We start from the raw sequence: 104025 nt of genomic DNA on the forward strand, positions 1-104025 counted from the left end.
TTACAACTCTAAACCCTAGTTTGTAGAGGCACACATTATGTCGATATCCTTCAACACTCTCCCTTGTGCCGCTCAAACTTGGTGATGACGCTTTAATCGTTGCCTCGTTAAAAACCTTGCCAGGTAACAAAAACCCTGTGGGACAAAAATAACTCTGGTCGAAGGACAAAAAGAGCACAACACGTCCTTCACTCTTCGAGATCGAACATGTAGACATCATGCCTCCTCCTGATGTCAATATCTCCCCCTGATTGCTACAATCATGGGAGTTCGGATAACTTTCTCAATCCGATGCTCTTCACATGTTTCTCGAAGGTGGATTTTGGTAACGACTTAGTAAATAAGTCTGCTACATTATCCTCTTATCGGATTTGGTTCACTTCAATATTTAGAAATGCTTGTTGTCATTTTGATGGAGGGGAGGAGGAGCACGAAAGGTGGCATTTTGCCTTGTGGGGTCCGATCCCACACTTCCGTCATCTCTTTTCTCTGTAGGGATAGAACAAGCTCATATCAATCGTACCTCTCAAATATCGAAAGATTGTCTTTATACCAATCTAGTGGCGTTGCATTGGCGCGGGGATATGTCTAGCCAATAAGTTCATAATAATTGAGGTGTCTGATCTGGTATTGTGCTAAGTACAATAATGCGCCTATTGTACATAAGTAAGCACTTTCGCTATTAACACGTCTTCGTCATCATTCCTGCGATGAAACGGATCCCTTTTAGGGCCAAGACTACAGACGACCATGGGAGTGCATTTTTGACTTTATCAAAATGCCTAAGCATCTATTGACACGGTATACAAGTTCTGAATCTAGACAAAACAGTGTTCTCCTAAGGTCCTTCCTCTCAAACTCGGATTTCAAGTGTTCAGCGGTTTCCCTTAACTCTCAAGGGTTCCAATTATGTTTATTAACATAAACCGCGACAATTGCAAATCCGGAACTTGTCATGGAAACACGTTGGCATAGTTCATCATATCCTTTCCCAATCAAGTAGTCATTTTAGTGAGTATTTCAACCTCGTTGCAAATACGCTCCGTGGTCTAGAGCCACTTGACTTGGGTAAATGAAGTCCACAAGAACCTTCATTATATTCCGTATCTAGATCCCCATAGAGATACATAGTGACCACATTCGTAAGCTGCATGTTCAGTTATTTGGAAACTACCAAACTGATAAGGTAGTGGAGTGCAATGATATCCATTATGAGAGAATATGTCTTCTCATAGTCGATTCCAGGGCGTTGTGAGAAACTTTGCGCCATAAGGCGAGATTACCATCTCTTTTTCTCATCACGCTATCTAACAAATACCTATTAATGTCAATAGGTTTTATGTTAGGAGGTGTTGGCATCTCAGGCCCGAAATCATTCCTCTTCATTAGTGAATCCAATTCAACCTGCATCGCATCTTTCCATTTAGGCCAATTTTCTCTACGTTGACATTCTTCAACGGAGTAAGGTTCGATGTCATTGGTCTCAATAATTCCACGTCCTCATGTACACTAGTGTAGTTCGTAGAGATCTCTATATTCTCAGGAATTGGTTCTAACATTGAGGCGTCTCTCAATGATGTCTCTTGGACATAACCACAATCCAAAATATTCTCATGAGACGGATTTTGAGTATCAATGATCAATAGATCAAGTTGTGCCAAACTAGCTCTCGTCTTAGGGCGAGAATCCATCAAACCTATGGGTCTCCTACTCTCTCTAGCGGAACTCATGGCCTATGACGCCATTATGCCACCTTTGTGGCGTCACCATACCACCATCCATGGTGGTGTTGCTGTACCCATCTTCTAGGTGGCACCATGTCCTTTTGTGGGGACATCAATCATTGCAGGCATGTTTGCAGCAGGTATATGTGATCTCGTCACTTTTAGGGGATCAAGATGAGACATAGTGGAGACAGACCACGACAATTCCTGTCGTTCCTGTTGAACATTGACGTTCTAATCTCCCCCTAACGACGGGAAAACTGTCTCATCAAAGTGACAATTCGCAAATCCAGCAAAATAAAGATCGCCTGTCTCTACATGGCGGAACAAGAAGCCTTAATTTATAGGCAAAAGGAAAGTGGAAAGCTACAGGAACTTGAGTAAACTCACAGTGCTAAGGTGAAAACTATATCACTAAAAACGAGACTAGGTTTGCGTGTCATGCCTCCCTGCAGCAAGACTTAAAACATGGAATTATGTTTGTATCGTGTACTCTTACTGCAACGATGTGATCTTTACTGCAGTGATGTTAGTTTCAAGGCCATGTGAAGGGAAATATAGTGTGTATTTGGGGAAGAGACTTAAGGTCTATGGGGTTAAGGTCCTTAGCAAAGAAAGAATGGACAGATTGATGATTCTCATAATTTGGTATAGAATAGGATAACTGCTGCAGGATAAAAGAAGGTATTGAAGCTTGGATTGTTGGAAGGACTTTTGGGTAGATGATTGTGTTTAAGCTTATGGGTTTGGATTTTCTCATCTTTGCATGTCCATGTAATGATTTAGATTGTCGGGCCTGGATTTTGGTCCCAAATCCAAAACCGCCGACGATCGAAAATCAAGAACGGGCCTCATGTACTTCCGTTACCTTCCACACCACACCCAGTCTTGTAAGCCCCAAGAGCATGATTCTTTCTAGCATAATGGGCTTTAAGCTATTAAAGCCCATAATTTGTAGTTTTGCGCATTTATATTTGTATTTGGGCCTCAAACAACTATTGGGCATGAATATTGATTTTTTGGGCATCAACACCGAGGAGAGTCCAGAATCCTTACCTGCATTTGGATGCTTTCTCTCACGTACTCCGAGAGTCGCGAACCATCCATTCCGGGTAACTGGACCCCTAAGTTCCGACATTTCAATAGTTAATATCTTATTGAACAATTACATGAAATCTCGACGACTAATAAATCGTCCAACTTACTTTTCCGGGTTTGGCCTGCAGTTGACCAAGGGTTGACCAACCTTTACTGGTTTGACTGGGATTGACCATTTTGACCCCATTTGACCAATCGAGACATGCTCGATAATTTTTTTTTAAAAAAATCCACTCACAGTACTATTTAAACGACCACACATACGGTTTTCTTCGTCGAACAGTAGCTCTGTACGTTGCCCTGTACACAATTGTAATTCGTGAGTAACAATTCGGCAATTAAATACGATTCCAACATCATATCCTCATAAATCAATATTTCCATTTCTTCTCCGATTTAACCCAAACTTCATCATTAACACAAATTCATTAATTTAAAGATTTTAAGGTAGAATCGAGAGAAATCTGACGGTCGGATTCTCGTAGATCAATAACCGAAATTCTAAACTTCAGAAATTCATAATCGATACTAAACTTCTCCAATTTCCACAATAATCACATGTACAATTTGTACAACAATTATATGATTTAACTAGATAAAAACAGGAGACCAAAAACTGCCCTATGCGCCTCCACGCGCCACCCACAGTGGTGGCGCGTGGGTTCCAGGCTCCACCGGTTACCTCCAGATTGGACCACCAAAATTCACCAACAAGAACACCTCAGCAATCCAAACATTTTTCTCAACTACCATAAAGTCTGAAAATACCTTGATTGGCCGAAATTAGAGCTTGATCGAAAATTTGTCGATTTGCACAATAAACTCTTAAATTCTTTGATTCTCCTTCCACACCTCAAGTTGGAGCATGAAACTTGGAGGGATTCATCTATGAAGAATGAGATTTCCAAAATGGCGGTTTCATCAAAGATGGTTACCGGAATCGGAAGAAATCCCGGAATTTGTCAAATTGCTACAGTGAATTTTGAAGATTCAATTCTCTCTTCTCCGGCCAAATCACCGTGAACTACCACCATAGGCATGTCAAGGAGGAGGAGGCAGTTCTAGCCCAACCGGCAGCACGCCGTATAATGGCCAGATGGCAGAGATTGGACGGAAAACTCAAAAACCGAACTGTCGGGGAAAGAGAGAGAAAACGCGGGGAGAAGAGGGAGAGAGTTCTCTCTCGCTCTCTCTCTAAGTAACAAAGTGGTGAGAGTAAAATGGTATTAAAAAATTAAAAACAAAAAAAAAAAAGCTTAATGGGGTATTAGGGAATACCTCCTTAGAGTGTTAGGGAATTAAAAAAACTTATTGTGTTAGGGAATTAAAAAAACTTATTGGGGTAAGTGGAAAAAAAAAACTCTAGAAATGAGTTTTTTTTTTTTTTTGACTTTGTTAAGGGGAATCCAAAAGCTTCCTAGGCCAAGATAAACCCCTTTGGGGCATGTGAAATGCTCCAATTGTGCATTGTAGCACAGTGCCTGGCCACTCTTGGGCCTAGGAAATGCTCCAATTGTGCATTGCAGCACAGTGCCTGGCCACTTTGACAGCTTCGGGGTTCGAACCTAGGTTGGGGAGCACACCCAACTAGGCTACTTGCAGTGGTTATCTCTAGAAATGAGTTAAATGGACAAAAATCCAAAATTTAAATCAAGGGAATCAACCAACAACAAGTACATGTCATATGACATTAACCCGGACTACCAGTATACCATATTCGGAAATCATAGAATAATTTTTTGAAACTAGCTTTCTAAAACCAAGGAAAAGTGGTTAACATTATACTTGAATGATAATACACAAATGAATTTTAGAATTTTAATCTTCAGCAAAAAAAAAAAATTAAAACTTTAACTCATAGGGTTAAACTGTGTAAATAAAAAAAAGTTCAGAATTTTGGTGTCCAACACTCCACATTTTTGTTTCCCTAAGCGGAATACGGCGGCACCACTGGGTGATTTATGTGGTTGCAACTTGCAACCCCTCTGCTTGAGGCTTTCCTTTTACGTGGCTTAAAGTAAAAGATTAAGGAGAGGGAAGGGAGAGAGGAGAAAAAGTCATAGTTATACGTGGCATCATTTCATTGGCCTCATATATTCCTTCATTTAGTTTCGCATACACGGCTCCGCTGTTCCACATCACTAGACTAGGCACCCGCTCTCTCTCTCTGTCTCTCAACCAGAGCTGCACTGCTGCTTGGGACTATCCTTCTCAGTAAGTCCTTTTCTTTATTTTCTGTTTGAATTAATGGGTTTAATCTCAATTCATTGAAAAAGAACCATTTTTGTTTCTGGGTGTTCATCAATATGGAAAATGAAAGTATTTTGAATTTTATATCTATCATTTTCTGAATAAGAACCCGTGTTGATGTGTGGTGTGTTGGGGGGTTGGATTATGCTGTTAAAGTTATTACCATAATTAGTTCCATTTGAGAGGAAAGTAAATAAACAAAGGTTCAAGATTCACAGATTTCTCCACCACCGACAATATTGGAGGTTTTACTAGTTGTGGTTTTCTTAATGATGATGGATCATTCTTCGTTGAACTTGGTTGTGGAGTAAATTAACTATTGGTGGGTGGGAGTTAGAATTGTGACCCTTTTCTTGTCCTCTATTTTGCAGTAGTTCTAATCTATCAACATGGACACAGGTAGCACGAGGTTAGCTTTCTTCACATTTATACATAATTCCAGTGGATTCCTCCATTTCTGCAAAAAGTGTTTTACTTTTACCAACTTTCATGGCATGAACTTATGAATTCTCCATCGTTTTCTCTTAAACTGCAAATCTGCTTAGTTTAGCATTGCTGAATATAATAACATAATCTCGATTTTTAGTCTTTCCAATTTCACTGAATTACCGTTGTAGTTAAGCATTTGTGAATTTTATTTTTATTTCTTTGATTGTCCGGATAGGTGTTGCCTTGACAAACAAGTGTTGTGGTTGTCGAGCAAAAATTCAAGAAAATTGGATTGGAAAAACATCCACCTATCTCAATATACTGTGAATACTTGGAAATTAAAGTTGGGCTTTCAGAGGTTGATAAATTCTCAAGTTTTCACCGGGAAGCATTCCCTGAATCATGTCTTGTGGAGAAGATATTCAATTCCCACTAGTTTGGAGGAATCGTCATCAGAACCAGCAGAAGCTTATGGTAGCAATGATGAACTTAAAGATTCAGGACAGGAGCTTCTTGCTCAACCTTTAAGAAGCAATGAGGTATAATCATGCACTAATGTGTTGTACACTGTAAATTCAATTACAAAGAGAAGTTGACATCCTTTGTTTCATACTTATACTCTCCAGTGTCGTAATCCATCTATCTTTTTAAAGTGGTTTGATGAAATCTAGAAATTGGAATAAACTATGGTAATGGATCTTGGAACTGGTCAGAACAATTTGCTAAAAAAAGATCCTTGACAACATTCAAATGCATGGAGTTCCTTTTTTCCTTCGTGTCTCATTCCTAGCTGCTCTTTGGCTTATTAAGAATTCTCATATGGTGCTATTTCATAGTAGACACAGAAAAGTTTTGAAGTTTGGTCTGAACTTTGAGTTGTTCACAATGTGGACTCACAACAATTTTGATTGGTCTTGAAGAAAATGAAGTGGCAGTTTGCAGCTTAGCTTAGTTGTTAAAGTTTGACATAGTCCTAGTTCATTCTTCACTTATCAGTGTATTATTATTTTTTTAGGCTTGTTTTCCTGTAGAAGTAGAAGTGTAGAACTTTGTATTACCTTGATTGCGAGGATAAAGCTTGCTCAAGACAGAAAATATGTCCCAGTTTTGGTCAGATGCTGTTTTCATGGTTCAAACCTTCTGTCAAAGTATATGAAAACAAAGACCTCTTTTGCTAAATCAAAAATGGCTTAGCATTTCCTGATATTCACGACACGATTGAAAAGGTGTATTTAACTATATACCGTAGATACTCACAAAGATTGTCATTGTTAATTAACTCAATTTTAATGATTTGATTTTAACAGTAGAAAATGTGGATACAGTTGAGTATCTGTGGGTGAGGAGAGTTTCTTAATTTTACATTTTTTTTTTTTTTGACAATTTTTACATTTTATTTGAACTGCTCTTATATAGAGATTCTAAGTCGTGCTTCACTTACTGTAATTGCTGCTTTGTTCTGGGTCTAAGATGAATGTAAAGTGAAAGGACAGAACAATAGTGGGTGTAAAGCAAGAGTTCTTTCTTCTTCTTTTTTTCTTTTTGAGGGACTCCTTTCAAAAAAAAAAAAAAAGAATTTATGTGAAATATTGAATAAATTGATAAGTTCTCACTCCAGATAAATTATCACTTCTTTTTTCTTCATATTTTGCAAATGTTGTCTTAAGTAGAATTGTTTCAGTAGATGTGAGTGACCAGATGGAGGAATATTATAACTCTTGTAGGATGTTAATGACCAGTTAACTGCAGCTCGAATACTAATGACTATCTCTGACATCGATTTCATTGGTTCCTAATATAACTCTGGAGTAACATGTTAGTTCCTAATTTATTGATATGCATTATCTGATACTACTGCATGATGCAATATTATATCTTGTGTTGTTTCTTATATGGTCTTAGACTCTTAGCCTGCAGTTCTGATACTAATGATTATTGGTGACGTCTATTTAATTAGTTTTAAACTTTGATACAACACAATCTTGTTGACTAACATATTAGTTTTTAAGATCCCTAAAACTAACTCATGTTACATTTATATATCAGTTGAAGTCCCTACTGGCTGATTCTGAAAGAACAAAGCTCATTACAAAACTAAGTGAAGCCAATCAACAAAACCGATTCCTCAAAAGACAGGTTTGTGTATACTATTTAACAAACACACCAGTGGAACTTCTAGGAGTGCTGAAGTTAGCATTTATTCATTTCCAAATAAAGAGAATATGCTTTAATAGGCACTATTTAACACGTTATTTTTTAGAAATAAGTTTGGAAATTGACGTTGTTTTTCTTGATTTCTTGTCTGTGCAGTTGCATATAAAGGAGGATGAGTTGGTGAACTTCAAAAGTGAACTTGCTGTCTTGGAACTTGAAATTCAGGTTAGACTTTTTACAATTGACTGCTGACTGAAATTATTGCATGATTCTAATGTTATCACATGCGACTAATTGAAGTCCCAAGAGATCAATGCTGCTATGACATGTGACTAATCTATGTCTCAAGAAACCACGTCTGGCAGTTTTAATATGATAACAATCCATTTGTTTTGCAATAACGGATGTAGTTCAAGGGCAATTTTGGGAGGAGCAAATAATTATCATCTTGATTTTGATATCATTTTACTCATATACCGTCGTGAGTGCATTTACTTAGATGTCTGTAATTGATTGATTTCAACACTGGTCTTGCTTGAAGTATTCTCCTAGTAATCCTTTTTTTTTTTTAATCTTTCCATAGCAAAACATAGGCTCTATATGTCGTGAATATTTAACCACTATGTTTACTGTTCCTAATAGCACTCCATCATAGACCCATAGTGCAACAAGGTTAGGTAACTTTGTCCCACAGCCACTCTGCTTTGAGATGGTATATTCTTCATAGTTACGTAAAAATATCTTATTAGACATGTTAGAACTAGAAAGTCTGGAGGTTCTAGGATATTTTTGGTACAGATAAATTCTTTCAAGATTTAAACTGGTATAAGAGAAGTGTAAGCTGCTGCCTAAGTTGTTGTAGTAGCGTACAGACGTACAGCAGACAGAGATGTCCAACAATAAATATATAGAAACATCCACAATAAATTTATAGAAACATCAAACATGAGATGGAAACCAATAGGATCAAGATTGGTGGCCAGGCAGACAAATAATTTGGGTCAATCAGACCTAGAAGAAACAAGCTAATTGTTTGGAGATAACAAATTAGTATTCGGTTGTCTAGAAAGTTATGGGATAATATATTTCTTCAGAAAAGTGAGTAGGAAAATTGGATAGCAGGAAAAGGAATCCTGAAATATCTTAGTTTTGTTGTTTGTTTAGCTAGAAGGTGCAGTGAAGTAGTTTACTATTATGTTTACTTTAATAGTTCTTGTAAGTTAATGGTCCGCAATTTCTGTCAAATAGGGATGATGGGATTTCTGAGGAAGTTTAAAGTCTCTTTCCCTGTGGGGCATAACTATTTTGGTATGCAAACTTACAAAAGAAAAAGAAAAAACAAGCGTAGTTACTTTCTTAAGTTTCACTTTCATCCTTCTTTTTTTTCCTTGGGCCAACCAAACAGACCCATATGGACCAACTTACACTCATATAACACTTTCATTGAAAAATATTGTGGAGGGTGTTGAGAAGATTAAAGAAAGTCCTGCACTTGAAATACATTCTAGATTAAATGCTCATGTTAAAGGTTATGTTTTCATGCATCACGTGATTGAATAAAGTACGAGACTTGTGTTGTCATGATTCCTTTAGTTGTTATGATGGCAGGCTTTGGTGAAATTGGCAGAAGAAAACGCAAAATCTGTCATTCCAGTTGGTTCAAGAAAGATTAATGGGAAATACATTCAATCTCATCTTCTTTCCCGTTTAGAAGGTAACTTGCTCAAGCATGACTTTATTCTTTCATCATGAGTCACTAGTTTCTCCTGGTACATTTTTTTCCTTAAGTTGATAAGTTAAGAATATTCTATGTAAAAGCATCTTAGAAGGGGTTGTCTACACATAAAGATAAAAATGTAAAAGAAACAGTATATAGACAACATAAAGTGTAAAGATAGTCATCTACAACATAAATTTTATCATCAGTTTTGACTCAAAAAGAGAATAGTATTCCTTCTTTTTTTAAAGAGGCACTTCTGATGTCCCTTAAAGTGCATGGGTTATTCCTTCAAATGAATGGAGATAGCTGATTGCATGGCGCCTTTTCAGTTGCTTTCTATGTAACTTACATGGAATTTCTTTGAATTGTAAGGCCACCATATAGTTATTTCTATGTTTAAACTTTCATATTCGCTGACAAAGATACTGCTGCATGTGTCTGTCTGTGCATGAAGCTGTACATGAGAAGTTGACGGAACAAATTAAGGATGTTGATGCTGCACAATCAAAAGAGGTTTCCCTACTTTGGTGTGGTATGGCTGAGGTAAACATACAATCAATACTGTTGTACTTCCTTTGTTCTCATATTGGAGCTTCATAAACCGTAATAGGCATTGACTTACTGAAATTTGATGAGATGGGTCATTTCATTACAAAAGAAAAGGGGTTGAAGGATGATCAGGACTTTAAGAAGGTTGTTTATCATAATAAATCAAAAGGACTTTAAGAAGAATTGATAAGAAGGAGATTTAAAAAACTAAACATAAATGATGGCGTACTCTCCAGTCCATTATTTTGAGTTACCGCAAAATACAAGTTTGGACCTATTCTTTAAAGGATAAAGTTATCAAATGGAAGACCGTTCAAAGATGATGATAGCCGACTCATGGATAAAGTTGTCAAGTTGCCATACTGGTTTGCATGTATATTATAAATATTGGCTAATTTATGGTAAAAGGTCAAGTTTGTAAGACCATGTTTTTGTAATTTACCCAAAGAGTGCCTTGATCAAAAGATGACCAACTCACCAAAAGTTGACCTTGATTATCAAAAGTACATGGTTCAATATGGCATACTGATCCATGAAAGAAAGTCTTTGCATAATTGTACATACATCATGCTTAAATGTAAAAGCAATTACTTTTGTATAAGAACTGTACAGAAAGTGCTTAATCTTAGTGGATCGCTCTCAGTAGATGACTTCATATTTGTTTGTTTAATTTTCTGTTATGAAGCCATTGAGAATGATTAGAATACATGATTTTGACTTGAAAGTAATATTGAAAGGAGTGATTGCACCATTCTTGGACTCCTGGAGACATGTCAAAGAAATTTGAATGTTTGATATGGAGTTCTTCAGCGGACTAAATTTTTTATTTTTTTTCACTATTCATCGATGTTTAGTTTTCTGTGGCTGATATTGGGCCTTGGCTTGTCTTGGGGTGTGAGAAGACTATTGGCTTTGGGTTTTGAACGGGGTGTGAATAGATGGAGAGGTTGTCTCAAGTTTCTTTGAGGCTGTTAAGGATGGTAAAGTAGGGTTGATTGACAATCAACTGACTCCAACAAATCCCATTCGCATAGATTTTCTCAATTTTCAAGGTCTAAAGTGTCATGATCAAATGATTCAAATGATTGACTGGTGCCAGCAGCCAAGATCTAAACCTTTTTAGCTGAGCTGAATTTGCAAAAGCAGGCACAATAGAAGCTGAATGAAATTTTAATGTTCAGCTGATTCTTTTTTTTTTTTTTTAGACATTTAGGTATAGAACTTAATTGTCTTTATTTTGGCGTCAGAGTGTGCAAGTTATGGGCACTTTTGATGGTTGGAGTCAAGGAGAGCATTTATCCGCAGAGTATGCAGGTTCTTTTACCACGTTCTCAACAACATTAATGCTGAGACCTGGAAGGTACTAGTCACTCAAATTTCCTCTTCTTCCTCTGTTTATTCACCGACTCATAACTTTATGATTTGAAGGTATGAAATCAAGTTCTTGGTGGATGGAGAGTGGAAGCTTTCACCAGAATTTCCTACAGTCGGTGAGGGATTAATGAGAAATAACTTGTTAGTCGTGGAATAGCTCGAGGTCTGTCTGTAATTATGCTTCTGATGTACAGCAGTAAACCGTTAACTACCATCCACAGAGTAGAGCATTTTAACTAGAATGTCCGGAAAACTGTACTCTTGATAATCTTTCAGATCTGATTAAAGAATGCTGTTTACAAGACTTGGGGCCTGTTTCGTATGTCTGACAATAGTGTACAAATTTGATCTGAAGGCAATGTACTTTACTGTACTGAATTGTAATCTGATGTGTTTGGTCTATTCCTTGCTGTTCCTCCAATTTTTTTTTTAAATTTTTTATTATTTTTGAAAAGACGGAGATTGGTTAAAAGGGTGACGTACTTTCGTAATCTTGATAGTTTTTCAACAAAAACCTCAAAGTAATAAATATGTGACTCATCTCATCCATTGATAGTCTTTTAGTCTAATGGTTGGTAATTGAAGTATAATTTTAACTATAATTTGTGATGTCACGGATCCGCCCCTTTAAGGGATCTCAAATTTAAAAAGAAATTAAAATATAGTCACAATAACAAAGGAAAAAGAAACGAGCTAGTAACCATTAACAAAAAATAATGGATTTATAGCAGAAAACGAGTGGTTGTATGATAAAATTAGATGGTTCATATTATTTGTATAAATTAATATTCAAGTGAATGTAGTGAAAATACTAACCTTGAATCATATATCAGACATTACCTTTTTTCTAAGACTTGAAATTGTTATCAATTGCTCGTGCCTTCTGTTATGATATGGACATTAAAGCTAAAAGAGGAACATGGTTGTAAGCTTGGAAGTCTGTGTTGGTGGTAAACCAATAAATAGTGTTTAAAATAACAAAAACTATTAAAAATAGAACAAGATAACAACCATGTTCCTAACCCTAAACATTAAAGGTGTTTGTGCACATGCTTTTTGTTAATTCATGTCTTGCATATATCTAACATAGTTCTTTTTTCCATGGCAGAAACATAGTGATGCTGTAAAGTATCGTTTTAAGACAATTGCTAATTAGGATGATAGTGGACTTGTGTGCTATAGAGAGCCACCAGATTGGGGCTGAAATGCAGAGGATGCAAGTCAATGCCATCCTGAAAAATGAAGATACCACTTGAGAATAAACATGAACTTGTTTCGAAGTAAATTCCACAAGACTTTTGAAATATGTATGGTTTTGTTGGACCTTTACGATATTATCACTATAATGTTATTAGAATGTTTAACATTTTAAGTCTATGAATTCAAGTAAGACCAAAATTGAATATTGACTTTCAAATTTCAATTGTTGCATTTTTCAAATTTCTAGTGTTTTTCATGGTTTTTTCATTTTAATAGAAGTTTTGAAATTTAATTGGTGAAGCACAATTTTTTTTTTTTTTTTGTTTTACCATCTATTTGGTTAAAAAAAAATTTACAATTAACTACAATAATTCTATGGCAAAATATAAAAGAAAATTAATTTTATCAAAAAATAAATATATTTATAAATCCCATAATATGATGACCACCACTGTCATTTAGTCATTTATGCTAGGCCACCATTATGAAATAATGATTTCTTTTCTTTTTTGAACTGAAATAGAAATAATTATAACAAATTAACAATAGGCATTCGTTTGGCTAAATGACTAGAACGGAGAAATGAAGATGGCAAATTCTCTTGTTGCAGCAAATTGTCGGCAGCTTTTTGAAGTGTCCATGCACAGAGCAATTCGGTGGTTGATATGCTAGCCAATTTGGGCCATGGATTTGAGCAATATCCTCCTTCTGATGGCCAAATTTTTCAGGTCATATACTAATTTTATCAGTCTCATTTTAAGGTACTACACCTGCTATTCAATTTTATATTATAAAGGCCACCAAATATAGCTCCCATATATAACTTAACAATTTCCAAAATTGATACTAGAAACCCTAGGTCCTCTGGTTTCATGAAATCACACATTGACGTTGAACATAATTAACTCATCTCTTGATGAGCAAATCAAAAAACAAGAGAGCAAGCCTCTGCTAGGAGCGATAACCTTAGTTGCTGCTGCATTTAGCTAGATATGCATTCCATCCTTGAAGACGGTATTCATGAGCTGCTTCTGCTGGGTTTGCAGCCTTTATAATTCCACGGCCAACAACTATGATGTCGCTACCTCTATCATAGATGACCTGAAACACAACTTGGATCAATCACAAAAATCTGGCCAATATAAGAACAATTACAACACAAGACAAATGCAGGTCAAAATCAATAGAAGAGATGCCATACAGTAGGCTTTCTGGATACATTTGAACATGAAGTTTAACACGCCTGGAAGTCAAGTGTTGGTGGTAAACCAGTATCCTTCTCAAATTATTATTTGAAGGCCTCTTTGATAGGACTATTCAAAATTTTACAGAATAAAGAAAACAATCTTCTTATCCCCGAAAGCCTGTCAAAAGCAATACTCGCGAGCAAACTTTAAATAACATATCTTTTCTCACTGCATGCACTTTCCTTCATTACTTGAATCAACCAACTCTACTACTCAATCAGCAAAAGAAACACGCAAAATGATTTCCCGTTCCTAATTCATATGTTAAGCTTTGTAGCAACTTGCAAGGATAAATATTCCATATTCTATCTAGGCGCTAAATCATTTATACCATTTCGACAATTATAAACACGAGGGAAAACATAACACAGACCCTGCAAAACGTAAGGTGCAAATATACTTACAGATTTTGGAGTGTTATATTGCTGTCCAAGAGCATCACCACCAGTCACCATTTGCACTCCAGGGGTTGCCTGGATGAAAGCTGGATTTACTGGTGCGCCTGGCCATGATGCTGGATTAACTGAAATAAAGCCAATGACAAAGTCGGAATGGTCTTCAGCAATCTTCACTGCTGCAGCTGTGTAGTCTCCCTTGGCAAGGTTACCAGCTGAGCTCATTTCGGCAAGCAGCAACAGGCCTCTACCACGAGGCAAACCCTAAGAGAATACAAGAGTGTTAAAATGTTAAAATATGAATTTACTTCAGCTTTGTACTGAACCATCAATGCAAGCAAAGTTGCAAACCTTCAACTTCAGTCCATCAACAATCCCTGGACCAGAGATTATGTGAGCATTTACTATATCAGCCCAGTCCAATATATGGAATATACCTCTGCAAAAAGAACCTGAGACTTAAAGAGCATTGATAAAAGGCAATGTAAGAAGGAAGGAGATGGAAAGAAGAAGCTGAGCCTCACCCTTCATATTGCATTGTTACTGTGTTACCAATGTCTGCAAACTTACGGTCTTCAAATATCAAGAAATTATGTCTTTCTGCAATCTGCAAATGGATAAGGTACATATCAGCTATAACTTGCAGATAATTTCAATCAACCTAAAGAAACTTAACTAAACAATTGAATATAGATTGCTGCTCAGTAAAAGCTGAAAAGGCTTCACATATTCAGTTACTGAGCTTGCTACTGATAATTATATGAAAACTAATAATGAATCTTCAAATTTTAACCCTTCTGAATAAAAGAAGAATCATCTATGCTTGAAAAATGCAGGATTACTAAAATGTTGACAATTCATTCAATCAAATAATGCCAATCAGTGATAAAATGATGACTTCCATGTTCTTAATGAAAGAAAGACCATGACATTTTTTCTGAAAAACATGATTTAATCTAAAACAAAAGCCGCAATTTAGGTAATACAAGAGGTTTAAATATTAGATAACCATCTCAAGCTGTAGCCAAAAGTTGGGCACCATCCTCTTTACCATTTTTAAAATATGAACAGGGTGCATCAAAAGAAAAGCTCCACTATCTAATCAGTTTAAAGAAAAATCACTTCAAAAGTTAGAAAGCAACTCTATGCAGTGTATGCAAGAGATTTGAAAACATAGGAGGTGGATTGACTCAAGACTGAAAAGAACAGCTAAGTGCATGATCTGATTCATTAAAAGCATCAAGTGTACTGGAAATACCCTTGTTGTTGCAAGAAGACGTGAACAAAGAAAATTCCATCAAGCAATGTTACACGTAATGACTCCATAGTCAATTCAATAAATAGATATGGTACTGGGAAGTGAAAGTCAAGTTGGATGTACTGAATATCACTGAGGATATTTAAGAGAGGACCCTTCCAGAAACAATAACTGTAATATGAACATTTCACTCATTCACTAAAAACAAAAATTAAATGAAATTCTGCAATATATTGGATGTGGAACTCCATTGAAGTTGTCAGTATCTTAATAGCATCAAGAATAATATAACCACATGAACAGCATAACAGGCATTGATCGTTATAATTTATCAACACGAAAACAAGGAAAATAAAGATCGAGACTTACCGACCGAAGTTTAGAGCCAAAATCTGGAGTAAAATCAGGCAGTATGTCAACATGAGTTTTCAATAAGCATATCTCAGGCCCAACCTGCATTCAAATGAGGATATTAGTACTCAACAAACCAAATGATCAGATCAATGAATCTAGAGCAAGCAAAGCTTCATTCAATTCTCCACTCATCCATCACTCCAATTGTCAACTTTATCTCATTATCCACCAACAATAGATAACTGAAATCTGGTTCCGATTTACAAGGCATCTATTTCCACTAAATTTTATCAAATGTGGCTGCAGTAATAAACTAGCATTTGCAAATCTAGATTACACACACACACCCATACACCCATTTCAGCAAAGCATAACAACAAACTCAGGAAGGACCACCACCATAAAAGTTTCTAAAACATCACAAGCTTTCCTTTCCTGTGCAGAGTAGGAAAAGGAGGTCAAGCCTAGCACGTGTAAGAACCACGTGACATCCATCCATAAATAGTTTAGGTCAACCTCCAGTCAACATCACTCACTCCTTGAAATTTACTGCCAGTAAAATTTCCAGCCACAAATGTAAAAAATTTCCGGAATTTTTACCTTTTCAGCAATGTCGAGCAACTCCTTGGCAGTAGCGACATCAGCAGCCAAGCAGAGATTGGTCTTCTTCTTCTCCATAACCTCAAAAAGCTTCTTCCCCGTCGGATTCTTGCTCAGCTTGGCCCTCTCCTCAAACCCTAACCCCTTAACCCTAACCTTCTCCTTCTCCACCTTCGGCACCGCCACTCTCCGATTCTCCTCCAGAAACCTCAGCACAGCCGCCACCGTCTCCTCCGCCACCTTCCCCTTCTCCTTCAAAACCCTAACCATCTCGCTCAGCCGGAACAGCGCGTGCAGCCGGATGCCGTTCTCCTCCAGATTCTCCCTCCCCCCCTGCTCCCGGTCGATCAAAACGACGGCGTCGCAGACCTTCAACCCTGCGGCCCGGAGCGGCGCGGCGGTCTCGAGAACGGAGGCGCCGCTGGTGACGAGGTCCTCGATGATGAGGCAGACCTGGCCGGGGGTGAAGTCGCCCTCGATGGCCTTGGCGGTGCCGTAGTCCTTGACCTCCTTGCGGCGCATGAGCATGGGGACGTCGCGGGAGGTGCTGATGCAGGTGGCGATGGGGAGGGCGGTGTAGGGGACGCCGCAGAGGAGGTCGTAGGGGGTGGAGGAGGGGACGGCGGAGATTAGGGTTTGGGAGATTTGGCGGAGGAGGGAAGGGTAGGAGACGATGAGGCGGAGGTCGATGTAGATTGGGGAGGAGATGCCGGATTTCAGTTTGAAGTTGCCGAACTTGACGGCCGAGATTTCGTGGAGCTGTAGGATTAGGGACTCCATCGACGGCGGAAATGATGACATGACGGAGGTGAACCTGGCGGCGACTTGGCTTTGGGCTTTGTAGAGAGTAGAGTAGCGATAGAGAGCCTGTAACTGTGACTGTGGCTCTCTCTCACTATCCTCTGGAAGTGGGCAAATTATTTAAGGGTTTAAATGACTTTAATCGCTAAAATGACCCTACAAACTATAGATTAAAGAATAGTATCAATTTCTCCAAAAAAGGAAAGAAAAGAAGAATAGTATCAATTTGTACCATCTCCATCAAAATAAGAAATATTCATAAGATTTAGTGATATTAGAGTGTGTCCGTCTATATTCCGTCAATTTACACTATTTTCGGTTGAGTTAATAATTTTTTATTCACTTTTTTTTTGCAATTAGATTTTTTATATTTTTGTTCTGAAATTTACTTTTTTTTTTTTTTGGGTACAATGGGGTCAAAGACCCAGAAAAGAAAACTAAAAAACAGAAAGAACTAAGAAATAGCTGTGGCAACAGCTCTAGGCCTTAGAGCATCTCCAACAGAATACTTATTTAAAAAAAATTTGAAATTTAACTAGTTTTAGACTAAGTTTGATCTCTAGCAGACTAGCTAAACAAAAGCTAAATTTAGCTTTAGCTAAAAGACCTAGCTATATTTAGCCAGAGAGGAGAGATAATTTAACTAAAAGTTAAATTTAACTTGAGATTTAGGTATTTGCTGGAGCATAACTCAATATTCAACTAGCTATATTCTAATTTTAGCTACTTTTAGCTATCAAGATAGCTATCACTGTTGGAGATGCTCTTACAAGTCCATTTGATTACTCATGTGGTTGAAATGGAGACCCACTAGAAATGCCGCATCATTTATTAATGGAAATGTGTTTGATTTGACGGAGTCAGTTCAATTTTTTTTTTTAATTGGAAAAATAATTCATTCATAATCAACAAGACTACATCAAAAAATATAGTATACAGTGATGTTATTAAATCCAGTAATAATGAGTTGGAGAGAGTACCACGTTCTATTTCGTATATTAATATTTCGTTACAAGTTCAAAATGCTAATCAATAATTATGACCTAATTCGGAAGGAATATTGGACTTACTTTAAAATAAAACAAAATCTCATTTTTTAAGAATATATATACCATTAAGACCCCTTTGTTTTTTGGCTTAAAAAAAAAAAAAAAAATCAACGTGATTCTTGTGCTGTCGCGTACTGTTAAGAAAGGGTTGGTGCAGAGAGGAAGAGAGTGTGTGAGTGGAGGAGAAGTTTTCGACAAGAGCGTCTGAAGGCTGAAGCTATTTATTATGTCTGAATGGGGTCGTTTAATTTGCTTTCAGTAGTGGAGGGGCATGTTACATATTTTTGTAAAACTTTGAAGCAAACAAATCTTTCCAAGAATCAATTCTGATGTTTTGATAGCTCGGCTAGCCACTCCTTTAAAACTTCGGTTCATAAATAAAGTATGCATGTGTAGGTTCAAGTTGGCCTTGGCTTTGTTTCTTACCATCATGATCATAAACAAAGTATATATGTGTGCACAAGCTAACACCGGATTCACACCGCTTACAGCAGGAAAGGCCAGAGAAGATGGAGATTCCAGCATAAACGAAGTTGGCTGTGCTTATTAGTCGATCTATACGTATTCCGAATGATGAAGATATTAACGCTGTATAATGAACCTAATTCAATGCAAAATCCTACTGGAATCCAGAAGTAAATCTAGCTGCCAGTTTCATTGAGTTATAAGTAGTAATATAGTTTGTCTAATTTACACCTTAATCAGGCAATGCAGTACCTCGCTCAAGATTGTTTTTGATTTCCAATGTGTACTTACCAAAGGCTCTCTCAATCTTCTTGTTGAAATGCTCATTGCGGTCATTGATCGAGTCAATATCCTTGTCCTCATGGAACCTCCTCCTCCTGCTAAATTTCTTTTTATTCTCTTCGAGTTCCTTGAGCTCCTGCAACATCTTGTCAACTTTCTCCTCCGAGACCTTCGGAGTCTTTCCATTTTCGAGGCAGCTAAAAGCTCCTTCCTGTTTCATCTTATTGTATTCTTCCATGTCAACTTCGATCTTGTTTGTTCGTTTTTTGTGTGCATTGTACAATGTTTTCGAATTAAAAACATCCCAGCCACATGGTGCAGGTTTCTTTTTCCATCTCTTGTATTTTGCCTCGGCCATCTCTTGTGTATCTAGCATGTATGCTCTTTTCAAATCCAAACCATTTGCATCCAAGAGTTTCCCCATCTTTCTCTCCCTCTCTTCAAGCCATTTTTGTTTCGAAATCCCCCTCGACGGTTCTTCTGGAGGCTCCATTCTTTTCTGTTCGGCTTTAACCTGTGTTTGATTCTTATCTATAGCCTCTTTCACCTTCTTCCGCAATTCCTTCAATTTTTTCTTCCTCCCTTTCAACTTTGTGTGGTCAACACCATTATCAGCATCTTCTTTCTGTCGCTGAGGAGCAGCCTCTAAGTTTGAGTTGCCACTATTATCTTGTACAGAATCCAGCAGTTGACTTACATCATTTAGATCCATCCCATCTCTGGCTTCTAAAATAGCTTTGAAGCAATATTCACGGCATTCATGGTCGAGATTGGACGAATTCTTGCACTCCGAGTGCACTGTTCTTTCACTAGAAGACATCATTTAATTTGGCACAGATAGATCGATCTTTGGCGAATTCCAGATGTTTATCCATCTCCATGCAGTAGGTATTTATAAAAAAAAAACATAAGGAAAAATGTTAAATGATTTGTAAACCTAACCGTTATTAATTAGGATTATATGAATAATTTGTATTCAATTAGAGATATATTTCCTCATTGCGTAAGGTTATACCATCTTAGAGATTCTCTAAAACTTTTTTTTTTCCACAAAATTGCAAAAAACTGATATTTGTTTTATAAGTGCAAGGTAGCTAATCCATGAGGCAGAGCCAATTTCTTTTAGACCGGGATTAAGATTATTTGCATTAAAAAGAATCGGAAGCTTGGAAATGTGTTCCTCTGTTAACTCTACTGCAGTAGATGAAGGTGATGAAAAAGATTGGAAACCAGAATCGATAACATCTATATTTCCTGATTTGCATTCTCCATCTTCCTTCACACGCATCAGCATGGGACAATCCACAAACCTTACACTCCTCCACCGAAAATAACACTTCCTCCCATCTGACCTCCAAATTGCGAGAAAACTACTACTCGATTTAACTACATTCGATGAACAATCCAATTCAACTAAAGAACTGCCAGAATCATCATTTCCATTCCCATCCAAATCGCACCATATCCATTAAGGCACTACACACTCACTCGAAAGCCTATTGTACTTCAGATTCAAATTCTGGACCCTAACATTCAACCCAAAATCAACATCCCCCAATGACGTCAGCCTATTATGCAACAAGTCCAAATTCCCCAACCCAGCTAATCTGGACAAACCCTCAGGCAATTCCTCCAATTCAAGTTACCAATCTCTACCGGCGAATTCATCGTCTCGTTGAAGGAAAGATCCAGATGTTCCAAACTCTTTAAGCAGCAAATTTCCGGAGGAAAAAAAAAGTTACAGAGAAATAACATACCGATAGCTTTGTGCGGAGGAGCTTGAGTCCGGCGATCTCGCTCAAAATGGGAACCGCCGAGCAACGAGATGTCACCATGGAGAGCTCAAGCTCCTTCATCCTTTTGAATTTGTGCAGCGGCAAACCGTCGAACTCCGGCGACGAGATCCTCACGCATTCTAGCCTTACGAAGCCGCCGATCTCTGGCGACGAGAACAGCTTGATCTCGTTGCTGAAAAACCTCAGCGTCTTCAAGCCTTTTAGTCCCGCGATGGATTTAGGCAGTAAATTGTACGCACCGGAGTTCTCACCGATCGGAAAGTCCAGGCTTTGGCAGGAGACGTCGAGGACCGATTCGGCTCCGGCGCCGGCACCGTCGTCAACGACTTCCAATTTGGCATCGCAGGTTTGAGAGAAATCAGGGCTTCCATTGTGAACTAGGGGCTTGGATCAGAGAACTGTTTGGGACCACAGTCAACAAATTGATAAAGCACAATTTTTTCTTTTCTTTTCTTTTGACCAAAGATAAACTAAATTTTTTTTGTTTGAATTAAAAATAAACATGTTTTAGGGAAACGGTAATTGAGAGGAATTTGATGTGTGTTCTCATTGATAATATGGGCCTCTTTATATAGAGGATTATAATGCATAGAATCTAAATCATACAAGGAAAGATAATCCTACAATGAATGGATATATCTAAGATATTATCCAAGATTAATCTCTAAATAAAACTCTATTACCACTAGGTTAAGTAACCTAGAGTTTGGGCCAGACACAATTTGGATTTACTTAAACACTACCCCTTGTGTCGCCCAAACTCGGTGCTTCTCTCGTTACCTCATTAAAAACCTTACTGAGTAACAAAAACCCTGTGGGACAAAAATAACCTCCGTCTAAGAGGAAAAAGAGCACAACACACCCTTCAGGTTTCGAGACCATACATGTAGATAGCTCCCCCTGATGTCTGCATCTCCCCCTGATGACTACGGTCATGGGAGTTCGGATAACTTCCGCAAACGATACTACCAACATGTTTCTCGAAAGTGGAATTTAGGCAATGACTTAGTGAGCAAGTCTGCCACACTGTCCTCAGATCGAACTTAGTTCACTTTGATCTTGAGGAGAGTCCGTTGTTGCTGATTATGCTTGATGTTGTCGCTTTTGATGTAGCCTTGCTTCATTTGTTCAAAACAAGCAGCATTATCCTAAATGCTCGTAGGCTTATCTGTGGTAGACTTCAAACCACAATTATTCGAACATGCGTAATTATGGATCCAATCCATATGCATTGTCCGAAGATATAGTGACTAGGGTCTATTCTGTAGACCTCCAAGATATCGCGGTCTTTACCCATGGTGAACACTTAACTAATTTGGGAATGACATTTGTGTGGGTCAGAGAGATACCCAACATCAGCGAAACCTTCCAAAACACTTATGTCGTTTTGGGATGGGGATAGTGGACGCAGGCCAGTGTTGGCGGCGTTCCTGGTGTGTGATGGGTCCGAATCCATCATCTCTCTGTGGGGATAGAACAAGCCTATATCCATCGTACATCTCAAGTACTGAAAGATATCTTTTACACCAATCCAATGGCGTCGCATTGGTGCAAAGCTATATCAAGCTAACAAGTTCACAACATATGAGATGTCCGGTCTTGTGCATTGAGCTAAGTACAATAATGCGCCTATTGTACTTAAGTAGGGCACTTTGCCTCTAGCACATCTTTGTCATCATCCTTCGGACGAAGAGGATCCTTTTTAGGATCAAGATTACAGACGATCATGGGGGTGCTTCAAGTCTTGACTTTGTCAAAATGCCTAAGCATCTATCAACATGATGCTCAAGTTCCAAACCGAGACATAATCGTGTTCTCCCAAAATCCTTCATCCCAAAATCGGATTTCAAGTGTTCAGCGGTTTCCCTTAAGTCATTAAGGATTTCCAATGAAGATTATGTCCAACATGAACCGCGATAGAATCTGAAACTTGTTATGGAAACGCGTGGGCACATCCCTTCCCAATCAAGTAGTCACTTTAGTGAGCATTTCAACCTTATTGTAAACGCGCTCCGTGGTCTAGAGCCACTTGACTTGGGTAAATGAAGTTCACCATGAACCTTTATATACATTCCGTATCTAGATCCCCATAGAGATACGTAGTGACCACATTTTTAAACTGCATGATCAGTTATTCAGAAACTACCAAACTGACAAGGTAGTGGAGTGCAATGACATCCATTACGAGAGAATATGTCTCATCGTAGTCGATTCCATGGCGTTTTGTGAGAAGCCTTGGCCATAAGGCGAGATTACCATCTCTTTTTCTCAACACGCTTTCTAACGAAGACCTATTTGGCATCACTGGCTCAAAAACCTTCATCTTCGTTAGAGAATCCATCTTAACCTGGATCACATCTTTCCATTTAGGCGAAATTTCTCTACGTTGGTATTCATTCATCAACAGAGCGTGGTTCGATATCATCGGACTCAACAAACTCATGCTCAACGAAATGCGTGACTACATCATCAATTATGATGGAGTTCCTATCGCACATCTCATGTACACTAGTGTAGGTTTCATAGAGCTCCATATTCTCAGGAATAGGTTCTGACGTTGAGGCGTCCTCCAACGATAACCATAATCCGGAAGATACTCATGAGACGGATTTTGAGTGTCGATGATCCAAGGATTGGGTTGTGCCAAAGTATCTTACCATCTCTTTTTCTCAACACGCTTTCTAACGAAGACCCATTAGTCAATAGGTTTTATGTTAGGAGGTGTTGGCATCACTGGCTCAAAAACCTTCATCTTCGTTAAAGAATCCATCTTAACCTGGATCGCATATTTCCATTTAGGCCAAATTTCTCTACATTGGTATTCATTCATCAACGGAGCGTGGTTCGATATCATCGGACTCAACAAACTCATGAGCAACGAAATGCGTGACTACATCATCAATTATGATGGAGTTTCTATCCCACATCTCATGTACACTAGTGTAGGTTTCATAGAGCTCTATATTCTCAGGAATAGGTTCTGACATTGAGGCGTCCCCCAACGATAACCATAATCCGAAAGATACTCATGAGATGGATTTTGAGTGTCGATGATCCAAGGATTGGGTTGTACCAAAGTATTCTTCGAACCCACGGGCCTCCCATGCATCCTAGCTGGTGCTATGGCCTGTAACACCAGAGTGCCACTCTCTTTGGCGTTGGCGTCATGCCTACCTCCGTGTAGGGTGGCGCTACGTCCTCTCGTAGGGACGTCCATCCTTGCAGGCATGTTTGCAACATATTTGTGTGATCTCGTCACTTTAACGCGGATCGAGATGAGACATAGTGGGGACAGGCCACGACAATTCCTGTCGTTCCTGCTGAACATCCGTGTTCTTATCTCCCCCTAACGACGGGAAGACTGTCTCATCAAAGTGACAATCCGCAAATCTAGCGGTAAAGAGATCGTCTTGCAAGGGTATTAAGTGGCGGACGATTGTTGGAGTCTCAAATCCAACATAGTTGCCCATTCGTCTGTAAAGACCCATCATAGAGCGTTGTGGCGACACAATTGGTACATAAATGGCACACTCAAATATACGTAAGTACGATACTTGTACCTAGTCACTAGCTGTAACGCAGAGGTAGATGGAGTAGCGGTGGGTCGTAGATGAATTAGCATAGCTGCATGCGATATTGCATCACCCCAAGCGGATATAAGGAGATTGGTGTGCATTACCAATGTCCTGACTACCATCGTAGTCATTTTCGCGAGACCATTTGGGTGTGTTCATGAGAATATGATGTCCAACATCAGTCCCATTGCAATATCCATTGAAAGTCTTCGATGTAAACTCTCTAGCATCGTCAAGTCCAATTGACGGAATAGGATGATCCGGGGAGTGAGCCCGTTGTCATATGATATTTGCTAGGAGTGTAGCATAAGCAGCATTACAAGTGTACAATGGCACAACACGTGACCAACGTGTTTGCGTGTCAACCAATATCATGAGATATTTAAAAGTCCGCAGGTTGGTTGAACTAGTCCATAGAATCCCCTTGGATTCTATGTAAGAACTGAATGAGTATTCTCATATCCTTTGCATAGGACGGTCTCAGTCCTAATTTCCCTAAGGAACAGGCTTTGTAAAACGAGTGAGGGGCTTTAGAAGCAACCAATGAGGATTTTTGGTTGGACCTGAGCGTCTGAAACGCTATTTGAAGCAAAGTTTGGTGATTGCATCATCACCTGTGGCGCCATCCATGGCGTCATGGATAAGGACTATGCCAGCCCTAGGCTGGTGGTGGACGGCGGCGGTCACACTTAGTCCAGGAATCAATTTTTGATTCATGCTTCGTTTCGCTCGAAAGAAAGGATGTCCCTGTGAAGTCTTTAGTAGACGGATCATCATATCATGACCAGGATGAACTATCCTGTCGTGACAAAGCCAATATGTGTCTAAATCCAAGAGATCTTCTCTCATAACTTTATTGGATTTAATAGTTCGAATAGTGACATAGAGTCCACTAGAGAGACACATAAACTTCTCTAAGATGCGCCTTTGTTCGCAATCGTTAGAGGTATTGCAAAGGAACTCACTTCCGTTCTCTACATGCATTTTCACATGAGATCCGTTGGCTATTCATAGGTGCGATTTTCCCTAGGAGCGTAGAGAGTTTCTGTGACAGTAATCAAGGTGCCATTTGGCAAAGGGAACTTGGGCTATTCCATGTTCTTGAGTTAATACCGATGGCCTAGCCATCGTAGTCACAAAGTCATATGCTCATAATCAAAATGGAGTCATAATGAAAAGAACTCGAAATTTTATTCATAAGCCAACGGAGTTACATCATTGTCTCTTTGACCAAAGAAAATCTAATCCAAAATGCTAGCTAATGCAAAACAATGGTAGTCGTCTAACTTCTTTTGGTAATTCCAAAATAAATGTGACCACGTGAGTAGAGAGATGTCGGTGGAGCAAGGCTCGCTTAAGTACCGCTAATCTCAGAACCTTCCTAGACATCACACTTACTTTGGGTGAGCCTTCTTTGAAGAAAGACTAAACCATTGGCATTTACTACAAAAATATATGGCAATTGCCTATTACATCTCTTGGAAAAATAAAGACTTAAACAGAATTGGCGATCTATTGATCCCAGCCAGATTTGTAGTCTTCAACCCTTCACTCTAGATCATCTTCTTGATCTTCTTGTTCCACATAGTGAGCTTCTCTTGCTTCACAATATGCTTTGTAGGCGGTGACAATTTCTTCACGAGCTCTACACATGTGTGCCCAATGACCGGATACTCCACATCGAGAACATGCATCTCTTTGCTTATACTCCATTGATTGAGGCGCTTTGAAAGCGTCATTTAGATGGCTCTTAGTGTTGGTGGCGCCACCAACATGGCCAGAGGCGTTGCCTCCCTCTCTCTTTCCACGTTGACCTCTTCGGTTCCGTGTTCGCCTATTTTGGCGGTTACCTTCCCAAGTAGAGCGATTATATGGACCAAAACGTCCAGAAGTATCCCTAAGATTAGGGTTTCGCTCTTAGCGCCCTCTCTTAGGGGCGCGACTATAATTGGATTCCGGAATATGCTCTGTTTCTACGGATCTCAAATTATAGTTCTTCACAAGGATGTTGTCATGCTTTTCAGCGACATTCATAGCTCCAATGAGCTCATGAAACCTTGTGATCCGTCCTACAGTAACATCGATTCGATAGTTCTTAGCAACCACCAATGCAGAGACGGGAAAGGTAGAGAGAGTCTTCTCAATCAACATCGCATCTGTGATCTCTTTACCACAGAACCATTAAGGATTTAATGCGAAGTGCTTCCGAGTTGTAGTCAAGAACTGACTTGAAATCACAAAAGCGGAGGCTATGCCATCTCACTTCTAGGTCAGGAAGCAGGGAGTCACGGACATTGCCAAATCTTTCTTCGAGTGAGACCCACAGCCTTCTAGGGTCTTCTTCATTCATACACTCATAATGGAGCGAATCATCCATATGACGAGTCATTAGGATGATGGCTTTCGCCTTATTTGCCTCTAAGGCTGCTCTATTTGCTTCCAAAGCTTGAGCTTGCTCAACAGTTACCACGTCCTGGCTAGGCTCGAGAATCATATCCAGGATTCCATCGGCCTTGAGATGCTGGCGGACATCACGAACCCACCCGTGATATCCAGAGCCAGTTGTTCCCAATTGAGCAAAGTTCAGTTTGTTCAAGTTACTCATCCTGAAAGAGAACAAGGAAAAAAGGTTAGTTTCGGAGCGGAAAAAGCTACCACGAAAACAATAGAAATTTCTGAGTGTAGTCGCTTCCAAGAAATTATGAATTTCCGAGCATAATCGCTTCTAAGAAATTAGGATTTCTGAGCGTAGTCATTTCCAAGAAATCCAATTCTAAGAGGTATTGGATTATATCGAAACAATGATGTGTGTGGTCGATCGTTTTCTTCTCAACAAACTCTAAGTTTGGAGGAATCTACAAGCTCCAAGCTTGGAGTGAGCACGAACCCCCACAGTTCGGTTTTTTGGTCTTTCCTATGAAGAAGAAAGAGGGGTAGAAGAAGGGAGGTTGCAAGTCCCGGAGAAAAAGAAGAGAAATTGAATAAAAACTAAAAACAGGAACTTTTAGTAAAAAATACCTCGAAATAGGTCGCCGGAAAATTTGGCCTGAAAAAATCGCCGGAAAAATTGCCGGAACAGTGGCCGGAAGTTGCCGGGAAGTTGACTGGCAAATGGCCGGAAAAGTCGCCTGTGGTGGTTGACCGACTGTTGACCGAGTTGCTGAAGTGGCAGATTAGCTGACGTGGCAGTGGATCCCTGTGATGACGTGGTGTGGTCCCTTGTTCTGATGTGGCGTGGGTCATTGTGCTGATGTGGCGTGGGTCCTCGTGCTGACGTGGTGTGGGTCCCTTGTGCTGATGTGGTGCGGGTCATTGTGCTGATGTGGCTGTGGGCCTGCATAAGTGGGCTTGGCTTTGACTTCTTCTGGGCTGGGCTGCTTCTTTCCTCTCTCTTTCTTCTTCTTTTCTTTTCTGCTCCTGCCAGTTCTAGGGTGCAGTTTCTTAGGTGACCGGTTTACGTGTTTTTAGACCGGTTCCGGGAAAAAGTTTTCCTGTTCCCGGATTCTGGAATAGGGACGCTACTTCTAGAAAAATATGGTAGCAAGTGGAGGTCTTGAAGGTGGTGAACCGGTGGAATATTTGCTGAGGGCAGTTTAGAGCTTCCGGTGGCCGGTTCAGTAGGTTTCCGTCCGGTTCTTGAGGTGGCGCCGCCGGTTATGGGCTCCTGGGGTCTGGGGCTTCAAGTTGGGCGGCGAAGGTTTTTGGGATTTGAAGGCTACGAATTTAGGGTTTCAGGGTTAGGGCTTCGTGCTGATAACGTGTTTTAGGGAAACCGTAATTGAGAGGAATTTGTTGTGTGTTCTCTTTATATAGAGGATTACAATACATAGAATCTGAATCATACAAGGAAAGATAATCATACAATGAATGGATATCTCTAAGATATTATCCGAGATTATCTTTAAATAAAACCCTATTACCACTAGGTCAAGTAACCTAGAGTTTGGCCCAGACATAATTTGGATTTACTTAAACAAAACAGAGTTTTTTTAAGAAATAAAATTTACGGGATGGGTAATTGGGTAAATATCAGATTTATATGGAACAATCTTGAATTCACTCCTTGGATGAACCTGCTTGTTCACCCCTCTCAACCTACCAATCAGAAATAGTCACATATATTTTGAGTAAAAAAATAAAACTCTAAATTAACTCTTTATAAAATAAATAATAAAAAATAAAAACAGAGTTCCAACTCAATTAGCTAGGGAACGGACGTAGTTAACGCCGTTCCCAAATTCAAACTGTGATTTTGGCGAGGACGAAGAATAGAGAAATTACTATATAAGTATAAAGATTGTAACCATAGTTGCAGCTTTAGTCAGTATGGATTGACTGAGATGTCGCTAGGTTTCAAGACTTTCTCTGTTCTTCGTCCTCACCAAAAGTCACAGTATGGATTTGGGAACGGCGTTAACTAACGTTCATTCCCTAATTGAGTTAGAACTCTGTTTTTTTTTATTATTTCTTTTATAAAGAGTTAAGTTAGAGTTTTATTTTTTTACTCAAAATATATGTGGCTATTTCTGATTGGTAGGTTGGGAGAGGGGTGAACAAGCAGGTTCATCCAGGGGGAGAATCCAGGAATTGTTCATTTATATGGATGAAAATCATTTGCTCGTCCTTCCTTCTTCTCAGTAATTCTTTCTGCTACCTCTTGCACTCTCTGAAACCAAAACCAACATTTCCTCCTCCTCCTCCTCCTCTTCTTCTTCTTCTTCTTCTTCCTCTCTCTCTCTCTCCCCCCTCTCATTATCTCAGGGTCGATCAAGATTCTTGATCACCGTCCTCTTCTTCTTCCTAGCAAAATCTTTACGTGTCTTCTTCTTCTGTTCCCTCTCTCTCTCATTATCTCTCAAGAATAAAGATTCTTGAATCTTGATCACCGATAGCAAAGTGTTTATACGTGTCTTTCTTCCCAATCTCTCTCGTCTCTTCCTCACTCTCTAAGAAAAAAGATCCTTGGATCACTGATCGTCGTCTTCTTTGGGCGTAGCAAACTGTTTACGTGGAATGGAGCCAAGTCAGCCACCTACTAGGTAACGATATGCTCTTCTTTCTCGTGCGCTTTATGATCAAGAAAAGAGTAAGAGCTATACAATGTTGCATTTTCTGTGATTACGTTTCCTGAGATTGGTTTATTATATCAACAGGTGACTGAGACGACGTCATAGTCATTGGACAAGGACAAGGACATGGGTACAGGATCATCAAGATGGCCCAGCGGTACATTTTCAGCACTGTTTTGTTTTATTATGTTAATTAATTTCCCTATATTATTAAACCACTTTTGTTCAAGTTTCGTAACCTGTATGTACCACCATTTCTCATGTCTCAGCATGAACACGATGCAATAGTCCACATGCCACGTGTCCGCCACGGCATAGCATATTTTCTGACGTACACTGAAAGGGTTTCAAGGCCTACGCCAATACACGAGGAAGCAAAGGATTATGATGAAGACGAAATCGAACTGCCACAAGTTCAAGGTAATCCAATACATGGGCCATCTTCATCATTTTTAATGCTAAAAAGAATATGGTATCAACGGAATCGATTGCTAAGGCCCATTTCTTATTGTTATTGATTCAATTAACCGATCAACTTAACTTGTTTTGTTATCGAACATTTATTTATTTTTGATTTCAGTCATTTTCGCAAAAAAATTTGGACATATTTTATTATGAGAATAAATCCTACTACTTCTGGTCCTGGGGTTTCCACACTTGAAAAAAAAAAAAAAAAAACCTGGGGCGTGCTCGGTGTCATTATGTTAATAAAAAATGGCTCGGTGGTATGTTAACGAATTGGTATACTACAGAAACGAGACTTCATAAGTTTAGGGACTTGAGAACGAAACAAAAGGACATAACCGTCTCGCCAAAATGATCTAGTAATACTAATAAAAGGCTACACCATGCTTCTTACATTTTCATTACTATCAATTCGATATGTGTTTAAAAAAGGAGCCTTTTCGTTGTTTTTGATCATTAATAAATCGAATAAACGAAAGTTTGTTTTCATAATTTTAGGTCCTTCTTTACCCCACAAAGACTAGAATTTGAGCAGAAACTAAATCTATTTGATAGAAAAACATGCGCAAAGCAAATGGATTATTTATTGAACTTAATCAATGAATTTGCTATAAAATCAAGTTTCAATTTTAAAAGACCTTTTTAGTTCCTGCAAACGAAGGAGTTCCTCTAAGTCTATGAATTTTTTTAGAATACTCTTTTCTTGAATATCATTCAAAAAAATTTCGGATTGCCTAATATTCCACCAATTAGTAATCCAAGATTCTAGAAGCAAGATACTGTAATGTAACCGGGGAATCCGTCGTTTCAGCTACCACAATAGTGTATTCCATTGCCCCCCAATGTAGCCGGGGAATCCGCCATTTCAGCTACCACAATAGTGTATAAACTAGCTATTAGCATGAACTCTAGGGGAAAGATTTATTGGATCATATATGATGCAGCTATTATAATTCTTCAATCAACAGCAGCTTTAATAGTTTCTATTAGTCAACAAAAACAGATAATTCTAGAAATGACTGCATGTTTGAATCATATAAATACCATCGAGACTGGTATCACATTTTCGATGTAAAATTCTGGTTAACTTACAACAGGTAATTGGGTTTCTTTCAATTCTTGAGTGTACTACTATATGAAAAATAATTTCATCTTTTCATATTCTCTTTTTCATTCCCTTAGTCCATGTGTACTTAAAGTCATAGACTACCTGTCCAATTGAGCTAATCAATCATTTGGTGGCGACTAAGATGTGTAAAAATGGGTTAGTTACTGTGCTAATTCACTAGTACTGATCCAAACAATTGGTCAACTATTCAAACGCAGGGAGGCACGTCACCCCTGTCTTCCGCTGTCTACCACCCGAAGTCAGAGCCTAGTCCCCCCGAATCCCTCACTTTCGAATAGTTCATAAAAGGCCAGTACTCACCTCAGCAACCAACTTTAAACTAAGTTGACTATGGTAAATATCTTGTCCTAGTTTCATTGTATTGCCCTTTCCTGATTTATCTCACTAGCTCTAACATTTATCTCGATGCCTAATACATGTTGGTTCTGATTTATGTATGCCTCTGACAATGACAATGAAGAAGACCAGGCAGCTGCCAGGTACTAGAAGATGCCTTTGATAATGATTGAGATCGGGCAGTTGTTGCTAGCAATCATGCAGTACTAAAGGCACTGCAGGCCTATGACTGAGGCGTTCATCACTTTGGTTTCCTCCAATATTTTGATGGTAACAAAAATTTATTCGAAACTCCGAGATATTTTGTTCTATTAAAAATGGTCTTCCATTGGAAACTACATCTCTCACGTTATCTTGATCTATTATATAAAAGTATAAAACTAACACTAAAAAAAAAAAAAGTGTGATGATGATCATGCAAAACTCATAACTCATAAGTATAAAACTAACACTCGTAAAAAACAAAAAGTGTGATGATGATCATACAAAACTCATAATTCGTAAGCTTTGCATGAATGAGATTATAATTGAAACAAATAAAATCAAGAGTTTTTGTCCATTTACCCCATTTTTAGAGATTTTTTTTCCCACTTACCCCATTAAGTTTTTTTAATTCACTCTTACCCAAAACACTCTAAGGAGGTATTCCCTAATACCCCATTAAGATTTTTTTTTTTTAAATTTTTTTTAATACCATTTTACCCTCACCCCTTTATTACTTAGAGAGAGAGAGAGAAACCATAGGAGACTTCGTAGGAGCCCGATCACCGGCCGCCGGAGTCCGGTCACTGGCTGCCGGAGTCCGGTCACTGGCTGCCGGAGTCCTGTCATCGGCCGCCCGAATCTGGCCAACTTTCGCCGGATTTCCGTCACCTGCCGCCGCCCACTAAATTTGTTGAAAATCTCACCGGAAAGGTTTTTTTGCTCCCAATAGACATCTATTGCCCCCTAATAGACATCTATTGCCCCCAATAGATGATTATCAGCCATGTATTGCCCCCCAATAGACGTCTATTGCCCCCCAGTAGAATTTTCGGTTGCCGGAATAGGAACTAATCTTACTAAAATTAGATAAATAAAACTTTGATTAAAGAAAAAAACGAAGATGTTATATCAATTCAAAACGTCTATTGCCCTCTAATAGACGTCTATTGCCCCCAATAGACATTTCAAAAACGAAGAGATTACATCAATTCAAAATATTTATTGCCTCCCAATAGACGTTTATTGGAGCAAGAGAAGTCCATTGGCTCCAATAAATGTCTATTGCCTCCCAATAATTTTTTTTTTTGTACTTTTTCTCTCTTTCTGGGCTTCTGCCCTATTTTGCAGCCAAAAAGAAAATTGGCATTCACCACTTGCAGCTTCACGTGCTAATGCAATTGAAGGTCAATGATAGTGACTTCCCCACTTTTAGCTTCACGTGCTAGTGCAATTTTTTTGACTTGATCAAACGTTTTGGCATATTCACCATTTTCTTGACCAATTCACAGTACTTCCAGTGCAATCCATCTACTGCATCGCCATCCAATTCCAGCAATGCTTAATTTTCTCTTACTCTTGCTTTGAGTCTCTGTCTCAACCCCAACTCCAGCACCTCTTTCATGTCCAAATCCAAATCCGACTCCGAAATCGAAACTGAGTCTTGAATTTCAATAAGGATAGTTTACCACCGCAACAGGTACTCCCATTCATTTCTTCTTCTTCTTCTTCTTCAAAATCAATTCATAAATACTCAATTTCGAATCTTCATCTTTGTTCAGGCATGAGTAGGTCGCCTACTTCTACAACGTCTTCACGTAGCTCTAGAAATTCTAGCAAGAAAACCGTCAAAAGCTTGTCGAGGCCGGTCGCCGGCGTTCAGAGATCGGCGAGATCGCGTCACGCAGCTTTATTTGGGGCAATACATGAGGACCAGCGAGGCTAGCTATCTATCTGTACATTTTCTACGTGGCTATTCCGAGCCGATCGATGCTTTTGGAAGAGTGGAGATGGATGACGGGAGCGGTGCGGTGAGCTTGTTTCCGATGAGGTCGAGGATCCAGAGGAAAGGCAAGTTGGAGATGCACCAGGAATCTCGCCGGAGATGACTGACTTGCGGTGGGGCTGAGCGAGGTGCTATTCGAGAGTGGCCAGATATGTCCAGCACCGGAATCGGATTTTGGAGGGGGGAGAGAGGTCGAGGTGAGAGAGAGAGAGAGGAGAGCGAGGCAGTGTTGTAGTTCATTAATTGAGTTTTGGGTAAAATGGTCATTTGGTGTTAAATTGGGTAGGTGAGAATAAAAATCTGTTGCTGGGGTAAATGAGATAAATTTTGTTCATTTTGGTGCTTTGGGTCAAGGACCCTAAAATCAATGGAATCAATATGGAACCCCATATTAATGCTAAGATTATGAATGTTATTTGGAAGCTGAATATCCCTCGTAAAGCCAAAAATCTTGCTTGGCTGTTGGTGAGGGGTAGGCTAAATACTAAATCAAGAATTGCTCGTTTTAATAATAGTTTTTTTTTTTTTTAAGTAAAAGTCAACTATTTTATTAATAATAATCATACAAAAAATTACAACTTATAGATGTAGAAACTACATCAAAATATAAAATAACAAAAGCAATACTAGATGCAATAAAGCATCAAAAATAAAACCTAACAAGAGTACGAAAGGATGCAATTAAGCATTTGATGGGGCACCAGACATAATCCGGGCTATGTAAAACGGTACCAATAGTATGGCCAACCATACTTCCATGCAAAAATATATATCGAATAGAGGGTAACCTTCTATCAAGGTAACCGGCGGTAGTGTGACCGACCTTGCCTACTCCACGCAAAATAATGCGCTGAATAGAGAGCAATCTTCTACCTAAGTAACCAAAGAAGCAATTCCAACATGTAGATAAATTTAGGGCCTTTAAAAAGTCTCCCGGGTTTAATAATAGCTTTGATACTCTTTGTAAATTATGTGATTGTGGTATTGAGGATATTAATTATCTATTTTGCTCTTACTCCTTTGCTACAAGAGTGTGGAATTTAGTGGGCAATCCTCATAGTTTTGTTGCCCCTTGTATTTTTAACAAGGGATAATGACCACTTACACAATTTTAGACTAAAAAAATGCCTACTTGCTCCACTAACAGTTTTTTACTCTCATTTACCAAATTTAACATTCATTGACAGTATTACCCTCGTTTTAATTAATAAATTTCATTCATCTCTCTCTCTCTCAGACTCACTCTCTCACCTGGATCTCGCCGGCCCTCCCTCCTCTCACTCTCACCTCGATCTCTCTCTTCTCTCTCTCACCACCGACTCCGACGCCGCCTCGTCTAACCGCTCTTCTCCGGCTCCGTTGACAAACCTGATCGCACTGATCCTTTGTTTTCTTCTCCCACCGCTGATCAGGTCCTCGCAATCTTCTTCTTCTTCTTCTGCACCTGTCATCGCAATGTCGACCAAGCCTTCCACCTCCTCGACCACCTCCGCCTCTGTGGCTACTGCCTCGACCCGCTCAACCTCAGCAGCGTCATCCACGCTCTCTGCGACTGCAACTGCCTCGAAGAAGCCCACAACCGATTTGCCCACGCCTTGACTCAGATCTACAACTCAGGTCATCGGCTAATCAGACCGCTGCAATCCCTTTCTCTAACGCTGCTCGTCTCTCATCCTTTGATAAATTCCATTTCTCTTTCTTTCTCTCAAAGATCGGAGACCAGCCATGTCCGACGAGGAGCGCCATTTCGAGCCCAGCCATGTCCTTTTAATTTTGTGACGGATTGGATAGTGAAGAGAGAAGAGGAGCAGGAGGAAGAAGAAGAAGAAGGCATGGGGTGCATGACGTGGAGAAGACGAAGGCGGTCCGGCCGGAATCGGGCTGGAGGAGCGTGGGTGTCCAGAAGGGAAGCATGGGTGGCCGGAGAAAAATATAGATGATTTTTTTTCTGATTTTTTTTTTGGTATACTTTGAACATATAAATTGTGCAATTGAACATATAAATTGTGTCAGTAGTGTGTTCCTTTTTGTTTTGGGTGTTTATGCAATTCTCTTGAGGGCAATAATATGATTATTGGAGGGTAATAATATGATTATTGGGGGCAATAATATGATTATTAGGAGGCAATAATATGATTATTGGAGGGCAATAATATGGTTATTGGGGGACAATAATAAGATTATTTATTTGAATAAACCTACAAAACCTTCAAAATTATAAACATCTTCATTGTTTATTAATTATTGATCCCTAATAAACTTGTTACTGGGGGCAATAATATGTTCATTGGGGGGCAATAATATGATTACTAGGCATTATTAGGGGCAATAAAATCAGACGCTGGAATCCGGTCACCAGTCCGGCAGTCGGATTCCGGTCACTGGACGCCGGACTCCGGTCACCGGTAGCGGAACTCCAATCACCGGTCGCCGGAGTCCGCTGCCGGCCATTGGTCACCGAAGCACAGCAAGGTGGAGGATGACTTCTCTCTCTAAGTGAGAAAGAAGGAGATGGCAAAAAAGTCCCAAAAATAAATAAAAAGAATAAAAAAAGAATTAATTGGGTATTAAGGAAATAATCTCTTAGAGTGTTTTGGGTAAATGGGGTTAAAAAACTGTTAGTGGAGCAAGTGGGCAATTTTTAAGCTGAAATTGGGTAAATGATCATTACCCCTTTTAACAATATCTTGGAATGGATTCATCACTCTTTTAATATTTCAAAGAATCTTTCTTGCATTGAGAAGCTTTAATTGTTTGTTGGAAAATCTGGGAGTTCAGAAATCACTTAATTTGTTCTGAACATTGGAAATAGTATTTCTATATTTGAATTCTCAAATCTAAGTCGTGCTAAAGATGAAAAATTATAATATTGTCGATCAAATACTTTTTTTTTTTGAACCAAATCAATCATTTCATTCAACTCAAGCTAGAATGGCACGGATACATACCTTCCCTTGCCATCTCTAGACAAATTTAGGACGTGGTATGATAGCACCACCCATTAGACAACCAGTGCTCACTTATTCAAAGCAAGCCTATAACTATGAAAACTAGAGCATAGTAGATAGGCAAATCCCAACAAAAGAAACACTATCATAATTAGACAAAAGCTAAAAACATTAGGGTTGGGCCAAAGGCCTAAACCCTAGCCCAACATAGCAATGGACCAGGGCAGAACCCCAGCCCACCATAGCAGCCCAAAAAGGACAGCCCCATGAAAAAGGCTCAAAACTCGGGTCCGGCAAAGATTGGTTTGGCCCAAGCCCAAACTTCATCTTCCTCAGCCGACTGGCTGTGCGTACAACTCCGGCGTAGTTCCAGTGGTCTCCTCCGCCGCGCCCCAACGTCATCCCAACGACCCACGCCTCTACAACCCCCGCCGCCACGCCCTGAGTCTCAAAAGCCCCACACCGAGCTACGCAGCCACAGAAACCACTGCACCACGTCATGCTCCCCGATCCAGGAACCTCCACCGCCGCCCAGTCACCTTCGACTCGCCGGATATGAAAATCCCTCGATGAGGTGCCCCACCCATGTACACACAAACCACCGGCCTGAGGCTCCGTCGTTCGGACTAGCCGCCAAGCCATCCAGGCCCAAATCCCGAGCCAAAACCTTCTCCAAGAAGCTCCCAGGCATATTTAGAATCCCCGTCCGGCAGCAGCCCTCACCGGCGAGGCGAACCACCGCCGACAAAGAGCGTCACCGGACGAGAACAAGTTTGCAACCCTAGACGCCGACCAGACCGGGTTTTGCGGAGCACTCCCCTCTTTTTTTTTAAACGTGAAACTAACTATATTACATATTTTGTCGATCAAATACTTGTGATAATATATATCACACAAATTGGTGTTCTTTCTTAAATGATACGCCACAACCCACCAACCACCACAAAAGGCTCCATTCCCAAAGCTGATTTCCCAACCTTGGACTCTCCTCTATTATTGAGAGCCGGACTTTGTTTTTATTATCTTTTCCTTTTAATTTATTTATTTATTTTCGTTTTTTTTTTTTTTTTGATGTGAGTATAATTATTTTAGTTAGATAAGGCCAAGCTGTGGTTATTTCAGTTTTTTTAGTTAATCATGCCAGACTCTGTTTGTCGTATTTCAGTTTAGAGGCTTCTTTTCTGTAACTAAAAAAGTGTGCATGATTTCATTTTACCAATAAAAAAAACAACCAACTAGTTAAAAATGTTATTGAATGAAAAATCATACACATAAATCTTAATTAAAGAGAATTTGTCAAAACCCAGATGCAGATTCTTCTTCTCATCATTTCTATCTTCTTTCCCTGAATCTCTATCTTGTTTTTTACCCAAATTCTATCAGATAACATCATAATATATCCTCATTCTTGCCTTACCCACAATTCTTGCAAGATCCTACCTTTGACCTTCAATATTGTCAACCTTGATTCTCAATCTGCAAGAACCCATTTTGTTTCCTTTTCTGGGTAATGACCAATTTCAACAATGTATCAAAAGATTTGATCTTTTTGTCTCTGTACCCAATTGTCTGAATTGTATGCTTGTCGTTTGATGCAGAGAAGCAACTGAGAAGGAGCCCTTTTGATTCAGATACAAACCCATCTTCAATACAAAAACAAGGGTGGATGGCACCCTAATGTCATTTATCCTATATTTCCATCTGTAAGATCCCATTTGAATTTGTATTGTTCTATATGTCATGATTGTCCTGTTACATTTGCTCTTCTTAAAGTTTTGACAATTGAATGCAGAGAAGTTGCTGAGAAAATGGCTATTCTCATAAGGTAGCACCTGTTTCATGATTTGGTCTGAATCATTGGTGGATGAAGATGGCTGCCCATCAAGAAAATTCTGGCAATGTTTCCGGTATAACTATATTTTTTCGTAGGATTTGAAATCCTGTGCTTCATTTTCCATAATACTGCTTCGAGTCAGAATTGTATAAAATGATTTATACAGAAAAGCCTCAAACTTGATGAGGGTATATGGATTTGATATTGTAAAAGAAGCAAAGATTTTCGATGGGAGAGTAGGACAATTCTCTTCAAATGAAAATATGCTCTTGGTCCGCTTTTTTTTTTACAGGAACTTGTGAATGGGATATATGATATAACCTCAACATCTGTATGCTTCTCTATGGTTTATAACTGCTTATTGTGAACTTTTATTATTGGGGTGCTTTCCTGATCTTAAGTTTAGTTTCCTAAGTTAGAAAGTTTCACGTAGTTTCATTGCACTGTGTTGCACAAATTGAATCTGTATTGGCATGTTGGAACTAATTGAATAGGTTGCCTTTGCAGGACAAGGTTCTTGCCTATATGATCTCTTATGTTCAGATGCACCCAATTGGAGAACCCAAAGTGATCGACGGCAATTATCTGGTAAACTATGTTATGTAGCCTTGTTATATAAAAAGGTGTCTTTGATATCTGTTTTGTGTTCTGGTTTTGCAAGCTTTAGCCCTTGGTCGGAGATAACATAGTTACTTATATCTCACAAATCTTGAGTTAAGAGTGCAGTATGCCATTTGAAATAAACGAAGCTTTAAATGACCATACATCAGTTATTAATATAGAATAGGAGCCATTCCAAGCATTATTTCAAATCTGATGGTTGATTAGCTAGTTATCAGCAGAAAATGATGTACAGGTAGTTCACGTAAGATCCAATACCTGAATTATATGTTTTGTTGTTTTATGTCCATCTACATGGATACCAAACAAAAGACAATATGAACAGAAAATGTATGAAGTTCACATTGGAGACTAACTGTATCATAAGTGTAACTGGGAATATGCAAGATGTTTCTGGCCTTAATAAGAGTTGAGGCAGCATTTATAAATAGATCAGAATTCATGTACCATTTGAATTAGAACCTAAACAATGAGCTCTGTACATGTAAGCAGTCCAGTCTATCTAATATACAATTGTTTTTTTAATTTTGATTTGAACTTGTTAGTCTTAGATCTCTGTCACATTATAATAAGAGCATATTGTATCTTTTTCAATTCTTATACTTCATTGAACAGGTCCACAAGAAAGGCTGGAGTTTTTGCTGCATCAATCTGCCAACAAGTCCTGTGCTGATTGTGGATCTCCAGATCCAAAATGGGTGTAAGTGTGGCTATGTCTTTTCTGTCTACTGTCAACATACTTTATTTTTACAAGCTTCTTTTTCTTCGTAGCAATTCTACTTTTGATTTTAAGTATATATCAAAATATCTACATTTAATAAGGTGTCTATATCACAATGTGGATGTTGGAAATTGACAAAGGTCCACTATCTGGTGGGCCCTATACAATGAATTGAAGGAAAATGCATGATGAGTGATGACATGTATTGGTAGTGAATGGTTCTTAATGTGAAGTTGTGTTGATTGATCTATACATATTGAAGTATAGGTAATTGTGGTATTTGCTGTTCAACCTTATTTGATAAGCATCCGTATTATTAATTTTTATTATTATTTATTTTATTTTTTTCACAATTGTTCCTTTCCAATTCTGTACTGCCTCTACCATAACCTATATCATATTTTGTTTCCAATTTCAAAGTCTTTACTTCTCTATCAAGCTAAGCAATTCAAGTGCTAATGGAGGGGAAAAGTCCATATCAAGAATAGGAATTGGTATCCAAATACATGATTGTGTTCGGATAAGCCTTTTCTTTTTTAGGTCTGCGTACTAATGATCATGGTGCACATGATTATGTAAATGACTATCCTATTAAGAACCACTGTTTTTGCTCCATTGCCGGATCATAAACCTGCAACATTTTTATTGCTCTATGGGAAAAATTCTTGGAGCTGACGAGTTCTTAGAATGTAAACAGTTGCCTACTTGGAAAACATATTGATTTGTTTGTGACAACCATTACTCCTATCTATGTTTGTTAAAACCTACATAAGTGTCTCTTATGAGGGAGACGTTATGCAAGCCTTTCCTTTCTCATTCCTCACCACTGCATACCCTCATTGTGTGTCATTGTTGGACACCCACCCAACAGAATACGACAGAAAATGAGACATCACTTTAAACAACATAAATATTATTTTTCAAATTCGCAGACTTTGTGGCGGGATATATACCTGGCTACTTATAGAACTCAGCTTTACACAACTTATTGTTTGGGGACATAGAACCAGTTATCATGCAGAACTGCAATAATTTCGAAAGATATTCATTTAGGTGGATGATTGTAGCGGTTAGTTTAGCAGTCCATTGAGAACAAATATCTTTTGAAAAAGATTAGCTTATATGTCATATTCAAGCAGATTTGTCTGTCAGTTTTTTTTTTGGAAGGACTACTCTCCTTCCCTACCCCCTCTATATTTCTTTTGGTTTAATCATTTGTAACATTGGTGCATTTGGTAAATGAAATATCCTCTTGTTCAAAAATAAACTTTTGTGTTGAGTACTTCCTAGATTGCTTTACAATATGATTATGATATGATTTATTTGATTACTTGCATTGTGTTTTGACTGTACGAATTGGTGTATATCAGATCTTTAAACTTTGGAGTATTTATTTGCATCAAGTGTTCTGGTGTACATAGAAGCCTTGGAGTGCATATTTCAAAGGTATGGTTCTGATCTGTGATCCTCTATACTAACAGATTATGCAACCTTGTTCTGGCTTTACCAAAATATTTTATGACCTGAAAGTTTGAGTATAGGAGAAATAAGTGTTGTGTAAAGATCAGAGTGTAGGACGCAGGTTGGCGCCTGCCACAAAGTTTTTGCAAAATCAGTGTATCTCTCATACCAATTTGTCACACCTCGATTATTGGCACACACACACACACACACATATATATAATTTTCTTTTTCTTTTTTGAGGTGTGACTCATACTCTAATTATGGAAATAAACAGTAGGGAAACCTATCTTAGCGATAAAAGAACACATCATATGTCTCTTAAACTTTTCCACCTTCTCAAACCTTATTCTTGAGTTTACTTTACTAATTCTCTGATGGCATTCTAATTTGATTGGAGAACATGGTAGGTTGTTTCAGTGAAGCTAGATGAATGGACAGATGAACAAGTTGATGGCCTGGCAAGTATGGGTGGAAATATTACTGTGAACAAGAAGTATGAAGCTTGCATGCCACAAAATGTTCGAAAACCAAAACCAGATTCTTCTATAGAGGAGCGTTTTTATTTTATTAGGTAATGCAAATACTGTACTTTCTGTGGCTTTGTATGAGAGTTTATATTCTAAATAGTAAATTTACCTCTTGACTACTCAGGAGAAAATATGAGCTGCAAGACTTTTTAAACACAGCTGATCAGATTCAGATGTCCTGTCCTTTCCCGCCTTCTCATAAGAGACATTCTTCTACCAATTCTTCAAGCATTACTTATAGCCAAGACAAGAAACAATGTGAGAAGCAAAATACCAAAAATCGTATCGGGCAGGCATTTCGTAACAGCTGGGGAAGAAAAGACTCTGAACACAAGTCCGCAAAGAAGGGCAGCTCAATGTCCATGGTAATGACTTTTCTTTTGAATAATGCTATTTTTTTGTCACAACAATTTTGAGGCCTCTTCTCTATGTGGAGTGATTTTCTAAGTACCATAAGCTACAAGGATATTTTATATTTTCTGAAATTAGATGCTTAAAGGTTTTTTTGTTTTGTTTTTTTTTTTGTGTAAATTACATTTCACATTGGCACATGGCTTTGTCATTCACAACTTTTTAATTATTAGTCTCTAATGCAAAATTCCTTAATATTGATGAATTTCAAGCTCAAAATCTACTTGTCCGTGCTCGTGTTGAACTCTTGTATGTACCAATGATATTCTAAAGTTGGAAGATAAAAGCTTTTAGATAGACGGATATGCATGTGTCAACTTTTCTGATATTCAGAATATATTATTGTTGTTCAAAATGTGACTGTGATAGAAACTGTTAACGAGAGAGCTTTGATTACTCAAACACATATGCATTCACAATCAACTGGATTGAATCTTACTGCTTCAAGTGTGTATTATAGGCAGGTATGGTTGAATTTGTTGGATTAATTAAAGTGAACGTGGTCAGAGGAACAAACCTAGTTGTCCGGGATGTGGTGACAAGTGATCCTTATGTTATCCTTGCATTGGGTCACCAAGTAAGCTTCTTCTGCTTATAGCTATTATAGATGAGATGGATTCAACTTTTTCAGGCTCACAATGAAACTCTTCCACAATGTTTATTGCAGTCAGTGAAGACACGTGTAATAAAGAACAACCTGAATCCAGTGTGGAATGAAAGCCTGATGCTGTCGATTCCTGAACAGATTCCTCCTCTAAAAGTAGTAAGTTATTTTCATTGAAACTTGGATCCTATGTGGAAAACTTATGACTACACTCAATGAACCAATTTTTTACCAAATCAAAGTATGAACTGCAAATTCATCTGTTGCCTGTTGAGATTACTAGTTTGTGCAAGACTGATCAGAGTTAGTTTATGAAGTTTAAATGCTAATGATGTGCCTCTCTCTCTCTCTCTGCTGTTTTTTTTTTTTCCTTTTCTGGAAAGAACCGATGCTTTTGATGGCGTTTCATGCACCATCAGGACTAAAAGACTAACTTTAGTAGTGTAGTCTTGTACCCAAATCAAGGAAGTTTTTAAACAGAACAACCTTTTGGTGTTACCGTTAACGGATTTGAAATTAGAAAACAAATCCGGTGGAATTGTGTCAGGCTTCATGAACAGTGAATGTATAGATCCGTCCTTTCATTGAGCACTGCTTGATGTCGAAGGAAGTTTAAGTTTCAAGAATCATAGTTTCTTTTCTGGGACTGTTGTAAAATTGAATTGTCACACTGCTGGGAATTTCCTCCCCTTTCATAGGAAAGAAATTGTAAGCATTTGCAAAGGTTAAACTTTAGCAAGAAACATAATTCTTTGTGGATTTGATTTATCCTTGGTTATGTACAGTGTAGGAATCAGTCTCCAGCTATTAATAATGATGTTTGCATGCTTTGCATCTTGGTCTTCAATATGTTTGCTAAACATAATATTTGGATGGTTACATTCAGCTGGTGTATGACAAGGATACATTCACAACTGATGATTATATGGGTGAGGCTGAGATTGACATTCAGCCTCTGGTCACCGCTGCTGTAGCCTTTGAGAAGTCTTCGCTCAATGAGTCAATGCAGCTGGGAAAGTGGGTAGCCAGCAAAGATAACACCCTAGTAAAGGATGGTGTCATCAACCTAATAGATGGGAAAGTAAGACAGCACATCGCTCTTAGGCTGCAGAATGTTGAGAGAGGTGTATTAGAGATTGAGTTGGAATGTGTTCCTCTTACTCAATAGCCAGCATAGATAGTTATGGTAATGAAACACAAGTGACCATTTTAATGTTGATGTTGCCACTCTCCTTGATAGATATATCTGTTGTACCATAGGCAATCATCATATCCATAGTTTTGTTAAAGGAGTCTTGATTGTATATTTCTGTAGTCTGTTTTTCTTTCTCCTGTAAAAAAGAATTTTAGGATCGTCACTACATGATATTCAGATGGATTTGTATTCTCATCTTCCTTATTTCAAAGCACTGTCCAAATTGGATGAATTGACGATTCACCGCCGGACATTTACGGACTTAAGATATGTAAATGAAGCTTGGTGTCTTATTTCTCTTAGTTTTTGTACTCCTCAGCACGAGCTGGCTACTTTGGATGGCAGCATTAGTGCAATTTACATGGAAAAATAACATTTTCAATAAGAAACAAAGGAGGAAACCATTGGAGAAAAGCATTATTAGCAATAGGAGGCAGGGAAACAAGACAGCAATGATAAGAGGAAAAGCTATAGGAACCATTCGCTTCAAACAGCACACTAATATAGAAAAAGAAAAACTTAAAAAAGGGTTTATACTTTGATACTAGGGTTCCAACAGACTAGCTATTTTAATAAAAAGTTAAAATTTGAGTAATTTGAGATAGTTTAGCAATCCAACAGAATACCTATATGAAAGTCAAATTTATCTCTGGATAAACTTGGCTAGAGATGAGAGACAATAACAATAGTCTAAACACTCCAAGTTCAATTTTTTTTGCTAACATTGCTGGAGCAAAAGCTAGAAATTTACTCACTATATTTAACTTTTAGATAATTTAGCTAAAAAAATAACTTTTATTGTTGGACATGCTAACTAAAGCATTGTGGGAAACCTTAAACCCTACCATAGTTGCAGGTCAAATTCATCACTTAAAAACATTTTACGGCTCCTTATTTTCTATTGTGCCATTTTCTAGCTGAGTCAAGTGACTTGTGTCATGTCGGTGAGTCGGTTGGTTAGCACTATAATTGTGGATGTCATTAGTTTAAATGTCACCAATACGTTTCAGGGATGCGAATAGAAAAAAAAAGAAAAAGGAAAAAAAAAAAAAAAAGTCTATCAAATCTTTTAGTAGTCACAAAGGAAATGACTTGTGTCGTATGAACTTTGAAGGGTCTAGGTTTAGAGAGTTGGGAGTTGGGACTATCCATTAACTTAAGAACGTTCTCAAGCCTATCCAAATTTCATGAAGGGTTGAAGCATTGAAGGTAAGCATTTTTGAAAGCATCTTATATGGTTTTTCAGCTGAGTTTATTCGAATTTGGAATTGTACATATTGAAGGAACTTGAGTTTCTTGGAACAAGATCGATTAGAGTTGTAGTTATGGACTCGTCCGCTTAAATTCTCATTGGATTAGTTTTCTGTTCTCTCTTATCACAAGGTGAGAGCTTTTTCCTTTGGATTAAGGATAGATAATTTTCTTTTGTTTTGAATGCTCAGCCTTCAGTCGAAATAGAGAAATATTGTTGCAGTTCTGAAGGTCATTAGGTTTATGAAAAGTCATTACGTCTTTCTGTTTTAATATCTCAGAAGCGTAGATGAATTCTTTCTACATAATTCATGTGAGGTTCATTTCTTAAGCACTTCAAATCAAGTTTATATTTGAAATGTTTAGAGTAAGCGATATCTTGTTATGTTAGGCATTGAGATTGAATGTATACTACTATCTTGTTATGCTTCATCACAATCAGAATGCTTCCAGGGTTGCCTTTATTACTTCATACACTAGATAAGTTTCAATACATGCAATAGATTAATGAAACCGTGATGATGCTGCTGCTGATAAGCTTTGCACTAGAACTGGACTTTTAACCTTATGAGTTCCGTCGGACCAAACCAAGGACGAAGACATATGTGATCCATCTGGCAACCCTCTTCCAACAATGGTCAAATCAAAAGTCTTCTCCTCGTTCACGGACTTGAAGGAAAGAACTTGAGGCTCCACTTTGATTTCAACTTGAGAGTTTGGCATGATTTCGGCCTTGTAAGTGGAATTTGCAAGGCCAACATTTGTAACTCTTCTACGTATTGTCACCGTAAAACGTGTCATTGGTGTAACAATAGCTGATATTGAAGGGTAGTTGAGATCCTTTGCCGATCCTTGTTCAGAAGCTGTAGGACAAGTGCTGTTATCTCCTGATATAAGTCTGACTCTCGCCTCGTCCATGTCCAAGCAGAGTAACTTAATGTAATCCTCTGCAGAAGCATCATACACAAGCCCTGGGTCAATAGCTTTTAGAGGATTGATATGACCGGATCCATATGCAAATTCACCGGGGCATGAGCTGTTGGTTGTATGATTCATAGGCCAAGCTGTAGTCATAAGAGCAGATTTAATGGCAGATGGAGACCAATCAGGGTGGAACTCCTTTACATATGCAGCTACACCAGTAGCGTGGGGGCAAGACATGGAGGTTCCGGATAGTATATTGTACTTGACCCGCCTTGTGTCTCTAGAGCCACTTGTGACAGGAACATCACTCGGATATGCAGCTATAATGGTCACTCCCGGGCCAGTTACATCTGGCTTAATAATTTCAGGTAAAATTTGATTAGGGCCGCGCGAAGAGAAAGAAACAACTTCAGGTGCAGCTGGATCTTTTATGTTTTCACTCTTTGATATGCTTGCTTGAGGATCTTTTGTCGAGTTCATGTAAGATATGGCCACATTATAGTCTTCGGATCTCAAACCCACAGCAGGCATTGGGACAAGTGAAGCATCATCAGGTATGGGATTGTAGAAAATTACGCCTCGTGCACCAGCTCGATCAGCCTCATAAAATCCAGCGGGCCGGTCACATAGCACGATCTTGTTCCGAACTGAATTACTGTCTAGGCAACCATCTGCACAAGTCCTAGCATAGTATTCGGGGCAGTTACTTGAAGCATCTTTTCCATATATCAGTGGAAAACTACCTTTCAATATGAAAGAGTTCACTGAAGCCCCTATTAGTGTCCTACTTCCAAGAACGGCCTTGTCAATGATCCGACGATCTCTGCTACTTGCTGCAACTGCAAGCATCCACGGCGCTACACTTGTTACAGTACCAGCTCCAGGACCACTGTTGCCTGCAGAGTTTGATGTCAATATCCCTCTCTTCATTGCATGATAAGAACCAATTGCTATAGGATCATTATCAAAAGGAAGGGGACTTGCACTTCCAAGTGAGACTGACACAATGTCAACTCCATCAGCAATTGCATCGTCAAAAGTAGCCAATATAGCCTCTGAAGAGCACCCTGTAGCCCCAGAGACTTTATACGCAGCAATTCTCGCTGAGGGAACCCCTCCTCTTGCTGTACCTGGTTCTAATCCGTAAAAGCTTACATCCCTTACCTCATTCCCTGCTGCCGTTGAGGCAGTGTGGGTTCCGTGGCCGTCTTCATCCCTTGCAGACTCTGCTGGTTCGTAAAAACGAGCTCCAATTATCTTGTTGTTGCAACTGAAATTTTCGCCACCTTCACAAACACCTTTCCACTTCATAGGAGCAGCACCAAAACCTTCATCTCTAAAGCTCTCCGAATCAGGGTCAATTCCAGAGTCAATCACAGCAACAATAACATTACTCTCAGCAGTGGCTTTTCGAGGACTTGACAGCTTGAGACCCATGAAGTCCCATGACCTCGTCGTTTGAAGTTGGAAGGTTCTGCTAGGAAAGACGGAGACCACCTCCTCCATGTTAGCAATCTTTTCTTTTTCTTGATCACTGAGCTTTGCAGCAAATCCATTGAAGCTCCTTATCAAGCAATTTTCAGCAGAACTGCCATCAACAACTCTTTGTAGTATATCGAGGTGATGAGACCTTGGCGAGTACTCCTCATCATCCGGAAGTGACCCCAGATACACTATATGAACCTTTCTATCTTCATGATCAATGGCATTGCATAATAAGCTCATAGTAAGTATGAGAGTAGAGAAAGCATAAAAAAATAGGAATGCTCCATGCTTAGCCATTGTTCTCTCCTCAATATTCTAGCTTGTGATCAGTTCTAATACTGGAAGTGGATTAAGAATCATATTTTATTTGCTAAATTTCAATGCATCTTTGCAGCACACATGATTTGATTTCTGAACAACATTTCCCATTGCAAATAGATGCTTGCACATTCCAAATAGAATCAAGTCTCTGGCTCTATTATTGTAAAAGATTTTGCAAATGGTTTGATTACAAATCCAAATTAAGGCCTGCATTAATGGTAAATCCATTACTTGCATTACATTTCATTCCTTAAAGGATGGGAAAAGTCCAATTCCTTTCAAGAAAATGTTACAGATTTTATGTATACTTGGCTTAGTTGCAATAAAAAGGCATCCCTAGATGGCCAACGACTAACTATTTACCAAAATATCACCATTCCAATTGCATTCAAACAATGGCCCCTTGTGTTAGTGTATGAAGAAAATAGAATTTAGTCTTTGGCTCTATTATTGTAAAAGATTTTGCACAAGTTTTGATTAAAAATCCAAATTAAGGCCTGCAATAATGGCAAATCCATTTCTTGCAGTCACATCTCATTCCTTAGGGGATGGGAAATGTCCAATTCCTTTCCAGAAAATGTTTCAGATTTTATGTATACTTAGCTTAGTAGCAATAAGAAGGCATCCCCAGATAGCCACGTACCAACTAGCTATTTACCAAATTGATTGCATTCAAACAATGGCACTTTGTTGGAGTTTTTGAGAAAAACATATAGCCATAAAAATAAAACTGACACAAACATAATTTACATGGAAAAATAACATTTTCAATAAGAAACAAACATAGAGAACAACTACTGGAGAAAAGCATTATTAGCAATAGGAGGGGCAGGGAAACAAGACAGCAGTGATAAGAGGAAAGGCAATGGGAACCATTGGCTTTAAACAACACAGTAATATAAAAAAAGAAAAACTTAAAAGAAGGGTTTATACTTTGATACTAGGGCATCTCTAACAAACTAGCTATTTTAATAAAAAGTTAAAATTTGACTAATTTGAAATAGTTTAGTAATCCAACAAAATATCTATACGAAAGTTAAATTTGGCTTTTACTAAAATCTCTAGATAAATTTGGCTAGAGATGAGAGAGAATAACAAAACTCTAAACACTCCAAGTTCAATTTTTTTGCTAACACTTTTGGAGCAAAAGCTAGAAATTTACTAACTATATTTAACTTTTAGATAATTAATTTAACTAAAAAAATAGCTTTTACTGTTGGACATGCTAAGCAAAGCATTGTGGGAAACCTTAAACCATACCATAGTTGCAGGTCAAATCCATCACTTTAACACATTTTACGGCTCCTTATTTTCTATAGTGCCATTTTCTAGCTGAGTCAAGTGACTTGTGTCATGTCGGTGAGCCGATTGGTTAGCACTATAATTGTGGATGTCACAAGTTTAAATGTCACCGATACGTTTCAGGGATGGGAATTAAAAAAAAAAAAAGGAAAAAAAAAGTCTATCAAATCTTTTAGTAGTCACAAAGGAAATGACTTGTGTCGTATGAACTTTGAAGGGTCTAGGGTTTAGAGAGTTGGGAGTTGGGACTATCCATTAACTTAAGAACGTTCTCAAGCCTATCCAAATTTCATGAAGGGTTGAAACATTGAAGGTAAGCATTCTTGAAAGCATCTTATATGGTTTTTCAGCTGAGTTTATTCAAATTTGGAAGTACATGAATATTGAAGGAACTTGAGTTTCTTGGAACAAGATCGATTAGAGTTGTAGTTATGGACTCGTCCGCTTAAATTCTCATTGGATTAGTTTTCTGTTCTCTCTTATCACAAGGTGAGAGCTTTTTCCTTTGGATTAAGGATAGGTAATTTTCTTTTGTTTTCAATGCTCAGCCTTCAGTCGAAATAGAGAAATATTGTTGCAGTTCTGAAGGTCATTAAGTTTATGAAAAGTCATTAGGGATCTTTCTGTTTTAATATCTCAGAAGCGTAGATGAATTCTTTCTACATAATTCATGTGAGGTTCATTTCTTAAGCACTTCAAATCAGGTTTATATTTGAAAGGTTTAGAGTAAGCGATATCTTGTTAGCATTTAGATTGAATGTATACTACTATCTTGTTATGCTTCATCACAATAAGAATGCCTCCAGGGTTGGCTTTATTACTTCATACACTAGATAAGTTTTAATACATGCAATATATTAATGAAATCGTGATGCTACTGCTGCTGATAAGCTTTGCACTAGAACTGGACTTTTAACCTTATGAGTTCCGTCGGACCAAACCAAGGACGAGGACATATGTGATCCATCTGGCAACCCTCTTCCAGCAATGGTCAGATTGAAAGTCTTCTCCTCGTTCATGGACTTGAAGGAAAGAACTTGAGGCTCCACTTTGATGTCAACTTGAGAATTTGGCATGATTTCGGCCTTGTAAGTGGAATTTGCAAGGCCAACATTTGTAACTCTTCTACGTATTGTCACCGTAAAAGGTGTCATTGGTGTAACAACAGCTGATATTGAAGGGTAGTTGAGATCCTTTGCCGATCCTTGTTTAGAAGCTGTAGGACAAGTGCTGTTATCTCCTGATATAAGTCTAACTCTCGCCTCGTCCATGACCAAACAGAGTAACTTAATGTAATCCTCTGCAGAAGCATCATACACAAGCCCTGGGTCAATAGCTTTTAGAGGATTGATATGACCGGATCCATATGCAAATTCACCAGGGGATGAGCTGTTGGATGTATCATTCATAGGCCAAGCTGTAGTCATAAGAGCAGATTTAATGGCTGCTGGAGACCAATCAGGGTGGAACTCTTTAACATATGCAGCTACACCAGTAGCGTGGGGGCAAGACATGGAGGTTCCGGATAGTATATTATACTTGACTCGTCTTGTGTCTCTAGAGCCATTTGTGACAGGAACATCACTCGGATATGCAGCTATAATGGTCACTCCCGGGCCAGTTACATCTGGCTTAATAATTTCAGGTAAAATTTGATTAGGTCCACGTGAAGAGAAAGAAACAACTTCAGGTGCAGCTGGATCTTTTATGTTTTCACTCTTTGGTATGCTTGCTTGAGGATCATTCGTGGAGTTCATATAAGATATGGCCACATTATAGTCTTTGGATCTCAAACCCACAGCAGGCATTGGGAAAACAGAAGCATAATCAGGTATGGGATTGTAGAAAATTGCGCCTCGTGCACCAGCTCGATCAGCCTCATATACTCCAGCGGGCTGGTCACATAGGACGATCTTGTTTTGAACTGAATTACTGTCTAGGCAACCAGCTTCACAACTCCTAGCATAGTATTCGGGGCATTTACTTGACGCATCTTTTCCATATATCAATGGAAAACTACCTTTCAATATGAAAGAGTTCACTGAAGCCCCTACTAGTGTCCTACTTCCAAGAACGGCCTTGTCAATGATCCGACGGTCTTTGCTACTTGCTGCAACTGCAAGCATCCACGGCGCTACACTTGTTACAGTACCAGCTCCAGGACCATGGTTGCCTGCAGAGTTTGATGTCAATATCCCTTTCTTCATTGCATGATAAGAACCAACTGCTATAACATCATTATCAAAAGGAAGGGGCCTTCCACTTGCAAGTGAGACTGACACAATGTCAACTCCATCAGCGATTGCATCGTCAAAAGCAGCCAATATAGCCTCTGAAGAGCACCTGCTCATAGCCCCACAGACTTTATACGCAGCAATTCTCGCTGAGGGAACCCCTCCTCTTGCTGTACCTGGTTCTAATCCGTAAAAGCTTACATCCTTTACCACATTCCCTGCTGCCGTTGAGGCAGTGTGGGTTCCATGGCCGTCTTCATCCCTTGCAGACTCTGCTGGGTCGTAAAAACGAGCTCCAATTATCTTGTTGTTGCAGCTGAAATTTTCGCCACCTTCACAAACACCTTTCCACTTCATAGGAGCAGCACCAAAACCTTCATCTCTAAAGCTCTCCGAATCAGGGTCAATTCCAGAGTCAATCACAGCAACAATAACATTACTCTCAGCAATGGCTTTTCGAGGACTAGTCAGCTTGAGACCCATAAAGTCCCATGACCTCGTCGTTTGAAGTTGGAAGGTTTTGCTAGGAAAGACAGAGACCACCTCCTCCATGTTAGCAGTCTTTTCCTTTTCATGATCACTGAGCTTTGCAGCAAATCCATTGAAGCTCCTTTCGTAGCTCCTTATCAAGCAATTTTCAGCAGAACTACCATCAACAACTCTTTGCAGTATATCGAGGTGATGAGACCTTGGCGAGTACTCCTCATCATCCGGAAGTGATCCCAGATACACTATATGAACCTTTCTATCTTCATGATCAATGGCATTGCACAATAAGCTCATAGTAAGTACGAGTGTAGAGAAAGCATAAGAGAATAGGAATGCTCCATGCTTAGCCATTGTTCTCTCCTCAATATTCTAGCCGGTGATCATTACTTATACCGTTAAGTGGATAAAGAATCGAATATTTTTGTGGCAACGGACTTTAATAAGATGATAACGTCGAAAGGAAATATCTGTATGCCACTAGCTAATAGTAATGACAACTTTTTCCTACATTGGGGTCACCGTGTCTTTCCTGGTCAAGCCAAGCCAAATCAGAGAGCCCAGCAGAAGCCCAAAAACATCACTACGTGCGCCTGAGCATTAGACTAATTTCCACTACTTAGTTAGCTTGTAGTTTCCAAAGGATTGGAAATGCAGCTCATGGATATGGATCGATACTGCATATCTCTATCGGGATCTTGATTCAAAGATATATATGAAATTGCCTAATGGCCTTACATTACCCAAGTCAAGTGACTCTAAATCACAGAGTGCGTTTGCAATTAGGTTGAAACGCTCACTTTACAGATTGAAACAATCCGGGAGGATGTGGTATACCTATCTATGTATTTTAATAGCCAATCCCACCACTGAGAGAGAAGATGCAGGACACCTCCCGATCCCATCATCTGAGATTTAGGCATGTCCACCAAACAAGCAACCCGTCCGGCCGCACTCCGCATGCGCCTGCTAGGCCAGAGGCCGTCGCCAGCGCTGGGACACACCCGGCCAGGCACAAGCACTGCCAACTGCGTCCTGGAGAGAGAGAGAGTTTTTTCTAGGGTTTTAAAATTTTTTTCTGTTTCGTCTTTGGCTCTATTATTGTAAAAGAATTTGCACAAGTTTTGATAAAAAATCCGAATTCAGGCATGCAGAAATGGACAATATATTACTTGCAGTTACATTTCATTCCTTATAGCTAGGATGGGAAAACTCCAATTCCTTTCAAGAAATTGTTTCAGATTTTATGTATACTTGGCTCAGAAGCAATAAGAAGGCATCCCTGCCCAGATTCCCACCAACTAGCTATTCACCAAAATATCACCGTTCTGATTGCAATCAAACAAAGGCCCTTTGTGCTAGTGTATGAAGAAAATAGAATTTTGTCTTTAGCTCTATTATTGTAAAAGAATTTGCACAAGTTTTGATTAAAAATGGAAATTAAGGCCTGTAGTAATGAAAAATATAGGGTGAATTCCTCCTATGGTACCTGAGGTATTGCTACTTGGACAGTTTGATACCTGATGTATTAAAGGGGACAGTTTGGTACCTGAAGTTAGACTCTGTTTGACACTTTGGTACTTCTGTTAATTTTTCTGTTAAATGTAAGGATAAAATTGACATTTAGAATATCTGTATAAAAACGTAATAAAAAAACATGAGTTTGTGGGTTGATTGCCGTTCTTCATAATTTTATAGGTATGAATTAATGCTTATGAGTTATGTTGAAGGTGAAATGTTTGAATTTTATGTTTAAGAAATATAATAATTAGATTTTTTTTGGGTACTATTCTCTATGAATTCACTGATTTTTCCTCCAAAATTTGGATTTTTCCTCCTCTTCATAAACACAATGCGACGATATTATTTGGTATTATTTTAGGTCTTCATCATTTTGCGGGTCATTTAGGAGAAAATAAAAATGAATTAATATTTTTGGGTTATGTTAAAGTTGACATGATTGAATTTTATGTTTAAAAAAATTTAGTTGTACGAGACTAGTTTCAATAGAGTAGTCTCATGGGTGTTCACTATATGATTACTATATTTCTTGAACATAAAATTCGAATATTTCACCTTTAACATAACCCATAAGCATTAATTCATACCTATAAAATTATGAAGAAAATCAACTCACAAACTCATATTTTTTTATTATGTTTTTATACATATATTCTAAATGTCAATTTTATCCTTACATTTAACAGAAAAATTAACAGAAGTACCAAAGTGTCAAACGGAGTCTAACTTCAAGTACCAAAGTGTCCCCTTTAATACATCAGGTATCAAACTATCCAAGTAGCAATACCTCAGGTACCATAGGAGGAATTTACCCAAAAATATATTACTTGCAGTTACATTTCATTCCTTATAGCTAGGATGGGAAAAGTCCAATTCCTCTCAAGAAAATGTTTCAGATTTTATGTATACTTGGCTCATTTGCAATAAGAAGGCATCCCCGCCCAGATAGCCACCAACTAGATATTTACCAAAATATCACCATTCTGATTGCAATCAAACCATGGCCCTTTGTGCTAGTGTATGAAGAAAATAGAATTTCATCTTCGGCTCTATTATTGTAAAAGAATTTGCACAAGTTTTGATTAAAAATACAAATTAAGGCATTTAGTAATGGAAAATATATTACTTGCAGTTGCACTTCATTCCTTATAGCTAGGATGGGAAAAGTCCAATTCCTTTCAAGAAAATGTTTCAGATTTTATGTATACTTGGCTTATTTGCAATAAGAAGGCATCCCCACCCAAATAGCCACCAACTAGCTATTTACCAAAATATCACCATTCTGATTGCAATCAAACCGTGGCCTTTTGTGCTAGTGTATGAAGAAAATAGAATTTTGTCTTTGGCTCTATTATTGTAAAAGAATTTGCACAAGTTTTGATTAAAAATCAAAATTAAGGCCTGCAGTAATGGAAAATATATTGCTTGCAATTACATTTCATTCGTTATAGCTAGGATGGGAAAAGTCCAATTCCACTCAAGAAAATTTTCAGATTTTATGTATACTTGGCTCATATGCAATAAGAAGGCATCCCCGTCCAGATAGCCACCAACTAGCTACTTACCAAAATATCACCATTCTGATTGCAATCAAACCATGGCCCTTTGTCCTAGTGTATGAAGAAAATAGAATTTCGTCTTTGGCACTATTATTGTAAAAGAATTTGCACAAGTTTTGATTAAAAAACCGAATTCAGGCATGCAGTGATGGAAAATATATTACTTACAGTTACATTTCATTCCTTATAGCTAGGATGTGAAAACTCCAATTCCTTTCAAGAAAATATTTCAGTAGCAATGATAAGGCATCCCCGCCAAGATAGCCACCAACTAGCTATTCACCAAAACATCACCATTCTGATTGCAATCAAACAATGGCCCTTTGTGCTAGTCTATGAAGAAAATAGAATTTCGTCTTTGGCACTAATAATGTAAAATAATTTGCACAAGTTTTGATTAAAAATCAAAATTAAGGCCTGCAGTAATGGTAAATATATTACTTGCAGTTACATTTCATTCCTTACGGCTAGGACGGGAAAAGTCCAATTCCTCTCAAGAAACTTTTCAGATTTTATGTATACTTGGCTCATTTGCAATAAGAAGGCATCCCCGCCCAGATAGCCACCAACTAGATATTTACCAAAATATCACCATTCTGATTGCAATCAAACCATGACCCTTTGTGCTAGTGTATGAAGAAAATAGAATTTCGTCTTCGGCTCTATTATTGTCAAAGAATTTGCACAAGTTTTGATTAAAAATACAAATTAAGGCATTTAGTAATGGAAAATATATTACTTGCAGTTGCACTTCATTCCTTATAGCTAGGATGGGAAAAGTCCAATTCCTTTCAAGAAAATGTTTCAGATTTTATGTATACTTGGCTTATTTGCAATAAGAAGGCATCCCCGCCCAGATAGCCACCAACTAGCTATTTACCAAAATATCACCATTCTGATTGCAATCAAACCATGGCCTTTTGTGCTAGTGTATGAAGAAAATAGAATTTTGTCTTTGGCTCTATTATTGTAAAAGAATTTGCACAAGTTTTGATTAAAACTCAAAATTAAGGCCTGCAGTAATGGAAAATATATTGCTTGCAATTACATTTCATTCGTTATAGCTAGGATGGGAAAAGTCCAATTCCACTCAAGAAAATTTTCAGATTTTATGTATACTTGGCTCATATGCAATAAGAAGGCATCCCCGTCCAGATAGCCACCAACTACCTACTTACCAAAATATCACCATTCTGATTGCAATCAAACCATGGCCCTTTGTCCTAGTGTATGAAGAAAATAGAATTTCGTCTTTGGCACTATTATTGTAAAAGAATTTGCACAAGTTTTGATTAAAAAACCGAATTCAGGCATGCAGTAATGGAAAATATATTACTTACAGTTACATTTCATTCCTTATAGCTAGGATTAGGGCTGTCAATTCCGACACGACCCGATAACACGACTCGAAACCCGCACGAAATAAAGCGGGTTGGACCCGCACGATTAAAAAGCGGGTCAGCCATGGGTCAACCCGCCATGACCCATTTATTAAATGGGTCGGCCACGGGTCAACCCGCCAACACGAAGTGAACCCGTATAACCCGATTATGCTATACTTCATCCTGAAATTTTAGACGTTGGGAGTATTTGATTATAGGATTAGACAATTTGAAATATTTTGCTTTATAATTATTGGATTTAATTATTTATGAATTATATATAATTATTTATATTCTTCGTCTTATGGAGTTTTTAGTGAATTTAATCAATTTATGCATTTTTTTAGTTAAATGGGTCGCATTGTTAACCCTTAAAGGGGTCATTTTATCAAACACGACACAACCTATTTATTAAATGAGTTAAGCGGGTTGGAAACGGGTAACCCATTTAATAAATAGGTTGGGTTTGGGTTTAAATTTTTGACACGATTATTAAATGGGTTGGGTTTGGGTTTGTATCTTGCGACACGACAAATACCTTGACCCGACACGAACCCAACCCAACACGACCCATTGACAGCCCTAGCTAGGATGTGAAAACTCCAATTCCTTTCAAGAAAATATTTCAGTAGCAATAATAAGGCATCCCCGCCAAGATAGCCACCAACTAGCTATTCACCAAAACATCACCATTCTGATTGCAATCAAACAATGGCCCTTTGTGCTAGTCTATGAAGAAAATAAAATTTTGTCTTTGGCACTAATAATGTAAAATAATTTGCACAAGTTTTGATTAAAAATCAAAATTAAGGCCTGCAGTAATGGTAAATATATTACTTGCAGTTACATTTCATTCCTTACGGCTAGGACGGGAAAAGTCCAATTCCTCTCAAGAAACTTTTCAGATTTTATGTATACTTGGCTCATTTGCAATAAGAAGGCATCCCCGCCCAGATAGCCACCAACTAGATATTTACCAAAATATCACCATTCTGATTGCAATCAAACCATGGCCCTTTGTGCTAGTGTATGAAGAAAATAGAATTTCGTCTTCGGCTCTATTATTGTAAAAGAATTTGCACAAGTTTTGATTAAAAATACAAATTAAGGCATTTAGTAATGGAAAATATATTACTTGCAGTTGCACTTCATTCCTTATAGCTAGGATGGGAAAAGTCCAATTCCTTTCAAGAAAATGTTTCAGATTTTATGTATACTTGGCTTATTTGCAATAAGAAGGCATCCCCGCCCAGATAGCCACCAACTAGCTATTTACCAAAATATCACCATTCTGATTGCAATCAAACCGTGGCCTTTTGTGCTAGTGTATGAAGAAAATAGAATTTCGTCTTTGCCTCTATTACTGTAAAAGAATTTGCACAACTTCTGATTAAAAATCAAAATTAAGGCTTGCAGTAATGAAAAATATATTACTTGCAGTTACATTTCATTCCTTATGGCTAGGATGGGAAAAGTCTAATTCCTCTCAAGAAAATGTTTCAGATTTTATGTATACTTGGCTCATTTGCAATAAGAAGGCATCCCCGCCCAGATAGCCACCAACTAGCTATTTACCAAAATATCACCATTCTGATTGCAATCAAACCATGGCCCTTTGTGCTAGTGTATGAAGAAAATAGAATTTCGTCTTTGGCACTATTAATGTAAAAGAATTTGCATAAGTTTTGATTGAAAATCAAAATTAAGGCCTGCAGTAATGGTAAATATATTACTTGCAGTTACATTTCATTCCTTATGGCTAGGATGGGAAAAGTCCAATTCCTCCCAAGAAAATTTCAGATTCTATGTATACTTGGCTCATTTGCAATAAGAAGGCATCCCCGCCCAGGTAGCCACCAACTGGCTATTTACCAAAATATCACCATTCTGATTGCAATCAAACCATGGCCCTTTGTGCTAGTGTATGAAGAAAATAGAATTTCGTCTTCGGCTCTATTATTGTAAAAGAATTTGCACAAGTTTTGATTAAAAATCAAAATTAAGGCTTGCAGTAATGGAAAATATATTACTTGCTGTTACATTTCATTCCTTATAGCTAGGATGGGAAAAGTCCAATTCCTTTCAAGAAAATGTCTCAGATTTTATGTACACTTGGCTCAGTAGCAATAAGAAGGCATCCCCGCCCAGATAGCAACCAACTAGCAGCTATTCACCAAATTATCACCATTCTGATTGCAATCAAACAATGGCCCTTTGTGCTAGTGTATGAACTTGTGCTAGTGTATGAACAAAATATAATTTCGTCTTTGGCTCTATTATTGTAAAAGAATTTGCACAAGTTTTGATTAAAAATCGAAATTAAGGCTTGCAGTAATGGAAAATATATTACTTGCAGTTACATTTCATTCCTTATAGCTAGGATGAGAAAAGTCTAATTCCTCTCAAGAAAATGTTTCAGATTTTATGTGTACTTGGCTCATTTGCAATAAGAAGGCATCCCTGCCCAGATAGCCACCAACTAGCTATTTACCAAAATATCACCATTTTGATTGCAATCAAACCATGACCCTTTGTGTTAGTGTATGAAGAAAATAGAATTTCGTCTTTGGCCCTATAATTGTAAAAGAATTTGCACAAGTTTTGATTAAAAATACAAATTAAGGCCTTTAGTAATGGAAAATATATTACTTGCTGTTACATTTCATTCCTTATAGCTAGGATGAGAAAGTCCAATTCCTTTCAAGAAAATGTTTCAGATTTTATGTATTCTTGGCTCAGCTGCAATAAGAAGGCATCCCTGCCCAGATAGCCACCAACTAGCTATTTACGAAAATATCACCATTCTGATTGCAATCAAATAATGGCCGTTTGTGCTAGTGTATGAAGAAAATAGAATTTCTTCTTTGGCTCTATTATTGTAAAATAATTTGCACAAGTTTTGATTAAAAATCAAAATTAAGGCCTGCAGTAATGGAAAATATATCACTTGCAGTTACATTTCATTCCTTATAGCTAGGATGGGAAAAGTCCAATTCCTCTCAAGAAAATTTTCAGATTGAGAAAATTCCACAAATGGTCACTCAACTCTGGCTCATTCGACACTTTGGTCACTCAAGTTTCAAATATATCACTTTGGTCACTCAACTGTCAACTATTACACTGTCAATCACTGTAGTCACTTTGTTAATTTTTTTCAATAAAAAAAAATTTATTCGCCATAATATAAATGATATTTTCATCCAACCAATTGTGAAAAATTGAGAAATATGTATAGAATGATTGGGAGAAGTGATTAAAGTGAGAAAAAAAATACTCCTTTGGTGACTAAAGTGATTGACAGTGTAATAGTTGAGTGAACAAACTAATATATTTGAAACTTGGGTGACCAAAGTGTCGAATGAGTCATAGTTGATTGACCATTTGTGGAATTCTCCCTTTCAGATTTTATGTATACTTGGCTCATTTGCAATAAGAAGGCATCCCCACCCAGATAGCCACCAACTAGCTATTTACCAAAATATCTCCATTCTGATTGCAATCAAACCATGGCCCTTTGTGCTAGTGTATGAAGAAAATAGAATTTCATCTTTGGCTCTATTATTGTAAAAGAATTTGCACAAGTTTTGATTAAAAATCCCAGCTCCATTCCGTGGCCAGCAGATTTGAGGGACCCTTTGGGTTCGTGCGTCTACAGTGCAGTGGATTAGTCTGGCTTTGCCTGGCTTTCGCTGCAATGTCGGTGCAGGTGTCTTGGCCCTGGGATACCATTGCATGGGTGTGTGAGTTACTAACAGTTAACTACCTGATAAAAAAAGAAAAGAAAAAGTTTTGATTAAAAATCCAAATTAAGGCCTGCAGTAATGGAAAATATAGTACTTGCAGTTTCATTTCATTCCTTATAGCTAGGATGGGAAAAGTCCAATTCCTTTCAAGAAAATGTTTCAGATTTTATGTATACTGCGCTCAGTTGCAATAAGAAGGCATCCCCAGCCAGATAACCACCAACTAGCTATTTACCGAAATATCACCATTCTGATTGCAATCAAACAATGGCCTTTTTTGTTAGTGTATGATGAAAATAGAAATTAGTCTTTGGCTCTAGTATTGTAAAAGATTTTGCACAAGTTTTAATTAAAAGTCCAAATTAACGCCTGCAGTAGTGGCAAATCCATTACTTGCAGTTACATTTCATTCCTTAGAGGATGGGAAATGTCCGATGCCTTTCCAGAAAATGTTTCAGATTTTACGTATACTTGGCTTAGTAGCAATAAGAAGGCATCCCCAGATAGCCACGTACCAACTAGCTATTTACCAAATTGATTTCAAACAATGGCCCTTTGTTGGAGTTTTTGAGAAAAACATATAGCCATAAAAATATAACTGACACAAACATTATTTAATTTTGCGGGAAGAAACTTGTACTTATAGGGAATTGGAAAGAGACACAATGGCTGGTTCTCAAATCTCAGTGAAGCTTTAGATATATATCTTCAATTTCATACTATTTTTCTTGAAATAAAGGTTCATTGCATTAGATGACCAGCCAATAAGCCAGAGTCTAACATACACTTAAAGACAGAAAAATGGTGGGGAAACAACCACGCTTCTATCTAAGTAATGTAAACTCATTACAAGTTAATTTGAGCCCGCTTGTAAAGCAGACCCATGAACTAAGAACACAACTCCGTGTCTTCTAGGGCAAAATCATTGATTAGTATGTCCATTAGCCAGGCGCGCAATTGCGGTACAAACAGAGAGCCACTTCCTAGCAAACAAATAGGAGCAATTCCTTATCCATAAGCCGCTTGAAAAAAGGCCAATCTTATTCCAGATAATTACCAATCTTATTCAATTTCATACTATTTTTTTGCTGAATAAAACAAAAAACAGAAACCTATTTTTGGCTAGTTTCTAGAAAAATTCAAGGAAAAGTTGAAAACAGAATAAAATTAAAGAATACAAATATTTACTTTGTTTTCATTGGCATTTCATTAATTGACTTATTTGACAAGAAGGAGGGAAATTGATTTTAAGCTTTGAATTCAAAAGAAAAAAGTGATTGTAAGTTTCCACACAGGTGTGAAGATATAATTTCTGAGAAATTCGTAAGTAAATTCCAAGTGTGCTTGTCAATCAGCTAAGAACTTCTATCGTCCACAAGTTCCAGCTCCGACGCCCTAAAGACCGGGTGAAGAATTATGACACGTGCAATTTTTTAAAATTTGATTGTTTCTGTTTTTAAAGTTCCAGCTAATAGATGGATAGCGTCACACATAAACCAAAAGAGTGCATGGAGAATATTGGGCTTTGTATGAGCTAGGAATTTCATCACTTTATCAAATTAGAACGAAATGAAAAGCCTAACACGAAAATGAGAAGGACAGAAGGCCCTTGGGATTAACCCAAGTGATGAGGTGAGATTGGGAATTGAGTCTAGAATCGGTTAGGGCAGCGATGTGATCCCCTTCCACTATGATCAAAAATATTAAATAAATTAAGGGCTAAATACTGATTACTACCCTGTAGTTTGGGTCCAAAATCAATTCAGTCCCTGAACTTCTAATTTCATCAAAAACACCCATGCACTTTCAATTTTGAAATAAGAGGTCCAATTTGTTAATTTTCCAATAACTGAAGTTATTTAACTTGTTAATGTGGCTCATATATGGCCTATGTTTTATGATGTGGTGTCGAGGTGGCCTACATAGTCAATTTAGGAGTGAGTCCTACTATAAAATAAATAGTTTTTTTAACAAATAATCTAACTATAACTTGAACTTATAACAGAATATTAACGAATTGGACCTATTAGATCAAAATTGAAAGTAAAGGGATGTTTTTGATGAAATTAGAAGTCCAGGGATTGAATTGATTTTGGACCTAAACCACAGGGTAGTAACTAGTATTTAGCCCATAAATTAATAAATGTTGTAAATAATTATGGCTAATATCATGTAAATAGATGGAGAGTCATATATGTCTTTCACTATAGATTAGTGATTGATAGGATTGTGACTAGGAGTAATTAAACGTTGCCTATTTGTATACATCATGTACTCCTATATAAACCCCCTCATGGTGAGATGAATGGATACAATCTGATTCTCTGTGTCCAAACTCTCTCTCTCAAATTTTTTTCTGTTTTACAACACGTTATTAGCACGAAGCTCTAACCCAAGCCCTAGCCAAGAAAAAAAAAACCCCTTGCTGTAGCCTATTTGCATGCCCCGAAACCTCTTGATTGGGACCTCAGATCAAAATCTTTCCTTCATCAAAGTTGTTCGTCTCTGTCTCTTCTATTTTCCCTCCAAATTTCAAGCCTATTGGAGTCATTTTGAGACCTGTACACCATTCGAAGTGGGAGCTGTCCAGAAGAGGCGAATAGCTCTTGGATTGGCTGAGAAGACAACCTTCTTAGTTCTGCACATATAAACTGAAGATTCATCCGCTCTTCATCAAGTAATGTTTCCAAAATCTAATTTTATATTCATGTTTATTGAGCCTATTGATTGAACATGAAAAATCCTCCATGATGTATGAACCCTAAATTCTAATTGTTTTATTTGGAATATATATACATGTTCATGTTTTGGATTGTTTGATTGGAAAAGAAAAAAATTTGGATACTTTGGCTGCACTTGGTCTAGTAGCACCAATTCACAACTAGAGAGCATCAATCAATCATGCAAAAATAACCGCTGCATTAATTTATTTACGTTACGATTTAATAATATATATTGAATTTGGTTATGTTATAATTGAGAATATTAAATGTGGCTGAGTCAGAAGCTAAAATCAAGCCCAAAGTCACAACAACAAATCCGAGCCAGAAGCTCAGGCCCAAGGTGCAAGGCTAGCACAGAAACTCGCCACGTGTGGCCATAACAAAGGTTATGAATCTTCTCAAAGTTGGCTCATCCAGTTGGATGCGATGTCTAGGTAAGATTCAGATAAGGCTGTGTACTTAAGTGAGCCTCGCTCCACCTAAACCTCATCATTCCTTACCTGGTCGTATTCAATTGGAGTTATCGAAAGAGTTGAGTAATAATTTTTCATTCTTTGGCAGACCAACCTGAGCCCAGCAGGCCCACTCTCCCTGCACAGGACCTAGCAGCCCAGTAGGCCTCACATATTCTTTGACTAGTGCATGAAAGCCTACGTCACGAGCTTGCAGACTAAGCCCAATAGGCTTCACTATCAAGCCCACTCATTTGGTCCATCAGAATCAAATAAAAGGAAATATGATTTGATATTGTAAATAAATTCACCATATTTAATATGTGTAATTAATTGCCAGAAGCATTTATTCACATAATTGTGTGATAATTAATCTGTAATAAATTAATATCTCAATTTATTTATGATTTTCATTTATCTAATTTGTGAGATATTATTACAATTTACTTTATTCAATATTTTCTGTTACTTGTCTAAATTTTCGCACTAGAATATATGTGTAGAAAATGCAGGTACCTAATGAACTAGAAGTTCTAAATGAACCAGTAGTTCATACATAAATCGAACTTGTAGTTTTGATAATGCTATTTAAGAAACTTGAAGTTTCCTTCATAAATTCACCACACATGATAAAACCAGTAGATTTTACATGTCTAATCCGATTTTTCATACCATGTTATAGAACCTGAAGTTCTCACTACTTGCTTATGGGTGATATTACCCAAAACACTAATATTATTTGTTCCTTTCCTGTAAGAAATGTCAAATCTCAACATGTTTGACTTTGTTGCTTTGGATGTCTCTAGAAGAGACTATCTAAAGTGAAATCAAGATATGAAAATTCATCTGACTGCAAAGAAGATGAGAGCAACAATCAATGCTAACAATGTCGTCATTGAGGCTTCTAATATGAGTGTCATAACTTTCAAAAAGGAAACATATGGAGTAAACACTCCAAGTTGAGTATCCGATGAAGAGGATATATAGACTCTTTGGGTCGCACTGGAAGAGCACTTTCACCATCAGATGGCCATTTCTTGCTTGAAGCAAGACATGATTGGCAGAACGAAATTAACCCATATGACCGTCTGCCACTTGGCCAAAGTCCAAGAGGCCACGTAATTAGGCTCCACGTGGTAGAAACCATGATGCCATAACTCAGCAAGCCCAAGTTGAAAGGAACACTGGTCCGGCCTGTCTCCACCAGAATCAGCATGATCTTTGTTATCGATGTGGAGGAATTGACTACTGGTCCCGCACTTGTTGTGCGATAGTCGAAGCAGTAGATGAGTATTACGACGGTCGCGGAACTCGAAATACCAACTTTATTGAAGGGTAATTTTCTATCGATTCCACACTCTCATGGATTTTCAGGCAGTTACTAAACATACCGAGGATTAGAACTCGAAGACATGGGTATAATTGGTCCCTTGTGTCATATATATTTCATCTTAATGAATGACACATCTTCAGATTATTTTTGGTGATTTATGTTTTCAATCATTTTGGATTATGAAAATGTGGTTATGTTCGAATGTATTTAATTCAATAAATTTATTTATACATGTGATCCATTGAATTAAATAAATGAATAGACATATTCTGTGGGGTAGTTTGTTGTCTGGTTAAAAGTACTATTACACACACCATACTCCCAGATCGGAGATGTTTTTCAAACTTATTGTCTATTCATACCTCTGTGACAACCGTATCACGGCAATCCAACCTGATAGAGGGCTATGGCAAAGCCTACTTTATGTTGTCCAATGGTACTGAACTTACCATTAATGAGGCCTTATATTCTCCACGTTCCAGAAGAACGTTATTGAGTATTAAGGATATTCGAACCAACAGTTACCACGTTGAAACCACTGAGAAAAATGTGTGGAATATCTTTGCATAACCTCCGAGTGTGCGGCCAGAAGCGTACATTGGAGAAATTGAAATTTGTTAGCTAGAAGCTAACTAATTCAAGCAACTACTTGCTATGGCATGACCTTTTGGGACACCCAGGTCAAAGTATGATGCACTGTATCCTCAATTCATTGCAGGTGCATCCCCTTCTGAATAAGGGTCTTGTATATAATGACACGCTATGCTATACTCGTTAAGAATATTTAATACTAGACCATCATATACAAAGACTAGTACATACACCACCATTTTTCTGCATAGAATGCAAGGGAAATTTGTGGACATATCCAACCACCATATGGACCAGTTAAATATTAATGGTTTTGGTTGATGTATCGACAAAGTGATCACATGTTACACTATTGTCTACAAGAAAATGCTGCTTTTGCTAAACTCTCACCCAGATCATGAAATTGAGGGTTCACCGCTCGGATTATCCTATAAAGTCTATAAGACTTGATAATACCAGAGAGTTTACATCGAAGTCTTTGGATGATTATTGCATATCCCTTGGGATTGATGCTGAACATATAGTTCCCTATGTTCACACCCAAGATGGTCTCGCAAATAGTATCTTGATAATGCGCACCAAACTTCTAATTTCTGCATGGAGCTATGCAATCTTGCATGCAGCTATGTTGGTCCCGTTGAGGCCCACTGCTACCAACCTTACTCCGCGTTACAGCTGGTGACTGGGTACGAACCTAATGTTTCGCACTTACGCACATTTGGGTATGCAGTCCTCGTGCCAATTGTGCCGTCACAACGTACAAAATTGGGTCCTCAACAAAGGATGGGCATACATGTCCATTATGAATCTCATCCATTATGTACTCTTTCGAGCCCTTGACATGCGATCTCTTTACCGCTAGATTTGCGGATTGTCACTTTGATGAGACAGTCTTCCCGCCATTAGGGGGAGATAAGAACGTTATCGTTCCTGATGAATGACGTGAATTGACGTGGAATGTCTCCACTATGTCTCATCTTGATCCCCGATCCGCACAATGTGATAATGAAGTGCGGAGAATTCTAGATCTACATAGTGTAGCCCAAAATATGCCAGACGCTTTCTCTGATCTATCTAAAGTGACGAGATCATATATAACTGCTGCAAATGTGCCTGCAAGGTTAGACGTCCCTGTAGGATGTGTCGTCCCAGATGGACGAGGTACGACCATGACGGCTAACCAGTTATATGTCCCTGCCCTGAAGTGAGGTAGACCATTAGGTTCTAAGGATTCTTATCCCTAGAAGAGGATAAACTTGGCACAAATGAATCCTCTTAACATCGCAATCTCAAACCGATCCATCTCATGAGATAAATCAGGATTATGGGTCTGTCCTAGAAGAGACGATGTTGGGGGACGCTCCAACATTTGAACCCACTCTCGAGAATAGAGAAATCTCGGTAAATTTAGTGAGATTTGGAATTGGAATGAGATCATCATCGATGATGTGTTTGTATTTGCGGTGGCCACTGAAACTATAACAAGTAATGAAATTGAACGTTGCTTTGTTGATCAATATCAATGAAGAGACGACTGGCTAAAAAGGGAAATAAGCAATCCCGGTCGAATTAGATTCCTTGACAAAGAGAAAGGTGTTTGGACCTATTGTTCCCACACCTCCCCATGTTAAACCCGTAGAATTTAAATGGGTATGTGTAAGGAAGCATAATGAGATAAATGAGATTGTGATACACAAGGCTCGTCTAGTAGCGCAAGGATTTTCTCAAATGCCCTGTGATTGATTACGAGGAGACGTATTCTCCCGTAAGGGACGTCATAACGTTCCACTACCTTTCCAGTTTGGTAGTTTTCGAAAAGCTGAATATGCAGCTTATGAATGTGGTCGTAACTTATCTCTATGGGGATCACGATACAGAGATATACATGAAAGTTCCTGAAGGACTTATGATACCCAATGCAAATAGTTCTAGACCACAGAACATGCTCTCCATTAGTTTTGAGGCGTTCACTTTATGGATTGAAACAATCTAGACGGAGGTGCTATAACCGTCTAAGTGAATATTTGATTGGGATGGGATATGTGAATAATAAACTATGCCCATACATGTTTATTAAGGAAACAAGTTCCAGGTTTGCAATTATAGCGATCTATGTCAAAGACATGAATTTGATTGATATTCCTGAAGAGATCAAGGAAACCGCAAAGCACCTGAAGTCAGAATTTGAGATGAAAGGCCTTGGGAGAACAGATTATTTTCTCGACCCGGAGCTCGAGCACAGTGCAGATGAAAAATTTGGTCCATCAACCAAATTACAATCCAGAAGATGTTAAGACGCTTTAATGAGTATAAAAGCAAGCACACCTATGGTCGTCTGAAGTCTAGAAAGAACCGTATCATCTTATAGACGATAACGAAGAGATATTGGTGCCAGAAGTCCCATATCTAAGTGCAATAGGCACATTATTGTACTTGGCTTAATGCCATAGACAGGACATCTCATTCGATGTGAACTTGTTAGCTAGATATAGCTCTGCACCAACACGCTGCCACTAGAATGGCATAAAAGACATTTTTCGTTACCTTAGAGGTATGGCGGATATGGGCTTATTCTATCCCTATGCATCAAGGAATGGATCAAATCCCCTTGATCCTTAGAATGATGCTCACCTTGTTGGATATGCTGATATAGACTATCTATCAGACCCGCACAAGGCACGTTCCCAAACTGGTTATGTCTTTACCATTGGGAATACTGCAATTTCTTGGAGGTCTATGAAACCTCTTCGAATCATGCTAAGATACTACTAGCTCTTCAAGAAGCAATATGTGAATGTATAGGCCTAAGAGCCGTTACAAAGCATGTTCGAAGCACATGTGGACTGCATTCCACCACTGATGAACCAACCATTATCTACGAGGATAATGCTGCTTACATAGAGCAGATAAAGACAAGTTTCATCAAAGGAGACAACACCAAACATATTGTACCGAAGTTCTCCTTCAATCAGCAACAACAACAGCATCAGAAAATTGAAGTTAAGCAGATTTGATATGAAGACAATCATGCAGACCTCTTCACCAAGTCACTACCAAAGTATACATTCCAGAAGCATGTTCAAGATATTGGTCTACGTAAACTATTTGAATTACCTAACTTGTAATTTTCAAGGGGAGTCGAAATCAGGGGGAGTATCCTGAAGCATACCCACTTGACCACGTGTACTCTTTTTGTCCTTCGTCCAGGGTTATTTTGTCCTATTGGGTTTTGTTACCTGGCAAGGTTTTAACGAGGCACATCTTTAGCATGGTCACCCCAATTATAGTACATCCTGAAGATGCTTTGATTTGACATATATGCATTTGCTCATCTTTTCCCTTCGACCACGGGTTTCTCCCACTGGGTTTACAGGGCAAGGTTTTGGTGTACCAACTCTAATGCATTCCTCTCGTAGACATACTATCTACTTATGATGCTGATAAGAAGACTTCACCTATCTCTATTGTGATACGACTACTCCACATTCAAGCGCGTTGTGCTCTTTTTCTCCTTCGACCAAGGTTGTTTTTCTCACAGGGTTTTTATTACTTGGCAAGGTTTTTGACGAGGCAACTTAGAAGCACTCAGCCTAGGCAACACTATTGACATGAAATATCCAAGGGGGAGTGTTGTAAATAATTATGGCTAATATTATGTAAATAGATGGAGAGTCATATATGCCTTTCATTATAGATTAGTGATTGATAGGATTGTGACTAGGAGTAATTAAACGTTGCCTATTTGTATACATCATGTACTCCTATATAAACCCCCTCATGGTGAGATGAATGGATACAATCTGATTCTCTATGTCCAAACTCTCTCTCTCTCTCTCTCTCAAATTTTTTTCTGTTTTACAACAATAAAGAGCCTAGTGTTTCGAGTTCATCAAAATTATTGCTTGATAAGCGCACTTTTGGTTAGAAGCGTGGATGTGTTTCTTTAAACATGATTGTGGAACTCGTACTTGTTTTGCAAGCTACCTCGGTGGATAAAGACCAATTTTTGTTATGAGCTTGTTCTCAATTTCAGAAGGGCCGGAGTAGAAAAAAAGAACAACCATATGGGTACCAATAGTTATGTAGGAATAAAGCTTTACCGCGTAAAGTTTTGGTTTCAAGTGTGAAACAGAAGATGTTTGATGAAATGCCTCAATGAGCTTGTCAGCTTTTGTATAAGGTTTTCAAGTATGGAAGTTTCACAAAATTTGACCATTAACAACACAAATTACCATTGGAATGTAAAGCCGCCGTTGGTGAGAGATCTGCAGGAGGGTGACTTCCTTGGTGACCAAGTAAGTCTCTTCTACTCAAGAACATGGATTATATGAATTCAATTTTGCAGTAACTCATGCAATTCTGCCCAAGTTCTTTATGAATACAAATCTTGGTTTCTATGGAGCAATATATAGGCAAAGACAACATTTTACTTAATAGCTTGAACCTTGTTATCGTATTTATCTCCAATTCCACACGCTCTATATTTGTTAAGAGTTGGTAATTGGTTTCTGGATGCGAAAGATGTGCACTCCTTTAGTGATCCTTTACTACTCATATTTTCAAATTGAATCCTCTGTTTCTTGGAAAGTCGAGGAATTTAGTAAACGAATCCTTGATAGTTGTTTGGTTCCTTAGGTAGCTAGAATAATGATACTGAAAAAAGGGAGAGATGTGGTCACCACATGCATAAGATCATTTTCCGTATCACCTCCTTCCCTTCTAATAACTCAAAACATGGGAATTTCTGCAACAAGTATATTATACAAGTATTAGAATTTAGATTAGAAATGGGTGATCTCAGTCGGGTTTTGTAGTAACAAATGGCCCAGGGTTTGGCTTTATTTATTACAAGAACTTTTTAACAAATGTCCTGTGTCAGAAAAATTAATTGCTTCGCAACAATGAAGCTGAGTGATGCAATCATGAAATTTGTGATTATGCTGCTGTGCTTTGTACAAGAATTGGACTTCTAACGCTATGAGTACCATCAGACCAGAGCAGTGAAGCAGATACATGGGATCCATCTGGTATACCTCTTCCAATAATGGTCACTTCGAAAGTCTTCTTCTCATTCAATGACTTGAAGGCATGAACTTCAGGCATCACTTTGATGTCAACTTGAGAATTTGACCAGATTTTAGCTGGGTAAGTGGAGTTTGCATGGTCAACATTTTTAGCTCTTCTATGACTTCTAACCGTAAAGGGTGTCATTGGTGCAACAATAGCTACCATTGAAGGGTAATTGTGATCCTTTGGCGATCCTGTGTCAGAGCCTACAGAACAAGTGCTGTTATCTCCTGATATAAGTCTCACTTTGGTCTCATCAAACAACATGCAGAGCAACTTTGTGTAATCTTTTTTAGAAGCTTCATACTCAAGCACCGGGTTTATAGCTTTTAAAGGATTGATATGTCCAGATCCAAAAGCAAATTCACCTGGGAAATTTTCTGTAATATTCATTGGCCAAGCTGTGTAGTCATAAGAGATGATTTGATGGCAGCTGGACAACAATCAGGGTGGATTGCTTTAACATATGCTCCTGCACCAGCCACGTGCGGGCAAGACATGGAGGTTCCAGATAGCATACTGTATTTTATATAACTCTGGGATTCGGCTGTACCTGTGATAGGAGCAGCAGGCATATATGCAGCCAAATATCTAACCCTGGGGCAGTTATACCTGGCTTACTAATTTCTGGTAAAATTGTTGATGTCTTCACTCTTTAGTATGCTGGCTCAAGGATCTTTGCTGGAGTTAATGTAGGACTTGACCAGATTATAGTCTTGGTAACTTAAACCTGCTGCAGGTAGTGCGTAATGATAAGCAACATCAAGGAAGGAGGTGATGAAAATTGAACCTAGTGCTCCAGCACGATAGGCCTCATAAGTTCCGAAAGCCTGATCACAGACCACAATGTTTCCCTTGACTTAATCACTGTCGAGGCAGCTAGCTGAACAATTCCCAGCTGAGGACTGAGAGCAGTGACTGTTTCCATATACCAATGGAAACTTTGTTCCATTTAATGTGAAAGGGTTCAATGAAATCCCAACTAGCGTGCTTCCATTTCCGAGAACAACGTTGTCAATGATCCGACAGTCTGTGCTACTTGCTGCAACTGTAAGCATCCATGGTGTTAGACTTTTTGTGTTACCAAGTGGGCCATCATTTCCTGAATGGTTTGTGGTTAGTATCCCTTTCTCCATTGTATGAAAAGTACCAATTCCTAGAGGATCGTCATTGAATGAGATTAGCTTATCAGGTCCTATTGATATTGTGATAATGCCAACTCCATTAGCAATAGCATCATCAAAAGCAGCCAATATAGCACCCTACTCGGGGACTACAGACTATATGCAGCAATTCTTGCAGAGGGAACGCCTCCTGTTGCAGTGCCTTGTGCTATTCCGTAATAGCTAACATCCTTAACGGTGTTCCCTGCTGCTGTTGAGGCAACATGGGTTCCATGACCATTTGCATCTCTTGCAGAATCTGCTGGCTCGTAAAACGGAGCTCCAATGATCTTGTTGTGACAAGTGAAATTTTTACTGCCTGCACAAGCACCTTTCCATTTCTTGGGGGCAGGACCAAAACCTTCATTAGATTCATGCCAAGTTCCACTGTCAAACACTCCAATAATTACATCACTCTCAACAGTTGCATTTTGATGGATTTTCTCATACAACCCGATAAAGTCCCAAGATCTTGTTCTTTGAAGCTGGAAAGTTCTGCTTGGAAAAACAGACACTACTTCCTTCATGCTAGAAAGCCTTCTCTTTCCTGGTCAGTGAGCTCTGCAGCAAATCCATTGAAACTTCTTTTGTAACTTATAGTCAAGAACTTTGCAGCAGAGTTTCTCCCAACAACGTACTCTTTCTAGTATACCAAGGTGATGAGACATGTATGAATAGACCTCATCATCAGGAAGTGATTCCAGGTACACAATATGGACCTTTCTATCTTTATCAATGGCTTTGCAAAGTAAGCTCATATTGAGTATGAGAATGAGGAATATATAAACACGCTTAGCCATCGTTCGATGATCAAAACTATAACCAGTAAATAAAAAACTCTATCCTCAGGACAACAGAAACAAAATCTCCTCTCCGTTAAGAATTCAAATTTTCTTTGCCTTAATACCCTTTGCATAATTGACTGGATGTGATTCCTTAATGAGTCCAAGTTTATGTATGTGTGCAAATTCAATGAGTTAACATATCTGGAATTTCTGGATTGGTGAATTATTTCTAAAACGTTACAAAATCCAAGATTTTTCTTTCCTGCAATAAGAAAGATTCCTTGTATAGCAGTCAACAATCTCCAAAAAATTCATATTCAAACACTTGGATAGTCAGTTTGTTGGAGATTCTACATGTTCTTATTTTTCTGCCAAAAGCGAGCCTCATTAACATATTGGACAATCTGGTACAAGAAATCGTGCTACAACCTTTCTATTTTCTGTACTCATTCTGCTTATGTTGAGATTGAAAAATAAAAAGAAAATGTTATTTTGCTGATCCCAAATACAGAGTCAGGTTTTCTAGTAACAAGGGTTTCCATGGATTGGCATTTGTTTTATTACAACTTTACTCATTTTCTAAAGGTATCAAGTACACACCAGACATAAGGCTTATTCTCTTAATTAAGAAAACTTCTGTGGATGAGAATCGGACTTCTAACGCTATGAATCCCATCAGACTACACCAGCGATGCAGAGACATCTGATTGTACTTCTTCTGACAAACCTTTTCCAACAACAGTCACATCAAAAGTCTTCTCTTCATTCAAGCACTTGAAGGAAAGGACTTCAGGCACCACTTTGATGTCAGCTTCATCAGTAGAGTTGCCGGCGAATATTTTGGCCTTGTAGGTGGAGTTTGCAAGGCCAACATTCTTAACTTTTCTGTGAAATTTGAATGAAAAAGGTTTCTTTGGTGTGACAGCAGCTGCCAGCGATGGGTAATTGTGACCATGTAAAGATCCTTTGTCAGAGCCTGTAGAGCAAGTGCTATTATCTCCTGATATAAGTCTAACACTGGTCTGGTTTAAGACCAAGCAGAGCAACTTTATGTAGTCTTCCTTAGAAGCTTCATATACAAGCCCCGGGTCTATAGCTTTGACAGGATTGATATGTCCAGATCCACAAGTAAATTCAGCAGCGGCATTATAATCATTGCAGGTAAAATTCATGGGAGAAGCTGTAGTTATAAGAGATGATTTGATGGCTTCTGGAGACCAATCAGGGTGGAACTCTTAAACATATGCTGTGGCACCAGTGGCGTGGGGGCAAGACATGGAGGTTCCGGAAAGTATACTGTAATTTACATGCCTCTTGTCTTCAGGGTTGTCTGTGATTGAAGCAATAGGTGAATAAGCAGCCAATATAGCTACCCCTGGGGCACTTATATCTGGCTTGATAATTTCTGGTAAAATTTGATTAGGTCCACGTGATGAGAAGGAAGCAACAATAGTGCTGTCTGCAGCAGCATCTCTTTCGGCTTCACTTTTTAGTATGTTTACTTGTGGATCTTTCGTGGAGTTCATGTAATAAGACTTGATCATATTATACTCTTTGTCACTCAAAGTTGTTGCAGGAAGGGCGAAAATGGGCAAATCGTCATCCCAGCCAACTCTCAAAATTGAACCAAGTGATCCAGATTGATAGACCCCATCAATTCCGGCCATATGACTCGTCACATAACACAACCTTTCCCTTCACTAAACCACGGTCTAAGCAGTCTTGTATACACTTCCGAGCATCAAACTCTAGGCATTGAGTTGTAGCATCTTTTCCATATATTAATGGAAAACTTGTCCCAGTCATTTGGAAAGAGTTCACTGAAGCCCCAACTACAGTTGTACCATTTCCAAGAACAACCTTGTCAATCATTCTACGATCTGTAGTACTTGCTGCAACTGTAAGTAACCATGGTGCTACACTTGTTACGGTACTAGCTCTAGGACCATTATTGCCTGCCGAGTTTGATGTAAGTATCCCCTTTTCCATTGCTCTAGGGCATCCTTGGTCACTGCAGACTCTACGCAGCAACTCTCGCTGAGGGAACTTCCCCTCTTGCAATGCCTTGGGCTATACCATAAAAGCTGACATCCTTTACAGCATTCCCGGCTGCTGATGAGGCAGTGTGTGTTCCATGGCCAGTTTCATCCCTTGCAGACTGAGAGGATGAATGAGTTGTAAAACCGAGCACCAATGAGCTTATTATTACAAGTAAAATTTTTGCCACCTACACAAGCACCTTTCCACTTCTTGGGAGGAGGACCAAAACCATTGTCTTTGAAGCTCTCCGAATCAGGCCAAATTCCAGAGTCAATGACACCAATAATGATATCACTCTCAACGCTGTCATTTCGTTGGATTTTCTCATTGAAACAGAGAAAGTCCCAAGATCTTGTCGTTTGAAGTTGGAAAGTTGTGCTTGGAAATACAGAGACTACTTCTATCATGCTAGCAAGTCTTTCCCTTTTCCGGTCAGTTAGGTATGCAGCAAATCCATTGAAACTCCTTTGGTAACTTCTTGTAGGAAAATTGGAAGTGGAGTTGCTCTCGACAACTCTTTCTAGTATACCAAGATGGTGAGACAATGGTGAGTACACCTCACTATCAGGAAGTGACCCCAGGTACACGATATGGAGCTTTCTGTTTTCATCGATGGCTTTGCAGAAGAAGAAGCTCTAGGTTAGTATAAGAGTGGGGACAACATAGGAAACCTGGAGAGCTCTATGCTTTGCCATTGTTTTTTATGCTAAAAAAAATGTTACAGTGAAGAGTGCTTTATACTAAGATCAAAAACACAATACCAGATCTCCATTAGGTATCTGGATGTTTCATTAATTTGATTTAGGAAAAAATTCTGTTTACTACCCTGTACTTTTAGGGGTTCGTCAGTTTAGTCCCTGCACTTCTAATTTAATCAGAAAAGTCCTCAAACTCTCCAATTTGATCAAATCGAGCCATTTCCTCACAATTCCGTCAATTTTCACTGTTTAGGTTGCTGACGTGGAACATTGCCGTCTGATATGTCAGATTTGTGGGACCTTCCCACATGCAAAATTCCCAAAGTACCCCTCTCATATATCTCCCTTCCTTTCCCACTCGAGTAGCCTAATTCCTCAGAACGCCGTTTTCAATCGCTGAAGAACCCAAAATTAGAACCCTAATAGAAACCGTCATCCCAAATTAGGACACCGTAATAGGGGTTCTGTGAAGCGCAAATTTGATTCCCGTTTCCAATCTCGCAGCGAAGAACCCTAGAATCCTAAATCTCTCAAACTCAGAAGCACGAAACCGGGAAACCCAAAGCTGAATCCTCTTCCATTTGAGTCGAAGTTTCGAATCGAAGCTTCGATTGAAGACGTGGCCACATGGTAGGCAACGACCTTGACCTATGGATTCCAAGGGGAGCCGATATCGAAGCAGATGAGGTTCCCGATTATGGTGAGTTCTTTTTTAGGGTTTCAAAGCTTCACGGGTTTATGTGAACGGGGGGAAGGTATTTAAGCTTTCACGAGTTCGGGATCTACGGTTTCCATAAAAAATTTGGGTTATGGGTAAGGTTTTTCGATTTTGGGTTTAGGGCTTTGAAAATATAGCTCAGGTGTTTCCTTGTTTATATGGTTTCATGCTTTTGAAATTGCTGAACTGTATGTGCTCTCAGTTGGGGACAGATAAATAAATAAGTTTGGCGCCATGTACAAGGTGGTAGTAAAGAAATAGGGTTGGTCTGCCATGTGCTTTCAAATTTGACATTACTTTCTGTGTTGTGGTCCTAATGGGACCTAATATGCAAAGGAGGATGACTGTTTTGGCTTTATTCTGTTAACTTTGGTTGTTGTAGAGTTTATGGCGATACAATGGTTGGTTAGCTTGTGTTTCTTTTTTTTTTTTCTTTTTTTTTTTTTTTCTGTAAAGGGACCTTTGCAGAGGAAATTGGTTGTTGTAGACTTTATGGTGATTACGTTGTAGACTTTTATGGTGCTTACTAGTTGGTGTAATGCTTTTGTAAAGGGATGTTTGAAGCTAAATTGTTTTGCTCCTTGACTTTTTTGCAGGGCAGCCGGATTATTTTACAATAAAGGTGTTTCATGGGAGCTGTATAAGGGATAACAAGTATGTGGGAGGAAATGTGAATTTTTTTGACTATGTGGATAAGGACAAGATGTCCCTCGTAGAGATAGACAATATGGTGAGGCAATTGGATCCAACATATGAAGGGCAGAGAATAGATTATTGGTATAGGATTGGTTCCGAGGATGAAGCATTGACGAAGCTAAGTACTGATTTGGATGCCATAACAATGTGTTGCTGTGTACCTTCAATTAGGTTGGTGTTACTGTATTTAGATCATATAGAGCTACATGGTGTGTATGGGGACAGCTTGGATGAAGTGTATGAAATAGAGGACATCTTTTTTAGCCAAGCAAAATCTGGTGGGGTAGTTATAGAGGAACTGCCAGATAGCCCAAGAAAAATAGCAAAGAGAAACGCTGGGATAGTTATAAGAGAAGTCCAGGATATTGTGCCATTTCAACAGATGAAGGCTGCTAGTATTGGTCCAAATGACAAGGGTAAAGAAAAGGTTGATGAAAGGAGCAACCAAAACTCTAGCGGTATCGACTTTGATGATCTGCACGATATAGACATCCTAGATTTCATGCAAAGTTATGGTGGACAAGGGTTTGAAGATAATGAAGAGGATGAAGAAGATGATGGATCTGATGGGAATAATGATGATGATTACAACCCTGAGGTGGATGATGAAGATTATGACCCTTATGGTATAGATGATGATGATGATGATGATGATGATGATGTAGAGGGTATGGAAGGAAGTCAAGGAGCAGATGGTGGAAAGCAAACTGAAGATGGTGTAGGAACAAGCAGTCAAGGATCTGTATTGGGGAGCATAGATGCATATGCTGATTTGGAGGACAATGAGGACATGTTTGCTAATGTGGATTCGGATGAAGAGAGAATGGGACCTGCCGTAAACTCTGATGGGGAGCCTGAAGATGAATTCCCAGAATTTAACCCGAACACAGACATGAAGAAACCTGAGTTCTGCAAAGGGATGATATTTGCTAATGTAAGGATATTAAGAGCTGCATTGAGGGAGAAAGCAATTCAAGGTGGCTGGGAATACGTGTACCTCAAAAATGACAAGCAAAGATTAAGAGTGATATGCAAGGAGGATGACTGCCCCTTCGAGCTTTATGCATCAAAAATGCAACATGAGAACACACTAATGATCAAGACATATGAAAGTGAGCACAAGTGCACAAGAAAGTGGAACAACACAATGGTAAGGTCTAGATACTTGACTGCAAAATTCAAGGACAAGATTCAGCTTAATGAAAACTGGAACACAGGTGAATATATACTTGTTTTTGAATTTGAATTGTAATGGTTCAATTGTGTACCAAACTTACTTCAATTATGTTTGGTGTGTTTGATATGCAGGTTCTCTTGCCCAAACCATGTCTACGAAGATCAAGGCAAGGGTATCAAAGCAAATGGCCTATCGGGCTAAAAGGGCAGCTTTGTTGGAATTGGAGGGCTCTATTAGGGAACAATTTGCAAGGCTGGCAGACTATGGCAAAGAGCTGCAGCGGGTTGACCCAGCAACCACGATAGATATCAAGTGTGATTTCCCACACTCAAGCAGCCAGCCCATTTTCAAGAGAATGTACATATGTCTGGGGGCCCTTAAGAATGGATTCAAGGCAGGTTGTAGGGCTGTTATAGGATTAGATGGTGCTCATCTAAAGAGTGCTTTTGGAGGGCAACTCTTGACAGCCGTTGGGATCGATGCCAACAACACCACATGGGTCATAGCATATGCAATGGTGGAGAATGAGACTAAAGATTCGTGGATTTGGTTTCTGCAGTTATTGGGAAAAGATTTGGATATCAATGATGGTGGAGCCGGGTGGACATTTATAAGTGACAAACAGAAGGGATTGATGCCTGCTTTTGATGACGTGGTCCCCTTAGCACATATCAGATTCTGTGCGAGACATATGTGGACTAACTTCACAAAGTTATTTCCGGGGAAACAGATGAAGGACCAGATGTGGAAGTGTGCTAAAGCAACCACAATTCCTTTCTATTTAAAAGAAATGGAAGATATGAAACAGTTGAATGAGAAGGCATATGATTGGATGAAAGGTATATGTAGTTTTGGCTTCTTATTTGTATTCAGCTTATGTATGCATGAATGTTTATTGACACAATGACTTGCTAACTGTTTTGCAGAACCTGAAAGGCCCCCAAAACATTGGTGCAGGGCTTTCTTTAACACTGCACAGCAGTGTGACATTCTAATCAATAACTTGTGCGAGAGTTTTAATGGATGGATAAGAGACGCTAGGGGTAAGCCACCTCTATCCATGTTTGAAGAAATCCGAGTGAAGCTAATGACAAGGATTCAGCTTAGAAGGGCAAAAATGCAAGCTTACCATGGTAACATTTGCCCCAAAGCAAGGAAAACACTTGAAAAGAATAAGTTGAAGGCCGCTACAGACTGTATTTCTACCTTCAATGGAGGTCACCAAGCTGAAGTTGAGAACTTTGGTGGCTCTAAGAATACTGTGGACCTGAATCTAAGGACATGCTCTTGTCGAAGGTGGGACTTGTCGGGAATTCCTTGCAAACATGCAGTCTCGGCTATTTTCCAGAAGAGGGAGGACCCGGATGATTACGTTGCTGAATGCTACCTCAAGAAGACCTATATGGCAATATACAGCAACCTCATAATGCCTGTTAATGGTATGGATCTTTGGTTAAGAGGTGAAGGACCAGCAATGTTACCTCCCCAATATACAAGACAGCCGGGACGACCAAAAACTGTGAGGATTAAAGACTCTTCAGAGAAAGCTAAGGGATCTGGTACTAAACTAGGAAGAGTACAGAAATCACTCAAGTGTGGCAATTGTGGGGTCCTAGGTCACAATATGAAGACATGCCATCGACATCTGCCACCAAAGGAGAAAAGTTCTGCCCTTAATAAAAGGAGGAAGCTAAACAACGGGGAGGGTTCTGAAACTCAGGTAATTGTATAACCTAAATGTTGTTTTCGATGATTTTTAAGTGTGAGATTGTGCAAACCCTTATTGTTACTTTCAGCAGATCAAGAAGGGGAAAAAAACAACCTTGACAAAGAATGAATTGAGGAAGAAAGCCAAAGAAACAGCCGAGTATCAAAGGGTATGATTAGCTCATTTTTTTCACTGTGTTTGTGTGTACTCGACTCATTTTAGCTTAACTCAATTTCTTGCAATGAATTACCACATGTGTAGAAGAAGATGGCTTCCATGAAGGCCTCAAGAGCAGCAAGAACCAAATCTGCTCCAATCGGCTCAAGGAGTGTACCACCACCACCTGCCCCAACAAGGCCACCACCAACTGCCAGTTCAAGGCCTGTACAAAGTTCTCAAGCATCCAGCACCAAGGCTGCAAACCCAACTAGAACCTCGCAAAGAATTAGACAAAACTCAGGTACAGGAGGTGGGAAATAGTTGAACTCCAATTTCACATTAGCAAGCCCTGCAATTCTATTTTGTAAACCCTTTTCGTGCAATCTGTTGGTATTTGCAAACTCATGACATTTTTTTTGTTAGATATGGTGTTTAATTGAACAGATTATTGGGATATATTGTTGTAAGGCTCTATGTTTTTTTGCTTTTGTCAAGTTAGAGCTGCATTGTAGTGTTGTGTTCATGGGTTTGCTATTAGATGAAATTGGATGGAGGACTTGGATGTATCTTTTGGTTATTATGAACATCAGTGGATGCATTTGAATCTATGAATCTATGAATTTATGTTTTTTTTTTTTTTTTCTTTTGGATGCCAAAATTTATGTTGTTATGACTTTATGTTATGAACCCGTGCTTTGGTCAGTTGGTTCTATTTGATGAAGGGGTGGAGATATATGAGAGGGGTACTTTGGGAATTTTGCACGTGGGAAGGTCCCACAAATCTGACATATCAGACGGCAATGTTCCACGTCAGCAACCTAAACAGTGAAAATTGACGGAATTGTGAGGAAATGGCTCGATTTGATCAAATTGGAGAGTTTGAGGACTTTTCTGATTAAATTAGAAGTGCAGGGACTAAACTGACGAACCCCTAAAAGTACAGGGTAGTAAACAGAATTTTTTCCTTTGATTTATTATGCATCTTTGGCATATTAAGTAACCTACACATAATTTATTTTCCTTATTGACAAAATGCAATTCATCATATTCCATGCATATATGTTATGTAGTTCCAGATTAGACATAATAACTTTCTAAGAACGTTTCAAAATCCTGGATTTAGCTCTGATACAATGTCTACACATATCTGTGAATAATAAGGTCAAATTCGTATAATTGGTGCACATTTGACCCTTTGGTACTGATTTAGTGTTTGGTCCAAAGCCTTAATTTCATTACCAGATTTTCCCTTGCGGATTCTATCTTAAGCTGCCTAACTAAATACAGCCAGAAAAATTTCCAACTACAGACAGAGCCCTTACTAAATAACTAATATTGTATTATGTTTCTCATCTACAATGTTGGACCAGATTACAATTTACGTATTATTATGCATTAACTATATGTGGACATTCCTTTTCATTCTACCTCAAAAGTTCAAAAATTGAAATCTCAAATGTTAAATAAGCTATTAAAGTTTCATCTAAATAGACTTCAACGGTCAGGTCAATTAATGGTGATTAAAAATGAAAATGGTTAACCTTATTTCCTCATAAAATTCTGATACATTTGGATCAAGGGTAGAATTAGGAACATACACATTTGAATATGTCATTCTGTCAAACATAATTTTTGACACCAAGTTATCTTAATTGGCAACATCAGCAAGGTAAGCACTAATACTTCTGCAAGTAATCTTATATATGAGATGAAGGTGCGTATTAATTTTAGGATTAAATTCATTTCACCTCACTGGACTTTTCATTTGTGTCCCTAGAGTTCTAATCATATGTTATTATACACTCATGAAATTGATCGATCATAGTCATCAGTCAACCAATTCGTCAAATTTTCCATGAATTGTTGATGTTGTACAATTTCTAGCATTGATTATGTAAATGGAGTATTGCTTGGATAATACATGGTTTAAAACTAGTTGACTCACCACATCAATAGTAATAAAAAAAAAATTCATAGATTAGATGAAAATTGGCTATACTTGATCGAATTGGAGGGTACAAGGGCACACGGGATTAAATTAGAAGTTTGGAGGCACAAAAAATTTTGAGTGTAAAATTTAAAGAGGTAAAATGAATTTAACCCTTAAATTTTGTTGAAGGAATATCGATTTAGTGTGCCTTATCAAACTAGGAGTAGCAATAGGAGAGAAGGTTCTAGATTTCCCAATCCTACACGGATTGGTATTCCTTGTAACATTAGAACTAGCACTTTGTAATCCCTATATATAGGGCTCCTATTCTCAATAATAAGAACACATCTCTCTCATCAATCTCTCTCAAATACATTATACTTAAACACGTTATCAGCACGACTCTAACCACAAAACAGAAAACCAAAACTCATTCACAAAGCAGCCCCTAGCCCGAGCTAGCCGAGCCTTCGCTGCAGCCCGAGCACCCGTGTGCTTGCAACCTTGCACAGCAGCCCCTGCTGCCCCTCCCTGCAGCCCTGCGTTCCAGCCTGCTGCTACCGAAGCATCCCTGCTGCGCAAACAAGCCAACGCACACCCACTGCATCTTTTTCCCGTTCCTGTGCACATCCGTCTTCTTGCAAGCCTCGAAACGTCCAGTTCGGAAGCTCAGATCGAAAAACTTTCTTCATCAAAGTTGTTCGTCTCTGTCTCTTCCATCTAACCTCCGAATTTCAGCCTTATCGGAGTCATATTGAGATCTGTACACCAATCGAGGTACAAGCTGTTCAGAACAGAATCTGCTCCGAATTTTCACCAAGTAAGTATTCAATAGAGTAAGTTTTGAAGTTCCTATAATTCGAAATTTAAATATTTCTTCTTTTCTCGGGGACTTGAAAACCTCCCTTCTTCTACATCCCACCTTTCTTATAACGTGGGTTCGATTATTGAAAAGCGGAATCGTGGGGATTCACGCAATTAACGAACTAAGAGCGTTCGTAAGACTTCGGACTAAGAGCGTCCGTAAGCATCGATTAACGACCATATAAACATCATTGTTTCGGTCTAATCCAATTATTCTTGGAAATCGATTTCTTGGTAGCATAGCTCGGAAATCTTATTTAGTTTTCGTGGAAGCATTGGCTCTGAAACTAACTTGTCCCTGTTTCATCTCTCGGGATGTCAAACACAAACAAACTCGATTTTGTTCCATTGGATTATGCAGGCAAAAGGTACTTAATTTGGGTCACTGATGTCGAGATCCACCTCATTGCCCGTGATTTATTGCATACAATCCAAGAGCTTTGTCCTATAGAAACAGCTCCAGACCCTCAAACTGAGAAAGATAATTCCAAGGCACTTGCCTTCATGAAACGTCACATGGATAGTGACCTACAGTTTGAGTTCATAAATGAGGATAGCGCCATAAAGCTTTGGCATGCGCTTCGCGAACGATATGGCAATGTTCGTGACTCCATACTTCCGAATACAGAAGCAGAATGGAAACATCTTCGCTTTTCTGAATTTGACACTGTCATGCAATTTTATTCGGAAGCTCTCAGCATCAGAGCAATGATGCGTCTCTGTGGAAAAACAATCACAGAAGACCAATTGATTGAGAAAACCCTCAATACCTTCCCCGTCTATGCTATGAGGTCCTCTGACTTATTCCGGACTCATGTAAATGCAAGGCGGATCACAAGTTTTCAACAGCTTATTGAAGCTATGGTCACTACTGAAAGACATGGCAATGAACTTGTGAAAAGAGAAATTGATAGGCTTCAAGATAGCTATCAAGAGCATCGTCCTATGGCTAGAGAAAGTCGCCATCGACGTCATGATCCATACGATCGAAATGCTCAAGAAGGTAATCGCTCAAGGCGACAATCCCACGACCGTAGGAGGCGTGATTTTGAGGGAAATAGGGTTGGAAACCATGGAGCCAACGTTGGCCATGGGCACCACTTTCCAACGCCACCAGTCCTAGGGACTATGCATATTGCGCCAATGCGCCTCAATCAAGGGAGAATCCTCTTTATGGTGTCTATTTCTGATATGGAACGTCTGATCAATGGACCTGAATTTGCAATGTACCTACGAAGGTAGTCGCATCATGGTGATCAAGACTTCGAGTTCACAAAGACTTTAAATCTGGCGATGAAGACAAAATACCGCAGATTTTTATTTATAGTCTTTTATTTTTCCAAGAATTATGTCATGGCAATTATGCCTTAAATCAATAAAATGACTTATTGTATTAACTCTTTCCCTCTAGGCTCCCGAACGGATAGAGTGACTACGATTTGTCTACGATTTGATTTTTATATTGGATTAGATTATGGTCACGAAACTTTGGTGTCATCATTGGATATTATTAATAAAGTATCGATTTATTTTATCTTATGTCGTAGACATGTTTTTCGAACTTTATTATTTCAAAGATATAAGAGCCAATGGTTTTCATGTGGAAACACATTGTGAGAATGGACAAGAGTTCCTTTGCATCACCTCTAATGACTACGGACATAAACGAGTATTAGAGAAACTTATGTGTCGCTCTAGTGGGTTGTATGCAACCACTATTCGAGTCATTGAATCCAACCATGTCATGAGAGATGATTTATGGGATTCCGACATGTATAGGCTTTGGCACGACCGTTTGGGACACCCAGGTCGTGACATGATGATCCGTATATTAAAGACTTCACACGGACATCCCTTTTTCAGAACGAAAGGAAGTAAAACTCGAAATTTGGATCAAGGAGGAGCACCTGCGCCTCACGGCGCCTTTCCCCCTCAAGTCCGGCCATCCCCGGTCGGCGCCGCCATCCCCCTGCGGCCCAAGGGTGGCTTTGACGCCACCCCTGTTCCCTTGACTCCCATTTTTACTTCTAAGGTCCATTGTGACTTCATGGCTCAACCAAAATCCTCATTGGTTGTTTCCAAAGCCCATCATTCGTTCTGCAAAGCCTGCTCTTTAGCAAAGTTAGGATCGAGACCATCCTATGCAAAGGACACCAAAGAAAATATACCATTCTTGCAAAGAATCCAAGGTGATATTTGTGGACCTATTCAACCACCATGCGGACCATTTAGATATTTTATGGTGTTGGTTGATGCATCGACACGCTGGTCACATGTCATGCTATTGTCCACAAGGAACGCTGCATTTGCTAAACTCCTAGCACAAATAATTAAGTTACGGGCTCACCACCCTGATCATCCCATTAAGTCTATAAGATTAGACAATGCTGGGGAGTTTACATCAAAGACTTTTGATGATTATTGCATGTCCATTGGGATTGATGTTGAACATCCTGTTCCTCATGTTCATACCCAAAATGGTCTCGCAGAAGCCACCATTAAACGACTACAAATGGTTGCTCGAGCATTGGTGATGCGCACCAATCTCCCTATTTCTGCTTGGGGCTATGCAATATTGCATGCAGCTGTGCTTATTCGTCTGAGGCCCACTGCCACTCAACCCTTCTCTGCGTCCCAGATGGTTACTGGGTATGAGCCTGATGTCTCACACTTACGCATATTTGGGTGTGCAGTCTATGTGCCTATTGCGCCGCCACAACGCACCAAAATGGGTCCTCAAAGACGATTAGGCCTTTATGTTGGATATGATTCTCCAACGATTATCCGCTACATAGAACCCTTGACAGGCGATCTCTTTACCGCTAGATTTGCGGATTGTCACTTCGATGAGACAGTCTTCCCGTCGTTAGGGGGAGATAAGAACATCAATGTTCAACAGGAACGACAGGAATTGTCGTGGTCTGTCCCCACTCTGTCTCATCTTGATCCCCGAACCGCACAGTCAGAAATTGAAGTGCGGAGAATTCTCGATCTTCAGAACGTAGCAGATTCGATGCCTGATGCGTTTTCTGATATCGCTAAAGTGACGAGATCACACATACCTGCTGCAAACGTGCCTGCAAGGATTGATGTCCCTAAAAGTAGAGGACATGACGCCAACTCAAGAATGCATGAGCATGGCGCCAACGTCCCATCTCTCAATGATGGTGACGTTGTGGCTAGGCCCACGGCTCCCGCCAAGAAGCGCGGGAGGCCCATAGGTTCGATGGATTCTCGCCCAAGAAAGAAAGCGAGTTCGGCACAAAATAATCCATTAATCATCGATGTAAATAATCCATCTCATGAGAATATTCCGGATTATGGTTATGTCCAAGAGACATCATTGGGGGACGCTCCAATGTCAGAACCAACTCCAGAGAATAGAGAGATCTCCATAAATTACACTAGTGTACATGAGATGATGGATAGAAATTCTATGGCGATTGATGATGCATTTGCATATCATATTGCAAAAGGAATTATAGAATATGATGATATCGAACCTCGCTCTGTTGAAGAATGTCAACAAAGAGCGGATTGGCCTAAATGGAAAGATGCAATCCAGGTTGAATTGGATTCACTAACAAAGAGACAGGTATTTGGGCCTGTAACGCAGACACCCCCAAGTGTAAAGCCTGTTGGCCATAAATGGGTCTTTGTTAGAAAGCGTAATGAGAAAAACGAGGTTGTTAGATACAAAGCCCGCCTTGTGGCGCAAGGTTTCTCACAACGCCCTGGAATTGACTACGAGGAGACATATTCTCCCGTAATGGACGTTATAACGTTCCGCTACCTTGTCAGTTTGGTAGTTTCCGAAAAACTTGACATGCAGCTTATGGATGTGGTTACAGCATATCTCTATGGGGATCTAGATTCAGAGATATATATGAAGGTTCCAGATGGACTTCAATTACCCAAATCAAGTGGCTCTAAACCACGGAGCGCGTTTTCAATAAGATTAAAACGCTCACTATATGGATTAAAACAATCCGGACGGATGTGGTATAACCGTCTAAGTGGCTACTTGATTGGGAAGGGATATATTAACAATGAAATATGCCCATGCGTGTTCATTAAAAGAACAAGTTCCGGATTTGCAATCGTAGCAGTTTATGTCGATGACATGAACCTAATTGGAACTCTAGATGAGTTGAAGGAAACTGCTAAATACTTGAAATCCGAATTTGAGATGAAAGATCTTGGGAAAACACGGTTTTGTCTCGGTTTAGAACTCGAGCACCGTAGTGATGGAATCTTGATCCATCAGTCTGCATATACTCAGAAAATCCTAAGGCGCTTTAATGAAGATAAAGCAAAGCCTACGAGTACTCCCATGATCGGCCGTAGTCTTGAGCCCGGAAAAGATCCGTTTCGTCCAAGGGATGAGGACGAAGAACCATTAGAGGCCGAGGTGCCCTATTTGAGTGCAATAGGCGCATTATTGTACTTAGCTCAATGCACAAGACCGGATATCTCATTCGCAGTGAACTTGTTAGCTCGACATAGCTCTGCGCCAACACGCCGCCATTGGATTGGTATAAAGATAATCTTTCGATACCTAAGAGGTACGATTGATATGAGCCTATTCTATCCCTACAGAGAGAAAAGGAATGACGGAAAATTGGGATTGGACCCCAAAAGGCAAAACGCCCCCGTCCATGGAATGGCCGCCGGCCATGTTGCCGCCGCCGACGCCGCCACCGCTCATGGTGGCCGGCGTTCTCCTATCTCCCTCCATCAAAACGACAATGATGTCTTGATGGGTTTTGCTGATGCAGGGTACCTCTCTGACCCTCACAAAGGTCGCTCCCAAACTGGTTATGTCTTTACCATGGGAAGCACTGCGATATCTTGGAGGTCTACAAAACAGACCCTTGTTGCTACTTCCTAAAATCATGCAGAGATTATTGCTCTACATGAAGCTGTACGTGAATGTGTATGGCTAAGGTCTGTAATTCGACACATTCAAGGAAGTTGTGGTTTGAAGTCTACCACAAATGAACCTACATGCATTTATGAGGATAATGCAGCTTGTATTGAACAAATGAAGTTAGGTTTCATCAAGGGCGACAACACCAAGCATATATCGCCTAAGTTCTTTTATAATCAGCAACAACAATCACTTCTAAAGATTGAAGTGAATCAAATCTGATCAGAGGATAATGTAGCGGACTTATTCACTAAGTCGTTACCTAAATCCACCTTCGAGAAACATGTGAAGAGCATCGGATTGAGAAAGTTATCCGAACTCCCACGATTATAGCAATCAGGGGGAGATATCGACATCAGGGGGAGTTATGATGTCTACATGTTCGATCTCGAAGAGTGAAGGACGTGTTGTGCTCTTTTTGTCCTTCGACCAGGGTTATTTTTATCCCACAGGGTTTTTGTTACCTGGCAAGGTTTTTAACGAGGCAACGGATGAAGCGTCACCACCAAGTTTGAAGCGGCACAAGGGGGAGTGTTGAAGGAATATCGATTTAGTGTGCCTTATCAAACTAGGAGTAGCAATAGGAGAGAAGGTTCTAGATTTCCCAATCCTACACGGATTGGTATTCCTTGTAACATTAGAACTAGCACTTTGTAATCCCTATATATAGGGCTCCTATTCTCAATAATAAGAACACATCTCTCTCATCAATCTCTCTCAAATACATTATACTTAAACAAATTTTAGTTTATCAGAACATTGCTTTCAAAATGTTGTATATCGTTTTGGTTTGATAGACAGTGATAATCATGTGAGACTTTGAAATAAATATAAAATTCCACACTTTTATTATCTGTGACATATATACTGTGCAATATATGTATATATGTAACTGGAATCTACATCTACCATTCACAGTACATTGAGATGGATAGGTATTTTTTTTTATTACAATAACTTAACTCATATGAAAAATGTGTCAAGCACTTCCAGAGAATTAGTTTATTTTGCAATAATGCATGGATTTATCTTTTTTTGTGGATAAGAATTGGACTTCTAACGCTATGAATTCCATCAGACCACACCAGCGATGCAGACACATGTGATTGTACTTCATCTGGCAAACCTTTTCCGGCAACTGTCACATCAAAAGTCTTCTCCTCATTCAAGGACTTGAAGGAAAGAACTTGAGGCACCACTTTGACGTCAACTTGAGTAGAGTTGGCGAATATTGTGGCCTTGTAAGTGGAGTTTGCAAGGCCAACATTCTTAACTTTTCTGTGAAATTTCAACGAAAAAGATCTGTTTGGTGTGACAACGGCTGCTAGTGAAGGGTAATTGTGATCCTGTAAAGATCCTTTGTCAGAGCCTGTAGAGCAAGTGCTGTTATCTCCTGATATAAGTCTAACATCGGCCTGATCCAAGACCGAGCATAGCAACTTTACGTAGTCTTCCTTAGAAGCTTCATACACAAGCCCTGGGTCTATAGCTTTGACAGGATTGATATGTCCAGATCCATAAGCAAATTCACCAGCGGCACTGCTATTGTCAGTAACATTCATGGGAGAAGCTGTAGTCATAAGAGATGATTTGATGGATGCTGGAGACCAATTAGGATGGAATGCTTTAACATATGCAGCTGTACCAGCCGCGTGCGGACAAGACATAGAGGTTCCAGATAGTATACTATATTTGACATGCCTTGCGTCTTGAAGACTCTCTGTAACTGAAGCAATAGGTGAAAAGGCAGCCAAAATAGTAACCCCTGGGGCGCTTATATCTGGCTTGATAATTTCTGGTAGAATTAAATTTGGTCCACGTGAAGAGAAGGAAGCAACAACAGGTGCGTCTGTATCCCTTTCTTCTTCACTTCTTAGTATGTTTACTCGAGGATCTTTCGTGGAGTTCGTGTACAACTTTATCAGACTATGCTCTTTGCCGGCAAAAGCTGTTGCAGGAAAGGGTACAATTTCAGAAACATCATCATAATCAACTCTCAAAATGAAGCCTACTGCTCCAGAAACATAGGCCTCATCAACTCTGTTAGGCACGTCACATAACACAACCTTTCCCTTAACTAAACCACTGTCTAAGCAGCCGTATGAACATCTCCCAGCTTCGAACTCGGAGCAATTACTTGAAGCATCTTTTCCATAGATCAATGGAAAACTTGTCCCATTTAATTTGAAAGTGTTTACTGAAGCCCCAACCATCGTCGTTCCATTTTCGAGAACAACCTTGTCAATGATCCTACGATCAGTACTACTTGCTGCGACTGTAAGTATCCATGGTGCTACACTTGAAACACTTGAATCAACAGGACCACCGTTGCCTGCAGAATTTGATGTAAGTATCCCCTTTGCCATTGCATGGAAAGCCCCGATAGCAATAGGGTCATGCTGTAATAAAGATGCAACCGGGTTTCCTAATGAAACTGTAATGATGTCAACTCCATCTGCAATAGCATCATCAAAGGCAGCCAATATAGCATCAGTAGGGCACCCAAGAGCACCACATACTTTATACGCAGCAATTCTCGCTGAGGGAACCCCTCCTCTTGCAGTACCTTGTGCTAGTCCATAAAAGCTCACATTCTTTATAGCGTTCCCTGCTGCAGTTGAGGCTGTGTGGGTTCCATGGCCTTGTTCATCCCTTGCAGATTCTGAAGATGAATTGTAAAACCGAGCTCCAATTAGCTTCTTGTTGCAAGTGAAATTTTGGCCACCTTCACAAGCACCTTTCCACTTCTTGGGCGGAGGACCAAAACCATCATCTTTAAAGCTCTCCGATTCAGGCCAAATTCCAGTGTCAATGACACCAATAACGGTATCACTCTCAACACTGACATTTCGTTTTATTTTCTCATGGAAACCGATAAAGTCCCAAGATCTTGTTGTCTGAGGATGGAGAATTCTGCTTGGAAATACAGAGACTACTTCCTTCATGTTAGCAAGCCTTTCCCTTTCCCGGTCAGTGAGCTTTGCAGCAAATCCACTGAAACTCCTTTTGTAACTTCTTGTCAACAAATTTGCTGCGGAGTTGCTGTCGACAACTTTTTGGAGTAAACCAAGGTGGTGAGACATTGGTGAGTACACCTCATTATCGGGAAGTGAACCAAGGTACACAATGTGGACCGTTCTGTTTTCATCAATGGCTTGGCACAGGAAGAAGTTGAAGGTTAGTATAAGAGTGGGGAAAGCATAAGAAAATAGGATAGCTACATGCTTAGCCATTGTTTTTTATCGATGCTCTAAAATGTTGCTAGTGAAGAGTGCTTTATACTGAGATTAATAATGCAGTACCACATCTCCATTATGCATCCAGATTTTATTTCCCTTAACATACGATTCATCTTTGGCATTGCAGTTAACCATAATATGATTTTTTTTTTCCTTCATAACAATTCAAATTCATATTGTCCATTCCATCTATGTAAGAAGTTCCAGATTAGCCTTGATAATTTCTAAGAGTGTTGCAAATCCATGGATTTAGCTCTGGTGCAATATATAAGAAAGTATGCATATATAGCTATGAACTAAATATCACCTAAAAGAAGGTTATATTCATACAAATTGTTACACATTCTGCTTTGTTGGTGATTTTGTTCTTGGCCAAATTGAAAAATCCTTGATTTCATTATCATATTTGCCCTTGCTGATTATCCTTGATAATTTCTAAGAATGCTGCGAATTCCTGGATTTATCCTTGGTGCAATAAGAGAGTATGCATATATGGCTATGAATTAACTATCACCTAAAAGAAGGTAATATTCATACAAATAGTTACACATTCTGCTTTGTTGGTGATTTTGTTCTTGGCCAAATTGAAAAAAACTTGATTTCATTATCATATTTGCCCTTGCTGATCAGCCTTGATAATATCTAAGAATGTTGTGAATTCCTGGATTTATCTCTGGTGCAATAAGAAAGTTTGCATGTATAGTTATGAACTAAGTATCACCTAAAAGAAGGTTATATTCATGCAAATAGTTACACATTTTGCTTTGTTGGTGATTATTTGGAGTGATCTTAAATATACACATAGAGTGAATCGAATTCAGGTGTATGGGAAATGTTGGGCGTTTGATCATCTAGACACTCTTGGCCATAATATGTAAGTGTGTGTGTATATAATTTTGCTCAGGTGTGGATATCCGTACCTAAGCAAAAGGTACGGATTTCCAGTTTTTACCCAGTTTTTTTATCACACATTTACATCTTGACCGTTCAGTTTTTAGGTCCTAATGTATAGATCATCTCTACAAATTTTTAGCCAAATTGATGATCGTTAAGACATCCAAAACTGCAATTTACACGAACGAACTGAATCTGTCGAACTGGAACCGTTCGTGTTCATTATTGTAAACAGTTTTGAATGCCTTAACGATCATCAAATTGGCTGAAATTTTTCAGAGATGATCTATACATTAGGACCTAAAAACTGAATAGTTAAGATGTAAATGTGTGATCAAAAAGTGAGTAAAAATTGGAAATCCGTAGCTAAGCAAAATGTGCGAATATCTGTACCTGAGAAGTCCTGTATATATATATATATATATATATATATATATATATATATATTTTATATATACATTTAGGTTTTGATGGAGTACAGAGTCATGCATATACCACACACACACACACCTCTGACATTGTCATGTAATGCAACTTCTCATACATTGGAGCAAGAGTTTGGAATGTATAATAGTCGAACAGACACATATGAACTTCTCATTTTATATCAAATATAATTCTTGAGATCTAGTTATCTGGGCAGCATTAGCTAGGTTCACTAATACTTGTACATCATGGCATGTGCTTGTTTATAGTGTTTTGGTTTATGAGTAGACAATAATTTTCTTGATAATAAAATAAAATTATATGTCACTCATATCAGTAATATGAACTATAACTGAAATTTGACACCATTATATTGTATGTGACATATCCATACAGTCTATGAAAATGAGTGGCAGTGGGTCGTAGACGAATTAGCATAGCTGCATGCGATATTGCATTACTCCAAGCAGATGTAAGGAGATTGGTGTGCATTACCAATTTCCGCGAGACCATTTGGGTGTGTACATGAGAATATGATGTCCAACATCAGTCCCATTGCAATAACCATCGAAAGTCTTCGATGTAAACTCTCTAGCAATGTCAAATCCAATTGACTGAATAGGATGATCTGAGGAGTGAGCCCGTTGTCATATGATGTTTGCTAGGAGTGTAGCAGAAGTAGCATTACAAGTGGACAGTGGCACAACACGTGACCAGTGTGTTTGCGTGTCAACCAACATCATGAGATATTTAAACGTCCGCAAGTTGGTTAAACTAGTCCACAGAATCCCCATAAATTCTATGTAAGAACAAAATGAGCATTTTTATATCCTTTGCATAGGATGGTCTTAGTCCTAACTTCCCTAAGGAGCATGCTTTATAAATGAGCGAGAGGCTTTAGAAGCAACCAATGAGAATTTTGGTTAGACTTGAGCGTCTGAATTGCTATTTTGAATCAAGTTGGTGATTTCAACATCACCTAGGGCGCCATCACCATGATGGACGCCATCCATGGCGTCATGGATAGGGACTGCGCCAGCCCTAGGCTAGTGGTGGACAGAGGCGATGCCCTAGGCAGCAGCGTCGGTCACACTTAGTCTAAGAATCAACTTTTGATTCATGTTTCATTTCGCTCGAGAAAAAAGATGTCCATGTGAAGTCTTTAGTAGACGGATTATCATATCATGACTAGGATGATCTATCCTGTCGTGACAAAGCCAATATATATCTAAATCTACGAAATCTTCTGTTATAACTTTATTGGATTTTATAGCTCGAATAGTGACATAGATTCCACTAGAGAGACACATAAACTTCTCTAAGATGCGCCTTTGTTCGCAATCATTAGAGGTATTGCAAAGGAACTCATTTTCGTTCTCTACATGCGTTTTCGCATGGAATCCGTTGGCTATTCATAGGTGCGATTGACCCTAGGAGTGTAGAGAGTTTCTGTGACAGTAATTAATTAAGGTGCCTTTTGGCAAAGGGAACTTGGGCTATTCCATGTCCTTGAATTAATACTGATGGCCCAGCCATCGTAGTCACAGAAGTCATATGCTCAGAATCAAAGTGGAGTCATAAAGAACTCGAAATTTTATTCATAAGCCAACAGAGTTACATCATTGTCTCTTTGACCAAAGAAAATCTAATCCAAAATGCTAGCTAATGCAAAAAAATGGTAGTCGTCTAACTTCTTTCGGTAATTCCAAAATAAATGTGACCAGGTGAGTAGAGAGATGTCGGTGGAGCAAGGCTCGGTTAAGTACCACTAATCTCAGAACCTTCTTAGACATCACACTTATTTTGGGTGAGCTTACTTTGAAGAAAGACTTAAACCATTGGCATTTACTACAAAGTATATGGCAATTGCCTATTATATCTCTTGGAAAAATAAAGACTTAAACATAATTGGTGATCTATTGATCCAAGCCAGATTTGTAGTCTTCAACCCTTCACTCTAGATCATCTTCTTGATGTTCTTGTTCCATGTAGTGAGCTTCTCTTGCTTCACAATATGCTTCGTAGGAGGTGACGATTTCTTCACGAGCTCTATAAATGTGTGCCCAATGATCAGACACTCCACATCGAGAACATACATCTCTTTGCTCAAACTCCATTGATTGAGGCGCTTTGAAAGCGTCATTTAGATGGCTCTTAGTGTTGGTGGCTCCACCAACATGGCCAGAAGGTTTGCCTCCCTCTCTTTTTCCACGTTGACCTCTTCGGTTCCGTGTTCGCCTATATTGGCGGTTACCTTCCCAAGTAGAGCGATTATATGGACCAGAACGTCCAGAAGTATCCCTAAGGTTAGGGTTTCGCTCTTGGCGCCTTCTCTTAGGGGCGTGACTATAATTGGATTCTGGAATATGCTATATTTCCACGGATCTCGAATTATAGTTCTTCACAAGGATGTTGTCATGCTTTTCAGCGACATTCATAGCTCCAATGAGCTCATGAAGCTTTGTGATCCGTCCTACAGCAACATCGATTCGATAGTTCTTAGCAACCATCAATGCAGAGACAGGGAAGGTAGAGAGAGTCTTCTCAATCAACATCGCATCTGTGATCTCTTTACCACAGAATTCCATTAAGGATTTAATGCGAAGTGCTTCTGAGTTCTAGTCAAGAACTGACTTGAAATCACAGAACGGAGGCTATGCCATCTCACTTCTAGGTCAGGAAGCAGGGAGTCACGGATGTTGCCAAATCTTTCTTCGAGTGAGACCCACAGCCTTCTGGGGTCTTCTTCATTCATACACTCGTACTGGAGTGAATCATCCATATGACGAGTCATTAGGATGATGGCTTTCGCCTTATTTGCCTCTAAGGCTGCTCTATTTGCTTCCAAATCTTGAGCTTGCTCAACAGCTAGCACGTCCTGGTTAGGCTCGAGAATCGTATCTAGGATTCCATCGGCCTTGAGATGCTGGCGGACATCAGGAACCCACCTGTGATATTCAGAGCTAGTTGTTCCCAATGGAGCAAAGTCCAATTTGTTCAGGTTACTCATCCTGAAAGAGAACAAGAAATTAGGGTTAGTTTCAGAGCGAAAAAAACTACCACGAAAACATATAAAAATTTTGAGCGTAGTCGCTTCCAAGAAATTAGGGTTTTTCTGAGCGTAGTCACTTCCAAGAAAATCCGATTCCAAGAGGGGTTTTAGATTAGATCGAAACAACGATGTATGTGGTCGATCGTTTTCTTCTCAACAAACTCTAAGTTTGGAGGACTCTACAAGCTCCAAGCTTGGACCCCACAGTTCGGCTTAATTAGGTCTCCCCTATGATGAAGAAAGGGGGGTAGAAGAAGGGAGGTTGCAAGTCCCCGAGAAAACAAGAGAAAAAGAATAAAAACTTCAAAACGGAAACTTTTAGTAAAGCATACCTCTTAGGATTGTAGAACGTATTTGGTCCTTGTTGTAGGATTTGGAGGCGAGCTTTAGTCCTAGTCCAAGGAAGTAGACTTTGTAGGATTTTAGCGTGGTCGCGGAGTAGCGGGGGTTGCGGAATCATGGGGTCGCAGGTTCGCGGAGTCGAGGTGCTGTGAGGATGCCTCGAGGCCGCGAGGATGCTGCAGATATGTCGCTAGGCTACTGGGATGCCAGTTGCCGCGAGGGGGGATGTTGCGAGGACTATTGAGGGATCGCTGCGAGGATGCTGCGAGGTCGTTGCGGAGATGCTGCAGAGATGCCGCGAGGTCACCGTGGGGGCAGCGAGCGAGCGTAGGGCTGCGGGGGCAGCAGATGCAAGGCATGCTCGCGGGGTCTATTTATCACGGGGTCGCGTGGTCAAAGTGTCGCTGGGTTGCGAACGTGAGAGTAGGCGAGACTTCGCGGGCACTGCAGGGGCAGCGAGGCTAACCTGGTAGGGTTAGCGTTGAGTTGCGATGCAAGGTTTTGAAAGCTACGATTTTTAGGGTTTCAGGGTAGGGCTTTGTGCTAATAACGTGTTTTAGAGAAACGGTAATTGAGAGAGAGTTGCTGTGTACTTTCATTGATAATAGGGGCCTATTTATATAAAGAATTACAATGCATAGAATCTGAATCATACAAGGAAAGGTAATCATACATTGAATATGAATCTCTAAGATTCTTCTAGTTAAACCCTATTACCACTAGGTCAAGTAACCTAGAGTTTGGGCCAGACACATATTCTGGATTTATTTGAACAGTTTACAAGTTTTAGTCCTCTTTCTCTCTGTTTTTGTTTTTGTTTTTTTTAAGGAAGTGGAAAAGTAATATATGTTATATAAGAGGCCCAAAACAAAACAAACACTAAAAAAATTAAGAGAAGTTTTAAATACACACCTCAAATTACTTAATACACACTTCATACTGAATACACCACCCATTTGATTTCTCATTATAATATTTTACTAAATACACAATCCAAATATCCTTAATCTCAAAAATCATGAAATATCCTATTATTTGACTATATTAAGGCTACCATTTAATATGATTAGTATATTCTAGTTTATTAATTGATGTTTTGTAAATAACCATATTGATTACTTGTGTTAATTATTGAGAAATCCATAAAGATTTAATATTATTCCTTTAAATAGATACATATAAATAGGTTTTTTATTATTTGAGTTCTCATTCACCAAACACCATGTTGAACAAGTATAAAATTATGAGTTGAACATTTAACCAAAACTATATCAGTAGTTTCTCCACAATGGCGGAACTGCAAAGTTGTCATTAGAGGGGCCAAACAAATTAACAATTACAAAATTTTTTCACCCGTGATGTTATATATTAGAAAATAAATAATCCATTATCTCTTAAAAAAAAAGAAGGAAATTAACTAAAAAAAAGGAAAAAAACGAAGGAAATTAACTAAAAAAAGGAAATTTGACATGCATAGCAGCAGAATTTGAAAACCGTAGTCAAGAAATATGGGACTCAACCCCATGCTTCAAAACCTGCCCTGGCACTTCCTCCCACACTCAACATCACCCAACTTACTACCTGAAGATCAGAATCATATAATTAATATCGCCAGAATCTGAATAGATCTTGAGTAGCTTTCTTGCCGAGAACGAATCAAAAAGACCCCAAGTGATTAATTGGGTATGCATTTGGGTGATCTGGGCCAAGCTCTGACATGAATCCAGAACCGAGAAGGTACGGGGTTTAAGCAAAGAGGGCTTAAGAGAAGAAGAAGAAAAGTGGTGCGCGGATGAGATATAAAGATTTGACTTTGTGGGTTCTGCATTAGTTCATTCATATGGCTTCCTTCGTTTTTTACCGTATCGGCTTGGATAACGGCAGTGAAGTGGGTAATCTAAATTGTGTGGAGAGAAAGACGCCAGCAAGGCAGGCACCAAGGGCGTACTCCAGACGCACCCAAAGATATAACGATTATGAATGTGAGGCCCCTTTTAGGTGGAAAGTGGAATCAAGTCCGGGCATTGACTCTGATTCAATTCCGATTAGGAGATCGATGGCGTCAACCTCTTCTCGTCGTCAATGGAAATACGATGTGTTTCTCAAATACGATGTATTCTGCACTAAATCAGAAAGGAATTCTCACCTTTATGGATGACCCAGAGCTTGAGAAAGGAAAATCCATTAGGCCTGAACTTTTAGCTGCAACTGAGGAGTCTAGGTCTGCGATTGTCATTCTCTCACCCACCTATGCTGATTCATCATGGTGCTTGGATGAACTCGTCAAGATTATTCAATGCATGAAAGATATGGGCCAACAAGTCCTCCCCGTCTTCTACGGCGTGGATCCTTCTGATGTGCGGCACCAAAGGGGAAGGTTTCAGCTCAAAAGGGAAACCCAAGTAGATGTGGAAGTAAGGGAACATGAAGAAGTTTATGGGAAGAATGAGGACAGACTAAATGCGTGGAGAGCTGCTTTGACTGAGGTCGCCAATCTTTCTGGCTGGGATTCCTGGAATTATTCGTAGGTCTCCTTCCTCCATGCTACTCATATATGTTTCAAAATGAATGTTCTATATGATTTAAATTGGTTTTGATTTTTCTGATTAAGGGATGGATACGAATGGAGAGAATGAACATCCAGTAAATTTGAGAGACTCACTGGATTACCATTTTGCATTTACTTAATGTTGCCAAATGTTAATATTGTTTTTGCCAGTTACGTTACATTGCTAAGTTTCTAACTCACAGTTTTATCTAAATTTTCTCAGACCTGAATCAACTTTAATTGATTAATCATATACTGAAGAAGTCCGTGTATACATCTTCAAGTGTTGACAAGGGCTTCATAGGAATGGATTCCCGCATTCATGATCTAATAAGCAATTACATATATCCACAGCTTGGTGGGGTGCGTTTTATAGGGATCCATGGCATGCGGGGCATAGGTAAGACAACACTTGCTCGAGCTATCCATGATGATATTTGTCAGGATTTTGACCGAACCTGCTTTCTTTCCAATGTTAGAGAAATGTCTAAAAACAATGGCCTAGTTTCTCTACAAGAAAAACTTCTTTCCAAAATCCTGATGGCAAAAATTAAAAATATAGAGGATGAATACACAGGAGCTGCTATGATAGGAAGGCGGTTGTGTAGAATAAAGGTGCTTGTTGTTATTGATGATGTGGATCAGTTGACAAAATTAGAGAAATTGGCTGAAAGTCGCAACTGGTTTGGTCCAGGGAGTAGAATCATCATAACCACCACAGATTTTCAGTTGCTAAAGGCACATGATGTTGATGCTACATACAAGGCTAACGGGTTAAACTCTAATGAAGCACTTCAACTTTTGAGTTTGAAGGCTTTTAAGAAATTTCCCCCACCAGAAGATTATTTGCACCTGTGCCACCATATTTTAGGGTATGCTCAGGGGCTTCCATTGGCTCTCGTGGTTTTAGGTTCTTTTCTCTTTGGTAGAAGCACTGATGAATGGACAAGTGCAACAGATAGGCTAAAGAACACACCACATAAACGCATTATTGAGGTGCTTTGGATTAGTTTTGATGGACTGGATGAAAGGGACAGAGAAATATTCCTACATATTGCTTGCTTTTACAAGGGGAAGGATAAGGATCGTGTGACACAAATACTAGACTATTGCCAGCTAGACCCTGTCATTGGTTTAAGTGTTCTTGCAGATAGATCTCTAATAACTTTCTCCAACAACGAACTGTGGATGCATGATTTGCTACAAGAAATGGGCTGGGAAATTGTTCGGGAACAGTCTCCTAAAGAGCCAGGCAAACGTAGTAGATTATGGTCTCATGAAGACATCAACGATGTGCTGAAGGGAAATAAGGTAAGAGTTTGATAATGAGAAAAAAAGAAGCCAAGCATATTATTATTTGTGTTCAGCACTTCAATTATTCTGTAAAAAAGAAATAAGGCAGATTTACTTGTAGTCTGCTTAGGTCTTGGTATTGTTTGTGTTCTGCACTTGAGTTATTATTCTTTTTGTTCATTAACAGGGAACAGATTCAATCCAAGGCAAGGTAATGGAGTTGACTAAATTACAAGTGGCTCATTGGAATCCAGAAGCCTTTTCAAATTTGTCTCAACTGAGTTCTTAATGTCGACCTTCCCAAAGGCCTCAGTTGTCTTTCTAATTCCTTGAGACTCCTCGAATGGACTGGGTATCCCTTAAGATCTCTCCCACAACATTTTGAAGCAGATGAACTTGTTGAACTTAACTTGTGCCACAGCAACATTGAACAGCTTTGGAAGGGAACAAAGGTGTGGCTATTAGTTAATAACTTAATACTCTTCTTGTTTATCTGTAAGAAGCAACTTGTCTGCTCTGTATGGTGGCTCACTGTTTCAATTTTATGTGCAGAATTTTGAGAAGTTGAAGTTTATCAAACTCTGCCATTCTCAAAACATTGTGGAGACCCCAGACCTTGTAGGCGTTCAGAATCTTGAGAGTTTAGATCTTGAAGGATGTGAGAATTTGGTAAGAGTCTATCAATCCCTTGGATTTCTCAAAAAGCTTATTGTCCTGAATCTTAAAGGTCTCGAGAGTCTGCCAAGTAGAATTGAAATGGAATCTCTTGAAATATTAATTATTTCTAGCTGCTTAAAAGTTAAGAAGATTCCTGAGTTTGTTGGAAATATGGAACGTTTGTCGGTGCTTTATCTTGATGAGACTGCCATTGTGGAACTGCCTGTGTCAATTGAACGGCTAAATGGCCTTGTGTCATTGAATCTGAGCAACTGCAGAAATCTTGTCTGTCTTCCGATTGAAGTCTATTAAAAATCTTAATCTTTCTGGATGCTTGAAACTCGGCAAACATCAGGTAAATGTGGGGGAGATGGACTGTTTTGAGGAAAATGATGTGAATAGTGGTTCTGCAATAGAAATGTCATCTACCCATGATCTCATAAAATATGTGAGAGGATCAGTCTTTCATGGATGCGAAGTAGTTTGGGGATCTGTAAATAAGTTCTTGCCTTCTGGATTGCTGCAAAAAGTAAATACAAAGCCAATGAGTATCCGCTTGCCTATATCTGGTCTGTGTAATTTAACATATCTGAACCTAAGTAATTGCAATCTTGGTGAAGGAGCATTTGCCAATGAATTTGGTTACTTTCCTTCTTTGGTGACCTTGAATCTAAGTGGAAACAATTTTGTTCGTCTTCCTTCAGGCATTGGATTGCTTTCTAAGCTTGAGAACTTTAACTTGGAGAATTGCAAGAGACTTCAAGAGTTGTCAGACCTACCATCAAATAGTATACTGGATTTAAGGGCGGATGGTTGTACTTCACTGAAATACTTGTTTGATGCATCAAATTTGAACAGATTAAACAAATCATATTTCAATTTCATCAATTGCTTCAATCTAAATGGCAATCAAGGATGCAATAACATAGCATTTGAAATGCTGAAGACATTCATTTATCAGGTACTCCCTCTCTCAGTGTGTGTGTGCGTTTCTGCTCATATACTTAGACATTAATTAACTAACAACCTATCTTTTCTTGCACAGGCAATCTCCAATAAGAGGGAAACTTTTCAAATTGTAATTCCTGGAAGTTATATTCCTGACTGGTTCAACCATTGGAGTTTTGGGTGTTCATTAAGTATATCTTTACCTGCACATTGGAATAACAGTCAGTTTATGGGATTTGCTTTGTGTGCGGTTTTTGTACTCCATGAGCACCAACGGGTGGATGAGCTTTATACATATGAATTTAAGACTTTTAATGCAACACATCATCTTGTATGTTGCCTGAAGCTTGATGGAAGAGAATTGGGTGTATATGGCAGACAGCCTGCATTTCGCTTTAGTGAAAAATTTTGCCAGGTTGAGTCAGATCATCTGTGGCTATTCTATGTATCTCGTGATAAATACTTTGGTATAGAGTGGTGGCCTAACAGTTCCAGTCAGGTTGAGTTCTTATTTGAAACCAGAGGGCCAGGTCTGATGGTGAAGGAGTGTGGAGTCCATCTGATATATGAGCAAGATGTGCAAGAATTGAACCAAACAACCACTCAATGAAGCAGTAGGATGTCTTCTTATGAGGATATATTGATTGGTTTTGACATTCCAGTTGCAGGGGAAATCAGTTGCACTGGTAGCAGAACTTGCACGGTAGAAGAATTGTAGGACTGGCAGAAATATAGGGGATCCACCACTGGCCACTACAATTGAGGGCTTTCTGATCCCATTGTTGGAAATGAGTTGCAGAACATGAATGGCCAATGTCTCCTCTTCTCTCAATTGAATTTCTGCAGTAATTACATTCTGGAGCTCCCTTGCCTTCATCTTTTGCAGTTAGGTGAGTCTTGATCACTCTAGATTTGATAGTTTGCCTAGTTATTAGTTGACTCCCCAAGTTATTTCTAAATGACACTATAATCTTACTTGCATAACCGATATTATTGAAGTAGTTTTACAATAAACTGAATTGCCTCTCTGTAGTTAGTTTGATAGGAAAAGCATATAAAGCTTCTCATATTGATTATAGTCTATAAGCTATCAGTACACTTGTAGGCTTGCACCATTAAGATTATACTTTTATACCGTGTACTCATGTAGAGTGATGTGCTGTTACAGTGAATTTTAAGTAACCTTGCATTAAATTATGTGGCTCCCCTTGAAATGATGACTGGGCCTTTTTATACAGTAAACCAACAAAATTTAGGGATGCTAAATTTTCTTTGGAAGTCCATCCTTGTATCATTGGACGCATTTTTAGCAATTTGCTGGTACAGGGTTGTGCCATCTTATGTTGCCATTAGCCATCGATTCTAGAGTCCATAAGAATGCATTGATTGCACCAACGTCCTGGTGCGTGGATCTAAATAACCAATGGCATTGGATTTTTCTGAATAAAATGTCTATCTCTGGTCCATCTAAAATAGTAGGCTTAGGGAAGATAGAAAGAATTGATGTTCAGTGTATATGATGAAGATATTGCTGTGAGAAATTCTAGAGGATAACCCTTTTGCCGGTTCATATATTTTTTCTCACAAAATTTTATTGACTTTTACCGTGTTCTGTAAATCTGCATTATGTTGCAGTGATCTTTCTGGCAATAAGGACTTTTCACATGCCAGGTTGATTGTATAAGTCTTTTTCATGCTCTCTGCAGGTTCAAGGTATTCCATTTGGTATAGATAGCGAGGGTCGAGGCAATACATAAATATAAAGATTACTTGAAATTTCCTTGAGTAGTGCAAAACTGCAAATTCATGTGGACTTGATCAGCTTACTTTCCTCCTTAAGCCTTCACTAATGAAACTTGAATTCATCAAGAAGGGGGAATATTCGTTTGATGTTGGTTTTAACTAAAGTTGGCTTGAAAGTGGAATTAACTGCTAGAAGTTTATAGAAAACATGGTCCTGTCTGTGCATATATGTTTGACGTATTTTGGCTGGACATAATACGTGTATTGCTTAAAATCTTCCTCACCAGTTTGCGTGAAGTTCTGTTTGGATGTAATGTAGTATTTTGAGGGGATGTACTTACTTTGCGTTTTGGTTTTATTTTGTTCTTTTTTCAATTATGTTCTACATAATATTGAAGTATTTGGGAGAGACTGTAAAAGAAAAACAAAATAAATCTGATGTTAAAAGAAATGCACAGCTTAGATGAGTCTCTGTGCTACTAGCATGAGAAATAGAAACAGAGGAAAATGACTAATACAAATGAATTAAGAGATTAAACAAACTGCTTCAAACAGGTGGACAAGCAAGGCTGTAAGAAAGCTCTAATTTTTTCTGCTGAAGATTAAAGCTCTAAATTCATTTGTGTATTATCATTCAAATATTTTCCTTGGTTTGAAAATGCTTGCTAGAGGGAGTGATACATTTAATGAAATTTCAAAATTGTCCAACTGTTTCCGATGAAAATCAGTGCACACTAATTTATCTGTATTGTAACTGTAGTGAAGCTAAACTAGCTGTGTAAACTTCCTGTCTATATGAGCATAACGTGCAGTCATGATCACAAATCTAGCCAAGTTGCTAACTACTCTCTCCCTCTACAATGCAGGGGCTGGTGCCAACTTGGTTTCAGGGACAGCCCCAAAACCCATCTTTTTGATGTTCAAGAACCCAAATCACAACGGTCAGCCCCCATGTCAAAGACTTCAAGAAAAACTCCTTGTGTCTTCAACTTGCAAAACCATTTCGACATCAGATTCGATGTGGCATGGTAAAGTCAGCATACAAGGACCTGTTTGCACTAATTGTCGTACCTCCAACGACAGCATCAAAGTTCTGTCAAGTACTTGCATGTATAGATTATGAGCATGCACTTCTGTACACTGACTAAAGATGTGATTTTAAGTTTTGCCCCAAGATATCATTGATAGACCAAATCACCGTAAGTGCCAGCACTGATCCCGTCAGACTTTGAGAAGGGCATGAATTCATTAGGACGAGCATACAGTAAGATTTTCACAGTAGCTGTAAACACATCAATACTAAATCCAGTGAGAATAGTTTTTATTTGTAATCTGATCTTTCATTACCTTAACCAAATTGTTGAAAGCACCTTCACCCTATTCTCAACTTTTTACCATTTGTTGTGTTCTCCCATGCCTTGGGGACAGACTCTGAATCTCTAAGTCCAAGGTTGCACCTGGAATTAATGGATACACTCCAGCTACCACAATTTATCATTTACTATCTGAGAAGTTGGTGATTGAAGTTGACCACCAATAAGGCTGCACTCCAGCTATGCCTTCAAATCTGGTAGTTGACAAGGCCTTGCAAATATATGGACCATGATGGTAGACCTGCAAAGTTTCAAGCTTCGCCGAGTTGAAGTAAACATTTGTTTGGCTTTTGGCTTCCATTGATATCTCTGGTCCAAGGATGGCTTGCAATTCATGTTTTGTCAAATCTAGAGCTGTGCAAATGGACAGAGAACCATCATATATTTGACAAAGCATATACTGGATCATTGATTAGAAGGGTACGGTGGGTCTCTATATCATTCAAATTTTATTGCAAAATCTCACATGCTATGTTGTATGACCAAACCTGAACTTCAATTATTGTACCTAGCACATGATTCCGTCATATATATGCAATATCATTTGGCCTACTATTTACCATATAATGTACTTGGCTCAGTGTAAACCTCATCATCAGAAAAGTATAGTGTGTACCATTTTCTTTAATTCTTTGTG

The 104025-nt window shown here is 38.9% G+C and overlaps 11 protein-coding genes, 1 long non-coding RNA gene and 2 pseudogenes across 20 annotated transcripts; 7 read left to right on the forward strand and 7 right to left on the reverse strand.

Moving 5' to 3' along the window:
• Positions 1-4917: 4917 nt before the first annotated feature.
• Positions 4918-11719, forward strand: LOC112190657 (protein PTST, chloroplastic). 2 transcript variants are annotated; one of them, XM_040513031.1, is made up of 9 exons: positions 4918-5036; positions 5444-5481; positions 5737-6040; positions 7548-7637; positions 7812-7880; positions 9264-9369; positions 9830-9918; positions 11172-11238; positions 11353-11719. In XM_040513031.1, exons 2-9 carry the CDS (start codon positions 5462-5464, stop codon positions 11424-11426), a joined length of 819 nt encoding a protein of 272 aa, XP_040368965.1. In that variant the 5' UTR covers positions 4918-5036; positions 5444-5461; the 3' UTR covers positions 11427-11719. The 2 variants fall into 2 exon arrangements, with proteins under 2 accessions (XP_040368965.1, XP_040368964.1); XM_040513030.1 differs by having other exon boundaries at positions 4919-5036; positions 11172-11284.
• A 1351-nt stretch (positions 11720-13070) lies between these two features.
• Positions 13071-17266, reverse strand: LOC112181516 (uridine 5'-monophosphate synthase). The gene is made up of 6 exons (XM_024319876.2): positions 16353-17266; positions 15768-15851; positions 14665-14747; positions 14492-14579; positions 14150-14404; positions 13071-13599 (listed from the first exon to the last, which is right to left on the reverse strand). The coding sequence occupies exons 1-6, from the start codon at positions 17151-17153 to the stop codon at positions 13465-13467; spliced, it is 1446 nt and encodes a 481-aa protein (XP_024175644.1). The 5' UTR covers positions 17154-17266; the 3' UTR covers positions 13071-13464.
• A 918-nt stretch (positions 17267-18184) lies between these two features.
• Positions 18185-21184, reverse strand: LOC112183007 (pre-mRNA-splicing factor syf2). Its single transcript, XM_024321595.2, has one exon. It carries the CDS (start codon positions 19770-19772, stop codon positions 18900-18902), a length of 873 nt encoding a protein of 290 aa, XP_024177363.1. The 5' UTR covers positions 19773-21184; the 3' UTR covers positions 18185-18899.
• A 16199-nt stretch (positions 21185-37383) lies between these two features.
• LOC112196059 (probable ADP-ribosylation factor GTPase-activating protein AGD11) lies at positions 37384-43894 on the forward strand. 2 transcript variants are annotated; one of them, XM_024336380.2, is made up of 11 exons: positions 37384-37761; positions 37853-37957; positions 38047-38161; positions 38596-38676; positions 39325-39409; positions 40801-40876; positions 41302-41465; positions 41546-41786; positions 42293-42409; positions 42500-42595; positions 43323-43894. In XM_024336380.2, the coding sequence occupies exons 3-11, from the start codon at positions 38119-38121 to the stop codon at positions 43602-43604; spliced, it is 1185 nt and encodes a 394-aa protein (XP_024192148.1). In that variant the 5' UTR covers positions 37384-37761; positions 37853-37957; positions 38047-38118; the 3' UTR covers positions 43605-43894. The 2 variants fall into 2 exon arrangements, with proteins under 2 accessions (XP_024192148.1, XP_024192197.1); XM_024336429.2 differs by having other exon boundaries at positions 38052-38161.
• Positions 43895-44731: 837 nt separating this feature from the next.
• Positions 44732-47733, reverse strand: LOC112181966 (subtilisin-like protease SBT4.4). Its single transcript, XM_024320372.2, has one exon. It carries the CDS (start codon positions 47586-47588, stop codon positions 45387-45389), a length of 2202 nt encoding a protein of 733 aa, XP_024176140.2. The 5' UTR covers positions 47589-47733; the 3' UTR covers positions 44732-45386.
• Positions 47734-49689: 1956 nt separating this feature from the next.
• On the reverse strand, positions 49690-52036 carry LOC112200647 (subtilisin-like protease SBT4.4). Its single transcript, XM_024341668.2, has one exon. It carries the CDS (start codon positions 51986-51988, stop codon positions 49772-49774), a length of 2217 nt encoding a protein of 738 aa, XP_024197436.2. The 5' UTR covers positions 51989-52036; the 3' UTR covers positions 49690-49771.
• Positions 52037-62176: 10140 nt separating this feature from the next.
• On the forward strand, positions 62177-63431 carry LOC121050461. 2 transcript variants are annotated; one of them, XR_005803076.1, is made up of 3 exons: positions 62177-62516; positions 62844-62996; positions 63124-63431. It is a non-coding gene; the product is annotated as an uncharacterized LOC121050461 (long non-coding RNA). The 2 variants fall into 2 exon arrangements; XR_005803074.1 differs by having other exon boundaries at positions 62177-62996.
• A 6442-nt stretch (positions 63432-69873) lies between these two features.
• LOC112200657 lies at positions 69874-71968 on the reverse strand (annotated as a pseudogene).
• A 605-nt stretch (positions 71969-72573) lies between these two features.
• Positions 72574-75320, reverse strand: LOC112200668 (annotated as a pseudogene).
• A 2298-nt stretch (positions 75321-77618) lies between these two features.
• On the forward strand, positions 77619-79916 carry LOC112182337. 3 transcript variants are annotated; one of them, XM_040512987.1, is made up of 5 exons: positions 77619-78121; positions 78209-79002; positions 79079-79159; positions 79252-79450; positions 79853-79916. In XM_040512987.1, the coding sequence occupies exons 1-5, from the start codon at positions 77638-77640 to the stop codon at positions 79864-79866; spliced, it is 1572 nt and encodes a 523-aa protein (XP_040368921.1). In that variant the 5' UTR covers positions 77619-77637; the 3' UTR covers positions 79867-79916. The 3 variants fall into 3 exon arrangements, with proteins under 3 accessions (XP_040368921.1, XP_024176583.2, XP_024176584.2); XM_024320815.2 differs by lacking the exon at positions 79853-79916 and having other exon boundaries at positions 79252-79757; XM_024320816.2 differs by lacking the exon at positions 79853-79916 and having other exon boundaries at positions 79082-79159; positions 79252-79757.
• Positions 79917-87898: 7982 nt separating this feature from the next.
• Positions 87899-90013, reverse strand: LOC112200677 (subtilisin-like protease SBT4.3). The gene has a single exon (XM_024341693.2). The coding sequence runs from the start codon at positions 89954-89956 to the stop codon at positions 87899-87901; it is 2058 nt and encodes a 685-aa protein (XP_024197461.2). The 5' UTR covers positions 89957-90013.
• Positions 90014-96937: 6924 nt separating this feature from the next.
• Positions 96938-97354, forward strand: LOC112200685 (disease resistance protein RPV1). Its single transcript, XM_024341698.1, has one exon. It carries the CDS (start codon positions 96938-96940, stop codon positions 97352-97354), a length of 417 nt encoding a protein of 138 aa, XP_024197466.1.
• On the forward strand, positions 97210-103986 carry LOC112173590 (disease resistance protein RUN1). 4 transcript variants are annotated; one of them, XM_024311282.2, is made up of 7 exons: positions 97210-97350; positions 97598-98685; positions 98855-99119; positions 99220-99336; positions 100029-100285; positions 100370-101162; positions 102882-103986. In XM_024311282.2, exons 2-3 carry the CDS (start codon positions 97681-97683, stop codon positions 98954-98956), a joined length of 1107 nt encoding a protein of 368 aa, XP_024167050.1. In that variant the 5' UTR covers positions 97210-97350; positions 97598-97680; the 3' UTR covers positions 98957-99119; positions 99220-99336; positions 100029-100285; positions 100370-101162; positions 102882-103986. The 4 variants fall into 4 exon arrangements, with proteins under 4 accessions (XP_024167050.1, XP_024167026.1, XP_024167035.1 ...); XM_024311258.2 differs by having other exon boundaries at positions 99220-100285; XM_024311267.2 differs by lacking the exon at positions 102882-103986 and adding an exon at positions 101979-102854 and having other exon boundaries at positions 99220-100285.
• LOC112200697 (TMV resistance protein N) lies at positions 99011-100882 on the forward strand. The gene is made up of 5 exons (XM_024341708.1): positions 99011-99019; positions 99220-99609; positions 99680-100136; positions 100239-100285; positions 100370-100882. The coding sequence occupies exons 1-5, from the start codon at positions 99011-99013 to the stop codon at positions 100880-100882; spliced, it is 1416 nt and encodes a 471-aa protein (XP_024197476.1).
• Positions 103987-104025: the final 39 nt, after the last annotated feature.

The sequence above is a fragment of the Rosa chinensis genome, chromosome 1 (genome assembly GCF_002994745.2).
Source record: "Rosa chinensis cultivar Old Blush chromosome 1, RchiOBHm-V2, whole genome shotgun sequence".
In the NCBI taxonomy this organism is placed as follows: Eukaryota; Viridiplantae; Streptophyta; class Magnoliopsida; order Rosales; family Rosaceae; genus Rosa; species Rosa chinensis.

Coding starts and splice junctions, on each gene's coding strand:
- LOC112190657 (XM_040513030.1), top strand. CDS start 5,462: ATGGACACAGGTAGCACGAG. Junction 7,638..7,811: donor ACCGATTCCTCAAAAGACAG/GTTTGTGTATAC, acceptor TTGTCTGTGCAG/TTGCATATAAAGGAGGATGA. Junction 9,919..11,171: donor TTTGGTGTGGTATGGCTGAG/GTAAACATACAA, acceptor TTTTGGCGTCAG/AGTGTGCAAGTTATGGGCAC.
- LOC112181516 (XM_024319876.2), bottom strand. CDS start 17,153: ATGTCATCATTTCCGCCGTCGATGGAGTCCCTAATCCTACAGCTCCAC. Junction 15,852..16,352: donor TGCTCGACATTGCTGAAAAG/GTAAAAATTCCG, acceptor ATTTGAATGCAG/GTTGGGCCTGAGATATGCTT. Junction 14,748..15,767: donor TTGGCTCTAAACTTCGGTCG/GTAAGTCTCGAT, acceptor ATCCATTTGCAG/ATTGCAGAAAGACATAATTT.
- LOC112183007 (XM_024321595.2), bottom strand. CDS start 19,772: ATGATGTCTTCTAGTGAAAGAACAGTGCACTCGGAGTGCAAGAATTCG.
- LOC112196059 (XM_024336380.2), top strand. CDS start 38,119: ATGAAGATGGCTGCCCATCAAGAAAATTCTGGCAATGTTTCCG. Junction 40,877..41,301: donor TTGGAGTGCATATTTCAAAG/GTATGGTTCTGA, acceptor AGAACATGGTAG/GTTGTTTCAGTGAAGCTAGA. Junction 42,596..43,322: donor AGATTCCTCCTCTAAAAGTA/GTAAGTTATTTT, acceptor GGTTACATTCAG/CTGGTGTATGACAAGGATAC.
- LOC112181966 (XM_024320372.2), bottom strand. CDS start 47,588: ATGGCTAAGCATGGAGCATTCCTATTTTTTTATGCTTTCTCTACTCTC.
- LOC112200647 (XM_024341668.2), bottom strand. CDS start 51,988: ATGGCTAAGCATGGAGCATTCCTATTCTCTTATGCTTTCTCTACACTC.
- LOC112182337 (XM_024320815.2), top strand. CDS start 77,638: ATGTACATATGTCTGGGGGCCCTTAAGAATGGATTCAAGGCAGGTTGT. Junction 78,122..78,208: donor GGCATATGATTGGATGAAAG/GTATATGTAGTT, acceptor ACTGTTTTGCAG/AACCTGAAAGGCCCCCAAAA. Junction 79,003..79,078: donor GGGAGGGTTCTGAAACTCAG/GTAATTGTATAA, acceptor TGTTACTTTCAG/CAGATCAAGAAGGGGAAAAA.
- LOC112200677 (XM_024341693.2), bottom strand. CDS start 89,956: ATGTCTCACCACCTTGGTTTACTCCAAAAAGTTGTCGACAGCAACTCC.
- LOC112200685 (XM_024341698.1), top strand. CDS start 96,938: ATGTATTCTGCACTAAATCAGAAAGGAATTCTCACCTTTATGGATGAC.
- LOC112173590 (XM_024311258.2), top strand. CDS start 97,681: ATGGATTCCCGCATTCATGATCTAATAAGCAATTACATATATCCACAG. Junction 98,686..98,854: donor ATGTGCTGAAGGGAAATAAG/GTAAGAGTTTGA, acceptor GTTCATTAACAG/GGAACAGATTCAATCCAAGG.
- LOC112200697 (XM_024341708.1), top strand. Junction 99,610..99,679: donor TGAGCAACTGCAGAAATCTT/GTCTGTCTTCCG, acceptor GGCAAACATCAG/GTAAATGTGGGGGAGATGGA. Junction 100,137..100,238: donor ACTGGATTTAAGGGCGGATG/GTTGTACTTCAC, acceptor ATGGCAATCAAG/GATGCAATAACATAGCATTT.